Source organism: Tasmannia lanceolata, unplaced genomic scaffold (assembly GCF_043159265.1).
Source record: "Tasmannia lanceolata isolate RefF3 unplaced genomic scaffold, GAP_Taslan_0.1 ptg000015l, whole genome shotgun sequence".
NCBI classification, from domain to species: Eukaryota; Viridiplantae; Streptophyta; class Magnoliopsida; order Canellales; family Winteraceae; genus Tasmannia; species Tasmannia lanceolata.
In genome coordinates this window covers 57,374,096-57,491,913 of record NW_027518692.1, presented here as the reverse complement: position 1 = coordinate 57,491,913, position 117,818 = coordinate 57,374,096, and the positions used below count along the sequence as shown (strand labels likewise).

Genomic DNA, 117,818 nt, shown 5'->3' with positions numbered 1-117,818 from the left:
ACTCGTTTTTTACTTCTCGCCCTTCTTTCCGTTAGCAAGAGAGTAATAGATCCTCCCATATTTCCAGGTTTTAGAAATGTCAGGATGCAGAAGAGATTTTTAAAACCTAAATTTCTCACTTAAAATCTAAGAAACGTTGTCAGAACAGCATACAGCAGCTTGATCATGAACCATTTTTACACTGGTTTCAAATTAAAAACCTGGATTCTAGAATCCGCTTGTCCAAACGGCCCCTAAAAGCTACCTTTGCACGTGTCTCAATCATCTCTCAGTTATGACTATCGGATCAACGGTCTTGATCACTAAAGACATGTGACATAGTTGCGTCCTTGATTGTGAGCTAAAAACCAAGAAATTACAACGAATAATTAACTACTAATCCTTTAATTTAGAAAAACTATTTCTTTTGACAGCCCATCTATTGGATCTCCAATGACTCAAAAATCATGTCACTCGGATGATCTTAATCTGCATTTAAATATTGGGTACTAGAAGTAGATTATGGATTTAATCCGTTCTCTATGAATGATATAAAGACAGAATAATCTGGGTTCCTAGAACTTCCTTCATAAATTTAGGGAAATGATAAATGGGCCCCTTTTCATCACTTGGGACACCCAGCAGTGTATCAATGACAGCAAAGGGGCTGATTTACTTCACGTCAACGGATTTGATTGCAACGTACACTGCAGTTGGGTGTCCCATGTGATGAAAAGGGGCACATTTATAATCTTTTATATATATAATTGGTTGGTCTTATATTGGAGAACTTATATGGTGGTAGACCGTGAAGTCCAGCGTGGGCTGTACGATATGATAAAAGTACCGCCGATGATATTGGATCCAGTAGCAGACTTTTAAAATGTAGTCTGATGTGGTACCGTCCACACTGGACTTCACGGCCGGGCACCACATAAAATTTCCTTGTGATAATTTATACCCCTCTTATTTCTTTTAATTAATATAAAACTCCAGTGATATAAGATAAAATAGAGTACCTTGTTAAAAAACTTATTCCGAGGAAAAACAATCCAGCTCTGACTGTATATATGATTGTTTATCGGAATTTTCTAGGCAATTCCGGAGAAATTCATTTGGCAACTGACTTTTTTTTTTAATGGTAAAGAATTGCATTGAAAAAACTTCAGGGGGGGGGATGATCAAAATAGTACACTCAATTTGCCAACGAGCCAGGGGAAAACCAATCCCAAACATTTACCATAAGGGGAAGAAGTCAAATGTTTCTAAGGACACCCTAGCAACTAGGGCTGCAACAGGGTCGGGTTGGGTCGGTTTTTCAAAACCCTAGCCCAAACCTGGATCCCATTATCTCGGCCCATTACCCGCCCTACATGGTATTGTGCTGGCCCTAATGCAAATACCTGTTAAGAGTGCCAAAAATAAAACAACCACTTATCGTATGGAATAAAATGATCAATAAATAGAGAAAGGGAACAGAATAAGACAATATGAATTCAACAACATGACGGGCAACAGAGACAATTAATAATAATAATCTAAAGAAACATCAATCCAAGAGAATAGAAAACATTAGCAAAAGAAACATGCACAGATGGTTCAATTCTATAATAGAAAACTCAGGGTCGGGCCGGGTCACGGTACCAGAGGCATTAACCCAAAACCCGCCCGACTTGAGTCAGGGTCTAAAAAAATGAACCCTGACCCGCCCTCAGGGTTAGAAAATCCAGCCCTGACCCTGTTCGAGCTCAGGGCTGACAGGGCCAAACTTGCACCCCTACTAGCAACTACCTCCCTAGCTAGCTGATTGGCCTCAATATTAGCAGATTGTTTTACATGGTGAAATGAAATAGATGATCCTGGCACTCGGTCTGCAATTTCCTCAACCCATTGTGCAAACCTTCATGGTTGATAAAGACTTCCGCTCAACCGTTTTATTACATTAAGGGAGTCGACCAAATGACTCCATGAAATTACGTCGATACTTCCACATATTACGGGTAACTTAGGAGACATCTCTATTTTCCCCGGGAGGATCTTTAGAATTACCACTGCTTAGCTTTCATTTCGCCTCTCGTTCAATTATTTCAAAGTAATTGGATTATTTTCCTCGTTCGAGAATCTCCTCCCCAATCAAGGATATTGGGGATCAAGAAGCCTTATTCCTTGATGCACTACTCTAATCTTGGCCTCATTGGAGTCCGTAATTCCAATGGGGCCTAAAAACGCCCAACTTGTTACACTCACGTGATCCTGAAGGAGACCCCTATTCCCACCGGCCCATGATTGGCCAAACTTGAACCATCAACATTCAACTTGAAGACTCCCCCACTAGGAGGGATCTAAGCATGTACCACGAGCAACCTATGCTCCTTGCTAAAGCATATCTCTAACCAACCGGTGCATAAGTCATGCGCTGATACAAACCTGAGCTGGAAAGAGCCCTCACCCATGAAATGGCAAGTGGTAGCACCATAATGAGAAGTGTGGAGATTTCACAAAACCTCTATACACCCTGGCATTTCACTCTTTCCATAGCACCCACAATGTCGTGAGAAGAATTACACTCCACATAATTTTACCTTTTCGTCGCCAAGCAGCATATGTCCAACTTTCCAACAGCTCTGAAAGTTTGGCTGATGACTTCTACATGATAGAACAGCCACTTCAAATGAATTAAATAAATAAGACAAAATCTGCTGAAAAGTGAGCATGTGTGACTGTTCTCGTGGAAAAGTCAGCCGCCAAATGGCCTAGCAAAAATTAAACATTTAAATTGATTAAGTTACTCTAATTGCCATGACTGGAAGAACTAACATGACGTCTGTAAGATGTATGCTCTAGATCAAGTAAAAGTTCTCTAGTTCAAGTAAAAGCAGAACTATCATGTAATAGTGAGTGTGATTTTGTGTAATAGAGTGAGGTGTGGTCGATATGACAAGTGGGTCTCAGCTTTCGTTGATACAATCCTAGAATCTGATAACGTGTATTTTTTTGTTGATCATATAAAAAAAAAACTTACCTGCAAAAATACATATTAGTGGGTGTTAGGATTGGAAGGATGGCACGATCTTTAGGCTATAAGGAAGGGATCCAAAGCAAGACGGTTCGGATTATTCAAAGGTGGGACCCACAGCACACGCCTCCCTTTAATTTGGTCATGTTAAGAACTAACATCAAAAGGGAAGAATTTAGTCATGTTTTGAAAGGAAGGTTAGAAACATATTATGAATCAGGACCATTTTATTACAAAAAAAGGTCACATTTTAAGCTGTATTTGTATAAAAGGTACTACATTTTGCTAATTTATAGCTATCTGATACAAAGCCCATAGGCAGAAGTCTTCAAGCCAGGAAATCCCCCCCTAGAGGTTACTATATTCTCTTCTGTTTATAGAAAGAAACATAGGAACCCCTGGATACCTTTTCTTTCATGCCATACAAGAAAAGTATCTGTCAATGCACAAGAAAGAGAAAGGCAGAGATTTTCGTACACCCCTAAGACATGCTCTAAGATTTGAATAGCAATTGGAGCAGCAGGTTTTTCTCATCACCAACACCACCAGAACAAGTGTTGCAGATCTGTTTTAATTTCTCTGTTCTTAAGGTATGAAAGTTTAGTTGTAATGTTCTTAAGGTATGTATGTTTAGTTTTGATGTTTATTACTAGCTTCAACCATACAGATCTTTCTCCAGCTTTCATCAATTTTTTCATTCCCCACATTGAAAAAAGCACAAAAGCACCCACGACAAAGGTTAAAGAAAACAATCTATGATTCTAAGATTTCTTATTCCCACAACAATCCCCTTTAGCTCGCCTTGTTTGTTGGGAATCCTGTCAAAATTTCATGTTCTCCAAGTACTCCGACAAAGCTTTCAAGTATGGAGTTTCTCAAGTACTAGATTGAACCTCAATAACTATCCAAATCTTGATCAAGTCTAGTCTGCTTAGTCAGTTTTCTGAGTTCATCATTGATACCTAAACTGTTTCAAATTTAACAAGAAAAATATGTGCACGACCGTATATGAGCAGGACAGTAGTATACAGTGACAACCTAAATGCATCAAATGCATACATTGCATATAAGAGCTTAAAGGACAGAAAGAAATCAAAGAATAAAAGGTTTCCATGTCAAATGAATCATATAGTGCACAATAATATTTTAGACCATATAGCTTATTTTCTACAGTTTGTTGTTTTTCCCACTCGTCCATTGTAATTAAGCACTGTTCTAAAACAACACATTCAAATTTATGCATATGCTTTGGCCTGAACCATCGATCTCATAGAAGTGTGTTCCTATATACTTCTGATTATTCATTTATTAATAAAATAAAATAAAATCTGCTGTCCATAATTTTCAAAAGCATGCTTTCATATTCTTTTGACAGGTCAAAAAATGCAAGGAATCATTCGAGCCATTCCTATACTTAGGCATGGAGTTCTACAGCATTCACATGTGAGGGATGCAGTTTACAGATTGAAAATATTTTCACACTTCGAACGCATTTCCTATACTCGTAGTAAGGAACATCAAGGTTTGGAGAATACAACAATCGCCGAAGTTCTAGCAGCAAAAGGAGAGGGTCCAGATGGTGAAGGCTCTTTGCTCTGGTGCTGCACTGATGACACTGTTTATGATGCTGTCAAACATGTACGCATTTTTTCAAGCTTCAAATATACATACATTACTCATTAACCCATTCAAAAAAAAAAAAAACCATTCAAAAAAAAAAAAACTTAACTCATGCATAAACACAAAAGCATACTTGATATGTATGCTTCATGAGATGTTAACAGTTGCAGCTGCTAAACAGTTCAGTTCGTCGCTATTTAAATTCACATAAAAATGTACAAATTGCAGATGACACAGAAAAATGTTGGATCTTTGGTGGTTGTAAAGCCAGGGGAGCCGAAACTGATTGCTGGAATCATTACTGAAAGAGGTAATGCCTATCCCACTTGTTTGTTAAATCAAGTTGTACCTAAATACGATGATCGAGTTTTACACAATTCGATCGGCATTCCAGGGAAATAGTTCAGGGTTAAACTTGAATCCTAACGTACAAAAGAAAAAAAAATCATTCACAAATTGCATAATTAATAGAAAATGGCACCCTCAGGTTTACACATGGTTGTTAATGCTTTCATAGAAAGTTTAATTGTTTTACAAATTGTCATAATCAAATGACTTATGCAATTTATGAAAATTCAAATTTCACTCCCCCAAATAGTACAGTTACACTTTCATGAATATAATAAAGTAATTCAATGTTTTCCTTCAACTCAACCATCCTGCTTGTTTTCTATTCTTGAACTGAACACCAAAACAGACTACCTGAGGAAAATAATAGTGCAAGGAAGATCCTCCAAATCCACAAAAGTCGGCGAAATCATGACTGATGAGGTTGATCTCTCCATCTCTTACTGTACACAATTCAATCTTTTCCATGCACTTGAGATTTTCTCTTGCCGTTTTTCAAACTGCCATCATTTTTTCAATGTCTTCCACAGAACAAGCTCATTACAGTGAACACAGATACAAACATTCTCCATGCGATGCAACTGATGATAGGTAAGCTATAGGCGTGTCCTTGGAAGGGTGACGACCTGATTTTGAATTTTGAGTATCATGACAGTAAGAAAGCAAATTTCAATTGAGAAAATCAATGATGGGATTTGTGTTTGCAGAGAAACATATTCGGCATGTGCCAGTAATAGATAAAAGGATTGTGGGCATGATTTCAATTGTAGATGTTGTTCGAGCAGTGATGGAGAAGCAGAATGACGAGGTGAAGCGTTTGAATGAGTTCATAAAAGGCGATTACTACTAAAATCAAATTAACACAAATCTTCATCAGTTAATGTATCCCTCTCTACTTTATCATCCTTACTTAGTGATGCATAATCACTAACATGATCCAGGTAAAATAGCATGACCTTTTCACTTGAAAGTGGAGAAAAGACATCCATGATTACAAAATAAACCTTCCGTTTTCCAAGAACTCCATATAAGGAAATGATAATGTCACAAGAAAATCTGCATTTCCAAAATATTGTACCCATTCACTTCGGTAATCACGATCTTGGCTGAACCAAACTGCCACAGACGCAGGAAAATGCCAAATTTAAAATAAGTTGAGGAATGGCCATGAAATGTGTGGATAAATATTATTAAGGAAATGTGTGGATAAATAGTATTAAGGAAATCTCTCTCTCTCTCTCTCTCTCTCTCTCTCTCTCTCTCTCTCTCTCTCTCTCTCTCTCGCATCCTTCATTTTTTTGTTTTGGTTTTTTAACACTTTGATGCCTTATGTTTTGCTATTATTAACAAACAAATTCCTCTTATTATTTATTTTTTGAATGGTAGTGAAAAAATCATCCTCTTATTGAAGAATTAGCACATCAATGCCAAACATTTCCTATGCTCTACATTTCACCTAAAGTAATAGCTGTAACACAACCTAGCGAAGTGAATCTCTATAAGGTATTCAGCCAATGGAACCCAAGCAGAAGAGAATTTTGGCATCAGCAGATCTAATCAGTCAGAAGTTGACAACTTACCTTGTTATACCAGCCCATTTTATGTTCTCTTTTCATTTGACACATAGGGTACTCACCAAAAGAGGGCATGCATTATGTTATTGCTGATGCCTTTGCTCCTTTGTTGTCTACAAGAATATGCTTAAAAAATATGTTGGCCAAACTAAAGATTGTCTAAAAAAATTATGTAAGATCTTACAAGCATGTCTACCATTATCTCTGAATGCGCGCTCAATTGTTTGGCAGCATGAAAGCTTTTTCCATGGCATATTAGTTTATCAAGTGATGGGAGAGCGAGAATTGAAAGGCAATGATTGAGGAGAGGGTGAGAACAGGGAAGAAAAACCCTTCTCAAAATAGAGTTTCTGTTTTGCACCATCTCCCCACTCTTGCCCTCTGGATTCTCTCCCACTTCTCTTACCCCTCTCTCAGCACTTGGTAAACTAATATTCCATGAAAAAATGTCCATGATTGCAAAACATGGCCCTCAATAAACATAAATGAACAAAAATCTAAGGGCAGTGATAAATTCACCCCCCCCCCCTTCTATTACTATATTCACCCCTTTTTTTTCAAAATGGACTTCACAGCCCACACCATAGGATGGTCTAAACCGTCCATTTGATGGGCCGCAATGTAAATAGGTTATGCCCCAAAAATCATTTCAATAGGATGATCCTAGCCCTCCAATCTATAGAGGTTTGATTATATGGAATTCTCTATAGAACGGAGGGAAATGATCACACCATGGAAATAATTTTTGGGGCACAACCTATTTACATTGTGGCCCATCAAATGGACGGTCTGGATCATCCTATGGTGTGGGCTGTACTGTCCATTTTGAAAAATAGGAGGTTAATATGGTAATAGAAGGGGGCAAATTAATCACTGCCCAAATCTAAAAGATGTTTTTGAACATTACCACCCTCCATTCGAATGTGTATGCTCCACCGGATTTTGTGGCTACATCTGGGTCACGAAACTAAATAACTTTGAACCAATGGACATGATTCAGATCCAGCTGTTGTGCCCAAATCATGTCCTAGTACCATTCAGATCCTTTGGATCCATCGGGCCATTACACAAGTGTCTAGTTTCATTTTTGTTTTAATTTTGTATTCAAAGAGATACATCCCATCTGAACCTAATAAGCCTCGGAAATAAATTAGATTTACATCATCCGATTGATTACATGTAAATATATATTATCTTCCTCAGCCAATGACCATCGTCCAATTGGCGCAAAAATTGCTTAAACCAATAACACAGCTTGGTTTAGGATTGTCCCAAAACCGGCACATAAAATAAGCAAAGCAATAACATACATATTATGCTGCTGCTAATACCTAACAAACTGTCTTTTATCTTCTCCATTCCGCTGCTTTCCGTAAGGATTGCTTTCACTGAATCCATGACGGCCGCTTCCTTCAACTTTACGCGTCTTCTTCCTGAACTTTGAGGCGCTGCTATCTATACTCAGATTTATCTTTGGAGGAGAAGAAAAGCAGAATGAAGCAGCAATGGCCTGCACCAAAATCCAACACAATCAGAATGCCCAACAATAACAAGAACCAGATATTCCTTACTAAGACCAAGCTTTTAAATTTCGGCCAAATTTTGGATTTCAGTTGGGACCGAAACCGAAATCACAAGAACTCGAAATTTCGGAAATATCCCAAATTTCGACCGAAAAATGAAATTTTTTTTCACATATTTACTATTTTTCCGAAATTTTTGGCATAATAATGTAATGCCCTTTTTTCCAGAATTTCGGTTTTGGCCCGAAACCGAAACCGAAATTTGAAACCTTGACTAAGACATATATTCTTGTTACCTGAAGATCAAGGCGATGAACATTGAATATGTCCTTCATAGAATGCGAATTATATGCTAATATATAAGACCTGTAAGCTTCTTTAGCTGACTTGTTCAGATAATAGTTGTTTGCCACAAGTTTTTCCTGCATAGTTTCTTGTCAATTTTATAAATCTTTTGGTCAAAACAAGCAAAACCAAGACTGCCTCAGAGGGAGCATACCAGGTGGGACTGCACGTTCGCGAGTTTCTTTTCATCAAACTCGTATTCTTTCACTGGTACTTTGGCTGCCTGCTTGAAATAAAAAGTAGAATAATCAAGTGTTTCCTTTCAAATGTGTCCCATCAAACACAAGGGGAAGTGGTATGTTACAAAAATACAAGACCTTGAGATAGCGAAGAAATTGCAACTCCTCCGGTATCAAAAACAGCAGGGCATGCCCTTTTCCACCTTCCCCACGAGCCGTTCGACCAACCCTGTGAATATACTCCTGAAAGTATAATTTGAAACCAGAAAAAGTCATGGGTAATTTCTGGGATGACTTACTTGGTCATCTTTTTTGAAATGAAACTTGCTACCATTAAAAAAAAATAAAAATTTCATGGGTAAGTCCACAAGGACAGCTGCAAACATGGTTTTAAATTTCGTCCGAAACCGAAATATTCCGGCGGAAATTTCAGATTTCCACCAAGACCAAAACGAAATTCGTATGGAATCGTTTTTTTATATAGGACTTTGCCGTAATTCCGCCAAAATGTGGAATTTCCCTTTTATAAGATTTCCACCGAAATTTCCACTGAAATTTTAGAGAAACCAAACTTTTTCCACAGAATTTACAAGATTTCGGCCGAACTTTCCACTGAGACTGAAATATTTCGATTTCCATTGCGGCCGAAACCGAAATTTAAAACCTTGCTTCAAAACAAACATTGAGAATGATCAGAAAATGTAGTAGGCACCTTTGGCTCGTCTGGAGGGTCGTACTGTACAATCCAGTCCTGCAAGAAGAAACAAAACCAGATATTTTACTTGCACACAATGCTATTCTAGAATAGTAACAAACCATAGGTGGGAGCAGGAAAACAAACCACGGCAGGGATATCGAGTCCACGAGCAGCGACATCTGTACATAATAAAATACCCTTCTGTGCCTTGCAGAAGTCAAAGAAGGTAGAAGTTCGTTTCTGCTGCTTTTGCTTTCCATGGATATCAAAGCAATCAACCTGAATGTATTTGAGCAGCTCTGCATGGTATTTGACGGAGTTACACGAGGAGAAGAAAACCATCACCTTTTTAGACAGATTCCTCTTCAAGAAAGAATATAGAAGAACAAATCTCTTGGCACTAGGCACCACACAGTAGCCTTGCTGCAACCCTTCAACAGTGACCTACATTGTTCAACAGCTTGTGAGTGTGATTTGATGTTAAAGATTGAGGAACCACCGGAAGAAAACAAACAAACAAACAAACACCACTGGAAGGCACTTCTAAGTATTATACCTTGGACCTTCCATCATCCACTCCAATGTATACAGGAGTCGTCTGAAATGACAAACGTGCAAGATCTTCAACCTGCAACATATATTGTTTTTGTGAAATTGGTTGGCCTGGCAGACATGCAGGTGTAAATTTGAATAAGAAATACAAACCTTTTTAGTCTGGGTAGCAGAAAAAAGAGCTGTCTGCCTCTCCTGCACAGCTACCATCTCAATTAGCACAAAACATCATTACCAAATATATAATAAAATCATTTAATGGAAATTAAGTGCCTATGGAATTGATCAAATGATATCAAAAAGTCCAACTCTGCACTGCAGGTCAGTACTGCATCTCACTGATATCATGTAAATCCCAGGCTTCTGAGACTTAAACAGCAGGGTAATTCTCCCTGTGATGAATGAGTGCCATAAAGATCTAAATTGCAACTCTGATCTAATATTTATGTAAACACTATGGCCCTGTTTGTAAACACCAAGGCCCGGTTTGGATTGCAGAAAAACATTTCGCTCAACATTAGATTATTTGAAATTGATATGACTAGGCATATACAGATCAATCTGATTAAGGATCACTAAAATTACCAGGTTACATCAATGAAAGGTGCAAGATAAAAATGACAAAAATATAAAGCCTACCTTTGGTAAAAGCTTGATGATTTGCTTCATTTCTTCCTCAAAGTTTGCTTCCAATATCCGGTCAGCTTCATCAATCATGAGGCACTGCACGTCAAAGAGAACTCTTAGAAACACTAAACAAAAAGCTAGAACTTACATATTTAAGAACTTAAATTTGAATAAATAGCATACAAATCCATTCTCTTCTAAATGAGAAAATATAACAATAAAGTTGAGATATAAGATAATATAACCTCCAAAATGTCGCATAATCATTAATAGGAAGAAATAACAGATGATCCAAATAAAATTTTAACAGGTTTTGCAATTTGTTGTCATATTCTTACAAATCAAAATCAAATTACAGTAAGAATATAGACTGATAATCAATATGTTTGGCTCAAAATGTTTGGACTTCACATTATTTGCTAAGTGAGCTGCCAGAGGAGGAATGGAAAATGTCTTTGCCACTGTTACTGAGCAAGGTTTAATCCTGTTTCAGTTCACTTCTGAAGAGGCAGCTCTTGCTAGACAATCTGAATGCCCTTAACTAATTGGAAGAAGATCCTTGTCATATAGAGATGATCTGAAGAAAGCAAGGAAAAGGTATTGCCCCTCAAACACTACCAAGGATCAAGATCTCAGGCTTACCGCTGTGCCATTGGACAGCTCCAATCTTCAATGGAGCATCAATGTTTGGGAGGGTGGCAAAAATAGAGCCCCTTAAGGCCCAATTTCAAAAAAGACAGCAAAAAAAAAAAAAATGGAAAAAATGCAGTGAATAAAAGATTCCAATCCAGAAGTTCATGGCTCATTAAAGGAATTTCCAGTATGAAATCTGGACCAAGAGAGAATAATCAGGGGTTCATCTCCAAAAACCTAAAAAAGAAGGGAAAGAATCGTTCCCAAGTTTTCAGGCTAAGGCCACCTGCCCACTGTTCAAAAACAACCCGGGTCAATCATCAACTTGCCCAAGTCGACTCCCTTTTACCTTGGCCAAGTTCCCGCCCGAGCCCAAATTTAGCCTTACCATGTTAATTAGAACTCATTTGACTCACCGAAGATAATGAATCGATCATTGACTCACCAGAGTCAAATCCCTTATACCTTGGCTGAGTTCTTGTCCAAGTCTGGGTTTTGAAACACTGCACCAACCAATAAATCTATGGCAATGGAGTTGCCTTTACCTTCAGATTTTTATATATGAACCCTTTAGTGGACTGAAGATGATCCAGAAGCCTTCCAGGAGTTGCTACTAACAGATTTACCCCCTTCGCAAGGCGTTCCGCTTCTCCCCTTCGAGACGCACCACCAATAACCAGTGCAAGGGTCTGTGTGTGGTACTTGAGAAGGTCCTTGGCCACAGCATGTGTCTGTAGAATTAAAAAGGGAAGATTAGTCAAGCGGGTGATCAACTTTTCAGAAAGAATAACACCAGAGTTATGCTCGAGTATATCTTGTCAGAGATAATACAACAATAATGACTTGAGACAGGAAAGACAAAGTGACATTCAGACCATAGAAAAATGCAATGGATTGTGAATGCCATTTTCATTTATGAGTTAAAGCTTGCAAAACCTTTTACCAAGTATTGTCTACTTATTATTATCTTGTTTTCAAGTAAGGAATTTGTATTGAGTATGAATATTATGGCATACATCCCATAACACTATATTAATGTAGCAAAATCTGACAAACAACTTATATTGGACCATGTGCCTCCCTTGGACTACAATATTTTGAGAATCCTTTTAACCTTGTCTTCATAGCAAGCTCCACTCTACTTTTGCTCCCAATTTGAACCATGTGCCACCCTTCTTCCTCCATCAACAGACCAAAAGACGTTGTCAATGCTAATTCAAGGACGTTATGTTTCAAGAACTTGAGGTTTTCTAAATTCAACAAAATACATACACAAGCCTAAAGCAATTTGGCTCTAATCCCACTTGTGTTTTTTTTTATTGAATGGTGCCTCATCCCACTAGTATGTATTTAAAATCCAGTTAATTATAATTGGAAGTTCCATAATGAATGCATGGACGTAAGTTGTAACTTGTAAGTGCATGAAGGAAGACATATACAATAATATAAATTTGATGCAAGCTGAAAATTTTATGAAATGAACAAGATTATAAAAAGTATACCTGTATGGCAAGCTCCCTAGTTGGGCAAATGACAACAACACCAGTCCCATTGCGGGGACTAAAGTGGATGTGATGCAACAATTCAACAGCAGGCACCAAAAAAGCAAGGGTCTTTCCGGAACCTGTCCTTGCAGCCCCAAGTACATCTTTACCTTCCAGAAGTGGTGGGATAGCTCTTGCTTGAATCTGCAGGAGTAATTTCAAAAAAAAAAATCACCAAAAATTGAAGTTTCTAAAGAAAGGCCCTCCACAAAGGTGAGAGAAATATAGCGGCACTATAAGACAGCTCATATAATACAACAAGACCATAGCCACGTAAAACCAGAAGTATAATATAACCAGATCGTATCAAGTTACAAATCGGTATATTCTTTTTCAACTAGACTGTCATCTATTATAGCAGTGTGTGGTTTTATGTGGATCCGTTTGGGAGGTAAATGATCTCACAGAGTATCAGTATGTGTTTCAGTTGTTGATTTAATAGAGTTGGAGCCACTGTGATATGTCTAGGTCATGTCAGCCAGCCTGAAACTCCAACATGAGTGCCTTGAGCCATGCAAACAACCACTGGAAATGGCCGGGAGTTCATGATTGAGGCACTAAGCGAATTGGAAAACAAGAAAAGATAATGATAGAAAAATCCCAATACAAATAAGATTGATTTCCATTTTATCTGTCAGAAAGATAAAAATAGTCACCAAGTTATAACCTGGGGAAAAAGCAAAGCCTCTTTTTTTATTATGGGCATCATCAAGGTCCACATATCAACCACCACAATTCTCACTGACCGTTGATGCTTTTTATCATTGGAGACTTGGAATTTCTAATTCTAGGGAGGAACTGATGTCTTTGAAAATTAAATGAGCTTTCTTTGCCAAGATGTCTTTGAAAATCAAAATTCATGTAGTTCACTCCCCTCCGTAATTTATTACTTGGTACTTTAGATTTGTTTGTCCTTGAAAATTAACTTGTTTACTTCTTTTGGTTTTTATTTCATTCATTAATTTAGTTTATTTTTATAAAAAGTACCCTCATGCCTTCATTTGTGGAGGTAGTTGTGAAGATACTTAAACAACTAGTATCAGGTGTTTCAATTGTTGTGTTGATAAAGTTGGAGTCATAGCAATATGTCCAGGGCATGACAGCTATTGTCTAAAACTCGATCATGTACCTTGAGGCATGCAAAGCACCACTGAAAATGGCCGAAAGTTCATAATTGTGGCATAAAGAGAATTGAAAAGGCAAACGATAATGAGAGAAAAAAACAACAACACAAATCTGATTGACTTCCATAGTCTTCATAAAAGGACATGTCAGAAATATCTGAAATACCCATCTCATCACAGTCTGCTTTCCAACTTAATTTGTGAGCGGAAAGTGCTACTGACGTAGTGTACACAAGCTGTGAAATGGGAACAATTCTCTATTCCAGGTATTTAATTAATCAGGTAGAAAGGATTTCCACAATACTTATATAGTTATATTTGAAACTACATCAACGAAGATGACGCAATTTAAGGAATTAAACTCAAGGATCTCTTCAACTAGGAGGAATTGATGCAAATTGATTAAGCCCACATCCTACAAGCCATCATCTGAAGAGAAAATTCAAATAATGGACAGATTTTTGCTCTTATTATTTTTGGATATTCTCAAGGAATTTTTGGAACATTTAGGGGTTTAAGAAAAGTCAAGTTTGGTAAAGATTGGGTTTCTCAATTAGCAAGTTATGTAATTGGGAACTTGGCATTTCAGATTAGAAAGTGTTGGACTAGAAACAGCCTAAAGTTAGTAGGAGATTAAGATTTTTTTTTAATGGTAGTAGGAGATTAAGATTAGAAGTAGTTTATTAGTACTTTCATTTAAAAGCTGATTTTCTCATTGTAAAAGCACATTTTTTATTCAGTTGCATTTCGTGGGCATGTTCTTTTTGCTTCTAGTTTTGTACAAACAGCTCAAGTAAATATTAATTGCTTTTCTTCATGTTTTGTTTAGGTATTTTTCATTGTATTTTCTGAAGGACAAAATTGTACAAGTAAATGTAGGCTTGGGCATTGCTCATTGACCTAATGGAAAAATAGCAATCAATTAGCAGCAGCCAACGCTAGCCAAGTATGATGTGGGCAACAGGGAAAAAGAGGAGACCAACAAGAAACTAGTCACCTCGGCAAAGTTGCCTTTCGGTTTTTTCATTTTAAAAGCACATTTTTTATTTCATTGTTGTTTGTGGGCATGTTCTTTTGGCTTCTAGTTTTGTATTGCTTATTCATGTTTTCCTTTGAATTTCTACATATCATTCTTGAATTAGGGTCTATCATCCATTCCTGATGTATTGTCCTCTAGGACACTAGCTTTCCTCTCATTTATGTTTTTTTTATTATTTATAAAAAATTCACACTGTTTAGAATCTATTAAAAAAATATAACGAGTTCCACCATACATGCCAGAATCTGTCCAATGCAGCAATCCTTCAAGGACATTGAAGCAATCCCATCCAATTTTGAGTCTCTTGCCTATTGACTCCTAATAAATACACAGCGCAGAAGGAGAGCTTGAACGGTTGAACCTCAACTTCATTCAAACCCATTTTGCTTATAGGGCCTAAAAAGGAAAGGATAATCTGACAGTTCACTTGTCTCAAGGTTCCACCAATACTTGAAGGGTCTGGGTTGCCGAGAGAACAACCATAAAAAATCAGCTCGATGCTGCCCTCCGGTGGCAGATTCCATCTTGCAATTACCTTTATGCTTGAAGCCTTGACCCCAAGGTATGTTTTTCAGAACCTCATAATTTCTGTAATTAAAATACAATATGATCCAGGGTTCTTAGGATTAGTTTTTATTTATGATTAATTTACGGTCATCTTGTTTATTATTTATTTATAAAGTATTTTAGTCTTTTTAATTGCATTTATTGATCCTAGATGTGAGGGATGCCGACATCAACCAATGGCCCACCATACTCACTTATTACGGCCATAACCCAACTACCCTAGGTCCAAACCCAACACCCACCACTTAAACTCTAGGAGGAAGCCTTTATATCCTATTGGCTATTTCCCCATGGCCCACCACTTAACCTTTAAAACACCTTATAACCTCATTGGCTGCCCCTATAGACCACCACTTAAGGACCTCACTCTTTTATATAAAACCCACATAACCCCGTTTTACCCTAATTATTAAAATTGAAAAGAAAACTCCTCCGCTTTCCCCACGTTTGAGTGCCCCCCTCCCTCGCTTCCTCTCTCTCTCTCTCCCCCCCAGACTTGCAACCGCACTCCTTACCCCTTTTCTTTCTCTTCCCACTTCTCTCTCTCCCTCTTTCTTTGTTCCTTATTCTTTCTTTCCCCTTCCCTTCCTCCCCCTCACAGCTGAGGTGCAGCCGAGACCTTTCCCCCCACTTTCATTGTTCTTTCTGTCTTCCATTTTCTCCACTCTTCTCCCCTACACCCCACAGCTATGAGCACCATCTTAGCTGCCCCCTATTCCCACATCTCCTACTCTCCTTCTCTTTAGATCACCCTAGCCTACGATTGTGGCTTCCTGGATACCTCATGCATTATGAGGAACAAGGTGCGAATCACAATATGTCACTCCCAGGTACGAATCCTACCATCTCGATTTTTTGCAACCTGTCCAATAATCGTTTCATCTTTAAACATTGACACACTCATCACCCCGCCCTGATCACACCATCTGCCATTATACCCTTACCTCCATTGGATACTATTTGCATCATAGTTAGGCTTAGGTATATTTAGTAGACCTGATTTCTATGATAGATTTGATTGAGATCTTACTTTAATCCCCACTAGTTAGCTGTTTTTTCTTTAGAACTTATTGTGTGGAACATGTCTGGGTTTCTTCAAGTACTATTTGATGGATGAATTTCTATGAAAATTTTAGCTGAATTTAATTATCATGCTTTGTTTAGTCTGATTTGGGAATGAATTGTGCGGCACAGGTTGAAGTAGACACCTTTTTATGCTCCAAAGTTCTCAGAAATTAACCTGTAAACTCTAGTTTTCCCAGAAATTAACCTTTTTTTATCCTCAGAATTCCTTCTACCTCCTCCTTAGTGACTCTCTTCTGATCGCCAAGCTCTCATTCAAATGAAATGAATGATATGTGTTTTTATCTTTCTTTCTTATTTGTAGTGATTATCGTTTTTGAGAATTAGGTTTTCAATATTCACGACAATAGAAAGCTAGAAGCAAGACAAAAAGGAGAATGAACAAAGATTCAAATGGGACATTAACTATATCAATACTAAGACTATTATAATCATTATTTGCAAAGAATTAAATTTAACTCCAAAACCATTTGCATGTAAGATTATAAACAAATAAATTATTTTATACATAACAAAAGAGGCCTTAATTAGCTACCTCTGTCATGTTCTCGAATCCCATATCTCTAATCGCATTCATGGTGAGTTCGGAGATGCTCAACGAAGTGAAAGCTTCAGTACTCATGATTCCAGACGTGGTGCCCTTCTGCACCTTCCGCTTCTTCACGCTCTGACTTTCTTCTTCTTCTTCATTGTTATCTTCCCCCAAAACCTCATCTTTCGAGGCTTCTTTCCTTTTATTCTCCACGGTCTCGACTTCGCCCCCATCCGAATCTGAGGAATTATTTATCTCTGCTGCGTTGTTCTTTTGGTCATCTTCTTCAACTGGAAGAGTTCTCTTCTTCTTTTTTGTCTTCTTCCTCTCATCGTAGATTTCTCTAATGGCAGGCATGGCGGCTTTCTTTCTCTCGCGCTGCAGAAGAGTTAGGGTCTGTTCAGTTGAGCAGCAGAAACGGAAAAGAAACGGAAATGACTTGGTAGTGGGAAAAGAAAAGGAAAAGAAACAGCTAAGAAAGCTGCAGGTGTGTGCATTCAGTTGCCGAGGAAACGGAAAAGAAACAGATAAGAAATTGCATTCAGTTGCCAAACCCCTCTCATCCTTTTCCCAACCCAAATAGAGCCCATCCCAATCAAATCCTATCCAGATGATAAATAGATACATAACCTAACTCTAAAACAGAACACAACCCCCTTCATCTTCTTCCCCAACTCCAAAAACGGAGCGAAAAAATGGAAACAAAAATTAAAGAACAATCAGGCATTGAAACCCACAAAATAAACAAGTCCTCCTCTCAAAAAAAATGAGTCTAAAATGAGTCTAAAATACAACCCACAAGCCAAATAAACCCCAGATTAAAAAATGCCTAAAAAAGAAAAAAGAATCTAGATCATGGGAGAAGATGCCGCAAAATACTGAAAATGCCCAAAAAAGATGAAATCAACATACCCTAACCTAAACCCTACAAACCCTAAACAAACCTTAATCCCTAAATCAACAAACCTTTAATCCAACCCTTGGATCTGAAGAAGAAGAAAACGAACCTAAAAAGAACACTGAAAACCCCTATCCCAACAAGAACCCTCGGATCTGAGAGAGGGAGGGAGATAGAGACGGAGAGAAGGAGAAGAACAAGCTAAAAACGACGAGAGAGAGAGAGGTAGATCTTACCGTACCGAAGCTCCGGCGACGTCGAAATCCTCGTGAGGAAGACGATGGGCTCTCAAGAAGAACGAGATGCGTGGTCGTCTTTTGTATTGAGATGTGAAAAAGAGTCCCGATAGATTACGCCCTAATCTCTCTTTGAACTGAAATATTTCACTGATACTAGAGGACACGGGTGTGTCATGAAGAGTTGAAGACTTGCCTATTTTGAGGAATGATAGAGTGAAGGGCGCCCTTGCAAAATCCAACTACAAGAGCGCCCCCATCAGTCCATATCAACAAAGTGCATTGCCATTTTAATGCACTTTGTTGATATGGACGGATGGGGGCGCCCTTGTGGCCGGTTTTTGCAAGGGCGTTCTTCATTCTATCTTTCCTCATGTTTTATTAAACTATATCAAGTTCTATCGAGCGGTTGAAGAAAATGGACGAGGGCTATGATGAAAAATAACATAAATAAGGAAATTAAGTGCATCCATCTATAATGAAAAAATAACATAAAAATGATGAAAATACTCTTCAACATCAGGAAAATAACCAAAATACCACTCTTTGATAAAAATAAACAAACTTCCCTTCTCTTATGATAGTTTTCACCAGTTAAGGATGGTTTTATCCTTTTTCACTAGACAAGGGTATTTTGATCTGGGATCCGACTTCAAGTTCGTCACTCGTCAAAAGCTTTGATCAAAGAGATGGATTTCGCCAATTCAACCAACGGAGTTGAAAAGTTCAATAATTCAAAATATTTAAATTGAAAATCTTGCATAGAGTCTTATCTCTGCTCTGTTTGGTTGCCTGGTTTTTTTTGTTCCTAGGAGTTTTGTGGGAGAGTAAGTTAAATTTTGGTTCCATCCCATGTTTGGTTGCCTTTTAGCACTAGGTTTATTTTAATCCCACTCTTGTAATGATTACTTGTGGGGTGAATTTTTTAATCCCACTTTTGTAATGATTGCCTTTTCACCCATCCCAAGATAACCCCAGGAACAAAAATATACTCAGGAAACAAAAATAAGCTTGGGAAGAAATGTTTTCTACCCAACAGTTCAAGCAACCAAACAAAGGTTTTTTCTTTTTCCCACCATAATCCGGTGACCCAAACATAGGATTTTTATTTTACCAGGATACTTCCAGGACTCCTTTTTTCCCACCTATCTCCCAGGGTATTTTTTTCTCCCACATAACTCCCAGGAACAAAAAAAACCCGGCAACCATATAGAGCGACGGTAAGATTTGTGAGAGATAGTGAATGGTGCAGTAACAGTGAAATCTTTGTAATAGAGGAGAGAGAAAATGATTCAATTTGTGCGATGCTCTGAACGTGATATACAGAGAAGATGTGTATTGTTTGTTTTGAATAAAACAAAGGAATTATATTCTCTCTTGTGGGTTGTCGACCTGTGTAACTTGTGTTTGGTTTGTGGGTTGTTGCGCTTTGTCTCTTGGTTTTACAAGTCGTATTCGAGCCACTTGTGTTTTGATCTTTGATTTTCTACAAGTTGCTGGTGGAAAGGGAATTGTCTGTGTGAGCGTGTGTATCTAGTTTGGTTCCTTCCATTCTTGCCTACCGAAGGAGATTTTCCCCTCTTGATTAACTGATTCTAGTCTTTAGTTTAAAATTTGAGGAGGTTTTTTCATTTTTAAGAAAACTTTAGGCCCGAATTGTTTTGGGTTTGGAAAACGGATTGTGAGTCCAGAACTGATGAGTGGACTCACAATCGGTTCTCAAAATGCAAAACAAACAGCCCTTTTCAAAAAAAAAAAAAAAATGCAAAACAAACAGGACCTTAGACCTTAGTACACGAGACTGTCAAAATTTCAGTAATAGCTTGCATCTCTAGTACTAGTTTTTAAAAAAAAAATCATAAAAAGGGATTAAACAAGTGTATCAAATTTCAAATTTCCAATTCTTGCATTCCATACTTTTTCATTGCCCAGGGCAATTTTTTTATTTGGCGGTTAGATTGAGGCACGAGCGTCAGATTTTCCTCCCAATGTCGGCAATGATAGTCGTGTGAGGACACATGTTCAAAATAATTTGAACAAATATGGCCCGTTGATCTGATTTGCCACATAATGAGTGGACGATCTTGACTCAATTTGACCCAAGATCAGCAATTTCATTTTCACAAAAGGGCCCACCAAATATCCCAAGTATACAAAATTCAAAAATTCACACAAAAGTCGGCGGTTTTCGTGCTAAACTAGAAGACCATCACCAGCACAGCACATGTTCTCTCCTTTTTCGAATGTTTCTTCTTAAATTATATTATTATATAAAAGAAAAAGAGAAATATCCGTTCCTTTTGTTTTATTCTCATATAATCAAATCAAATCCTCACAAAAGCAAAGATACCATTTGCATCAATCTTTAACTTTTCGAATTAGAGATTAAGAAAGAGATGTCGACTGAGATGGAGGTGATAGAGGAAGAAGAGGAGTATAGATGGAGAGAGGTGAAACTTCCATTGTTGATACCTGTAGTTAAAGAGCCAGAGGTGGAGAGAGAAACTGGGGAGAGGAGAAGAGGAAGAGACGTTCTCATAGCCATAGATCATGGCCCCACAAGCAAACACGCCTTTGATTGGGCAATCGTTCATTTCTGTAGACTGGCTGACACCATCCATCTCATCCATACTGTCACCAGTAATCAAACTTCCTTTGGAGAAGAGAATTAGAATTTGTTTCCCAGAATTAATTCTATGTACTGATTTCTCCTTCTTTCTGTTTCTGTTTTTTTTAGGTCTGGAGAATCAGATCGTTTGTGAGACGACACGGGAACTTATGGAGAAGCTTCAGGTGGAGGCGTATCAGGTCGCAATGGTGAGTGGAGTTTTTCTTTTTCTTTTTTTCTTTTTTTGTGGGTAGATTTTGAGATGGGTTTTGGGGGTCTTTTAGGTAAAAACGGAGGCTCGGATTGTGGAAGGAGATGCTGGAAAGGGTATATGCAAGGAGGCTGAAAGGCTGAAGCCTGTTGCCGTGGTGATGGGAACCAGAGGAAGGAGCTTATTCAAAAGGTCTTTTTTTAGTTACTGATAATGGCACTACGATGTTTTGATACTTGCACTAACTTACATTGTCTTTTCTTTTCTTCTTTAAACGGCTACCAAATGTTATCACTCAGAAGTCAAAAGCACCTCAACCATTGAGCTACATGCCTACACCGGAGTTCCCAAAAAGCTGTCATAAGCGAAATAAAAAAAGAAAAGACAAGCTGAGTTTGTGCAATTATTAAAACATGGTAGTGCCTATCATCAGAAGCCTTTTTTTTAATTATTGTTTCCTATACATTCGAATGATCTGAGGTGTTCATACGATTGGCCTTGCTTTTGATTATCTATGGTCTAAAAATAACGCTGATAAAATGTGAATTGTTTGTCTTTGGGACACATGAGATCCAAAGCAAGGCCTATCGATCAACCGCAGTTAGTGGGGGTGCTACATTGTATTTTAATGAGGTCTTGCCCTACTGATGCATACCTCTGGGTTCATAATATCATTCTTCTGGATCAACTTCATTATATAAGAGCGTGAAATATTCCAAGGGCCTATTGTTGGGCAACTATGAAAAAAAGTTCATTTTTTTTTCTTGGAAAATAATTTCCAAAAGGGGTGGAAATGCCATTTCCCATTAAAAAAACCAATAACACCTTTTGGGTTTCATTCAGCGTGTTGCAGGGAAGTGTTAGTGAGTACTGCTTCCACAACTGTAAATCTGTTCCCGTTATAATCGTACCAGTGAAAGGTATCTCACCATTACTCTCTACATACTAATCTGAAACATGTTTCTTGAATTATCTTCATCACCTTCATGTAATTTCATTTTATTTTTCTATTTCTTTGTTTGGCTGATGCAGGAGAGGAATCAGTGTTTTAAAACACAGCTGTTTGAGTTCCTATGCTTTGATGTCTGATTCTGAAGTTTCGCATTTGGGTGTTTGTTCTGGGTGTATAAAAGCTTCAATAACTTTTTTTTCTTTGTTTGTGTAAGAACAACTTTAACCATTTACTATCGAGAGATTTGTGTGTGCAAGGTTGGAAATGAATACTTTGTGCATTACATACGTCCATTCCTCACATGGGAATGCATTGACAAAACCTTGCTAAGTTGATTGAATGCCACTATGACCGAACCGGTCCTTTTGAGACAGTTAATCTTCATTCTGCACATTGATCTTCCTTCGAATCCAAATCAAGTTTTATCCTATTTTTGGAGAGACTAGAGATCTCTCAATTTACAATAATTTTGAACATTGATCTTCCTTTGAATCCATTTATTTTGAATTTACTCTTTGTCGTGGTGGTGAGTGTAAACTACCATCTTGACCATACACACCTGAATATACCACACATTATTAGACCGTAGATAGCATTGCAATGCAGCAATGAAGGGTGGAGATCATTTCATGTGTTCTTCGGTAGCATATGGATTTATGATAGATTGGACAAAGTGTCACACAAGAAAGGCTGATGGTTAATTATGCTATGGGTAATTATTAATACAATACAAGTATATATGCAAATGCTTTGGAAAGAATCAGCATTCTAATTTTTTTAAATGGTGGAGATTTATTATAATGAAAAAAACTCACATCCAAGGGGATTGGAACACAGGAATGTAGAGACAGCAGATGAAGAGATAACAAACATAGTCAAGGAGATCAACTCAGGCAGGTGCAAGCCTATCCGCCTCCCTATTGCGGATCTCAGGGTATGCTGGAATCGAACTGAATGACCCTCCACAGTGTCCAATATCTCATGTATCATCTCTGAGAACCTCCAAGGGGAGTGTAAGTGCCATCAAGCCATCTGATTACGTTAAGGGAGTCGGCCTCCACAATAATGTTATCTAAGTTTTCTCTAGTAACCACTCTGATGCCTTGGAGAGCAGCCCTCACTTCTGCTTCGGTAGAGTCCTTTACACCAATAGGCCTAGAGAAAGCCCACTTGGTATCACCAAACTCGACTCTGATAAGGCCCCCAATGCCATTGCCAAGGCCAGAACCAGCATTCTTAGCATTATGAGTATTAATCCTCCAAGAAATCTGTGATACTAAGGATCACATATCCATCTTGAGATTGTTAGCTTCCAAGTTGCCTGCAAAATAAATGGGCAAATGGAGATGTATTACCATTCTCATTAGCATGAACAGTAAACAGTATCAGTGAAAGGAGAAAAGATTAAAGCACCTGCAAATGGTTGAGATGGAAAAGTAGATAACCTTGCTTGATAAAATTCGTTGTAAAGGGTTTGTAAATCAAGATCCCAATTAGAAGAAGATCCATGGGCCTGCAATACATGTAATGTGATGATGTAAGAGCCGAGGGAGATGAATAGGAAGTGAAGTGGTGGTTCTTCACTTCTTGTTTAATTTAGTTTCCTATGTAAACAGATTAAGGAAACTTTATATCAGTGTAGAAAGAATACATGAAAGTACGAGTCTGTGAATGTTTCAGGCACTGATACAGGGGCGCTTGTAGTTCTGCGAAGCGCCATGTCGTGAGGATTTATCACCATATCCATTCCACAACATGCAACTACCGGGGCGCTTGTAGTTCTGCGAACCGCCATCTCCTTAGGATTTATGGCCATATCCATTCCACAACATGCAACTACCTGTTGCACTGGATTGAACTGAGGGTTGGCCGGATTAACCAATTCCGACGACATTTCGGTAGCAGGGAAATTGCCATTGCAGGCTGCTGGGAACATCTGTGCAGAAATATTAAACCAAAAGAGTTATTTAAAGTAGATGGATGGCTAAAATGCATCAGTATTAATCATTCATGGCTGAGAAAAGAAGCAGAACAGAAGAGGTAGACAGAGAAGATTTGTTATCTGGTTACAAAAAAAAAATGCTATTTAAGGTAAATTCCTTTTGTAGATATAAGGGGGTTTTCTCTGATTTGTGAGCTCCTTTGGTACATCATGACTAAGCAGAGATGGGTTCATTGATAGGGTGGGCTCTACCATGGATGGACCAATGGATAATCCTAGCCATCTGATGAATGGACTTTTGCTAATTGAATGTTGATCGTGAGTAATCGTTTGGTTTTCTAACCGTCCATTTAGAGGCTGTTGATCGAATGATTAGGATCATCCGAGGCATTTGATTTTCGCAATATGAAGCATTCATGATAGGATCCAAAATGCATTGGGTTCAAATCCAAATACCGGGTTGGTTTCAATGAAAAAAAAAACTCATTTACTTATCTTAGAAAGTATAATATAAAATTGGTTGAAGAATTTCTTACCTCCTTTTCGAAGAAGTTATCAATGTTAAAATCGAGACTCGGATTCACGGTGGAGAGTTTCATGGACAAGGACTGTGTAAAAAACAAACCCACAAGAAAAAATCGAGCTTAGAAAACGCTAAAGAAGAAGAAGAAGCCTGAGAAGGTAGTGACTTGTTACCTCAACTTGTCTCTGAAGAGATTGAACGTAATTGATTATTTGGTCGATCATTCCGGCCTTTCCAGTGATCTCGTTACACCCAGGGACTAAATCCTGCAGATATTTCATCCTCTCGCTGATCTTTTGTCTTCTCACCTACATTTCCTAGCCAAATCACTAAGCAATTCGAGCAAAGCAATAAATAGGGAATAAATGGAACAGAATACTTACTCTTTCTGCCAAGCTATGGCTGTCTGTGGCCTGCCCTCGGCGAGCTCGGACATGGATGAAGGCGGGTTTTTTATCCTCCAAGTTCTTCAAAGTATCCAGAGAAGTCTCTCTGTTGTTGTTGTTGTTTTGTTCTGTCTCTTTGGACTCTGCTTCCTGTGCATCTCCTTTCATCCTCTTGTGTATGCAGCCATCTTCTACTACAGTAGGCTGGAGATCCAAATACGAATTTTTAAAAATTGTTGCCTCTAATTTACCCAATGTTTTCTACATCAATTTATAGGAAACATAAACTCATTATAAATATTTCTAACTTTTGTTCAAGTATAAATGATTAAATAACACCAACCTTGCTTTTAGAGCATCTCGGTTGGTTTTGTTGAACTCTAAAAGCTTAAGCTTTCGTAGTAATTAATTGGTTGTTTCACAATTTTAAATGTATAATTCGTAAAACTTTTGAAAATTCATTTTTAGAACGTGGAGGAAATGCCAATAAACACTAGGAAGAGACCTTTGGTTGCTGTGCCATATCAGCTCTTCTCTTCTTGGAGCTCTCTTTCCTGACTGAGGAAGCAATTTTCTCTACTAAAACGGGATTTGTAGCTTTCTCCTCCATCACAATATTCCCAACAGTACTGGAGATGGAGTGGTCTAAACTACGTGAATTCGTTTCCACACTCGTAAATCCAAGTGGGGCTACGAATGTTGCCCACTCTTCCTCAAATACACTACTTGGTATTTGATACTCGGAAAAATCCGTCCACCCATGTTCCGAAAAGGTATCATTCTTAGATGACGAGATTGAAAATTCCGTCATTTCACCTGAATTTTGCATGGGGAAGGACTGGAGCTGTTGCGTGGGAGAGAGAGAGAGAGAGAGAGAGGGAAGAGATTTAGATGGGTATATATCGTTCGTTTTGGTAGAGTTTTGTTCACGAGTAGGGGTAGAAGTTAGGAAGGGGGAACTTGGGATTGCTGTTTTGGCTTTCTTCTTCTTTCATACAATTTGCAAATGCAAAGTAGCTAATTGTATGAAAAAAGACGATGGGGTTTTATAGATAGGAGAAAAGAAAAGAAGGGTCCCCCGGAAAAGAAGGGTTCCCGGGTTTTCAGTCTTATTTTCACTCTCCCTGCATTACGTGCACGCTCCACTTATAATGTGATTTGACGGAAAGGGTAAACTCCAAAATTGAATGTTTTGAACGTGCACGTTTTTTTAGACGTTCTCTAGACTAAAATGCCCTTTCCCTTTCGTCTTATTCTTCTTTTCTTTTATTTTCTTTTTTCTTTTTTTATTTTTTAAGATATTTATTTTAAAAAGAAGAAGAAGAAAAAAGGAGAATGGGGAAGGGAAATAATAAGAATAAAATACCCTTAGTTTGTTTATAATTTATTCGATACAAATTGGGGAATAGGAAAAAAAAAAAAACAAGTTGGCTGGGGTCGGAGCAGATTACTAACTATGGTATCCATTACTAGAGGCCATGAGTTGTGCGCCCACTGAAATGACCGCCATACATAAGAGAGACAGAGCTTGACGTCCAAGATCACGTGGGGGTTTCACACGTGTCAAGCAAGTATTAGTTAGAGAATCCACGTGGGAACTGCAGTGAGGGATCCGTGTTTGCTCTGACATGCAACAGTATGATGACATGGAAGGTGACAAGGTTCTTGAATTGTTTTTTTGTTCAAAGGGGAGAAAGAATTGTGGCCAAAACAGTGACTAAAAATAGAAACATGCACACATTAAGCATTTAAGATCTTATACGCAAACTAAAATTAGACACAAGTAAACAAACCACCCTTTCAAATTTATGACAATTTAATCAAATTTATGAAAGTCAGAGATAATATTGTTTTACTTTAAATTAAAAGATTCCAACTTTTCATTAAGACTAGAGGCCATACAACATATCCATCATAAGCCTCAATCTTAATCCCTCTACGCAAAACAAAGCGTTGATGACAGTGCCTAATTCTTTTGGCTAATTCATGATCCTAGTTACTAATTAAAATTTATTTTTTCAAACAGAGAACGGTTTCTACACACAATTGTAGATAAATTATCTACACATTAGCTTAAAATACATTGGAGGGCATATTGTTTGGGTGATCTAAACCATTCATTTGAATGGCCCTCACATAGATAGGGTGTCCACAAAAAATCAGCTCCATAGGGTCATCCCAACCCTACGATTTGTGGAGGTAAAATGGACGTGTATAAACTTTTATAAATCTGTCCATTTTTTGCCTCCACGGTTCGAAGGGTTAGGATGATCCTATGAAGCTGATTTTTTGGGCACACCCTATCTATGCGAGGGCCCATCAAATGAATGCTTTGGATCACCCAAACAATGTGGGCCCCCACTGTATTTTAAGTTAGTGTGGAGATAACTTATGTGTAGAAACCGTTTTCTCTTTTTCAAATTGGGTTTTAGACCTTTAATTTCCATCTTGTTTTTTACTGCCTCTTTTTGAACAACTCTCCACCCCTTCAATCAGTCTACGCCCTGTTTATCTGAACCTTTATTTGAGGTTGAGTTAAAATGAAGATGTGAAGTCCCCCCACTACAGCGTAGCGGGGTTCCACATTTGACTGATCTGAACTGTTCAAACGATACGTCTTAGGTGTTGATTATACTCACGCTCATCACCCACTTATAACATCCAAAAATGTGAATTATTTGTCTTTGAATCTGAACCGTTGCTTATATTTTGTTTTGACCGTCCATGATCAACAACAAAAAAAAAAATACATAATATTGGATGGTAGGATTTGATTATTGGTCTATTTTTTGGGCCCTACGAGGTTCCAAGCAAGGCTATAATAACATCAGATACTCCAAGGGTATGTTGTTTGGCAACTATCAAACAATTTCCATGATTTTTTTTTCTTGGAAAAAGAATTTTCCAAGGGAATGGAAATATCATTTCCTGTAGAAAAAAAAAACAGTAACACCGCTTTTTCTTTCAGCGTCTTGCAGGGAAGTATTTCAGTGAATATTGCTTCCACAACTGGAAATCTGTTCCAGTTATAATCGTACCAGGGAAAGGTATTTCACCATTACTCTCTACATACTAATCTGAAACATATTCCTTGAATTCTCATCATCACCTTCATGTAATTTCATTTTATTTTTCTATTTCTTCGTTTAACAGATGCAGGAGAAGAATCAGTGTTCTAAAACACAGCTGTCTGAGTTCCTATGCTTTGACGTTTGGTTGATTGGTTCTGAAGTTTTTTTGTATTTGGTTTTTTGTTGTGGGTGCATAAAATCTGTAATAATTCTTTTTCTTTGTTTGTTTAAGAACAACTTTAACAGTTTACTGATCATTCGGTCTCTGATGATTGTCCTCTTGTTCTTGACCCCAGATTGGAATCATGGGGTCCTCCGCCGTTTAGATTTGAAATTGCTTGGCTTAGAGATCCTTGTATGGAGGAAATTTTGGGAGGTTGGTGGGCTTCTTGTCTCGCGGAGGGCCCGGCTGATGTGGTGATTGGTAAGAAGTTAAGATATGTGAAGAAAAAGTTAAAAGAGTGGGTTAAAGTAAAGAAGTTACAATCTTTTGGGAGAAAATAATGGTTGGAGAAACGTATATTGGAGTTGGTTGCTTTAGAGGAGAGTGGTCTGGATTCAGAGGAGGATGGGGAGGAGTTGGGGAGGGTTAAGCTAGAATATAAAAATGTGCTTCTTCATGAGGAGATTTCTTGGCGGCAAAAATCAAGGTTGAAGTGGTTGGCTGAAGGTGACAAAAACACTGCATATTTTCATGATATGGCGAGTGCTCGAAGGAGGAGGAATAGAATTGAATTCCTCAATGAGAATGGAAAAATATTGTCTGATAAGGAAGATGTTTCAAAGGCTATCCTTGAGTTTTTTTAAGTCTTTGTACTCTGCTGATGACATTACCCGTCCTATTCCGGAAGAGGTGGCTTTTGGTAATCTGAGTTTGGAGGAAAATAATATCTTGGAGAGGCCTTTTGAGGAAGAAGAAATTGAAAGAGGAGTATTCTCTCTAGCTAAAGACAAGGCCCCTGGCCCTGATGGTTTTAGCTTAGTCTTCTTTCAATCTTGTTGGGCTTTTGTTAAAGATGATATTCTAAGATTTTTTTAAAGATTTCTTCGAGGGATTGTCTCTTGATCGAGGAACAGGAGCTACCTTCATAGCGTTGGTACCGAAGGTGGAGGGTGCTTCGAAGGTGTCTGACTTTCGTCCAATTAGCTTGGTGGGGTGCCTCTATAAAGTGCTAGCAAAAGTTTTGGCTGAGCGCCTTAAGATGGTTCTTCCTTCTATTATTTCGGATAGTCAGAGTGCTTTCGTAAGTAAGAGACAAATTTTGGATTGCTCCCTAATTGCTAATGAAGCTATTGATTCTTACTTAAATAGTGGTAAGGGTGGGGTGTTATGTAAGCTTGATATGGAGAAAGTCTATGACAGGGTGGATTGGAATTGCTTGGATTACTTACTTGGGAAAATGGGTTTTGGTTATCGGTGGAGAGGATGGATGAGGAAATGCATCTCTTCAGCTTGGTTCTCTATTCTAATTAATGGCTCTCCTAAGGGTTTCTTCAAGTCATCTAGGGGCTTAAGGCAGGGGGACCCTCTTTTCCCCTTTCTATTTGTTATTGTTGCTGAGACTCTGAGTAGATTGATGTATAAAGGAAGCAGGATGGGTTTGTTTGAAGGATTCTTTATTGGGAAAGATAAAGTGGAAGTGTCTCTCTTACAGTTTGCAGATGATACGCTCCTCTTCTGTGCTCCTGATATTAGTCAAGTTCTAAACCTTAAGGCAACTCTTAGATGTTATGAAATGATTACTGGCCAACGCTCCAACTTTCTAAAGTCTAGGTTGTATGCTCTTAACACCTCCCCATCTGTTGCTTGTGGCTTTGCAAAGATTTTGGGTTGTGCTTTGGATTTCCTGCCCTCTTCTTACTTAGGTCTTCCCTTGGGGGTTGGTAGACCGCATAAATCTTTATGGAATCCTATAGTACAAAGAATTGAGAGAAGACTGGAAACTTGGAAAAGAAATTTAGTATCTAAAGGAGGAAGGTTGACTTTGGTTAAGGCAGTGTTGGCTAATATTCCTGTATATTATCTTTCTTTGTTTAAATGTCCTGCGAGTGTGGTGTTGAGAATTGAGCAAATCCAGCGTAGGTTTCTTTGGAGAGGCTCTGATAAAAAGAAAGGCATCCCTCTGGTGAAGTGGGAATCGGTTTGTCTTCCCATCAAGTGTGGAGGTTTGGGTATTAGAAGAGTAAAAGAATTTAATCATGCTCTCTTAGGTAAATGGCTTTGGCGTTTTGGAGTGGAGCAATCCTCTTTGTGGGTGAAGGTGGTTGGGAGCAAGTATGGTTTTCTGGATGGGAATCGGCAATCTGCCTGTGATTTGAAAAATAAAAAGTTGACAATTTGGAGAGATATTCAAAGGCTGAGTCATGAGTTTGAGAAAGGTATTCGATTTAAAGTTTATTTGGGTGATCGTATCAGATTTTGGTTGGACTCGTGGTGATCGGCTGAGCCGCTTAAGGAGCTCTTTCCACATCTATTTATGGTTGCTTCTCAAAAGAATGCGTTGGTTGCCGATTGTTTTGATCGGTCTGAGCTTGGGGTGGTCTGGAATCCGAGTTTCAGAAGGAATTTCTTTGTTAGAGAGTTGGCTTCTATTGCTCAATTGCGAAAGTTGATTGAAGGGTGTTATATCAAGAGGTCTGGGTCTGATAGAAGAATCTGGATCTGGAATCCATCGGGTTTCTTTTCAGTTAAATCTTTTTACTTTCAACTTATGCCCTGTGGTTTACCTTCTATTTCAGCCAAGGTATGGTCATTTCAGTGCCCTCCTAGGGTTTCCTTTTTTGGTTGGGCAATGAGTCGTGGTCACATTCAAACTATGGATTTTCTTAGAAAAAGAGGGATGTGGTTAGTGGACCATTGCCCCTTATGTTTGGAAGATGCAGAGTCTATAGATCATCTTTTTATCCACTGCAGGATTACTAGAGAGGTTTGGGGCCTTATTTTATTGCGGTTTGGAATATGCTGGGTTTTTTTGAAATCTATCTCCGAGGTGATTAAGAGTTGGGAGTCAAACCCTTGGAAGAAGAAAGGGAAGGTTTTATGGAAGATTTGTCTTTTGGCCTCTTGGTGGGTTATGTGGAAAGAAAGGAATTCTAGGGTGTTTGATGGGGTGGCTAAAACTCTGTATAGACTTTACATCAAAATTATTGCAGTCTCCATATTGTGGGCTAGAAGTATCCCTTTGTTTAGATTTGTATCGGCTTTTGATCTCTGGGAGGGTTGGCGGATAGTGTGCAATGATAGGGAGAGAAGATCCATGATTGTTCAAAAGTGGGAAGCCCCTCCTAATGATTTTATTAAACTAAATTTTGATGGTTCTTGTTTAGGCAATCCGGGTCCTTCAGGTGTTGGGGGTCTATGCAGAGATTCTTCTGGTTTGGTCTTGTGGGCCTATTCTGGTCCTATTGGAATATGTGATTCTAGTGAAGCGGAGGTTAGGGCGGCTTTCCATGGCATCAAGCATCTGAATAAAGAGTCCTATAATAAGGTGGTTGTAGAAGGGGACTCCTTAAATGTGATCAGTTGGCTTTCGGGAAAGGTTGACCCTCCTTGGAGGTTTCTCTCCTTCTTTGATGAGATCTCGGACTTAACCTTCAGATCTTCTATAGCCTTTAATCATGTTAGGAGATCAGCTAATGGTGAAGTAGATGCTCTAGCTAGATCGGGTGTGCCTAGGTTGGGTCTGGAATGGTTCGACTATTTTCCGCCTTGAGTCATTTTATTTTGTTGTTTATCTTTTAATGTAATCTTTGAGAACCATCTCGGTTTCTCTTCCTTCAATATATAATTTACCATTTCAAAAAAAAAAAACTTTAACCGTTTACTAAACAGCGATTTGTTTAATTTGTGCAGTTCCTTACTATTTTAACGTTCAGAATATTTCAAAAATTATATGATTTTTTGAATTAAATGTAAATTTTCTTCTATTGATTCAACCCAATGTGTCCAGCTATAATGACGAACTAAGATCCCGTAGGCCCAATAAGGGGCATATCTGTCCATTAGACTTTTCTTGCTCTTTATGCGGGCTCCCTTGTATCTATCATTCCTCTTTTACTTTTCATGTTTTAGTTTTTTAAGGCTTTTATTTTTCATGGAATTTTATTTCCATTGCCTATATATAGGCCTTATGTATTACTACTTTTTTTATGATTAATTGAAGTGAATACATATTCTCCCCTCTAATTTCTTATTTTCTCTGTTTTGTCTTCTATTCATTTCTCTTCTTCTCTTTTCTTTCTTCTATTCTCTCCTCTTTCTCCTGTATTCTTCCTCTTCTCTTCTTCGGTTCTCTTTCTCCTATTTCTTCTATTACTCTTCCCAGGCCTACATTAGTTTGGTATCAGAGCAAAAGATCCACGTTCATGAGAATCTTCAAGTTCCTAGCATCTTATGCACCACCTTTTTGGTGCGATTGCCACGCACCGTCGGTACCGCACCGCGCTGTTCCCCGTCCCAGGCCTATAATCCGCATCATGATGTAGTGCCAACTTGGCAGTCATGTCACACCTAGGTGGCTTAGGTGGAGTATCTAAGGTTGTTTTTGCAATGAATGTATGGAAAACTTTTTCTACAACTACTTCACATATTAGTCCTAGTAAGTAGTATTGCCATTAAGTAGTCCAGCAGGTTGAGTGTCATTAATAGTATCTAGGAACGTGTATTTCATTAACTAAGTCCAGTGAGTTGTGTCTAGTTGTGTTTCTTTAAGTAAGGGCAGTAGGTTGCGGTGTTGAGAATTCATGTTGTTAATGTCATGTACAGATTCTTATGTATAGTTAATGTTATGTGGAGATTTTTATGTAAGAGTTCTATAAAAAATGTGTCGTATGAGAAGGAGTAGGAGATATTGGACAAATTTAGATTATTGATAATCTATCAATTTGGTTGAGCATTACTCCGGTTTACTTCTTCTCTTGGTTGTATTCTAGATTAACCTTCTTCCCTCTTAAGCACCCGCATCAATTATAGTGGCTGAAGCGGAGGCAAAGATTTTCCATGCCCGGAGCGGAGGCGATGATCATCCACCTGAAATAAATAAATTTCTGGCGAGTGATCCCTATAATTGTAAAGGGAATTGGAGATTATAATGCCTGAAGCGGAGGCCCAATTCCACATCCAAAAGTACAGTGGAAGAAACAAACTCAAACCTAAAACAAAATCCAGATGTGCAATAAGGGTAGATTTTAAACCAGCTGAGAAGACCGGAGTTAGAAACAGATTTTGCCGTAAGGTGTGTAAATCATATCTGGCAAAGGATTTCTGTATATACAGATCTCTAACTTTGAATGGGGAATGCTGGATTGCAAATTTCTCCTCTTGCCTCCCATACTCCTTTTCTCCATCCCACCTAATCTAAATAATGGCCCATAGTATGGGTGCGGACTGGAGGATGCAAAAGGGAGAGGAGATTAGGATAGAGAAAAATGGGAAAAATGAATGATTAGACAACTGAATTCTTGTTCTCCTCTCTTCTCTCCTCTTCATTGTGGGAAAAGTTGACAAATTACACATACATAGAGTTTCAAACTAACCATTTCAAAAAAAAAAATAGAGTTTCAAACTAAGAAAAATTTGTTATCATATTGAGCAAGGTACTGGAACAAAGCATATTTCTATACTTAAAGCATCAAAATTGACCTCTACACATAAGACCCATTATCCAGACAAAACAGAAAGACTGAACATTCTCATTAGGTATACTTCCTACCTGAATGAGTAACAAAAATAACTGGAAATACATTCAAATAATTAGCATGACAACGTATCTCAAATTCACAAGGTACATCAGCTTAACAGGATAACGGCATGCTCTGTCAGATATGGGCATAAGTTACACGGCACCATACCTTTCATTTCTAAATTCTCTTCGGTTTTGAGAAAATACTCATTTTTCTTTTGAAAAACCCAGAACCCTTGGAAGATGTTTGCTTTTCTTTATGTATTCTGCCCGAATCCAGTGATAATTCAGAAGTGGACCTGACCTGAAGATGTAAACTGTCTGGAGGATTAGTATGCTCGAGATCTCTCAAAAGTAGGAGCAACTTTAGGCCACTTTCCTTTGCCCTACTATTCCCATTGACAGACATAATGACGAGAGATGGGATAACGCCCTCTCTCATGACCGATTGGCAACAGTCAAAACTTTGAGAACATAAAGAAAGGAGAATGGCCACTGCATGTTCTTGTTCATCATCACTGCCCGTATCGAGGAGTTCAACAATGGAAGCAATACAGCCATTAGTTTCAGCAATTGCAACCCTAGCACCTTCAACATCACATAGATTTTCCAAAATCATTATGCAAGTTCCAGAGAGCTCACCATCACCCAAAAGTGGAACCAGCTTTGAGATACACCCAGAGCATACAAGGTGAGGCCTAATTCCACTATGAGATGACAAATCATATAGGATTTTGACAGCATGTACCAAGAGTTCACCAACTTGAGAGTCGATAATCTTTATGATGGAATAAAGAGCACCGGACGCCACGATTTTGGGTTTACAACACCGGTGGCTGGACAACATTTGCAGTATTACCATAGCTTCTTTGGAAATTTCGGAATCGAGAAAAGTTCCCAACAGGTGAAATGCATCTTCATGTAGGGCAGGTATTCCATTTCTACAGGGAACAACACAGGATGCAGAAGTGAATGTAAGAGCTGGAGCGGCAACAAAAGGTAGAAATTAGCCAATGTAAAGACCCGAACTATCTGGGCAATACAAGATCCCAAAGCAGCTACAACAACCTAGGGAGAGGATACACTATTTCCAAGCCAAGGCAGGTACTGTCCTAGAAATAGGACACACACACACAGAGTCACAAATACCTGTCAGGAATTCTCGGCAAGGAAATCCTCCCCCCCCCCGACACACACACACAATGTCACAAATACCGTTCCCAGGAATTCTCGGCAAGCAAAAAACTGAAATTTTTTTATTTTATTATTATTATTATTATTATTTTTTTTTTTGGGTTTATGTTGGGGAAAAACGATAAAGTAAAATTATTTAAAAATATATAAATTAAGAAAAAAATATAAATAAAAAATTCTGTAAAAATATCATGATATTATCGCAATAAATGAAAATATCAGAGATATTTGTGACACACACACACAAAGCCACAAGAGAGTGAGAAATTGTAATTTTTGTCAAATTAACAGCACGCTTGAATTAAAAACTGATCAGCAAAATAACACCAATTACCTGCTGTTACTAAAAAATGCCAACAGAATCTGAGCTCCTGTTTTCTGTGCTTTTTTACTGGAAAGGTCAAGTGCATACTTCAAAAATCTCATCAGTGCTTCCATAAAACCATTAGAGAGCATTGCATGACAGGCTTCATCATTGTCTTTCATGAAGAGTTTTACACCCTCCACCGCTTTGTGTGGGGAATCCAATGGAAGCACAACAAGTTTTGATAGGAAGTTCAAATATATTTCATGTTTGAAGTCCACAAAATATTGAGATCCATGTGAATCATATGTTTGTCTTGAAGGTACAACCATGGGATCAAACATCGATTTTGAGGAAATAGGAACCCTAAATTCCTCAGGAGGTACATGTAAACTACACATATCACTTTGAGCCTCGCAACGACTATAATCCATATGTAATTTTGGATCAACGGACTCATCTGGATTTTCACATACACCGCTAGTACATGCAGAATTTGAGATTGAGAGGGGACCATTATAGTGACCATCAACATTTTCCGTGCTTTCACATCTGACAAATTTTCCGTACTTCCCCACAAGATATAGGAGGTACTTAAGTATACTCTCTGTTCTTTGGTCTGTGTCATGGACCTTATCAAGTAGCTTTCTGATAGATCTTTTCTCTATTAGAAGAGCCTTAGGAGATGTAATATTCAACCTAAGAGCTGCAACATGGAAAGCCTCAAATTCTGAATTTTCAGTTGAATCAGTAGCAAATTTATCCAGCTTGAGCAACTCTAATAGTCTTCTTCCAGCCTCCTGTTCTGATGATTCCATTATAAACTTTGCATCTCTAAGGTCATTGGCAATTTCAGAAATCTGCGAATGAAATTTTATTATCAACTGTTTCTACGAAAAAAAATATAACTCCAAAAATAATAAATGCAAGTGACTGATAAATAACAACTGGGTTCTTTGCACTTAAAGATGCATAATCATATCACAAGTGTATTCACATAAACTAAGTCTGTACAAAGATTAACGTGGGGCCGTGGGCATAGCTTGCAAGTCTTCTATATTATATCTTTATAAATCTTAATGTTATGACTGTAAGAGGATTTATATCAGGGATGTGTGTATCAAAATGTACAACTGCAGTGGAGTTATTTTAGGACATTGGATCCTAATCGGTAGGGCAGCAAACTCTTGAGTTGCACCCCAATATGATGCCAACCATCGTTCTCCCATTCTCTTATCCAGCAATCACTTGCAATCTTGTTTTGATCGTATAGAACACCACTGCAGACGATAGAGAGAAAGAGGGGGAGAAGAAGGGAGACATGATCTGTCGGCTATGCTGTAGTGACAATGGCCTATCTCTGTCCTCAGCTACACCCTCACCTTTTTTTTTGTTTTTTCTTCAAAAAATAATCTACCATGAGGTGTCATTTCATGGCCGTTGGATTCAAATCCAATTGTTAAAAGATCCAGTACCCATGGTTGGAAAGATCCAGTAGCATTCATACCGTTGGATCCAAATCCAATTGTTAAAAGATCCAGTAGCCAGTGGTTGGAAAGATCCAGTAACATTCATACGTAATGCTAAGCGTACTTGATACAATTCCTCATTAGACAAATAGGTTCATCACCTTTCTTTCATAGATTACCAGATCCACAATAAGCTGCAATTTCACATGCGTAATTAGACAGATATCAAGTTAGCAACGAAATGAACTTCTAGCAAGGAGTTTCGACATAAAAAAATAACTTACTGAACTGATAATGATGAAAACATAGATGCAAGAGGAAAACACCATCAATCAGTTAATTCAGATTCTAATAACTCCATGAATATTACTTAGTTACATAATATGGTATTCCCAGGCTTTAAATGTAATATTATATTCCCATGACCTATCACATAACAGAAATTATTCATACAAGTTAAAAGCATACTTTAACAGAAATTTTGAATAGTAAATCAATGTTCAAACAGTAGATGGATAAAAACATTTCTCTTACTGTGAAAAACCGATACTGCCTGATGGTAGAAAATGCCTCAAAATTGACAGATTATATGATTTTCGATAGTATGCTACGAAGGAGATATTAATTGACAAACCTGAGAAGCTAGTGGTGGTGGAAGCATATTTTGAATTTGGCTTAAACTTAAATCCAGTGTCTTTTGTGCTCTTTCAAATCTTAACAGAATTGATTCACCTGTGATTGCCTGCGAAATTTATTGAAAGCCAATGCTAAGAAAGATAACAGAAGTACCAAAAGAGGATACTCAGTTGAATAAGCATACATATGCGGATCTTAAATAATAATAATATAGAGTTTTTCATATGCATGGATGACACTAAATATAAACCAATAAAATCATAGAATCTTAGTTCCGGTAAAAGAAATAAAATACTCAGAAAAAAAGAAAAGAAAATCACATTAATGACACACCAATCAATACAGTGCCAGGGTTACTAGTGAACTCCTTTTTGAACATCATAAACAACCAAGCTCTAAAAATAGAGTTATATGAAAGAAATAGTATTGAAAAAAAAAATTAATACCAGGGGAAGTTACCAGTTTTCTTTGTAAAAGGTAAGAGGAAGATGAGAACAGAGGAAAGAGGAGAGAGAGTGGGGCGGGGTGTGTGGGTTTTTTTTTTTTTTGGGGGGGGGGGGGGGGGGGGGCGTGGGGTGCGCAAAGCAATTCATAGAGGTTGGACACAGAAAGGAGAGAGTTTCAAACACTCTCATTCCAAAGAATTTTATAAATGATGAGACTTCCAGAAAATACAAAACATGCCCGCTCATAAGTGATAAATTCTAAAATCTCCTAGATAAATACAAAAACACAATAACTAAAGTAAACGCACAAAACTTCTAACACCCTACCCCTCAAGTTGGGGGAAAGGATATTCTTACTACCCAACTTGCACAGAATCTGTAGAAAAACAGCACGACCCAATGACTTAGTAAACACATCGTCCAATTGCTCGTGTGAGTACAAGTACAAAGTACAAATCATTTGTCACACGCTTCTCGTGAAACACTGGATTGAAACCAATGTGAATCATAGTTTCAAAACTCCCCCCATCATCGTGGACTCCCCCAAGTCGACTCCCTTTTACCTTGGTCTCATTCTTGTCTGAGTCCGCATTTTTCCCTACAACAAAAATAACAGCAAGAAATTTTTGGAAATAGAAATCATCTGCAGGGTTGGCGTCAGGTTCTTTTCACAGCCTGTGTAGGGAAATAACTCCGCCTGTGTTTTTCACAGCCTGTCCCAAGCCAGGATAAAGGAGGAGGGTTGGCGTCAGGTTGGCAGCTGGCCGAAAAACTTTGCCACTCTTCTATGAAATGAATCCTATAGAAAATTCGTTGGGTTCTTCATGAATTTTTTCTAAAGGGTTCATTTAGCCAACCCCAACTAGTTTGGGACAAAGGCTTTGTTGAGTTGAGTTGAGTTGAGAAATCATCTGCAGGGCTGGAATGCTATGAACACCAACTGGTTGAACCCAGGAATATTGCAGGAACCGTAATGCTCCGAAGATAAGCCATAACATGCTCTCCTTCGTGGAAAACTTGTGATCTTCGTTTCTGGCTAGCAGTATATTGATACTTGTTTCTTGCCTCCAATCTTTTGACACACTTTAGTTTGGAATGTGCTCCGCAAAAGCATCAACATCCTCACTATGAGTGGGTTGCGAAATGAGAGGGACCAAATCCAGAACTAGGTTCAGGCTTCTTCCACTTACAATCTCAACTGGTAACTGTGGACCCCGATCCGAAAGAGACGGCGAGGAAACGAGTTCCCCCGTCGGTCTTTTCGGTTCATCCACGTGAAGGAGAGCTCTACCAAGGAACTCTCGAAACAAACAAAACTCAGAGTCGCCATCCATGGTATACGACCATGGATCCTAAAAAAATATGCTCTGTATACCATGGATAACCAGAAATGAATGGGTTCGTGCCTGATTACGAATGGAGAAGGTCCGAAGAGCGCCTCCAATTCGTCCGAGTGCAAGCACTTGGTCTCTTATGTCACTTATTATTAGATTCTAAAGAATTTTGGGTAAAATCATATGAAATGGGAACAATCCTTAGGAGTCATCTACCTAAGCATGCATTTCCTAAGAATAGAAATAATAAGCATACAAAAGATAAATAGAAGAAGTGTGCCACCTAAGCATAGCTAGATTATGAGTGACATTCCTAATGAGTGTCTAAGTTTTGGTGGACAAACACATGCACGCTACAGCTAAAAGTATAGGATCTGTACATGAAAGTAAGAAAACACAACAAAACACACAACATAATTCAATTCTATATATGACTCGATAAAACAAATCCTAAAACTCTAATGCAGGACTTGACTCGGACCAAGATGGCCGTCCATCCCAGCTGCTCTACGTATCCCGGCCTCGGGAAGAATCGGAGTCAACGTAGTTCGATGACCTATTCTAACTACTATGCCTAACCATCTAGAACCGCTATCCTAGACTCGATCCACTAGACTCGACTGATTTTTAAAGTTTTTTTGCACAATTTACTTAAGTTCAAGTGAATTGTAATTTTTAGGACTCTCTATATGCCCTAACTAATGCAAGTTGATTAGCCTTAAACTAATGCAAGTGGGCTTTACATCCTATGTGTAACTAGGCTGTGCAACCTAATAAAAACCATGGGCTGACTATATGCTTCCTAGTCTAGCCATCGGTTCGACTAAATATCTAACCGATCGACTCGAGACCTCCTAACTCTAGGGACACTCACACGACATGACACACCATATCAATACAAATCAGGACAGCCTCCTAACTCTAAACACCCTAAACAGCTAGGACAGACTCCTAACTCTAGGGGAAGATCTTTTCGAAAAGGTTTTGAAGAATTTTAGTATTTTTTTGAAGGTTTAAAATATTTATTTTTAAAGGTTTGGCTGGACTTGGGATAAAGATCCCAAGTTGCACTACGTACCCTGTTGAAAGGGATCAAGCCAACGTAGTTCGGAAAAGAAATTCCTAACTACTCCTAAATGACTCAAGATTTTTGAGATTTTTGGTTTTTAGATGTTTTTGAATTTTTGACACAAGAGGACAGAATCCTATCATCATAAGGGTAAGACAGACTCCTGATATCCCGCAAAGGTTGGACAACATCCTATGCTTTGCGGGGGAAAAAGACAGAAACACTGCTCTGCAAGGGTTGGACAGCATCACATACCTTGCAAGAGTGGATAAAAATCACATGATTTGATAAGAGGTTGGACAGAACCCTAACCCCTATGATGATAGGACAGACTCCTGAAACTGAAGGACAGACTCCTATGCTAAAGGCTGACTATCTAGCTAACTCTAGCTAAGGACAGACTCAAAACCAGAAGCTCTATAAAAGGGGATAAAGATGCTAGTGAGACTAAGCTAGTCTCCTAAAAGAGAGGATAAGTAGGGCCAATGAGACAAAGCCTGTCTCCAAAAGGGGTTTGATTTTTTTGAGACACAGCTTGTCTCCTAAAAGAGGTTTGATTTTTCTGAGACACAGCTTGTCTCCTAAAAGAGGGCTCTAGATGACTCTTTCATCGCCTTTGCAATGAAAAGACAAATTCTAAGGGTTTCTAAAGACTATGCAAGTCTATAGAGAGAAAAGAAGAAAGAAGGGAATACTACCACGACTCGGTAAGTCTCTCTAAAGATGGGCTTGGGCTAACGCCTTCATCGCCCTTTCAATGATGAGAAAGGGGAAAGGTTCAAAGGGTGCCTAAAAATCTAAGATAAACTTCTATCTAAAGAAAGAGGGAATAAAAGGAAAGAGGGTACTACCACGACCGAGTAAGTCCCTCCAAAGATGGGCTTGGGCTAGCGCCTTCATCGCCCTTGCAATGAGAAGAATAAATGTCTAAGGGTGTCTAAAAGACTAGAGAAGCCTTCTAAAGAAAAGAGAAAAGGGACCTATAAGGACTTGGCGAGTCCCCTAAATGATGAGCTCGGGATGACTCCTTCATCGCCCTTGCAATGATAAGGTTATTGATAGCTAAGGGATATTTAAAAGACTTGGAAAGTCTACCAAATAAAAAAAAGAAATTAACACTCGTTTTGTTAACTAGCTTCATGTTATGCTACATGATTTCAAGTTCTACCATCTGATTTCAGATTTTACCTGCTGGTTTCTGGTTTTGTACTAACTGCTTTCAAATGATCAAGGTACTTAAAAAGATGTGTTCAGCTTATACAACTGTGTGATAGAATAGTGGCTTTGTGACAAAGCCAAAGAACAGAAATCTACAAAGTGAACAGCACAAGTTATAGAGATATATCATTAAGAGAACTACACATATTTGTATATATAAAAAAATGCAATGAAGAACCAAAGTATTACCAATATATTTTGAACATTCTACACAAAATCTATCAAAAGAGAGCCATGATTATTAATAACATTTATAATCTAATCACACTAAGGCTAAACAAATTGAAATACACTCATGACGGCATATCCTTGCATTACTACTTTATTATCTTAATAAAATGACATAACTTATATAAGCAAAACAGTACAGAACTTCAATATACCTATTATCATGTGATTTTCTTTAATTCAACAAATATAAAAAAACGTATATGATTCAAGGAAAATTAGTATAAATTTTATCACGACCCTAAAAAGGAACATAAAAAAGAGCACATATTTGGATGCCTGGTATGAACACATCACCATGTTTTTGCATTAACCAAGACTCAATTTGCTAAGAACTACAACAGTCCTTTAGCATCTAATGAATAGATGGTATGGAGATGAGCTGGTCTCATTATCGGGACATGGTGGTAAAAAATATCAATATTTTGAGAAGAAAGAAATCATTTATGGATCTAAGTGAAATAGTGATTAAAAATGAATAGGGAATCAAACTGAGATTATTACAAAAAAATATTAAGTATGACCTTGTTCAGGTAATAACCCATGGATTATCTAACACCAAAAAGATTTGAAATCTGTTGACCCATGCAACCATTACACGAAATATATTATTCAAGTACACAAACCACAGCCATGACGATATTGAATTAACATTTGATCAAGGTTTCAACTGATTCTTTTAATGGACAAAACAAAATGAAGGCTCAATAAATAAGCTACAACAGTTCCACTGAAAATTAATTGATAAAATGGGCTTCATTAACTTAAAGTCATGATAAACAAATATCTTTCCAAGTACGTTATCAAACTTGTAAATACCTAGGGTAAGAACCAGATTTTTTTACAAAGATATACTCATTCCACCTAACAGGTAGTATGCCAAGGATAATTTTCTCTAAAAAAAAAAAAACGAACAGAAACCTTAAAATTCTACACCAAACCAGGAGATGTTTCAAACTAAAGTATTCTTTGTGACTCTTTTATTCTCATATTTCAATCCATATGTCTCTATTTAGAAGTACAAATTTTCAAATAAAAAACACTCCATTGTAAAACAAACAGATTTAAGTATCTACCCTGCTCTAACAAATAAACTAAACTACTTAGTTCCCTTTATAGGTAATCCCATTTTCTAAGTCTTACATCTGGGCATTGACACACCTGAACCTTTGAGTATTTCAGCCCAAAAATATAATTCCACCCAAGACCAAATACTATATGCAAGACATGCTAAGAAATTTCATAGAAAAGCATATTACAACCAACTTTTAGGCAAGAGGGCAGCCATTATCGAAAGAGTATGGGCTTTTCGTATAAAAAAATATATATATGGGGGCTGTCCTTATCAACAAATTATGAAGGCTGTACATATCAAAACTGGTTAGGGGCTACATATTAAAGCCATAAGAGAGGGTGAAAATTGCATTTATCAAATGAGTGAGTGGGCTGTCACTATAAAAAAAAATGTTATGACTTGTAGGACAGCAGCTATATAGTTTTAATCCAACAAAGATCCCAACTGATAGTATATACACCTATAGAACAGCAGCTAGGCATTTTTATCCAGACAAAAATCACAATTGTATAGGGCATACACCTGTAGAACAGCGGCTATGTACTTCATTATATATCAACAACTAAGGAAGGATTGCTATACAGGGCTGCTACACAGGGCTTCACTATATCTCAACAACTAGGGAAGGACTGCTATGATATGGCATAAGGGCTGCTAATATCAATGTGTAAAGAACCGCCATTATCAAAAGAGTGTAGGGTTGCACATGTGGAGATAAATGGCTAGTCCAAATAACCATGAGATCAAAACAAATGAAATCATAAATTGACAATTCAATATGGTGATTGGATCTCATAACCATAGAACAAATGATTTTTAAAAATAACTATCAAAATTAAATCACACCATTCTGTCACTAAAGGAGTGCTATGCCTACTGTTTTACCAAGCTTCCCATTTATCTCAACACATATGTGACACCAAATTATTTGGACAAAATTGTAATCAAAACAGAACTTTGAATATATTCCCTGTCATTGTTCTACTAATATGAGTATTCCTCTACACAAGCACAAATTATAACCAAAAAGCGTAATATTCTACAAGGACAGTGCTATGTACTTCTAAACATATATGAATTATGATTGAGACATATAGAAACCTATAAAAACTATAATTTTATAACCTCAAACATAAATCACGACTAGAAAGCGTTTAAAGTCTACAAAATCAGAAACCATATACCCTCAAACAAAATGAACTATAACTGGAAAGCATAGAAATATACAAAGGTAGTAGTTATATACTTCCAATAAAAACGAACCAAGACTGGAGTGTAGAAACCCACATGATGTCAAATATATGCTTTTAAACACAGAGGGCAGCAACATGGATGAATCTGTGTGCGAAACTGGGCAACAACAGGGCTGAATTTGTGCTGAAACAGGGGGGAATTAGGACAAAATTGAGCCAAAACTGGGGCTGACAAAATGGCTAATACAAACAGGGGCTCATACAAAGGCTAATACAAACAGGGGCTGAACATATTAAAAGGTGAGGGCTGTACAAAATGAGGCCTCGATAAAGCCCATATCAATATATATATATATATATATATATATATATATATATATATATATATATATATATATATTAGGAGACAAAATTATAGATAAGTATAATTTGCATTGTACATGAAAATTCTTTAAATAGATTAAGCTCCCATATACCCTGACAAAGGTGATCCTCCATCACAATTATATTGAGCTGTGAAGGTGCATGATAAATAATTGCTTTCTACATCGGGCTGAGGGTAATTCAAATGTACATAAATTAGATTTCATGAATCTTGATGAGAATGAAATATACATGATCTAGTAATGACTTTCATGAATACCTTAATCATGGTCATAGCAGGTCAGGTAAGGGAAATTAAATTAAAAAAAAATATGTTCAGCTATTGATTCTATGACACAAAACATGGATTTTAACTACAAGTGATGAGCTGATTCGACAACATACAGAACATGAACTGGACTTTCTGTTTTAAACTAGAATGTAATAAATGAGGCAAGAAATGGAACCGAGATGATATACTATTATAAATATGATGCATGCACTATCGTCATCCTGTAGACACCCCATTTTGACAAGGCCCTAAACCCGCATATTCGAATAAAATCCCGAGGTCAGACGGAAAATGAATGAAATTAATCCGAGCAAAAGAGAATGTGGGGCCCGCTTGTGTGGGACCCGTTTGTGTGGGACCCGCCTGTGTGGGACCCGCTTTTGTGGGGCCCGCTTTTGTGGGGCCCGTTTGTGTGGGACCTGCTGATGTGGGGCCCGCTGATGTGGGACCCGCTTGCGTGGGGCCCGCTTGTGTGGGGCCCGCTGTGTTGGGACCCGCTTATGTGGTCAAAGAGAGAATAAGGACGGTCATCATTTTCTTCGTTTTTAAAGTGGGCGTAATGAGTGGTTTTGGTTTTCGCATGGCATCCAATGCCATTTGAAAATTATTTTTTATTTTTTTTTATTTATTATTTTGCAAAAAAATGGGAAATGGGGGGGGACAAGAGGGGGACAAAAAAAACCCATCATCCTCTCTCATGATGAGTCATGAGAGCCTCCCCAGTCTTCTTCTCTCTCGCAGAGAGAAAAGACCAGAGGAGAGAAAAATCCAGGGGAGGGAACCAGAGAGGAAAAAAAGAAAAACCAGAGGGAAGAGAAAAAAAAAAAAAAAAAAAAAAGAGAAAGAGGAGAGAGAGAGAGAGAGAGAGATCTGCAGAGGGGAGAGAGAGAGAGAGAAGAGAGATCTGTAGAGAGAGAGAGAGAGAGAGAGTCTTCTCCTCCGGCAATCCAGCCGGAATCCGGCGAGGCCAAACCCATCTTCGACCGACCATCCACCGATCACCACCACCTTCTCCGGCATCCTCCCAACCAACCACTGGAGCTCCACCGGCATCCACATCTCCTCCACCCCACCTCCAGCGGATCCCACATCAGCGGGTCCTACATCAGAGGGTCCCACATCAGCGGGCCCCACACAAGCACGACTCTGTCAACACCTTCCTGGATCTCTTGTTCCTCCCATAGCTGGCGTAAGTTCATTTTTTTATTTTATTTTATAATTATTCATTCTTCGCACTACACGGGTCCCACATCAGTGGGTCCCACAGCGGCGGGTCTCAGCGGGTCCCACAGCGGGTCCCACATCCGCGGGTCCCACATCCGCGGGTCCCACAGCGGGTCCCACAGCGGGTCCCACATCCGCGGGTCCCACATCCGCGGGTCCCACAGCGGGTCCCACATCAGCGGGTCCCACAGCGGGTCCCACAACAGCGGGTCCCACAACAGCGGGTCCCACATCAACGAGTCCTACTATGAATAGTAGTTTTGAATAGTACTTATAAATAGTAATTATGAATAGTAGTTTTGAATAGTACTTATAAATAGTAATTATGAATAGTAGTTTTGAATAGTACCTATAAATAGTAATTATGAATAGTATTTTTGAATAGTAATCTTGTATAGTAATTATAAATAGTAATTATAACAGTCTTCAGCACAGGAGTCAGTCCTTCAGTCAGTCCAGGAGTTTTTCCTATCATCATAGGGGTTAGGATTCTGTCCATCCTCTCATCAAGTCGTGATCTTTACCCACTCCTGCAAGGTATAGGATGCTGTCCAACCCTTGCCGAGTTATTTTCCTGTTCGTTCCCCCGCAAAGTATAGGATGATGTCCAACCTTTGCGGGATTCCAGAAGTCTCCCTACCCTTATGATGATAGGATTTTATTCTCTGGTGTCAAAAAAACAATAAAAACATTTCAAAAATACTTGAAAACAACAAAAATATTCCAAAAACACTTGAAAATTCAAAAACATCTCAAAAACAATTCAAAATCCAAAAACATTTTAAAAATCAAAAATCTCAAAAAATCTTGAGTCATGTGCAGAGTAGTTAGGAATTCGGTCCGAACTACGGATGACTTGATCCCTAGCTGAGGGGTACGTAGGCAGCTCAGGCGTGCTGCTGGCACCCTGAGTTCAGTCACCATTTTTAGACACCATTTTTACACCCTTTCACCATTTTCAGTCACCATTTTTGTAAATATTTCTCACAACTTTCACAATTTTTCATAACTTCAAAACCTCCCAAAAATACAAAAAACTTCAAAACCTTTTCAAAAAGATCTTCCCCTAGAGTTAGGAGTCTGTCCTAGATATTTAGGGTGTTTTAGAGTTAGGAGTCGGTCTTGATTTGTATTGATGTGGTGTGTCCTGTCGTGTGAGTGTCCCTAGAGTTAGGAGGCCTCGAGTCGATCGGTCAGACACTTAGTCGAACCGATGGCTAGACTAGGAAGCATATAGTCAGCCCATGGTTTTCTTTATGTTGCACAGCCTAGATACACATAGGATGTAGGGCCCACCTGCATTAGCTTAAGGCTAAACAACCTGCATTAGTTAGGACATATAGAGAGTCGTAAAAATCACAATCCACTTGAATTTAAGCAATCGCACAAAAAGCTTTAAAAACTAGTCGAGTCTAGTTGATCGAGTCTAGGATAGCGGTCCTAGAGGTTTAGGCATTGTAGTTTAGCATAGGACACCGAACTACGTTGGCTCTGATTCTTCCCGAGGCCGGGATACGTAGTGCAGCTAGGATGGATGGCCATCCTGGTCCGAGTCAAGTCCTGCATTAGAATTTTAGGATTTGTCTTGTTGAGTCGTGTGTTGCGTATTTTGCTGTGTTTTCTTATTTTCATGTACAGATCCTATACCTTTAGCTGTAGCATGCATGTGCTTGTCCACCAGAACTTAGACACCAATTAGGCATGGCACTCATAACCTAGCTATTCTTAGGCGACATATCTTTCATTTCTTTTGTGTGTGCTTCTTATTCATCTCTGAGACATGCATGATTAGCTAGACGTTATCTCGGGGATATCCGTTCCCATTTCGCATGATTTTCTCCCAAAACTCTTCAAAATTAATAATAAATGGCATGAGAGACCAGGTGCTAGCACTTGGGCGAATTGGGGGCGCCTAATCCCTTCCCCATTCGTCATCAGGCACGAACCCTATTTTATATCTCTGGTTATCCGTTGCAACAGAGCACAGCATGGGATCCAGGGCCCACTTCCTTGGATGGCGACTCTTTCTTTGTTCGAGGTGCGTCTCGAATCCGGGCTAGTCCCCGAATCGAGAGGTATCTCACTTTACATCGCCGCTCATGCTGTGAGGGGCACTCTTTCGAGGGTTCCTTGGTGGGGCTCTCCTTCACGTGGATGATCTAGAGACTCGCGCGGGGGCCCGTCCCCTCACGCCCGTCCCGGATCTGGTTCCACAGGCTGGCGACTCTGCTGGGGAATATTTTGAAATATTGCCTAACTCTGTAAAAATGCCATTTTAATTAATTTTGAAGAAATTTGGGTCAAAATCAAGCTAAATGGGAACTTTATCGTTAGAATCCAGGGGCACCAACTAGGTGCGTAATTAAAACAAGGGATTCACACACTGCACAGTAGGCATTGTCATATTTTTTTATTTTCTTTCATTGATTTTCATTGTTTTTTTTATTATTATTGGCTCCACGGGATAGATTCAATGCGTGCCCGACTGGGATGTTATTACACCCTGATGGTGCTGTTGAATCTATTTCCAAGCTATGCGCCAGCGCTGCAGCCGTAAACACTCGGTGCACTTGTGTTTACAGCAGCCGATGAGCAATGAAGCATACTATGTATAACACTCGGTGCACTTGAGTTATACATATTAAGTATGTTTTATACGCATAGTACCTGATAGATTGAGTTCGGAGCCCTACTTTGTTTTATATATTATGTATATACCTACTGGCTTAGTGAAAACCAACTAGGAAGTACCCGTGTTTATATACATCTATATTGCATTCATATGAGGACGAACATGTGTTACTTACACATGTGAAGCCTAGAGTTAGGAGCCTTGTCCAATTTGTAGACTAGGGTAGCTCACCTTGCGTGGCTACAGCGCGGTCCTAGTACACTCATCAGTCTGTCACGAGTCGAGACCTCCTTGACTCCGCTAGATTAGACTAGGGTTGGTGCCCCTGGTTAGGATGTATATATATATATATGTATATATATGTATATATTTATTATTAGATTAGGGCTTGCTTCTTAGTTAGGTTTCCTTCTAATCTAATCAATTTTTCCCCATCTATCCATTCTGTGGATTATCATAAGATTCTTGGCTCTTTTAGTCATGATCTGTTTTCCGTGAGCCTGATCATTTGATCGATCCTGATCAGATCACTCCGCATGTCGATTATGAGTCTATCTTGCCATCATCATTACCGGAGTGTGTGTTCTTGCTGAGAGCCCTGCTTTATCTTGACCATGACGGCATACTCTTCATGTTTAGTTGCTGAGTCTCTCCTGGTATAGCCGTTATGCTGCCGAATTTTTTCCAAATACCTTGAGTGTGGTCATCATCCTTTTTGGCTTGTTGACAAACCATGTACTAGTCGTACCACCTCTTCATGTACAGTTGTTATGCTGTCGGATTTTTATCCAAGGAGAATGATGTGTTTGTGCTACCTTTTGCTTCAACTTGCACATTACATTGTCATGCGATTAATTCTCATTGAGCCTAGTGTTTATGGTGTCCATGACAGGAGTCTTAGTCACTCGTCTACCATCAACCCCAAAAGAGCTTTCATCTCTAAACGCGCTTGGTCTAGCCCGCTACCTGATAGACAGGGATCCCCTCATTCTTCTTGAACTCAAATGCTTCCAAGAACCCTACACCAAACCGTGTTGCACCTCTTTCACCCACCAGGGGAACCATTTCACCCATTCAACCCTTCATGGATCTCGCCACCTTTACCTGTACCACCTCTGGGCTAAAAATGATTAGGAAGGGAAAAGAAAAATGTCAGAGCTTGAACTCCTTGAAAACATTATACCAGAGAAAGCCTTGCCATTGTCAGGTGCTAAAGGACAATTTGAGCTGGATCAACAGAAACCAAAGAGGCCCTCTCTTCTGAGATTCTAACTCCAGGATTGCTCTCTCCAATCATTATCAATGAAGGCACGTTGTCCTTGAACTTTCAGCGCCAATCCGTTGCCTCCGATGAAGTGTCTCATCTTTGAAATTTGTTTGGAAGAGTGTATACCAACCCTCCTGTCAAAGTTGGTAAGCCTAACCATGTCAATATCAATTCTACGTACGTTGTGTTTATTGGTCTCTCTCATTGTGAACCAATGTTCAATCTTTTGTTGAATTTGATGGAGAGCCTATCGTGGCGCGTCAAAAATCAATGTATGTACTTCAAACATTCAATGCAACGAACATTTGATTCCAGTGTCGTCATTATTCTTGTATATGTTCACTCTTGGATCTAATGTTAATAAACAAATTAAGACACCCTCCTCAGACGAGGATGCCGATGAAATTCTCCTCGAGATTTGAAAGCTGATCAAACGAGGGGAAGAGCGTCGAGCAAAGCCACTCGAAGATGAAATCGATACCGTGGATAGTGGTATCCAAATCTGAAACTCGGGAAATAAGGATTGGCAAAATCTCCCGAAGAGCGCAAAGAATCGATAAACCTATTTAGAGGGTTCAAAGAAGTGTTGCTTGGTCCTATGAGGATAAACCAGAAGCGTGCCTTGGCATCGTTCAATGTGAGTCACCCTCGGCTTCAGACAGGTCAAAAAAAGCAAAAAAATTCAAATGAAGAATACCAAACATCAAATGCAGTGAATGAAAAATTGAGAGAAGACTTTCGGACAACAAAGTCATGAGCATAGAGCATGAACCCCAAAAAGAATACTTGGGCTATACATTGCGATGGAATTTCAAGTTAAAGCATTCCAGGCGTAGGGGCATTCCCCACATCCAAGCAAAAAAATAAAAATCAGAATGAACAAAGAAAAATAAGATAGAATCCAGAGAAGAAAGGAGAAGGGAGCATGCCCCGCGTCAACTCCTCAAGAGCATCAGAATCGCAGGAAGCGGAGTCGATAAGTAGATTGAAAATTTCAAAATCTTCAGCATTCAGAGAAGACCCAGAGTCGTAGAATCCCAAATATCAGTGCAAGATCTCAAAGACAAAGTGGGAATTCAATCAGTCTAGCTTGCACAGTGCAGATGAAGTCTTGCCAGGAAATGCCGCCAGACTCCTAAAAAAAAAAAAAAGTTCAAAGCCATTGAACCTTAGCCATTCAAGAAGCTTGTATGCCAAAACATCAGAAGGCCATCCTTGGACGCCTGAGCCTTAAACGCCAAAAATCCCAAGTTCAAAAAAAATCCTTTTGCGAACACCTTCGAGCCTCAACAAAATCAAACATTCTTTTCAAACACCCGCAAACCAGGGGCATTTCGACCCGAACTACGTCTGACCTGATCCCTTTCTACAGGGTACGTAGGCAACCTGATCCATCCAGGTTCGGTCCACCTTTGGAATAAAAGTCAAATTATTCCCTTTCAACCTTTGAGCTAAAAACCAAATCATTCTGTGCCAAACCCCAGCAAACTACGCGGACCTGATCCTCCATTTTTGGGGTACTTAGGCAACCTGACCAATCCAGGTTCGGTTGAAACTTTGAAATCCAAAGGAAATATCCAACCCTTTTGAACCCAATCCCGCCTAGAAGGTCCTTCTGATGAACAAGCAGAGGTTCAAAGTCAAAAAAAAAAAAAACGATGGAGTCTGAAGACCCGCTAGGCTGAAAACCCGAGAGGGCGGTCTAGGCAAAATTTAGGGTCATTCACCCGCTAAGTTGACAACTGAAAAGTCGGCTTAGGCAAAAGTTAGGGTAGCAGGCCCGCTGGATTGAAAACCCGAAAGGGCGAACCAGGCAAAAGTTAGGGCAAGCGGTCCGTCAGATTGAAAACCTGAAAAGGCAATCTGATCAATGGCAATGACTTCCAACAAAAAAGCGAATCATTGAGATGGAGAAACAGCCTTCAACCAGCGTAAAATCTCGGGGTCCAAGTAGTGCCAGCAAGCTTACTTTAACATTCCTCTAAACTGGGGCATTGAAACCGAGCAATCCAAAAGGGATAATAACCATGACCTAAACACCGAAAAAGGAGAGTAGTGCCTCTTGACACGGTCTTCGAAATACTCTAAGAGTGACTAAGCCATACCCTTAAAAAATGACACATCAGATCCAAGAGCGAAGTCGAAAGCGAGTCGAGTCCTTCGAGCAATAAGAGTCTTCTTTGATTGAGTCCTTGGAAATCTGTTCCTCCTTCATATTTGTGTTCCCTTTCCTTGCAAAGTCCAAACTGTCAGGTGCTGGAAGAATGGGAGTGTGTCCTCCAAAATGCGAAGAAAATTCAGAGTAAATCCTGGTTTAGGTATCAGAAGGGGCGGGAGACATCTTGTTCAAACCTACCCGAGACCTTAAGCCTCCAAAAGTGAGCCATGCGAAAGAAGAGATTTTCAGACTCAGCCATCATGGTTATTGTCCTATTCTCTCCATACAAAAAAAAAAAAAAAAAAAAAAAACTTTGCATCCTCAAGCCTTCATGAAACGAAACATCTTTTCTTCAACCATCATTGTCTTGCCTTCTTAAAACTCCTGTCATGGAAACACAATATACTAGGGGCATCTTTTATGACTTGCGTCATAAAAGATGTCAAGCGCACAAAGGCAATCAGTAACAATGTCTCAAGCAAGTAAGGATAAGAGGGGTACAAGCACATCTCAAGCCTAACCTCTAAACTCCTCAGTTGAGTCCTCTCTTCAGAAGAGTCAATTCTCTAAGAAAATCAGTTTCCCAAGCGGAGTCTAGAATTTGCTCGCGCAGCCTTCAATCTCCAGCAGAATTCAGTTCTCTCAGAAGAAATGGTCAATATCCAAATCCCTGCAAGTTATCTGAGTCCAATTCTCAGCAAGGAACTCATACTCCCAATTTCCTCGGCAAGAGGCAATCAGTCTAAAAAAAAAAAATCATCATTCGAAATCAATCAATTCTCAGCAATATCACTGTCCTTCCAAGGCTCTTCGTGGTTTGTCAGGCAGGCACATCATGGACCCTTGCTCCCTGAATGGCTCTTCGTGATCTGTCCTTTAGGATATATCATGGACCCGCTCTCCATGCTCATTTCATTCATCTCCATTACTTGTTATTCTTGTTGGGCTCTTCGTGGCTTATTGTCATGGACCCCAAATTTCATTCTAGGCTCTTCGTGGCTTATTGCCATGGACCTTAGATTCATTGCGTGGCTCTTCACGGTTTGTTGCCGTGGACCCTCGATTACTTCTTGGCTCTTCATGGTCTACCATTCAGGTATACTACGGACCCATGCTCCCCGATTGGCTCTTCGTGATATGTCCTTCCAGAAATATCATGGACCCACTATTCATAGTCATTCCATTCATATCTTTTACATGTCATTTGTTTCTGCATGTTGGGCTCTTCATGGCTTATTGTCATGGACCCCAAATTCAATGTTTGGCTCTTCACGGAGTATTGCCGTGGACCCTTGATTCCTTTCTGCTGGGCTCTTCATGGTTTCTTGCCATGGACCTTAGATTCATTGCGTGGCTCTTCACGGTTTGTTGCCGTGGACCCTCGATTACTTCTTGGCTCTTCATGGTCTACCATTCAGGTATACTATGGACCCATGCTCCCCGATTGGCTCTTCGTGATATGTCCTTCCAGAAATATCATGGACCCACTATTCATAGTCATTCCATTCATATCTTTTACATGTCATTTGTTTCTGCATGTTGGGCTCTTCATGGCTTATTGTCATGGACCCCAAATTCAATGTTTGGCTCTTCACGGAGTATTGCCGTGGACCCTTGATTCCTTTCTGCTGGGCTCTTCATGGTTTCTTACCATGGACCTTAGATTCATTGCGTGGCTCTTCACGGTTTGTTGCCGTGGACCCTCGATTACTTCTTGGCTCTTCATGGTCTACCATTCAGGTATACTATGGACCCATGCTCCCCGATTGGCTCTTCGTGATATGTCCTTCCAGAAATATCATGGACCCACTATTCATAGTCATTCCATTCATATCTTTTACATATCATTTGTTTCTGCATGTTGGGCTCTTCATGGCTTATTGTCATGGACCCCAAATTCAATGTTTGGCTCTTCACGGAGTATTGCCGTGGACCCTAAATTCCTTTCTGCTGGGCTCTTCATGGTTTCTTGCCATGGACCATAGATTCATTGCGTGGCTCTTCACGGCTGGTCACCGTGGACCCTCGATTACTTCTTGGCTCTTCATAGCTTATGGCTATGAACCCTTGATTCTCAGTTTTTCTAATCCATTAATCACTCAATATCTTTCTTGCAAGGTTCTTCGTGGCTTATTACCACGGACCCCGGATTATGGCTTGGCTCTTCGCGGTTTGTTGCCGTGGACCCTCGATTTCTAGTTTCCTAAAAATAAAAAAATATAAATAAATTTCGTTCCGCGAGGCTCTTCGTGGCTTACTACCATGGACCCTCGATTCCCGTTTGCTTGGCTCTTCACGGTTCACCACCGTGGACCCTCGTTTTCTGCAAGGCTCTTCATGGCTTATTACCATGGACCCCTGATCAAAATTTTCATTCAACTGTTGTTCTTCCTTGTCTAATTTGGTGAAAAGCTGGACAACAACTCTCTCTAGTTATTTTGTTGTCAAGTCATGGTCCGTCGTTCCACAGTGTGCCGTCACCCAAGTGCGGAGTCAGGAATACCTGTGTGACCGATGTGTTACTCGAGTGTGACCGATGTGTTACTCGAGTTATTTCTCTGGTGGGAGGCTATCTCACCAATATGTTTTGAATGCTGAGTTATGTGTCCAGCATTTCACCAAATTAATATTAAGTCATGTTGAATGTGAAATTTTAAAAACGAAAGTCTCTCTGAGAGCATCTTTGAGAGCATCAAGCCAATAATCAAAATCCTTTTCATTCGAAACCCCTGAGGCATCCCTTCCCTCCAATTCGAGTGAGACCCCTGAGACATCTGTTCCCTCCACGAGTTCAATCTTTGTAAAATAAATTTTGGGCCAGTCAAAATGTGTTGTCTGTTCAGCTTTGACATTCGCGCGACAAGCACACTCTGCCAAAGAGGGGCATCTGTAGACACCCCATTTTGACAAGGCCCTAAACCCGCATATTCGAATAAAATCCCGAGGTCAGACGGAAAATGAATGAAATTAATCCGAGCAAAAGAGAATGTGGGGCCCGCTTGTGTGGGACCCGTTTGTGTGGGACCCGCCTGTGTGGGACCCGCTTTTGTGGGGCCCGCTTTTGTGGGGCCCGTTTGTGTGGGACCTGCTGATGTGGGGCCCGCTGATGTGGGACCCGCTTGCGTGGGGCCCGCTTGTGTGGGGCCCGCTGTGTTGGGACCCGCTTATGTGGTCAAAGAGAGAATAAGGACGGTCATCATTTTCTTCGTTTTTAAAGTGGGCGTAATGAGTGGTTTTGGTTTTCGCATGGCATCCAATGCCATTTGAAAATTATTTTTTATTTTTTTTTATTTATTATTTTGCAAAAAAATGGGAAATGGGGGGGGACAAGAGGGGGACAAAAAAAACCCATCATCCTCTCTCATGATGAGTCATGAGAGCCTCCCCAGTCTTCTTCTCTCTCGCAGAGAGAAAAGACCAGAGGAGAGAAAAATCCAGGGGAGGGAACCAGAGAGGAAAAAAAGAAAAACCAGAGGGAAGAGAAAAAAAAAAAAAAAAAAAAAAGAGAAAGAGGAGAGAGAGAGAGAGAGAGAGATCTGCAGAGGGGAGAGAGAGAGAGAGAAGAGAGATCTGTAGAGAGAGAGAGAGAGAGAGAGTCTTCTCCTCCGGCAATCCAGCCGGAATCCGGCGAGGCCAAACCCATCTTCGACCGACCATCCACCGATCACCACCACCTTCTCCGGCATCCTCCCAACCAACCACTGGAGCTCCACCGGCATCCACATCTCGTCCACCCCACCTCCAGCGGATCCCACATCAGCGGGTCCTACATCAGAGGGTCCCACATCAGCGGGCCCCACACAAGCACGACTCTGTCAACACCTTCCTGGATCTCTTGTTCCTCCCATAGCTGGCGTAAGTTCATTTTTTTATTTTATTTTATAATTATTCATTCTTCGCACTACACGGGTCCCACATCAGTGGGTCCCACAGCGGCGGGTCTCAGCGGGTCCCACAGCGGGTCCCACATCCGCGGGTCCCACATCCGCGGGTCCCACAGCGGGTCCCACAGCGGGTCCCACATCCGCGGGTCCCACATCCGCGGGTCCCACAGCGGGTCCCACATCAGCGGGTCCCACAGCGGGTCCCACAACAGCGGGTCCCACAACAGCGGGTCCCACATCAACGAGTCCTACTATGAATAGTAGTTTTGAATAGTACTTATAAATAGTAATTATGAATAGTAGTTTTGAATAGTACTTATAAATAGTAATTATGAATAGTAGTTTTGAATAGTACCTATAAATAGTAATTATGAATAGTATTTTTGAATAGTAATCTTGTATAGTAATTATAAATAGTAATTATAACAGTCTTCAGCACAGGAGTCAGTCCTTCAGTCAGTCCAGGAGTTTTTCCTATCATCATAGGGGTTAGGATTCTGTCCATCCTCTCATCAAGTCGTGATCTTTACCCACTCCTGCAAGGTATAGGATGCTGTCCAACCCTTGCCGAGTTATTTTCCTGTTCGTTCCCCCGCAAAGTATAGGATGATGTCCAACCTTTGCGGGATTCCAGAAGTCTCCCTACCCTTATGATGATAGGATTTTATTCTCTGGTGTCAAAAAAACAATAAAAACATTTCAAAAATACTTGAAAACAACAAAAATATTCCAAAAACACTTGAAAATTCAAAAACATCTCAAAAACAATTCAAAATCCAAAAACATTTTAAAAATCAAAAATCTCAAAAAATCTTGAGTCATGTGCAGAGTAGTTAGGAATTCGGTCCGAACTACGGATGACTTGATCCCTAGCTGAGGGGTACGTAGGCAGCTCAGGCGTGCTGCTGGCACCCTGAGTTCAGTCACCATTTTTAGACACCATTTTTACACCCTTTCACCATTTTCAGTCACCATTTTTGTAAATATTTCTCACAACTTTCACAATTTTTCATAACTTCAAAACCTCCCAAAAATACAAAAAACTTCAAAACCTTTTCAAAAAGATCTTCCCCTAGAGTTAGGAGTCTGTCCTAGATATTTAGGGTGTTTTAGAGTTAGGAGTCGGTCTTGATTTGTATTGATGTGGTGTGTCCTGTCGTGTGAGTGTCCCTAGAGTTAGGAGGCCTCGAGTCGATCGGTCAGACACTTAGTCGAACCGATGGCTAGACTAGGAAGCATATAGTCAGCCCATGGTTTTCTTTATGTTGCACAGCCTAGATACACATAGGATGTAGGGCCCACCTGCATTAGCTTAAGGCTAAACAACCTGCATTAGTTAGGACATATAGAGAGTCGTAAAAATCACAATCCACTTGAATTTAAGCAATCGCACAAAAAGCTTTAAAAACTAGTCGAGTCTAGTTGATCGAGTCTAGGATAGCGGTCCTAGAGGTTTAGGCATTGTAGTTTAGCATAGGACACCGAACTACGTTGGCTCTGATTCTTCCCGAGGCCGGGATACGTAGTGCAGCTAGGATGGATGGCCATCCTGGTCCGAGTCAAGTCCTGCATTAGAATTTTAGGATTTGTCTTGTTGAGTCGTGTGTTGCGTATTTTGCTGTGTTTTCTTATTTTCATGTACAGATCCTATACCTTTAGCTGTAGCATGCATGTGCTTGTCCACCAGAACTTAGACACCAATTAGGCATGGCACTCATAACCTAGCTATTCTTAGGCGACATATCTTTCATTTCTTTTGTGTGTGCTTCTTATTCATCTCTGAGACATGCATGATTAGCTAGACGTTATCTCGGGGATATCCGTTCCCATTTCGCATGATTTTCTCCCAAAACTCTTCAAAATTAATAATAAATGGCATGAGAGACCAGGTGCTAGCACTTGGGCGAATTGGGGGCGCCTAATCCCTTCCCCATTCGTCATCAGGCACGAACCCTATTTTATATCTCTGGTTATCCGTTGCAACAGAGCACAGCATGGGATCCAGGGCCCACTTCCTTGGATGGCGACTCTTTCTTTGTTCGAGGTGCGTCTCGAATCCGGGCTAGTCCCCGAATCGAGAGGTATCTCACTTTACATCGCCGCTCATGCTGTGAGGGGCACTCTTTCGAGGGTTCCTTGGTGGGGCTCTCCTTCACGTGGATGATCTAGAGACTCGCGCGGGGGCCCGTCCCCTCACGCCCGTCCCGGATCTGGTTCCACACATCCACAAGAAAAAAATAATAATAATAATAAACAGGTTATTAAAACATGCAAAAGAAATAAGCTATTCAACCATATGAAATTGAGTAAATCTCTCAATTAGTAAGAAACAATACAAGCTATCCAAGCATTCTAAGCATAATATAGCATTCAAAACAAAGTAATTACTCACCTGAATCAGAGACGAGATGAACTGGGGAATTGAGGAAGCTGAACACCCCTATGAATCAATCAAACTATTTATTCGACCTTCTTCTCTTCAAATTTTTCTCTACTCTACAGATCTTCTTCTTTTTGGACGATAGAAATTACTTCGATCTAACTTCTCATGAGCGACACCGAATTAGCACATCAAAAGTTATGAAAAAGGTTGAAAATAATCAGATCTGAGCAGAAATTAGCAAGTTCTTTGGATCTTATTGAATAAAGAGGTGACAATCAGAAAATCTTGGTCAGATTTGGAATTATTGCCAGAGAATGGCCGAGATCCGATCGGATTGCCGGAGAAGACAGCTGATCGATTTCCTTTTTAGCTTCAATCTCACTTCTTCTGCTCTATTTCCTCACACCTTCAATACAAACAGATCTTTTCCTTTTTCTTATCCACAGATCTGGAAATAAACCGGAATTTCGATCGGAACTCAGGCAAGCTTGCCGAAGAAGATGATCGGAAGAGGAAAAACTAGGGTTTAGTATTATCTCTTTCTTAATCTCTTTTGAAAAGCTCTGCTACGGTTTGAAATGTTATGAAAAACAAGAAAATCAACAGATCCAATAGCTAACAAAGAAATGAGCAGCCATTTAGAACAAATTAAAGACCGTTCAGATCTTTAATTGAAACTCGCCGGAAAATCTACTAGAGGTTAAGCGGATCTTGATTGGAGAAGAAAGATAAGCAAGCTAGGGTTAGGGCTTTGATTTTTTATGGTTCAAGGAGTAAAGAAACACAGAGAATGTGTTAATCAACGATTGATCTAACCAGAGAAAGTAAACGGCAGGAAAACAGAACGGAGAATGACCGGAAAATGACCGGAGATGATGAGATTTGGTCGGAGAAGATGAGAATTTAGGGTTTCAACTTCGAGGATTTGGGGATTTCGCTCTGCTAGGGTTTTCTAAAAAAAACGAGATCTGAAAAATGAGTTCCCCATTCTCTTGCAAGCTAATGTCTATTTATAGATACTCGGGCAAATATTTCGGGCCCCTTAAGTTTAAAAGACACCCCCATTAGATATATTTTAACTTGGTTTAGTTTTGAATGGGGTGGTTCATAAAAAAAATGGTGTAATGGAAAATTAGAAAATAAATTCGTGCCCCTTTAAATGTCCAGGGACACCTTCCTGCTGCTATTTAGACAACAAATTATTCTTACAAGACAGCCCTCAGACTGGATAAACTACCCTCCTTCTGCTACACTATTTTCCACTAAGCTACCTACCTTGCTTGTTCGCTAGGCAAACTGCGACGGATTTTTCTGAAATTTTAGAGGTACCTAAATGAGTCTCTAACCTACCCTAGGGACGAATTTGGGTCACCAGATCATAGATTTACTTGGGTTTTAATCAAATCAAGTGCAAAAAGGGGTTCGGTCAAAATGGGGTATCTACAGTAACTTACACGTAACTTGGCTTGTGGATATCATCTGGGATAGGCTTCCATGAATTAAACTTCGATGGGATGTTGAAAGAAAATCCCAAAGCAATGAGGTCTGGTGGACTGATTCGGGATAGAGTGAGTGGACTTGTGGTGGATTTTGCTTCTTTCATTGGAAATACAACTAGTTCAATGGTTGAGATCGTTTTCATTAAGATAAAGGTTTTAAATTCCGGTTTCGGTCGTCAGGAAATGGAAACGTTTCGGTTTTGGTCGGAAAATTTGGTGGAAATACAGTAAAATCACAAAAACATATGGACACATGCATATGATAGAATTTTAAGATGAAACTTCATAAAATGCAGCTAAAAAAAAAACTTAATGAAATGCTAGAATAAGCAGAAATACACACTTAGAAACCATCACATAAGCAAGACAATTATCCATAATGGTGGAACAACATCCCCCTAGTGACATGTGTTGTCGTACATGTCTGATAATTCAGTCCATACCAAATTTCACATGTAATTCATATAAATATATACGCATAATACATATATTACATTTCACATGTAATTCCTATAAATATAAACATGTAACATACAAGAAAAACATGTAACACATACTGAGACAGTATACCGGTAATACACTTACGATTCTGATTTCAGTATGCTATTCAGTTTAGATATTGGTTTCGGTTGAAAGGGAAACAGAAACATTTTGGTCTTTATGTATCGGTGTTGGTGAAAATTTAAAACCATGATTAAGGCGGGTTAAATCCAGCAAAAGATGTTGATATAGAGCAACTCTGGATTGAAGTGGAACGATACAATGAGATACACATATGAGACGCTTGTGTTGGGCCAACACATATTTTGTTTTGGTTGGTAAGCTGGGATTGAACCTGCAATCTCAAGGTTGAGAAAAAAATCCTAAACCATTGAGCAATAGGCCCAACCACGTGCCAACTAATACAATTTTGGCAAGATTTGAGTTGTTCATTTATAGCAGGCCTCACCTTTGAGATGCCCTACTGTTTGATTAATAGTCAATAAATGGGCATTTAAGAAAAGATGACCGGTTCTTTCATTTATGAGATAACTTGTGATTGAGACATCCGGTTGTTGTCATGTACACAAAACAAATTTGTTAAATCATCAGAATTTAAATTTCCCTAACAAAGAATAAGTTTGCTAGTAATTGGCAAGAGTGCCATATATTTGAAGCATGATAGTTAACTAGACAACAAAAGTAATAATGAAGTATCGGATACGTCGTCATATTATCCAGACACATTATCATGGGCCTATACAAATATCAGGATATCAGAGGCTAGGTTATGTATTTTGACTCAAACCTCAAAGGTCTTGCTCACTCTAGTGCCTTAGATAGTCTTGGTTTTTAGGCTTTGAGTAGCTTTGATGTGTATATATGGTTTACAAAATACAAGTTGGCAAAACACAGTCCTCTATTTACTCCTAGTTTCTTTGTTTTTTTTTTTTTTTTTGATGAGTAGTTTCTTTGTGTTTACTTTCTACTTCTCCCTTTGAGTTAGTACACTTAAATATTTGAGACCAACTTGAATGAATAACAGCAGTCATCCTGAGTTCAGCACAGCATCAAGAATGCATCTTTTAAACACATCAATTTAAATTCTAACCTCCAGTTTTTGCCTGGACATTTAGGCATAATGGAATGTTGGTTAATGCACGCTATTACAAAAAACTTTTGCCTACAATAAATAAATAAAAATTATCTTTATATGAAATTCTCACAGTAGAGCCTTGAAGGTGCATGTACAGTTTGAAATTTCGGCCAAAATTTCAAGAAATTCAAAATTTAAAATAAAATTAATATTTTTCCAAATTTCGGCCAAAATTTCTGAAATGATAAATTAATAATTTTTTACCGGATTTCAGCCGAAATTTCGGTTTCAATTGGGACCGAAACCAAAATGTAAATTTCAACATCTACCATTCGAGGGACCCTGTTTCTGAGAGAGCTCCAAAATACACCCAAACCGAGAACATACCAAGTAGAGCTTGCTAGACTCAACACAATGCCGGAGAAGTAACTTGGCTTTCTCAATAGCAACATTTAAAGAGCATAAAGCCTTTATACCAGACCTGCATCCTGGTCTAGCTGATTCTATGGCTGGGAATACATCTGTGATCCTATTAACAAACTTTGTGAGCTCCCCACACATTAAACTATGTACCTGCCGTCACAGAATCTGATAAGATAAACTGTACAGAGAACAACAGAATAAATCATAAGAATTAAGTTAAAAAAAATAATGATATAAACAAAATTAGCTATCCAAAAGTGATGTGAAACAGTTACCTAATAGGTATTTAGATATGGACCTGGCACAATTAACTTATCAATAAAATGTACAGCTGAAAATAGATAATAAAGCTCTGAAATTCGACTTTACATTTGGGAGGGGTGACAGAATTAGGTTTTGGCTGGATGACTGGTGAGAGAATAGACCTCTGAATTTGGATTTTCCGGTTCTGTACAATATGGCTGGTGTCAAAAGTATTACTTCCTTCAGTAATGATCAGGTGGGAAATTGGGATCTCAATTTCAGAAGGATTTTTTTATTGGGAAGCTGATTTGGTAGCAAGGTTGTTAGATCAGATTAACACGACGTAGATGCGAATGAGGTCAGGTCAGGTGGGCCCATTCTGGTCTTATTGGGGAGAAAGATGCAAATGAGGTAGAGGTGATTGCTCTCATTTGTAATGTCTGGTTGGTAGATCAGTCTCAAATTGATATCTTATTATTGAGGGAGACTCTCTTAACATGGTTCGTTGGATTAGAGATGACGTTTACTATCATTGGAGGTTTGCAGATGCCATGGAGGAAATTCTTGATAAGATTGATGACTATGATATCAAGATTGTCATGTTTGGTCAGTTGCTAATTCTGAAGCCAATCATCTTACTCTGACTGGAGTTTAGAGAGATGTTCTTATAACTTTTGATCATCTCCCTCCCTGAGAAGTTTTGTTTTGTTTTGTTTTCTCCTTTGGCTTTTTTTTAAAAAAAAATTTCTGCATTGCTTTTTTCCTTAGTCTAGACCTCATTGGTATTGTAGCTTTCTTGGTTTGGTTTTATGAAATCTCTATCATTTCAAAAATTAAAAAAAAAACTCACATAAAGTAAACCAACCTCTATAAACTTCCAAACTCCTCTTGCAGTTGGATTCCAACCCCGGAAACTTGTTCAAGCTCCAAACACTTGGATTTCCAGGAATATCCCTCTTCCAGTTTGAGTTTACTTCATAGTTCAGTGTTGGATTATGGATTGTGCAAGTTTTGGGTCTTTAAAAATCCTCCAAATACCAACTTAACTCAACTCAACTAAGCCTTTGTCCCAAACTAGTTGGGGTCAGCTAATGAATCCTTTAGAAAATTTTCATGAAGAAGGTGAAAGGATCTACCTGGCTCAAATTGACTAAATCTAATCTTGACACTAGTTGGGTTCATCTATATGGATCATTTTCTTCCATTCTATCCTATCCAAGGTCATGTTCTCCAAATACCATTGTGCAAATTTTGGGTCTTTAAAAATCCTCCAAATACCATTCCAACAATCAAGGAATTAGGCCTTAAAAACTCAAACCGAGAAAAAACTTGGCCAAGATATAAAGGAGTCTACCCGGGCAAGTCAATAATTGAAACGCCAATTATTCATTAAATTGGGCGAGTCAAGGCATTTTTTGATTGATTTGGTAGGGCAAAACTCTGAGTGGGAGAAGAAATCCGCCAACGTTAAACCGAGTTGACTTGGGGGAGTGGATGATTGATATATGGAGTTTTTAAACAGTGCAGGGAATGATCGCCATTATTATCAAGACATACAATTTGGAAATTCCCAAATTTATGCTATTCGGACAAGGTAGATTCACCTTTCGATGTCAGAAGGTGTCACACTAACATCATTCTGAAGAGAAATTTGGCTCCCCTTTGGTCCCATATTTTAGTCCCCTCTTTCTTCATCATTTGCATAGGCTCTGATAACTCTTGGGGCAGTTGGTGAAGCTACGCATGTATCAAGAAGTATTCAACACTGCACCGTAAAATAAAAACTATCTACAGAAAGAACTCCTTGGCTTATATTTATCCTAATTTGGGTTAAAATGACTAACAACTCCATGGCTGAAAATCCACTAAAATAGTCTGCAAATTACATAGGCAAAAGGCAATTTATTAACTTGGACCAATGTGAAAATACCTTTTTTTTAATGGTAACTTCATTTATTCAAAAAAGGGAGAAACCCAAGAGACCAAGATTGTCATAAACAAAGCAAAAAAGAAAAGGAAGCAAAATCTGTAAAAGGGACACCCTCAAGGATGGAGAAAATCAAAAAGCTCAAGATTGGGTCTATTAATCCCTTCCCTAGCCAAGTGATTGGCCTCTCCATCAGCTGATCTTCTCATGTGATGGAATGTAATGTTATATCCCTCAATCTTGTCCATTATCTCTTTGATAACATCGGCAAATCTCAACGGATAATAAGGATCCTACTCAGCCACCTGATAATATTAATTGAATCTTCTTCTACAATGATGCTTTCGACATCCCTGTGGTCTATCAATTTGATTCCTAAAGAAGGGTGGCCACTTCCACTTCTGTTGCATCTTTGATCTCGACGGGACCAGAGAACGCCCACTTGGTGATGTCTTTGTCATCTTTGAGAAGACTACCCACACGGGCCACACCTGCTTTAGAGCCGTCAAACTTGAGCTTGACATGACTGGGACTAGGGGAGTCCAGAGTCACCATAAAAGCCGCCACTCTATCAGTTTCTCTATCAAAGAAGTTTTTCAAAACTTGAACTTACGGTTCACCCTTCCATTTAGCCTCATGAAAGAGTCTTTCACACTGAGGTCACTTTCGGATGCATTAGCAAAAATGCACCCAGTCTCCTTTGGATACTCTAAAACAGTTTCCCCGCTGGAATATGACTTCTAATTTAAGGAATTCTCTTCAAACACTTACCACTTTGACATTATAAGAGTCTAAGGAACTCCAGCCATGTCTAAGGAACTCAAGCCACCAAAGATCGCCCCTCGTTTCGCTTCTATCAGACTATCACCTTGTGCCCCTGAGAATTTCTTCCTCCCCAAATCGGGAAGCGAGGCGTTTCCTGCTTCCGAACGCTTCCCTGGAAGCGTGATTCCCACCTTCCGGCGGCATTTTTGGCAACTTTGGTCTAGATAAGTCTTTAAGGTCCAAAGGCAATATATAATTGGGTAAAATCATGATATATATATATATATATATATATATATATATATAATGTTCAGGGCCAAGCGACACATCAAAGTTCAAACTTGTTAAAATATAAAAGATAAATAACGCCTTTCTCCAACAGCTTAAGCTATTGGAGAAGTTGGTTAGTTAACATGGTATCAGAGCCAAAGGTCTCGAGTTCAAACCTCCCAGATAGCAAAAATCCACATGTGATGGTCGGCCCAAAGTGGGACCACATGTGCCACGTGTTTGCCGAGTCGGCCACACGTGCGGGGGAGTGTTAAAATATAAAAGATAAATAACGCCTTTCTCCAACAGCTTAAGCTATTGGAGAAGTTGGTTAGTTAACAAAACTCAAAAGAATAAAAGAAACATTGGAGCCAATGTGAAAAGATATAATATGAATTTTTACCTTTACATCATAAGGATATGGCACTTCTTGCTCAACTTCCACAACATCCTTCCCCATCCAATAAGAAAGTAACCCTGATCTGCAAAATAAAATATCTTTTTTTAAAAAAAAAGGGCCTCATCTATCATTCCGCAAATGGATTTCCATCAATGTAGAATACCAGAACCGAAAAGATCAATTGCAGGGTACCATATCAATTAAACATTCATAGCTCGAGCAATAAAAAAAGTTCACCAAAGTTCTCAATAAGGATAGCATTTTCATCAAAGAAAACTTCATTATAATCTGTGAAATTATAGACAGACAGACTGTTGGAACAATGCCAAAATGATGGCATAATCAAGAAGCTATAGTGAAAAGTGAAAGGCAGGAAGCAAGCAACATGGGTGAAATTGTTCTAGTTGTCCACAAGATGATCCATTCTATGAAAAACATGTAAAACATGAGCTGACCTATGTTGCATTAAAGTTGACACGCAGAGGCGCCATAGGTTTGAACTTTCAAATAAGAATTTTTATTGGATGGAATCCAATGAAGCTTCTAATAAGACTGTCAAGCTTCAAAGCATTAATATTAAGTATTTTGGTAAATCACAGCCATGCTCTGCAGGACAGAAAGAACTTACCAAACGTTAAAAATGAGGGTAGACTTATTATCCAAATTTCAACATACATAACAAGTATCAGAAAATCATTTCAATAAATACTAATTTACCTGTCCACATAATTCACCTAATCCTCTATGTTTACCTGTCCACAAAAATGGGTGAATCTAGGAATTTCATTGTGATCCTATAGCAAGCATATGTACTATTATAGAGTTTCTTAGATTTCAATCAATAAGAAGACTTACCTGCAATAAAAGGAAAACACCAAGTAGAAAACAGTCTCCAAACTTGCCACTCTTATGAAAGCAGACCACAAAATCCAAATTGCCCCACAACCTTTCTAACCCAAAATCCTAAAAAATTACAAAACTACTAGATTTTCTCAAAATTAACACTTCTGTCTTAAAATTCCAAAACCCAGAACCAAAAAGAACACCACAATTAAAACCCAGCAGAATACAACTCCAAGCTTTTTTCCATATATTATAAAACAAAGAGAAGAGAACAAGAAGAAAGAACCAAAAAAAGGGAAGCAAAACCCAAATAGGGAAATGTGGAAGTAAAATACATGGACCACATCCCAAAGGCAGATGGAATTTGAAAGGAGACGGTCGTTTCGGACAGTCTCCGGCGACTGGAATCTTAATAGGGGCGTCAACAAGTCAAAAGCCTATTCCCAACAGTGGGCCAGTGGAGCTAAATACCATGTTTTTTTATAACTGCACAAATCCACACTGTCTTTTCTTATTTAATTGCCTTCTTAGAGTTTTTTGTGTAATGTAATAACTTTTGCCAAAAGACAAAGTGAGTTTGTGCAGTTAATATTAGTAGTGCTAATATTAGTAGTGTACCCACGAGAAATTCGCACCACCTGTGGATAATTCGCATCCCTCTAGAGGAGGGTATATCCGTATATGACAGACTTTAACCCTTTTTAACGTCAATTAACCTTACAGGGGTGCGAATTATCCTACAGGGGGTGCTAATTTATCATTGCCTCTCATGTATTATGAAATTCAAAACGAGCATTGGATAACATCATAATCTAGTAAACAGGTGTACTTGATCTTGCCTATTATTTACAGGAATTTGCTAGGGAGCCATCCCAGAAGGCATTTCGCGGGCCGGCAGTTCCATGAGAGAGCAGATGAATAAGACAAACTCTGTTGAAAAAGTAAACATATCTCGGGCCGGCTGTTTCAACAGATTTTGTCTTATTCATCTAATTCATCTGTTCTCTCATGCAACAGCCGGCCCGCAAAATTCCTTAGCCTTGGTCACAAAAATGTATTTTTCCGAATTTTTTGGGAATTATCCACAAACATCTCCATATATGGGATTTGCTAGGGATCATGGCAGAAGGCATTTCTCAGGCCATCTTTTGCATGAGAGAGCAGCCCCGAAGAAGACGCGAAATGCCTTTGTCACTACCATGGTTACAACTTACAAAGTTAGGATTTGGGAATATATCAGCAGGGCAAATGTTTCGATAAAATATATGGGGGATTTGCTAGGGTCCATAGCAGAAGGAATTTCCCAGATGGTCTGTTGCATCTGACAGCAGCCATGACAGCAGCCACATAGGCTCAGTTTTCAGCAGATTTTGTCTTCATTATCCCTTCTACAAAACGGACTAGTTTTTTCACATGAAAATAATAATCATTAATATATGATCATACAGGGCTACAAAAAAGAATGGCTACTAGGAATATATATTAACAACGGTGGCTTCCAAGCAGCTCTCAATTCCAAGTGTAAATTGAAGAAAGGGATGCCATTAATCACGTATGGGAGTTTGGATATCGATTCCCTAAAATATCAGTATAGTAATAAGAGAAATGCTAAAATGAAGGGCACCCTTGCAAAAATCAGCACTAAGGACACCCCGTTGAGGAATGATAGATGCAAGGGCTCTCTTTATGAAGGGCCCTTGAATGGATCCACATCATTTTTATAGTAGGTTGAGAAACTGAATTTAGTTGCACTTAATGATGCGATCCATTAAAAGGCCCTTCTTAAGCCCTTGCATAAAGAGGCCCTTGAATCATATAATCAAAGTGCATTAATTATTCATTTACTTTTAAATGTTTTCGTGCTATTCTAAGGGCGCTGATATTCCTCCCCACACCCCCTCCTTACGGCTGGCTAACGTTAAACCTTAGGCTTTAACGTATATGTCACGTTTACCTTTTCCCACCATTTGCCCACCTTTTGGCCTCTCTCTCTCTCTCTCTCTCTCTCTCTCTCTCTCTCTCTCTCTCCACACACACAACATGAACAGTTGGTAGGCCCAACAGAAACAGTTGGTGGAATGGTGGCCCATCTTTGAACAACGTAGGCCCCGCCCATGCCACACCATAGGATAATCCAAACCATCCATTTGATGGGCCAGAAAACGTGAATAGGTTGCGTCCATTTCCATAGGCTGATGATCCTAGCCCTTCGATCTAAATAGAAACTACATCTTATGCAACCTCTATAGATTGTAGGGTTGTGAACATCCTATGGAAATGATTTTTGAGGCACAACCTATTTACATTGTGGCCCATAAAATGAATGGTTTGGATCATCCTATGGAGTTGGTCGTCCAATAACATTAAGGCCCGTCCACAACATAGGATGATCCAAGCTGTCCATGGTTTGGATATTCCTATGGAGTTGCATACAGTAACATTAAGGCCCAATCGTAGCCCCCACGGATATTTTTCAAATTGAAGCGTACCGTCCACAACATAGGATGATCCAAGCCGTCCATGGTTTGGATCATCCTATGGTGTGATTCGTACAGTAACATTAAGGCCCAATTTAGGCCTCACCCATATTTTTGAAAATGAAGTGTACTGTCCAGACCATAGGATGATCCGAGCCGTCCATTTGATGGACCATAATGTAAATGGGTTGTGCCCCAAAAATCATTTGCATCGGATGATCACAACCCTCCAATCTATAGAGGTTTCCATAATAAGCAACTTTTCTTTATATCTGAGGGCTAGGATCATCATATGGAAATGGTTTTTTGGGACACAACCTATTTACGATGTGGCCTATCAAATGGACCACTTGGATCATCCTATGGTCTGGACGGTACACTGTAATAGTGGGTTGGATTTGCCAAGAAGAAGAATTTTGGGGGCCCATCAACTGTTCGTGTTGCGGAGAGAGAGAGAGAGAGAGAGAGAGAGAGAGAGAGAGAGAGAGAGAGAGAGAGAGAGAGAGATGCACTAACATGATTCAAGGGGGGTGGGGATTCACTACGTCATAAAAAAAAGAAAAAAAAAGGGGAATATAACCTCCGTTTAGAGTTAGCGGTTAAAGCCTAATGTTTAGCGTTAGCGGGCATCGTGGGCGTGGGGGTGGGGGAATAGCCTGCAGGGGGTGGTTGGAAATATCAGCGCCCTTATAATCATAAATGCACTTTGATGGCCATATTGTATTGTGATGTATCGGGTGGTGATGGCGACTTATCGTGGACCTTATCGCCTAGGTCTTCCCATGGTGGGCCGCTCACAAATTTCTCCCCGATCATATGATTTTCAGCTTTCAATTTATGTTCTTTAAATGGATGATTAAGAAGGGAAAGATAGACAAAAGAAGAAAGATATACAGCCAACAGTAAGTACAAACCTTAATGGGCCAAGCGACTATTAAGGGCCAGTTGTTCATGTCATGTCGTAAGTCTAAATGACAGACAAGGGAAGTGAGACCGAAAGAAAACAGAAACTAAAGGTATGTTACTAGACGTCACACCCCTCCTAGGGTTCACATCCTTGCACTTGCCTTAATAAAGCGTGGGCCCACGCTTGACTAATAAAGCTACCTAAGGATAGCTTTAGCCAATGTATATTCTCCTCATGTCCTCACTCTATGAAGTTGATATTGTAACTTTTACGGATTGACGAAGACTAGGGGAGACAGAATGATTATCTACGAAGCTCCCTTGATTAAAAGGGATTCAGTGGGGGAGCCCGGAGCCGCGAGAGGGAGTGATTATCCTTGAAAGTCTCTTATTAATAAAAATATGGATTTGCTAGGCAATTTCATAGTAGAACATTTTACGCCTCCCTTTTTCAGGAGAGCAACAACCTCCTAGCAATAGATTTTGTCTTATTCATTTAATTCATCTAAGATGGCCGGTCTCTCCTAAAAAAGTGAGCTGCTAAATGTCTTACCAAATTGCCTAGCAAATTTCTAATAAATATAGGGCAGTGATAAATCGACTCCTCTGAGAGAGATAGACACATGGGGAGTCGATTTATCACTGCCCTAAATATATTGGGAAAACACTTGTAAAACGGGATCCCTTTAGAAAATAAAAAACGGATTGAGCATGCCTAACCGATTTGGCGATCTTAAGCATTAGTCGGGATACGTGCCCCACTTCTTTTTTTTTATTCGCACGTGTCATGATATAAAACCCCGTGCCCGTTTTGCTAGCAACGTCCAGTGTCTAGGGCATGGATGCATTGATGTGTTTGTTGTCTATCCCGGATTTGCTGAGATAGTCTCTCAGCAATTCAGATGTTCATGATCAGTAGTCTGCTCAGTCTTGTTCATGGTGCATTCAGTGAACTGAAATATATTCCTATTCATACAACTCATGCATACACACTCAGAAATCATCTAACAAATGCCCCTCACCCATCATTTTCTCGTAGCACGTTCTTCTGGTCCCTTCTCCCACCTTCTGCTCTGTTGATGGATGTATAAAAGCTGGAAAATCCAAAAGGGAAAGTGGAGATTCCCGACAGGTTGAAACTTTTGTTGTATCACTACATCGGAATTAGACATGACATGGATTAACTGAGCACCTACCAAGTGAAGATTTGTTTAAACATAGAGGCTGTATCTAGCAAAAACAAGGGGTGTAAAATATCAGGTCTGGAGGTTGACTGAACGGGTAAAGATATGAATGTTTCAACGACTACATATGGTCCTAAACACCCCCATGTTGCATTATCTCCGATAATATTGCTTTCACCCTTCTCAGGCAAGAGAAAAGTACAAAGAGTAAATATGGATCACAACTTGCGTTGAATAGTCAAACCCTTTTTTTTTCCTCAAAATTTTGCCTTCACGACAGGTATTGCATGCAAATCCCACCACCCTCAACGCCATATATATATATACCTCAAACCTCTTATCTTTCTTTAGGCTAGTTTTGCTTCCCATTTGAGCTTAGAAAGAAAACTTCCTATTTGATCCTAGAAAGAAAAGACGAGAAAAATGGCAAAAGGGGCCTCTTTTCTGGTGTGTTGGTTTGCATTGTCCTGGCTGGTGCTCTGTTCTTTGACAAGTAAGGGTGCAAAAGCCACAGATGATGAATCATGGACTTATTGGGCCAAAGACAAGCTCTCAGAGTGAGTATATCTTTTCCTTTCTGCTCTGATGGCTATGTTTTCAGAAGCTGTTTCATTCAACAAACAATATGTTTATCTCTTGGATTGGAGATTATTTTCACTGTCGGGATTTGTTGAGATGTGTTATTTATTTATTTATTTGGTTAGGGGCTTTGGTATTAAACATGAAGATACGGATCAAGCGATGAAGAAGGTCGGAGATGCTGCTGTGAAAACGAAGGAAATAGTTACTGATGCCACATCTGGTAAGAGTTTCAAGGCTTGCATTAGGAAGTCTATCTATTGATTTTCTTGTTTTATCAAGGATGGTCTTCCAACTGAATACAAAGCATTAAAGCCTAATTATTGATGTCCTGGTAGAGATCTATAAATGGTACTGAATTTAAACAAACAAATTGGTAATGCCACCCCTCGCTCTCCTCTCTATCACACACCCATAAATTCAACACCCTGCCTTCTCTCTCACTTGTAACCTTAATCATTCTCTCTTGGTTGGCACCAATTTAATGGACCTAAAGCATTTACCTATTGTGGCCCACATTGGATCTCCAATGTTTATCAACTCCACTCTTGGTCAATATGAGATCCAAAGTAGGGGTATCTACGTAATTAATCTCTAATTACATCAACTTAACACTAGTAAAAATTGTACGCAATATAAGGCCCATTACATACTCAATTTTTAACCGCTACCAAATCCACACTTCAGAAATATGAGATCCATGATGGGATTCTTTAGCTTATCTATATCTAACAACTATCAACTCCACACTTGGGTTTTATCCAATGTCCACAAGATCTTACATTTCTCAAGAGTACATTTTATAGTCATTAAAAACGTACAGATTATCTTTTGGGCCCTACCCTGGGTCTCATACTTCATAAGCGTGGATCGATTTGGAGATGGATCCTCTAATGAGCTCTATCATGGATCTCACGTTATTGTCCAGGAGTGGAGTTGATAGCCATTTAAGATCCAAGGTGGGCACACTTGGTAAATGCTTTAGAGACATGCCATGAGAGGGGGTGTTATTAGAGAGATATTTTTTTCTTGAGGAATGCTAAACTCATGGTTGCCCTTGCATAAATGACATGAAAGGGCACTCCCATTGGTTGAAAGTCACCAAAGTGCAGTCAAAGGCGTTAAAAGCACTTTGGTGACTTCCAACCAATGGGGCACCCTTTCATCTCATTTATGCAAGGGCGCCCTTGAGTAGTTGAGTTTAGCATTCCTCTTTTGTGTCTATGTATAAAAGTAGGGCTGCAACTCGAGCCGGGTTTTACCCGACCCGACCCGAAAATACCCTGGGTTGGGTTCAGGTTTCATGGGTTTCGGGTCGAGCCGGGTTTAGCATTCAAAAGCCCGCATGAATCTTGGGTCGAGCCGGGTTTGAAGGGGCCCGACCCGACCCGACCCGAGTTACATAAGTTTTAGTATGTACATTTTTTTTCTATTGTTAGTTAAAAGTTAAAAGTGAAAACCCACGCACCCACTGTTACTGTATGTGAGTGTAATTTCTGCTTCTATGAGTTGAGTTGATTCAAGTGTTTCATTTAGCATTGTTTGATTGTAATTACAACATTGTTTGATTACAGCATTGTTTGATTCAAGTGTAATGTGAGTGTAATTACATCACTATTTGATTCAAGTGTAATGTGAGTGTAATTTCTGCTTCTATGAGTTGAGTTGCCTTGCCAAACAAGAATTTTCCTTAAAAAATTGCGTCAACGTGAAAAAACCCGACCCGACCCAAGATTTATCATGGGTAGGGCCGGGTTTGGGAATCGTGGGTTTTCCGGAAAAAAACCCGACCCGACCCGACCCGAGATATTTCTTGGGTAGGGTTGGGTTCTCCAAAACCCGACCCGCCCGACCCGAGTTGCAGCCCTATATAAAAGTAGGATAATAGAAAGAAAAAGAAAAAAGGACGGGGGAAGCCCGAGGCGATCGATCGAGATGATAAAAATTAAAACAAGAGCAAAAAAGAATAAAAGAACCACCCAAAGACGAACACTTCAAAGGGGGAGGAAGTTGAAGACTTCAAGGGGTATAATTTTTTGTGAGGGTACGAATGAATGATAATATCTTAAACTAAAGATTAGATGAGATTTGCCATAGAATCAGCTTAATGAGATTCTAATATACTTGGGTTGATCATGGAATTAGTTGATTTTGTTCTTTGTTGTAGGCGCAGCGAAATTAGCTTCTGACTGGAAAGATAAAGTTGTAGATGCTGGTAATGAGAACTACGACGATGGGAAACGAAGGCTTCATGAAACTTATGAGTTTGCAAAAGACGCCCAAGCGAAGGCAACGGATGCAGTGACAGACCAATTCAAGGCTGCTCAAGACAAGGATTGTGAGGTTAAGGGCAATGTTGCAGGTGTCGGACAGAATGTCAAAATAAAGGGACAGGAAAACTATAGGCCAGAAGTCCAAGGCAAGGTCCCAGGGGATGTCAAAGTGAAGAGCGAGGTGAAATACCGGTCGGAGGTCAAGGGAAAGGTCGCCGGTGCCGCCCATGATATGGCGTCGAATGTCAAAGGCAAGGTCGCTGGTGCCGCTGAGAGTGCCAAAGTGATGGGCAAGGAGGGCTACAAGGTGGCCTCGGAGGTCAAAGGGAAGGTCGCCGGTGCCGCCGAGAGTGCCAAAGTAATGGGCAAAGAGGGCTACAAGATGGCCTCGGAAGTCAAAGGGAAGGTTGCCGGTGTCGCTGAGAGTGCCAAAGTGATGGGCAAGGAGGGCTACCAAAACTTCCAAGTGAAGGGAACACAGTTCGGGGGTAAACCAGACGAAAAGATTGGCGAGTTTTGAAACTCTGAAGTCCTACAAAAGAGAAGAGCTTCTTGTGGATTGTCATTATCAGCCACCATCTTCTCTCCCTTGTTTTTCCCTTCGATTTTATTTTTGATTTTGTTATATTATTGTTAGTATGGTTGTTTCTATTAGACATTTATCATGAAATTTTCATCTTGGATAAAGCATGCTGGATTTGAGAGTCAAATTAAGGGCCCTTTTGGATACGCCTTGGATTTGGATTTGGAGTTGAATTTGGATTTCAAAAATCCATGGATTGAAATTCATAATTTTAAAATTCACAAATTTATAAATAGTGCAGTTTAGTTGACCATGTAAAGATTTGGATTCCAAATCTAAATTTAATAAAACTTGGGGCCTGTTTTGGATGCCTCCCATTTTGTATTTGGATTTGGAATTGAGTTTTGAATACAAATTGAATAGATCTGGCAGCTCATGTAGAGGGAGACAAGAGGGAAGGGGGTACTTTCTAGTGGAGGGGAGAGGTTGAGGAGCAAAGAGAGTGAAGGAACCTGCCAAATCTGTGGATTTCCAATTTCTTATTTCCACAGCAAATTTAGAAATCTTATTTTTTTTCATTGTCAGTTGTTGAATTAGAAATCCAAGAATTTGATCCGATCCAAATTACAATGAAAAAAGGGCCACAAATGTGAGAAATCAAAATCTTCTCTGCATCCAAACGGGCCCTTAGTGTTTGAATGCTCTTTCGATTTGGATTTAAAATGTTAGAAAACCAAAATGCCGTATAATACCCCATGACATACAAAATGATCAAAATACTCCGTATCTAGTAAAAATGACTAGAATACTCATGCGTCATGTAATATGACCGAAATACCCGTATAATGAATGAAAATGACCAAAATACCCATGAGATGTGGAAAGTGACTAAAATACCCTTTTGGCAAAAAAATGATCAAAATACCGACTGTAGGGTAAAATGACTAGAATACCCTCGAGCCATGGAAAATAACTGAAATACCCTTATATCGGGCAAAAATGACCACAATATTCCTGAGTCATAAAATGACTAAAATACCCCCATGACTTAAAAATTAATCAAAATACACAGTATCAGATAAAATGGCCAGCTACCCTATATCTGGTGAAAATGACCGAAATACCCCTATATCCAATGAAAATCACCAAAATGCCAATTAGTCTTGAAAAATGACTAAAATACCCTTATTTTCTAGGGACTCTCACATAAAAGCATTTAAGGGCTGCCTGTTGTAAGAGAGCAGCCACACAGGCTCCCTTTCCGGAGATTTTGCCTTGCTCATTTGACTCATCTGAGGTGGCTGCTCTCTCTTGCAACATCAAAATCAACAGCCAGCAGCCAAATACCTGTCTGGGAATGTCCTTAGCAAATCCCAATTTCTAGATATATTATATTGCTATGCTCACCATTTCAAAAGAAGAAGAAAAAATTATATTGCTATGCTTTTTACACGGTGCCTGACCATCAAGTCCCTTGTGGGTGGTACCACTCTTGATGTTTGATCGAACAGTAGCTCACTTTTTAAGATGCTGCTGTTGGCGGATACGAATACTTTCACTTTTAGTTTTCACTACGGAGAGACCCAAGGTTGCCCAATACGCCGATTTCCTTGTTTGTCACCATCTCTTCAAATGTTCGTTCCTTCGCGTCTTAGACAAGGTGGGGGATATCTGAGTCAATAGGGCCATATTCAAAAGGGAGATAAGTGGATTGAGTCCACAAGGGCCTTGACGGTCGGGCACCATATAATTTCTCACTTTTTACATATATCATGGACATGAGGCCTGGAGTGGAGTTCGATTGACAAAAATTACTCGCGTTGCAATTGATTCGTATCCAAATGCTTCGAAACTTGTGTTTATTTAAGCAGATCAAAGGCGGTTGGACCCATAGGTCAATGGTTGACGCTTTGTATCTCAACCATAGGTGCAATACCAGCTTGCTTACCAAAAAAAAAAAAAAATACATCGTTGTTGCCAAACCATCACCGATCGAGAACTCTCACCCGCACGATAAAAAAAAAAACAACTATTGTGTTATTACTCCACCAGGTCCACATTGTGGGCCCTGATCCGGATAGTGAAATTATTAGTGATCCCATCCGTTCTCATCCGTGTATAGGCAGAAATAGAAACAAGTGTTAACAGGTCACAAAATTCCAACGGCTGTTTTTCGTCAGATGAGAAACAACAGTGGGATCTTGCTTTTTGCATGAAACGTGTCACACGCAAAATGACCGTGCCTGATGACGAGGCTCTCCATCAGCCACGTTGCCTCTGTGCACTCCCCTACACTCCCACGTTTACATCAATGCAAGAACCCTCTTCCTATAACTAAAACCTCAGAGAGAGAAAGAGAGAAAGAGAGAGAGAGAGAGCTTAGTCTGGATAGGAAAGATGAGAAAAATGGCAAAGTGGGCTTATATTGTAGTGTTTTTAGTTGTCTTCTCATCGATGGCAATGGTTCTTGGTTTGGAAATCCCTGTAGAAAGAGCGAAGGAACGTGTCGAGGCAGAAGCCGAGAACACTAAGCAAAAAGCAGAGGAGATGAAAAGTAAATCCGCAGAAACCATGGAGAACGTAGAAAAGGAAGACCAATCATGGACTGATTGGGCAGGAAAGAAGATCTCAGAGTAAGTATCAATTAGAGGGTTCCTTTTCCCCTTGCTGTTTTTTTTTTTTGGCTCTGATGACTATTTTTTGGACTAGAAGTATTCTATTCTAGGTCGTAAAATTTGAGATGGTGCGTTTGTTTTATTCTTCATTTTGTTTAGGGGACTTGGAAAGGCCGGGAATGCCGCAGAGAAGGACAAGGTTAAAAACAGTGCAACAGGTATGATATGAAAGTGTCTATTCATAAGATCCCATATATAATAGTGGAGGTAGTTTTAAATTTAATCATGAAACCCTATTTACATCGAAGTTCATATGAATAGTCTTATTTGCATATAATGTTATATACAAGTAAGGATTATTATAGTTTTATTTCAATCTTACTTGCTTCCAAAGTGCCCTTAATCTTATTTTCAAAATTAGAATAAATTTTGGGGGTATTTAGAAAGGTCCCCTCTCTTTTGCCTTGGGGAGTCTTCACTTCGTATTGGTGTTACAGAAGGAAAAGATGGAGCTGTGGATGCAGCTAGTCGGGCTTATGAGCCTGCAAAACAAAAGCTTGGAGAAGAGAGAGAACGAGCATTTCAGGCTTGTGAGGAGGCGACACGTAAGCTTGCGGAGGCGTATGAGAGCGCGAAAGAGAGCATGATTGAGAAGGCCAAGGCTAACTTAGAGAAGGCCAAGGTAAACTACGAAGCTGCCAAAGAGAAATTATCGCAGGCCACGGGCGATCTTGGTTCTACGATGAACTTCAAAGACGGTGAGCTATGAGAATATGGTATGTTGTGTGATCCTTAGATATGAGGGCTCCACTAGGCACTGTATATTGAGTTGTTTTTCTAGCCTTTTTTTTTTTGGGATTTCCGTGAATTTAGCACTCCTTGTTCTTATCGTCTGATCTATATGTTTTCCTTTATTCACTCTGCCTCCAATGCCGTACCAGGGGTTGCCTTATTGTCACGATACAATTCTATAAATGGTTGGATTAGACGGTACGAGTGGTTGTCATATTACATTAAAGTGGTTAATTCCTTGCTTGATTGTCACGACACACCATACAATTCTATTTCTAAATCAATTAGAGCGAGGCACAAAATGATGAGAAATCGTTGGATTAGATAGTATGAGTAGTAGTCATATATATTAGATTGAGGTGGTTGAGTCCTTTATAGTATTTCATTATTCATTTCACTTCGTCTCACTAGAAAGACCGGGATTACATTGATATCTGCGTACTAAGCCTATTGAATAGGCCAAATCTGGCCTAGTGTACAATATCGTATACATCAAGTTGCCTATTGTCTGAGCATACGGAGCACGGTGTCTTTTTTCTGTCATTTACTTTGACATTAACTGGGCAAGTTCCTGTCCACCACCAAGGCATTTTGTGCAGGGTTACAATTCTGCATTTCAAAATATTTTACAACTGAATTCAAGTGCTTTTCTTGGATTAAACATAACAATATATTCTTCTTCTCAAAATCTACCAGAATAATATATTTAGAAATAGGGTTTTGCTAGGGCATTTGTTAAGGTGCAAAACCCTTAGAAATGTCAAAAATGGCTCCATAGGTTCTTGCTTAGTGGTTTCTAATTTCCGATCAGATGAGTGATCACTGACCTTTTCGTCTGCCCCCATGATCTGTTCCGTGATTCCCTTCCAGTTCTTGCTTGGATTTGGTCAAGACATAAAAACCATTTCCGGGCAACACCGGTGAAGGACATTTGAAACGACAATGCCATTTGCTCAGGAGACAATCCTATGAACATCTTGAGTGCCATTTGCTTGGGAGACAAGCCTATGAACATCTTGAGTGCCATTTGCTTGGGAGACAAGCCTCGCGGTCTTGACAACCCTATGAACATCTTGAGATAAATGAGTGCATCTGGTTTTTTAATCTGACTTTTGGACTTCTAGATGGTAGAATCTTTAAAAGTAGTAAACTAGAAAGTTGTAGGTATTTTTGTAATGTTTCCGAGTATAGTTACTCAAAAATCGGATAGGTGGAAACAAAGAGGTGGCAGTTTTAGTGGTGGACTATGTATGTGGGTTCCCAAGCTTAGTCAAATTTTGTGAGTTCCAATGCAATTTATTATATGTAAGTCCCTAAGCTAGGTAGTGAATGAGCTTGAACAGTTTTTCATTTAAAGGGTTAGAAACCATATGTGGAAGGATATTGATAAACCTATGTAATTGATAATCTATCAATTGGGTTGAGCATTTTCTTCTTCTTCTCTTGGTTGAGTTCTTCTCGAGCAACTTTTGAGAGGATCGTAACTAACATTAGATCTTTCAATCAAATGATCAAGGGCTCGAAATTGACCAGATTCCTTATTAGTACCATCCTCGCGCTGACCTACTGTCAATCCAAGTTTGGAAAAATGGGTGTCTACATGTACTTATTATTTGTTGGAAAAATGGGTGTCTACATGTACTTATTATTTGTGCCAGTGTTTAAAAATACTTATTATTTGTGATTTTGTACAAAATGTAGAGCTCATTTATGTTTTGGCTAGATTATCAAAGTCTCAATGGAGATTTCTTATGATGTTGCTTAGGATACCTAAAGGACTCACGAGGACTGCAACAAAATTGCAAATTTGTGCAGTTATTATAAGCTTAAAGGAAATAAGTTATTATAAGCTTAAAGGAAATACTGAGGGGACGCTTCAAAGGGGAAAAGAAGCTTAGAGATTCTAAGGGAAAGGGGAAAAGAACACCAAGATTGTTGAATGCTTTTGATATATAATTTTTTTTATTTTGGTGTCGATTTGTATTGAAGTGAGCTCTACACTGCCTTCGGCCGTGTATCTCCCAAGCTTCCTAACATTGCTCTTATCCATCCAATTGTGGCCAACAAAACTAAGGTCATTCAAAATTCAACTTCAACACTTAGATTTAAATTCAAAGTTTTAAAATGCTCCATCTACCACATTCAAATTAGAACTGTTCAAACTTTTAAATTTTTCTCTTTGTTTTCAGTTATCAACAGGGAAAAATAAAATCTGAGCATGGGTATATGCAAGTATGCAACTAACCAAAACAGCAACCCTACAAGAGCAGAAAAGCAAATGCAAAACATAAAAGCTGGCACACCACAGACTCTCTCTCTCTCTCTCTCTCAGCAATTTCACCTTTTTGATTTTGTATGTTAGTGTTTGTGTGTGGGTGTGGGAATATATTAAGAACTCAAAGCAAATGGGAAGATAATAAAAAAATATAAATTACAGGCTTATATTTTTGTTAAGCAATCTTCCTTACAAAACAATATTAAAATGGTAAACATGAGATCTTAAAGAAGCAAGCAGTTTTTTTCCGAAATCCCATAAGAAATAAAGATGTCTAGAAGCCTGAAAGATGGACAGAGGTGGGTAGGGACAAAGCCAGGGCCATACCAACAACACGGTGAGGCAGGTTTGGTTTAGGGGGGACCTATTAAAAAAAACCAAACCATATGACAGCTTTGAAAAGAAGGATGGAGATGTTGATGGATGCTAGGCCCTAAGGCCAGCAGGGAAGAAAAATGAGGCAGATAAGGCCCTGCAGCTGCAAGGGTCATAGGTGGTGGTAATACCAAGGGAAAGGTGGAGGGGAGAGAGACCCAGGAGCTTGCAATGCTAGCACCATTTAATGCTAGTATCTTTGCTGCAAATGGGAACAAGGTGATGGTGATGGTGAAGAAGAAGAGCCTGTATACAGCTCATAGAGAGAAAACTAGTAACAAGCTGAGAAACGTAGAGAAAAAGAACTAGACGGGCTTAATAGAAATAAGACTAATGTTTTTGTTGCAGCATAGGAAGAAGACACAACAAGACTCAATGAAAACATCAGTAATTCATGTTAACAACAATGTCAAAAGATAAGAATGGAAAAAAAAAAAAAAAATTGGGTGAGAGAAACCTTTAATGTTGCTGTGGATTACTGAAGGCTTCTATTTTCTAAAGCTTGATTCATATTTTCTAAAGCTTGTTAAAACATCAGTAATTCATGTTAATAACAATGTCAAAACATCACTAATTTATGAATTAAGGTTTAGAAAATAGAAACCTTTAATGTTGCTGTGGATTGAGGCTTCTTTCTCTCTAATCATCAGTGTATCTCTCATTTACAACTGTTGCTTCTTCATGGCATGCTTGTTGTTGTGCATCCATACCTTAAGCACCTGTCTCTTTATGCCAAGCTCGGAGCATAACTGTTGGACCACTGCCTCATCTTCCTTCTTTATCTTCCACCCTACCTTCTCTGCAAACTCCATCATCTTCTCTTTCTGTTCCTGTGTAAATTTGGTGCGAAAACGCTTCTTAGTGAGCGCGAAAGACCGGGGATAAGTTGAAGGCGTTGCGTTGAGATCCTCACTAGAAGACTCAGTGGCTCCACCACCACCAAAAGCCATGATCATTGATGGGAACGGCGGCCGGGGGATAACACCTGGGCTTTCAGGCAATCCCAAGCTATTGAATTTGTGATACTGTTGAGGGGGTGGAGGTAATAATTGAGGAGGGATTCGATTTTTGGGTTGACTGTTGTTGTAGGGGTAGAAGCTATTGACGGGAGATTCGCCGGCGACTTCTTTCCGGTGGAAGTTCCGGTGGCAATCGCAGGCCGCGCATTTTAGGGCATCGAGGGATCCTTCCTCGCCAGCCGGCATGAATTCCCCGCAACCATCGACGACGTGCCCGCCGATGCTTGCGGCGTGATTCTTCAGGCATTCCCGATACCTCACGGCGGCGATCGTGGCCGTTGGATTCGACCCGTCTGCGGGGATATGGGAGGAGACTGGATCTGGGTCTGGGTTAGGGTTTGGGACTCTAGTTTGGGGTTCATGGTCTAGGGTTAGGGTTTGGGTAGGGTTGAAGACATCCTTCCCGTTTCTTCCAGTTGGTATTGATGAGGAAGTAGCCTTTGATGTTGATTCTCGAATGGGAGGATTATAACCCAAGGGGATTGGCATGTGTACTTTTTCAGGCTGGCCTCTTAAGTCCATTAACTCTACACTAATTTCACTAGTTCATCTCTTTAGCCAGAAATCAACTAAAAAGGAGACAAACCAACCCAAATAGAACTGTTTTCTGAGCGTGTTGCTGCTAATCTCACCAACCCATCTCTCTAATTTCGACCATTTCCATAATCAAGTAATACAGACAATTACTAGATCCAGATGATGAACAAAATACTAGATCTGATTAGAGAATTGTTAAGAAACCCTTAACGAGATGAAACTCATGGGACCCTCCTTGCCTTCTTTAAAAATAAATATACGAGAGTCCCGCAAGTAGACAAGCTAAAACAGTTTTCTATTAATGGAATGAAAAAGAGAAGGGTTGCTGTGTAGTTGCTTGGTACCATCTGTCGAAAACTATGAAGAAAACGCATGGGTTATCTTCAAGTTGGGAGAGTAAAAGTATGTAGAATGAATGGGAGACGAGGAAATGCAAAAGCACCGACAGGTAATGCTGCTCTTTTTTCCCACGCCCTGCAAAATGGTCCCATCCCTTATTATTGCATTGTATTTTGTATGCATTCACGCATACTCGACTTGATGGGACGCTGCCTCCTCTCCCCCTTCACACTCTCCACCCAAAGTGCACTCCTCCACTGTTGCACTCAAATAATCTCCTCTCGGCAGAGACACCCAAGAGAAATAGAGATTGCAAATCCCAAACCTAAAAGGCCCACACCACTTGTTTTGTTGGTATGTCAGTCTCTTGCACTATTATAGGGCCCCTTGGACTCCGCCCTAACCAAAATGGCCTCTCTCTCTCTCTCTCTCTCTCTCCTTTGGAAGTTTTTATCAGTGGCAGTGCGATGTGTAGCACAGGCCAATTGAAGTGTCTAATCACTGTCCTAATTAACCTAATCTTTGTTTTTTTTAGTTTATACATATCTCTTTGTCAAGAAAAAGTAACCTACGCCACCCACACGCACCAGATTCCTTACCAACACTTATCCATTTAATTCCACGCCTTAATACTAATTAACTTATTAATCTCCTCTTAATCCTCCACTATTGAAACACCACGATACATAGTTACATGCTTGAATCATGATTTCTGTAAATATATATATATATATATATAAAACGAGACCTCTCATGGGTCTTTTAATCGAAGCCACCATTCAGATTTTAAATTTTAAGTAATCTTTTTAACCCTTTTTTTTTTTTTACTTTTCTTACATTTAGGGCTCTAATTATTAATGGGAAATGATATCAGCCCTCCAATGTTTTGATAATTCCGCTCCAATCAGAAAGTAGAGCTGAAATATCAAAACATTGGAGCGTGGATATCATTTCCCTTATTAATGCATCAAAAATTTATAATCGTGCATGTATCTTTGCTCAAACTAGGAATCGACACTTTCTATGCCCGGGTAATTTTTACTCACTTATTTCTAGTACTCCGTATATAAAAATCAAGAGAGTACATTTCTTAGGAAACGTAGAATCATGTCACCATTAATAATGTTCAACCCACGTACTGTATGTAAATACATATTGTATGTCCGTACATAAGAAATTAATGTTATTTACTCTCTTCAGTGGAATTCATTGCAATGGTTAGCATCATGGACTTTGGTGTGCCATTTTGGCAGATGCTGTAACAGAAGGCTGTCGGGGGTTTTTTCTTCTTCTTCCAAATGGTTAGGTATAAAACCAAATACCTTGTTAGAACAAGGACCAAGAGTTGGATGAAGAAAAGTGACTAGGGATTTTACCACAACTGTAGTTAAATGCCCTTATAATTCACTCCCGTACTAGTTGCAGTCCGGTGCGATGCACTGGGCGTATCGGTTGAGATAGAGAGAAAGAGAAGTATCGTTTGAGTTTTGACTCTTGCTTATGAATATAAAACGTGTTTGAGACAGTAACAGAGAAAAATAAGATGGGTTGTCTAACCAAATCAGTCAAACATAAATTATCAACAATATAAATATCGATAAATTTATTGATTAAGGCATTAGGAAACATGCCATATAATTTGGAAAGAGTAACTCTTGAAATTCAAATATACGTTTTTTAAATAAGAGAATGCAAGCGTTCTTAAATTTCGGAGTGCCACGTGGGAGTGCTAAATAAGGGAATGCAAGCGTTTTTAAATTTCGGGGTGCCACGTGGCGACACCCTAGCTTACCACATTCGGCTTTATAGATATAGATAGATAAGACAGATAGATACCATGGATCGATTGAAAAAAATATTTAACAATATGAGGAGTGCCATTATCAAAACTAGTAAGTTCTGATATCATTACCTCATCACATTAACGAAGAAATGAAAAGACACTAACACTAAACATCAAGAGAACATTGATTTTCCTGTGATTTCTGGTCTCTATGATAAATATAACTAAGCAACAAGTTGTTTTTTAATCAAATAAGACTTGTTCTGCGATATAGTTATTGAAGGGCAGTCTTATCTACACTCCCTTGTTCTGATAGTGTCATTCCTACCCTTATTAATTTAGGGAAATGTTATCAGCACTACTGTATTTTGATAATCACACTCCTCATTTTATTCAAAGTACGGTTTGGCCCGCACCATAGAATGATCTAAACCGTCCATTAGATGGGCCACAACCTAAATAGTTTGTGGGCAATGATAAATTCCCACCCCCTGCAGCACGCATACGCACCCCTTATGCCATGATTTGATGTGAACAGTGCTCAACTTTAACGCTTTTCGACGTCAAATCAAATTATAAGAGGTGCGTATGCATGCTGCAGGGGGTGCGAATTTATCATTGCCCATAGTTTGTGCCCCAAAAATCATTTCCATAGGTTGATCCTAACTCACCGATCTATAGAGGGTTACGATCGACCCTCTATGAGGGTTAGGAGCAAATTATGGAAGCCTTAATTTAAATTTTCACTTCTATAAATTTTAATATCAAGATGCATGTAGGTATCGAAACATGGAAGAAAGGATAGTATCACTTATTAAAAATGCCCGATTTATTTGAAAATTTATTTAGGGGATGATCTCCCCCACCCCCCTCCTAACTTTATTAGTTTAAGTTTTAAAGGCAAAGAAAAATGTTAAAGGAGGTGAATTTATCTTCAAGTGAACCATTCTCACAGAAACCGTTAGGAAGGGAGGGGCGGGGAGGCCAACAATTTCCCTTTATTTATAGTCTGCCTTAATAGCCACGCAGATTCTGATGTAACCTTACTATTTTCCGTAGTTGCATCACTTCATTAGATGCCTGTAGATTTATTATAATCTAATTCAGATTTAACTATAATTAAACAAGTCGTAATGTTTGCAAGTAGGGGACTTCTCCATGCAGAAATTAGCGATTGAAAAGTACAAGTATAGAGGCAGGATTAGTAGCAAATAGAAGCTTAGCCATTCAAAAAAAAAAAGGGAGAAGCAAATAGTAGCTTAATTATATGATGGAATTAGATTAGTAGCAAATATAGCTTAATTATATGATGGGATTTCCTAGGCAATTTTGCGGAAAGCCATTTCCCAGCTCACTGTTGTGGGAGAGAAAAGCCACATAGGCTGATAGGCTCACTTTTTAGCAGATTTTGTCCGCGAAATGGCTTTCCGCGAAATTGCCTAGTTGATTCCTCGGGTACCTCATCAGCTGATGAGGGGCATGTACTTGTCATTAGGGCCAAAACTGTTTTCAAGAAATTGTTCATTTTCAATTTTTTTTCGCCCCGCCCTATCCCACTCATTGGGTGAATCTAAGCTTCGGATCGGAGGACTTGAATTATTATTTTTCTCTAACCATTCCTTTTGTGTTTCCCCAGTTTAAATATTATTTTACGAATTTAAAACTCCTTTTGTATATTTAAATTAAAGAGAAAACTCATTTTAAAGATATTTTAATATTTAGTTTTCTTTTCTTATATAATTTATATAGGAAATTAATGGTAAAAGAGCCCCGTGCCCCTTGCCCATTGACAAATTGAGAGCTCCTTCTCCCTTTGGCTTCATTGGTTCACGTCTATCTGTTGGGCTCAGGCCTCTCTTTTTTATTGTTATTTGTGAAAAATATTCAAATTGAGGGAAAAATATTCAAAGTGGCCTACGCAAAATTGTTCCATTGATCGGCCCCACTGCTAAAATGTCAGATCCACCACTGAAGGCAGTTTTTATTTCACACGTTATTTGTAGGCCATTTGATTAGATAGCATTAGTTTTTTTCCTAGCTAAGGGCATGTTTGGCTGGCAGGAATTTTTTTTTTTTACCAACCTCTCATCACCGGAGACACTAGTTTTCGAGATTTTGTTTCGTGGTTTTTAGTGACTTCACCGTCATATCTACTTGGGGATGCCAATTTATCATGGAAAAAAAAATTCCTGGCAGCCCTAAGTCATCAAATATTGTAGGACATACCATACGTACTGTGACAAATTGACGACATGGGTAGGCCCAATTTAGTCATATGCCTCTAGGGTTGTTGGAGTGTCCTAGGTGGGAGTGTGGGGCATAAGCACAGGCCTAATTTTAGGGGTTTCAAAAGATCCACTTCGGATCGTATCCACTTATGTCTTGGTCATAATACATTCAAATTCCTTATCGGTTGGGTTGGATTCAGAGAGTGCCTCAGATCCTGCTTCTCGTGTCTCGGTCACTATCCATTTCAAGTCAGACCGTCCATCAGAATGTCCTAATAGATCCTACTTGCACTGAACATAAATGAAATTCTCAGAAGATAGAGAGAGTAAGGGCGAGACACATTGGCGGCGGCGTAGTGGATTAGAGACTTTGGCTCAATGGATATAAAAGAGAAAAGAGTGACTATAAAAGAGAAAAGAGTGACTTAAGAGAGATGAATGACAAAATACTAAAAATAGGAATCATTTGAAAAAAAAATTTATGCCACATTTTTACAAACATATCCCTGAAATAATACTTAAGGTAGTAAAAAATTAGAGGCAATTTTTGTAAAATTCAAAAATAAATTCAGATTTAGACTTTTGTTTGTTGTGTGGATCCGATTGAGAATGATTTCCAATCCCTTGGTTGGGATCCAAAATGTGTCCATGGATCCTAGTAACTTGCCTAGATTCTGTTCTTCTATGTTCGGATTCAGATGGTCCATAGTCTGGTCCTTCCTAACTTAGTCGACATGACACATAAAGTGACAGAGTATGATTATGTGTCACATGTCCAAACTGATGTTGCCAAAGTACAAAACACCTTCATATTTTTGTAGGAATTGAGAAACATGAGGAGTATTTTGAATATATGATAGATACATAATAACAATTTGGGGAGTGATAAATCGACTCCCCAAATTGATGAATCGACTCCCCATGTGTCTTTCTCTCTCCTCTAGGTTAGAGAGAGAAAGAAGAGAGAGATAGACACATGGGGAGTCAATTTATCCATTAGGGGAGTCGATTTATCATTGCCCTATTTTTTCAGTTTTCGATCTAATCCACTGAAGTCTTCATCTCCCTCTCTTTCAACTCAAGCGTTTTTTGAACATTTAAATCCTAAAACCTGTCTTCTTCATGAATCATCAATGTGAGCGTGTCATTTTTAACGGTTGCTAGCATATGTGGGTAGATCACACTCTAATTACATACAATGTGTAGTCGCTTTAGATGTGATTGTGCATATGATGTTGTGTAACAGCCTACTACATCGTTTTTTAGCATATATGTGCAACAGATATACATAAAATCATTTTAGATTGGTCACAACAAACAATTGTAATTTTTGCATTTATTCCCTTTGCAAGGGACTGATACCAATTGTAAAAACACATAGGGGTGCCTTGGATCCAGACTGTCCGATGGATACTCTGAGTATGAATTTTAATGGACTGGATATGGTCATACTAGATAGATACATGGACGTGTTTTTTATCCTCATCATAGGATCCGAAATTTTTTAGGATCGGATCCGGACTTGCAAAGAAAATCTGATGGATAGTCACAATCCGAATTTTTTTTTTATACAAAAATACCCTTATAAAGTATGTAATAACATATGTACGTTATTTCCAAGGTATTTGTGTAAAAGCAAACAAATTTCACATTTCTACGATTTCTTGATTCACTTTCCTTTTCCTCCATTTTTATTGATCGATACATCTCTTCATCTTCCTCCTTCGTTTTCTTCACGTAACCCTAAACCACCCGGCCAATCCATTTAAGCCATCGCTAGTTGCTCACCCATACTCTAATCCACCAGGCCACTCCATTCTGAAGAATTGAAGATAGTCACAATCTTGGCCTCCTTATACATTAGCAATCTTTCCCTTATTTTTGGCTTTTTTCTCCTCGAAAATGCCATGTTGCATGTGGGGAGCTTTTAGGATACACTCTTTTTATTCGACTATGGGTCTCCATAGCAGCATTCAAGTGAATAAAATTACGGTTTAAATGTTTGTTTTTTCCAAAATTTGTAGAGGAAATGCCAATCCTAAATATTCACAAATTGATAGCTTCTCCCGGCTCCAATTCCCGGGCAATTTCATTTGCGAATTTTTGTAGGGAAATGTTATCAGCACTACTATATTTTGATGAGGGCACTCCTCACTTTATTAGAAGTACGGTATTGCCTGCACCATAGGATCATCCAGACCTTCCATTAGATGGGTCACAGCCTAATAGGTTGTGCCCCAAAAGTTATTTCCATAGGTTGACCCTAACCCTCCTATCTATAGAGGGTTAGGTTCAACCCTCTAACATACAGATCTGAGAGTTAGGATCAACCTATGGAAATGATTTTTGAGGCACATGCTATTTATTCTGTGGCCCATCTAATGGACGGTTTGGATCAGCCTGTGGTGCTGGCCATACCCTACTTTAAATAAAGTGAGGAGTGCCCTCATCAAAATACCGTAGTGCTGATAACAATTTCCCTTTTTATAAGTTTGGTAAGAAAGAGAATTGCTGACAATTTGGGGAGATGATATTTTCACTCCCCCTGGATTACGCATGCGCATGCGTAATGCAGGGGGAGTGAAAATATCATCGCCCACAATTGAGTGGTCAATAATGAAACGTGGCAAAAGAACAACCGCGCGTTGGTCATCTCTCAAAGTCCGCGCCCTAATGAGTCGTACCTATTCCCAATTTCACACAGGTGTGGGCCATATCTTCTGAGTTGTGAGTTGTCAAGGTACCCTATGCTGAGCCCCCTTTTATTTGGCTACTGGTGCTGTCAGTGCCGTGTTTTGATAATTACACTAACTCACCAGCTGTCACAGGTTTTTACAAATTTACAATTCCAAATAGGCGATAATTGCGCTACCATGTTGATAATGAGACAAGCTCACCTTGTATTTTATTATTTAAACTGCTGTTAAAAGCTAATACAATTCCTCAAAAGCTACAGCAGCCGATATAAAAGGAAAAGACCAAGTGGGTCTGTGTAAGTATCAAAATATGGTAGTGAACAATTCAGTACTTCAGTAGCCTTTCAAAAAAGCTCACGAAAGTTAATTAAAAAAGAAAAGATAAGGTGAGTTAGTGCAATGACGAAAACATGGCAGTGCAGATATCAGCATCCATTATTTATTATGATTTTAATTTCCAGAATAGAAGCCGTTGCGTACCTAATACACCACAGGAAGGGCACGCAAGATATACTTTCCGAACCCAGCTATGCTACCCTAGATGTGCCCATGCGTATGCTATGTGGGGCCTTGTACGCTCGAGGGGCGCTGGATAACCACGTGTGCAAATATGAACGTTGAGATGATCGAGAAGAGGACAAGACCAAAAGGTTTGAAGTGCTGATGTATCGGCGCCCCAAGTTAGAGGAAGGCTCCTGATGTAATTAGGGGTGGTTATTCGGTTTAAACCGAACCGAATTAACCGAACTTGTAAAACCAAACATATTTCGGTTACTATATTTGTAGAACCGAAACTGAAACTGATGAGGTGAGCAACCGAACCGAACCGAAAACCAAAAACCGAATTCAATAAAAATAATCAGAATTCCATTTTTCTATTTCGGTTCGGTTTTTAGTGCTAATCAGTTTCGATTTCAGTAGAAAGCATAAAATAGATTCTTTTGTCCCATACATGATTCCATTGAGATAATTTTACAAACAATTTATCTTCATGACCACATAGAAAGTATAAAATTGATTCTTCAAATCTTTATTTTGAAATCCCAACAAACCAATTTAAAGTAGAGAAGACATATATACCTGGTGGAGGCAAGTAAAGAAGGGGAGATGCGAGATGTTTTACGAAGGTGTAGCAATCCCCCTTTCAATTAATGGATTTGGGATTGAAGAACCGTTGTTGAACAGATGAAGATGGATGCACATAGGTTTTTCCCCAAATCGATTTGATGAGGAAGAGCCAAAGCCCTAGCTTTTGGGTTTTGGTCAGAGATGAGTAGATGGAGATGGAGACCGGCAGACTTGCGGACTCGGAGTCTCAGACTCTCGGAGATGGAGACCGGCGGATGCCCGGATCTAGAGAGTAGAGATGAGAGGGAACCCTAGCTTTTTTGGGTTTCGGAGAGAAGACGGGAGAGGAGAAAAAGCCCTAGTTTCAATCGTTTGATTAGACCTTTTTTGGCTTTTTTTGCTGCTGTGTAAAAATAAAAATCGATTAAATGACTTAATAGAAATAGGTTTTGTGTCAAATATTTTACCGGACAACCTCTTCTACAACTAGTAGTGCCACTATGGGCTGTCCCAAGTGGAAAAATGTGGGGTATCAACCCAAGTTAAGAAAATTCTTAATTTCAGTTAATATTGAAATTTCGGTTTTCAGTTTAACAGTAGTCTTTTCCTTTTATAACCGAAACTGAAACCGAAAACCGAAAATCTCATTTTTCTAAACCGAAACCGAACCGAACCACTCCGGAACCAAACCGAATGGTTAATTCGGTTTCCACCGATTAATGCTCACCCTTATTGATGTTGGCACTACCGGTTTTAATAATTGCATAAACACACCTTGCCCTTGTCCTTTGTAAATAGCCGTCTTAGGTTATTACATGCATGGTTTTAAATTTCAGCCAAAATCTGAAATTTTGGTTGAGACCAAAATGTACAAAATTTAGAAATGTAAAAAATTTCAATGGAAATTTCAGAAATTTTGGCCGAAATTTGGATCAAATAATATATTTTTTTATTGTTTTACAGAATTTTGGCCGAAATTACTGCAAAAAAACCGACATTTCATTGATTTCAATACTTTTTACTGAATTTCGTCCGAAAGTTGGGTTTCAGCAAGGTCCGAAAGTTGGGTTTCGGAAATCGAAATTTAACAACTTGATTACATGTACATACCCCGAGTAGTTTCAAAGGCTCCTTTGCCGATTCACTTTTCTTTTGCGTGGGTAATATGGGGTTTGGCAGGACCCCAACCAGAATAGTATTAAAGAAAATAAAATAAGCGGTTACAATCTTACATAGGACCCCTTCAGAGTCCGATGATACAATGGAGTGTAGCTGAATTGGAGAACAAGGAATAGTAGAAAAAAATCCCTTTACATGGACAGTCTATCTTAGAGAAAAAATCAGCTGCTTGGTTTGCTTCTCTCCGGCATGGGAGATAGTGGGATAGTTGAGCGAGAGTTTCCTTCATTTTACAAGGGTTGGAAATTTCCGCTGTGGACTGGGAGACATGTTTTGAATCACACAAACAGCAATGAGAGAATCTGATTCAATCCACATCTCATGAGGCATTTCCCATTTCACACTTGCCACCTCACCCGCTGTTGAGAAAATCCGTCAAGCAAATCCAATCCGATCGTGCACAAATAAACTGAAAAAATAAAAAATAAACACAAGCCACAACCTTTTCAACCGTGGGAAACAAGGCAACTTTCCCAACCTCGGACTCATGGACCAAGACCGTGGTGAACTGTGTACGCTTAATGAATAATGAATTGTCTGCTTTGCTTCTTCCGAGCCAACTATTTTGAAGAGCTAGATGAATCTTGTCAAACCACCTTGCTCTAGGATCTTACCTTATTAACACAGGGGCGTACTAGCGGTTTTAGGGGATTTAAGGGCTGATATTCAAAGTGGCTTTGAATATGGATTTTGGCGGCAACAACAAGCAAGCAGCAGATGGCTTGACTTTCTCGGCAACGGGACAGATCCGAGGCAACAAAATAAAATTTTATTCATCAAAAGCTTGTTAATAATTTACAATGGTGGATATTTATAAGGCTTACATGGACGTTTCCTAATGCCACTAAAACTGTTCCACTTTGGACGTTTAAATCATCCCTTTGGACATTTAAATCAAAAGAACTCCTATAATTTTTCTAAATTAAAACTCTAAAAGATCTCGAAATCCACTTTTCTAGTTGTGCTGAAGCCAAAACTTTACTATGATTGGCTAAAATAAAGAAGACTCCAAATAAAACTCTTCACTCAATCCTAAAATTCCTCTAACTTTATACTTTCTAGAAAAACTCCTAAAAACTCTACATATTGGACGTCCAACTCTAGTAATCACAAGTAAAAAGAACCCTATTAAACCTAAAAGTCTTTATTAGTAGTATTCAACTTGGGCTGTTGATTTGGACGTTGTATGATATCTTCCAATCTGGCCGTTGATCTTCTTAACCTTGTGAGATGCACCTGCATCACTTATCATGTGCACTAACTTCTTGAGCCTGCACACCTAGTTCCTCTTTGTAGCTTAAAAGCCTTCGATTGTTCTATATAGACCTCTTAGACTGAATAATGAAGAACAATGTTCTTCGCATCTATCTACCATAGAGTCCACCCAAGTATGTTTGTGAGAGCCACATTGAATCACATAATGGTACTCAAGACTAGTGGATTGAAAGTCTCATCATAGTCAAGTAGGGGTGCAACTCGGGTCGGGCCGACCCGACCCGACCCAAGGAAGCCTTTTTTCCAACTTGGACCCGACCCAACCCAAGTTTTTAAGCTCACAATAAAAAATGTCGGGTTTCACTTGGGTCGGATTGCCCAAACCCTCAACCCGAACCGACCCTACTTTTTTTCGGGTTGAACCCGACCCGAGTTGCACCCCTGTAGTCAAGTTCATGCCTTTGGTTATATCCTGAGAGTAATGTGTCCTAGTGCCAGTCAATAGTCCCTTTCTTCTTGAGTTTATAGCCCCATTTACAGCCTGTCACTTTTCTGTCTCACTACTATTTCGATGTATTGTTTCTATAAATGTATTGTTCTCATAAAGAGCAACATTTCTTCTTGTATATAGCTTCTATTCATCTCTCATCAATGATCATCTCAATGAAAGTCGAAGGTTCAACAAGGTTACTTCTATTGCTAACACTTTTTTAATCAATTTTGGACTGAATTCAATTTTCCAAATCCAAAACAAACAAGGCGAAAGACCTTGTTCCTTTGGATTTTGAGTCCAAAACGGATAATGGACTGGAACCAATTTGGAGTCCAACAATCAATTTTGGACTCTTCTCATATTCCAAAATCCTAACTACCCGGGTTTATATGAAAGTTACTAACCACAAACCCAAATCTAAACCAATGAACCGGGTAACATAAGGGCTGACTATATGTAAGTGCCTATACTTTTTGGAAAACCCATCTTTCGAAAGGGTTTGTGGCTGGTTTCCCATTGAGAGAATCGTCATGCCTCAACCCAGATAAGAAATAAACGCAAGGTAAAGCGTGATGTTCCATATGTATTGAACGAAGGTAGGGCATGCTTCCTTCGAGAGTCATGGCCCCATCAAAAATTAATATATATTATTTGTGCTAAAGCATTTGAAGCGAGACATGCTTTGTACTTATTTAAAGGATTTGTGTTAGATTTTGAGAATTGATTTTGGGTTCAAAACTGATTATTGCATCCAATAATTTTGAGTTCAAACCTGATTTGTGTTAGATTTAAAAGTTGCATTTAATTTTGCGTCCAATAATCAGGTTCGGACCATAGTTAGCAAAACTCCGTTTTAAACTCGCATTATTTTTTTGTAAAAAAAAAAAAACACGTTTTATTGGTGTGCTTTTTAAAACTATTACAGCGAATAAAACTAATCGTTTTTTAGACAAACATTTTAAACGCATTTAAAATGCATTTAAATTGGTTTAAAAACATTTTTTGGCCAAATTTCCAATTTTACCCTACCATATTTGTAAATGACAAAATTCTTAACTCATTTTCTTGTGTTTCCATTTTACTGACTACGTTCATTGAACCAGTACCGTATTAAACTCGAATTTCTACCGTCCTGTTTTTTGCCAAATTACATTTTGCTAGCTATGATTCGAACCCAAAAATCTATCCTCATCATCATATCCTTTGATCCCACGGATTAGCTAGGGAACTTGCAAGCATGCCCTTAAAATATGCGACATATATATATATATATATATATATCTATATATATATATATATATATATATAGAGAGAGAGAGAGAGAGAGAGAGAGAGAGAGAGAGAGAGAGAGAGAGAGAAAACCCGACATTTGGGCTCTTGCGACATGCCCTTAAAATATGCGACAGATATATAATTCATTTCACACGCCCAATCAAGCCTTATTCACTGAGCTTGTTAGTCAACTAAACTAATTCTCTGTGTCTCCGTACCCAGCTGCAAAATAATTTGATAAAAATGACCATTGAGACAACATCGTGAACATTCGAATTCAAACATAGATTGTACTCATCGTCATCATTGGGCTCAGTTGGGTGAGAGGTTGCATGCAAGGAATTCCTTGAGGTGCTTATTGTAGAGAAGAGGTCGCTCTAACTGAGCTAGGTGACCCGCGTCCTTTAAGGCATGCAATATAGCTCTCTGGCCGAGTTCCCTGCAATCACAAGCACAGATAGCTAGCGAATCAGGGAATGTACTCAAACAAGGCTAACAAGCGTGTTAATCTGCTTTGGCCTCAACCCAGTCCTAAGAGGAACCTTAAATCAATGGTTTGAGGAGGGCATAATGTTCCTCAGAAATCATGTGGGTAAAATCCGATCCGATTGTGCATAAAGAAATAGAAAAGAAATAAATCACAAGATGCACGCATTGAGATTTTAAGTGCTTTGGCTAAGCTGCTTGCCTCTATAGGCTAGAACACCATCTTCCACTATGAGAGAGAGAAAAATGTGAGGATTACAACGGATTAATCGGAAGCCATAAACCGGTAAATATTCCTGTTTAACTTCTCAACCAAGACCATACACAAAACAAAGAGAAAAGACTTCCTCTCAAATTCTCATCAAGTGAGAAATTTCTAAGAATCTCTCACCCTCATCCTCTTAAATGGAGGTCTTAATTTATTCTCTCTTTTTCTACCTTTAGAAAATGTCAACCCCAAGGACACGTATAACTACGTCAAAAAAATAAATAACACCATCTCTAACAGCTTAAGCTTTTTGGAGTAATTGGTTGTTTAACATGGTATCGTATATAGGTATTTGCCTCAGGGCAGGTCAGCAACTCCATTTTAAAGATCCACTTGTATGGCCAACCGAAAAAAATAGGGGCCACACTTGAGATGGGGAGTGTTGAAGTATAAATGATTAAATAGCACCATCTCTAACAGCTAAAGTTTTTGGAGAAATTGGTTGTTTAACAAACTAGGGTACACAAAAACCTAGTCCGACTCCTAGTCAAAGTAAGGTGGCCAACTCTACTTTAGAGGAAAACAAGACACCAAAAACCCAATCAGTACTTGGATCATTGGATGGATAGACGAATGTCGAATCTCTTTGGACTGTTCTGGGTCCTCTATATAAAGCTCTTTTATTTATAAACGATGGTTGAGACAAAAATATTGAACGACCATTGCTTTAGAACACTTGAGAAGCTTAAATCATTTTAAACAAAGGAGGAGAAGCTTAAGGGTTGTTAAACTTACTCCTTCAGCTTCTTGGCAACCTCGAAATTGAAAATCTGGTCGTACTCTCCCCACAACAGAAGTATGTTCTGCAGTATATGTCAAACCATGTGATAAAGAGGCTTCATTTTCTTCTATAGACAGTAAAATCGTTAAGTCAGGTGAAGCAAAAGTAATCAATCTACCTGCTGGAAGTTGAAGTGGACAGCATCCTCGTCATTAATGACCGACTTTTGAAGAAGTTCACCTCTTTCCTGTCTGTAGCTAAACATAAGCTGCAACCATCAACCATCAACCATCATCTACCCCTTCAGAGCTTTAATTGAAAGATAAATACAGACGTACGTGTTGGGTTTATAATATTACCCTATTATGTTCTAATATAAGCCCAATAAGATAATAGACAAGAATAGTGTGCCTGTTTGGGCTAGAGCCCATTAACCTATTAAAACCCTGGTGTATCTCTATATATAGGGGCTGGAGGCAACAAACTTGGTATTCCAAACTAGATACCTTGGGTGTAATGCTTCAAGCAACCTCTTGCTTGACCCAATTACTCTAACAATACGTACAATGTTTCTATGACTGTAAAGGTACTCCTCTTTTCGGACAAGGTATTAAAATGAGAAAATTACAGAATACGTGTGATAGTTTCGAGAAATTTTGGATTTCGGTACTTTTGAAAACAAGCATAACCCAGGTGATTCTTCAAAATTGGGTGGAAAAAAAGACCCTAATACCCTTTTGACATGATCAGAGTCCTCGTATGTTGCCCTTTCTGATGGATAAGAACGTCAATCATTATTTTTAAAAAATTTAAAAGATGAGAACGTCAATGCAGGGGGAGTGACAATATCATAAAAAAGCGTCATAGTTTCCAACTTTTCACGTCAAATCAAGTATGTCTCTTTTGACTTAGAATGGCGACGTTATTGAACATTTTATTATTTCCCACGTCTCTTTTGGCTTAGAACGCCGCCAAATTCTTGAGTACACCGCCGGATTCAAGAAGCACCTATCGTTCAAAGATATCAAGTACGCTACCGGATTCTAGAGTACGCCGCGGGAATATCGAGTATGCTGCCGAATTTTCTGGGTTCAAACATGTGTTCCAAACGTATCGAGTACGCCACCGGAATATCGAATATGCCGTCAACTTCTAGAGTACGCCACTGAAATATCAAGGGGTGTAAGCGGAAATAGAGTGTACGCATGCGGAAATAATGGGTACGCCGATGGAATCTCATACATATAGGCGGTATTATTAGAAGACATCACCGTTATATATTGATGTCCACGTGTCGTGGATCCTACCGTCTATGCATATTGGCGACGACCAAGATTTAAACAAAAGTGACTCGAGTTCAAAGAAAGATTTCAAATCCAAACCAAACCGGCTGTGTATAGAGGCGCCAACGTTTCAAAAAGTTTTTCAACACGTGTCAAGCATCCATCCGTCTCTAGTTATTTCCGACGGCCAAGATAGAAACGAACCCAAGGTTCTGTCGGTTTAAATACACATTCAGGCGAACCAAAAGAAACCTTGTGAAGCGTGCCAATTTAACAGGCAGTAATGAAAAGAAGATTTTTGTTGATGTCAGAAGGGTATCGAGGTCTTTTTCCACCCGATTTTGAAGAATCACCCGTGTTTGATGCTTGTTCTCAAAAGTACGTGAAATCAGTAATTTCTCGAAACTATATCATGCATTCCCTACTTTTCTCTATTAAAATTATCAATAAGCTAGCATGTCTCATCAAAAAGTGCCTAGTGATGTGAGATATGCAATTAAGAATGATCCTATGGTTGGTTCTCACTTATATGAAAGTGGGTTATACAGCTAGTTAAAGTATAAATGATTAAGGGAAATGATATCTACGCCAAGGTGTTTCGATAAACAAGCGCTCCACTTGTTTGTCGTGTAGTATTTAAAGGGATTTCAGAGGATATTTCGGTTCTCAAAAAGCTCTTTAAACCCTTTAAATACTACACGACAAACAAGTGGAGCGCATGTTTATTAAAACACTTGGCGCAGGGCTGCAACAGGGTCGGGTTGGGTCGGGTTTTTCAAAACCCTAGCCCAACCCTGGATCCCATTATCTTGGCGTTGACCCTGAGTCAGGGCCGGAAAACCTCAACCAATTACCCGCCCTACAGGGTATTGTGCTGGCCCTGGCCTGCCCTGATTGGGCAGGGCCGGGCCGGCCCTAATTGACCCTAGTGCAAATACCTGTTAAGAGTGCCAAAAATAAAGCAACCACTTATCATACGGAACAAAATGATCAATAAACAGATAAAGGGAACAAGATAAGACAATATGAATTCAACAACTTGCGGGCAACAGAGACAATTAATAATAATAATCTAAAGAAACATCAATCCAAGATAATAGAAAACATGAACCCAAAACCCGCCCGACCTGAGTCAGGGTAAAAAAAAATGAACCATGACCCGCCCTCAGGGTTAGAAAATCCAACCCTGACCCTGTTCGGGCTCAGGGCGGGTCAGGGCTGACAGGGCCAAACTTGCACCCCTACTTGGCGCATATATCATTTCCCATGATTAAATAACACAACTTTAACAGCTTAAACTTTTAGGCTAATTGGTTGTTTCGCACAACCCATCATACATGTGGATAGTTAAATCATTGATTTGGACCGTCCATATGCTGGGCCCCAATGACTTTTTAGGACCTGTTCGTTTTGGATACTAAGCCCAAAACTGATTATTAGACTCAAAAGAAAGAGAAGTTATATGATGGCGACCGTCAAAATAAAGGGCGGAGAGGGACAAACCCTCTCTCCCTTGATTTTTAATCCAAGGGAAAGCACCGTTTTTTACTTTTCCTTGGTTCAAAAAAACCAAGGCAGCAGGTTTTGTCTCCTTCCGCCCTTTACATATTGACGGTCGGGCATCATATGATTTCTCCAAAAGTAAACACAAGTTTGAGTCCAATAATCAGTTTTGAACTCAATATCGATTCTCAAATATCTAAAACAAGCATGTCTTTATATAAATTAATGATTTTGCTCGTTAAGGAGCATTTCAATGCCATTGGAGACATCATTTTACACATGTTATGAGACTTTTTGTCGGAAAAAAGCGTAAAATGATGTTTCGAAGAACATTAAAAAGCTCCCTAAAGTGTGCCTTAGCAAAACACATTAATTAATACTGATGGTGATGGTTTAAACCTTAAGATAGTCTTGGAGGAATCGGTAGGGGAACCATATATTGATGTGAACGCCCGCACTTAAGAGATCGTTGATTCCCTCAGGGGTAGTAGGGAGCAAGAGGTCCGACACTGATGAGAAGCCCAGCCTTTGAAGCAATGGGTTGATAATGGATTTGGTGTTGTTAGCAAGAGAGCCTGTTATGACCAGACACGAGACAAGCTCTGGGTGGAACTGCGCCATCTTGAACGCCAAGATCGCACCATAACTGAACCCAACCACGCCACATTTTTCCACACCCAGTTTCACCATGGCCTTAGCCAAACACTCGGAGTGGAACTCTACAGACCGGTCTGGGCTCGAAGTGGCTGAACCATAGAAGCCAAAGAAGAGAAGGTCTGGGACATAGACATTGTATTTTCCTACCAAGCCTAACACTTGGAATGCCCATGTAAGTATGCCTTCTCCGGCAAACCCATGAATCAATAGCACGGATGGTTTCTTTGATTTTGTCTTTTTATACTTGTAATGCCCACCGTTGATCATCTGGGATGGGACCCACATATTCACCACTGTTCCCGGTTCAATCTCCACAGATTGGGGCCTCAGGCCTGTTACCAGCTTAATCCCCTGGTGCAATAGCCATATCAAAAGCCTCACCACGTTCACCATCTTTTGATTGTCCCAAACTCTCTTTCTTTCTTTCTTTCTTTCTTTCTTTGTTTCTCAATGCTGTTATTTATGTCGAATGGCTCTGCTTGGGTTGGGTAGGGAGCGCTACAACCATGCAAATAAATGCTGCATAAAACTTTACACCCACCAAACAACTGGCTATGTTTTCTCTTCTTTGGACCACAACCGTTTTAGAAGGAGTCCTTGATGCGTTGCTAAAGCTATGTTGTTAATTCTGCTAAAAGCCTATGTTACGCTTCTGTAGGGAGCTGCAACCATGCAAATAATAACATTATAAAACCTTATAACCACCCACGACTTTATTTTCATATATATATATAAAGACTTTTCTTTCGTGTCCAAAAGTTGAGAGAGACCCCTCATGTTACCCTTCATAAATTCATATAAATGCCTCTGACCGTAATGGGTGAGTTTTTTATGACAATCACATCGGGAAACCGGGACAGATGAGGCCTCCAATTCATATCAAGCCTATACATGGAATTGCAACGTGGTTTTCCCTTTTTTATTTCAGTCACAGTTGGGATATATTGACATATTGTTTCCCAAGGTAGTTTATTCTTACTATTTTCCTTTTCTGTTTCATTCTTTGTTTAGGATATTTCCTAAACATAGTAGATCGTAAGCTTGTACCAAGGTTTAAAATTTCGGTTTTGGTACCGGTTTCGGACTTGAAATTTCGACAGAAATTTCAAAATTTCGGTCGAAATCTGGTACAAAACCCGAAACTAATATTTTATTCAATATTAAATTTCGGCCGAAATTACCGAAATTTCAGTGAAATATTAAATTAATATTAAAAAAAATATTTTTGGGTCAAATTTTGATAGAAATTTCTGTTGAAATAAATGACCGTTTCGGTTTTCATCGATTTCGGTGTCGGTCTCCAACAGATTTCGGTCGAAATTTAAAACCATGGCTTGTACAAGATTCAATATATATATATATATATATATATATATATATATATATATATAGACACACACACTAGTTGGACACCCCGTGCGATGAACGGGGAGTGGGAAAACATTATATTTAGCTTCTCATGATAGATAATAGAGAAACTGCATATTACGGAAACCTTATAGATCGGAGGGTTGCAATCATCCCATCGAAATGATTTTGGGAGCACAACCTATTTGCGTTGCGGCTCATCAAATGGACGGCTTGGATCATCCTATGGCGTTGAGCGCAAACTTAATTTGAAAATTTTGGGTGGGGCCTACAATTTGGCCTTAATGTTAATGCACGACCCACACCATAGGATGATCGAAACCATTCATTTGATGGGCCACAATGTAAATAGGTCGTGCCCCAAAAATCATTTCCATTGGATGATCTCAACTCTCCAATCTATAGAGGTTTCCGTAATATGCAGTTTTTCTTTAGATCAGAGGGCTATGATTATCAAATGGAGGGTTTGGATCATTGGGCGGTGCGTACAATGCAATTTGAAAAATACAGGTGGGGCCTACCTCGTTCAAAGATTTGAAGAAATTATTTTTTGAGCCCACCAACTGTGGGGGATAGACCAATGCAAAGATTTGAAGAGATTAATTTCTGGGCCCATCAAAAAGATTTTGAAAAATATGGAAGGGTTTGACCCGACCTGTAAGGGTCCGGGTGACACGGGCCAGATCAAAATGACCTGGGAAAATTTACGGGTCACGAACCTTGGACCCATACCCGGCCCAAGAACTGTACGGGCCATGTCACAAGTTGATCCAAACCGTCCATGTGATGGAACACAACATCAACAGGTTGTGCCCCAGAAATCATTTCCATACGCTGATCCTAGCCGTCCAATCGATAGAGGTTTCCATAATTGTTGTTCATCTTCAGGTGTTCCATCAAATGGAGGGCTAGGATCAACATATGGAAATGATTTTGCGGGCACAACCAATTGATGTTGTGTTCCATCAAATGGACGGTTTGGATCAACCTATAAAGCCACATAATTTCAATCTTACCCTCCTCCTTTATGCTTTTTTAATAAAAAAATCTATAAGGTGATCTTAACCATCCGATTTAAGAGGAACAACATATTATGGAAACCTCTATAGATTGGAGGGCTAGGATCAGCCTATGGAAATGATTTTTGGGGCACAACCTATTTATGTTGTGTTCCATCACATGGACAGTTTGGATCAACTTATGATGTGGTCCGTATAGTTCTCTGTCGGCTCGTGCATCGCACAGGGTTTTTTACTAGTATATATATATATATATATATATATATATATATAGAGGAAACTGTTGGTGAGCTTAAGCTCACCAAACTTATGGTGAGCTAGCTTGCCCAATCACATGGGGGCCCACTTTGTTAGGATGATCCAAAGCATTCATTTGAAAGTCCCTTACATAGATGGGGGGTGTACCAAAAATCAGCTCCATAGGATCATCCTAATCCCTCCATTTGTGGAGGACAAAAATGGACAGACACAAATCTGCCCCATTTTTGTCCTCCACAAATGGAGGGGTTAGGATGATCCTATGGAGCTGATTTTTGGTACACCCCCTATCTATGATAAGGCCTTGCAAATGAATGGTTTGGATCACTCCCCAAAATGTGGGACCCATGTGATTGGGCAGGCTAGCTCACCATAAGTTTGGTGAGCTTAAGCTCACCAACAGTTTCCTCATATATATACATTTTTGTCCTCCACAAATGGAGGGATTAGGATGATCCTATGGAGCTGATTTTTGGTACACCCCCCATCTATGTAAGGGACTTTCAAATGAATGCTTTGGATCATCCTAACAAAGTGGGCCCCCATGTGATTGGGCAAGCTAGCTCACCATAAGTTTGGTGAGCTTAAGCTCACCAACAGTTTCCTCTATATATATATATATATATATATATATATATATATATATATATATATATATATATATATATATAGAGAGAGAGAGAGAGAGAGAGAGAGAGAGAGAGAAGGTACTCCCTAAAGTAGATAGTTATCTACTCCCTACCTTAAAATAACAGTTGGGGCCACATTATTTGGGTGATCCAAAGCATTCATTTGATGGGCTTAGGTTTGATCCTCCTCCACACACAGCTTTATTCTCTCATCATTTTCATGCTGCTTGTCTGCGGTTGATGTGGATCTGACAGCTACCTCCACCCTATTTGCAGCACAGTATGCATTAATGCCATCACCCTGCACTTCATCTTTTGGGAATGTACTTCGTGCCCTCTCCATCAAGCTTCAAGGATCGAACAACCTCCATCGGCATTCTTAATTCCTTCCGCCCCCACATGCTCATGACGTCTCTGGATTTGTATCGGGTGGCAAGGCTTGCCTACCGATGTAGATTTTGCATACGAACACTATAGGTCCACTTGTGCCATCATATTAGGCATGTCAATATCAAGACCAGTCGATTCTTAGCTGGATCATCTCCTCGCTCTCCACTGTTTGACGTAGGACGCTAGGTTACTAATTATAATATCATAGTTTCCATAGCTATTTTTTATTTTCTCGGAACAAATTCAGTGTGCAATCTTCCCCATTTCATTTGCAGGGTGATGTTGACCATCACATAAGGAAACCGGATGAAATAGGCATCCCACGCGATTCCAAGTATGGCATCGCATCTCATGCCTATATATATGTCATTGCATCAAGGGCGATGATAAATTCACCGCTTTGAAAGATAAATTCATCTAGTTGTACACTAGCTATACCTCTCTCTCTCTCTCTCTCTATACACCCCACGCCCAACTCTACAAGACAGCTAAGTGCAATCAAAGAGTATTATGGACACTAAGCTATAGTAGAATCATAGAATCGTACTTAAGTTACTTTTTTCAACACCGACTACCGGTTACTCCAAAAGCTTATGCTGTTGGAGAAGGCGTTATTTAATCTTTTATGCTTTAACACTCCCCCTCATGTGTGGACCCTCTTTAGGTTGGCCTACACGTGGCACGTGTGGCCCCTCTCTCTTTTGGTTTGGCCATTGCATGTGGATTTTTGACAACAAGGAGGTTTGAACTCAGGCATTTGCTCTGATACCATGTGAAACTACGAGTTTACTCCAAAAGCTTAAGCAGTTGGAGATAGTTGGAGATGGCGTTATTTAATCTCTTATACTTTAAGAAGGCTGACCTACACCGTATAGTATAACATCTCCATTATCGAGATATCCTACTCTTCCTATCATCAATACATATATTCATCTCTATAAAGAACAAAAAAGGCTGCATAGTCTAAAAGAAGAAAGAAAAAGAATGTTAACATCTCTCGCATCTCACTCGGTGAACATAGAGTGAGCAAGAATAACTTCTCTTTTTTCTACTTCTAGGAGGAAAAACTACTGAAAGCAAGTGTACCAGAGAGTCAAATCATTTGATATCATGGTCAAAAGAGAGCTGTTTAGCTTCAAAGTTTTGAATTACGTGAGTTCGTGAAGGATGGTCGACCTCTCTCGGACGTTGAGACTCCACGATAGGAAAGGGGCCCCTGTTTCTGAGGCTTCTCCATTGACGAACTTGAATTCTCTGTTAATGGAGGCAGATGCATTGTGGGTCAGTGCTCCTGTGTAATTACATGGGTGATGATGGCTGATCAAATGCATGCCTGTGCTAGTGTCACTCGCAGTGGTGGCACGCCTCTCTTCCTTCTTGTAACGGATGCCACACGCATTGCAAAGGGACTGCACCCAACCCCACCTTTCAACAGTTAGCCCATATGCTAAAGCAAAAGAAATGAAATGAAAGAAAACAGGTGGTTTTAGGGCCTGTTTGGATGACCATATAATCTATTTGTGTATAATCGTGTATGGTTTTATTTGAATATATGAAAGTTATGACTACAAATACTTTTATATGGATCTTAGGGCATATTATGATTGTTCTAAAAATGGTTTGCATATAATCTACATGCAAACAGTTTTAAAGACATTATTACTTGAAAATAATGATTAAATAATTATTATAATGGGAAGAATGATAGAAGGAAAGGCGCCCTTGCAAAAATCAGCTTCAAGGGCTCTAAATGAGTCATCCAAAGATAAACTTAATTTATCGTTAATTTATTTGTTGGAAATTGTGTTTTATATGCATTTTTCATAGATCTCGCCATGAGTCGCCATGTATCTCTCAGGCTCCCTTACCTTGCTCATATGATCACAACACTGCATAATTGATCCATCCAAATGGGCTCCGATTGGGGCCAACATTATTTGCGTATATGAAAGTTATGGCTACAAATACTTTTATACGGACCTTAGGGCATATCATGATACTTCTAAATATGGTTTACTCATACTCTTTACATGCAAACAGTTTTGAAGACATGATTATTTGGAAATAATTATTATAATGTGAGGAATAAAAGCATGAAGGGGCGCCCTTGCCAAAATCAGCTTCAAGGGAACCCCTATTGGTTGATTGCAGCAAAGTCAAAACGGCACTTTTTTCAGCACCATCCATAAATCCACTTTGCTAAAATCAACCGATAGGGGCACCCTAGAAGCCGATTTTTTGCAAGGGCGCCCTTCATTCTATTATTCCTCTTATAATGCATATGGAAATGATATAGCTAATAGCTTCAAAAGAAGCCTTAATCTCCCATTTTGGCATAAGATTAAATTCGATTACTCTTATAAGTAAATAAGATTCAATTTTGGTGGCATCTAAAGAGGCGCCTAACGATCTGTATATAAGATTAACTTAATATATTGTTATTAATTTGATGGAAATTGTGTTTTATATGTGTTTTTGGTAGAGCTCTACAAGGGTCTCCATGTATCTATCAAGCTCCCTTACCTTGCTCCTATGATCACAACACTGCATAATTGATCCGTCCAATTGGGATCAAAATTGGGCCAACATTATTTACATTAAGAAAACTAATTTAAGTGACAACCAAATGGATCCTTTATTTTTACGGCTAATTGAGATTTGAGACTACCTTGGGGCCTCTTGGCCCATTCCTCCATAGGGGTGTGGACATGGTGTCGCAGTTGGAGCATCTTCGGGCGAGCAGAGCGTCGCCACCCAAGTTGTTATTGAGCATTATAGTGTTACTACTGTTGCCACCTCGCCCGCACTTGTTGGACGTGGAATAAGAGGAAGGACGTCGGTGCATGGCAGACGACAAGTCATCAGTTTGCCGGGTGGAAGGGGTTCCAAGAGAGAGGGTGCAATCCACAGAAGAGGAAAGAGAACTCAAGTGGTTGTTTGACTCTCTTTCGCCGAGAGGAGCTATGCTGTTGTTGCTGTTGCTGTTGCTGTTGTTGGGCAGGGCAAATAGGATTGAGAAGGAGGTGGCCGGGGAGTGGATCACACCACACGAGCATGGTCCTTGGGAGTTGATATTGCACCGATGCATTATTTTGATAGAGTTTTGGAAGACTGACAAGGAGACTGAACTAGCTAAGCAAAAAGAGAACTAGTAGGATATAGTTATGGAGAGAGTACGATGAGGGGAAGAAAACAAAGAGCCATAAAAGTAGATATAGTTACATGTACTAGCACTAGTAATTTATGCAATCTAATAGATTAAAAGGTGGGAGTTTTACGAGCGTGGTGGCCTCGTGGGTTGGGGGGGGGGGGGAATCTGTTCGTCTCTTAGCCTGGTTTTATAAAAGAAATCTAGTATTTTTAATGGATATGGTATGTAGTTTAGTGGAGATTAGAGAGAGATAGAGAGGGGGGGGGGAAAGGCAGTCAGAGGCATTCCGCGGTGTTGAGGATCCCTGGAATGCATGTAGCTGCAGAGTCAGTCAGTCAGTAGCTATTGGCTTGGGGTTGGAGTTTAGGACTACTTGTTCTTTTCTCTACTTTCTTATAGCGGTGGATGATCTTTAATCTTAGCTAAAGGGTATTATGAGAGGGCGCACCTAACAATGAGAGTGGGAGAAGGAGAAGGGTTGGTCATTGGGTGGTCAAAAGAACCCACGTGACTCGAGGAACAGTCTTCGATGGAACTGCCTTTGGCGATCACGAGGCCAAAGGCCAACAAGACATCAATCCTCTGTCCGTATTCGTATCTCTGCAGTCCCGTCAAGGGCCACTCTCCAAGGAAAGTGTCAAAAATGGGGATCTCAATGCCCCCAACAAACCCTCTCTCAAATCTTAGGGATTTTATACAGGCTTATAACGTATAGTCCAGTATTTTTTGAAAACTTCTTTCATAGTCATTCGGGTCGCAGAGACCTATGGTGCATAAGATCATAACATGAATGATTCAGCAGGTTTGGATTCTTATCTATCCACCCATGCGGTACTTCATCATTTGATAGGTTGTAGCCTAGAAATAATTTCATAGGATGATCCCGACCCTACGATCTATAGAGGTTTCCATAATATGCAGTTCCTCTATAAATCAGACGGCTAAGATCAATGGGCATAGCCTATTTACGTTGTGGCCCATCAAATAGACAGTTTGGATCATCACATAGTACTTTTCGAAACATATCAGACTATCGGGCGTAGACTGTGAAACTCCAAATCTTACATATCTCTCCTCTTCTCTCACGTGCCCATCTAAACCCCCCAACTTTCGTATTCTCACTGATGGGCTTTTGTAATCCGCCATTCGTCATGATTAACCCCACCTGGGCAAGAATCCTCATCAATCATCATCAAGAGAGATAGAGGTCTGTTGACCAGTCGAAGATCATTTGCCCTTTGCCTTGCCAAAGGAATTTTTTATTAAAGGCAAAAGTGACCCCATACCACGGCAATCATCAAAGCAACACCCCTCTCTGCATATATTTCATTTCGGGAAAAAAACAAAAAAGAGGGGTGACCCACCAAAATGCCGGGTTCAACCCCAAGAGAGAATCGGATACAGACCCTTAACTCGAGATCCGAGTCCGTTGAACACTAGAGCCAGCTGGGGATTTGGTTTTGACAACACTACCGCTTTCCAAAAGATGCTCTTCTTCTTTGGTTTTGTGAACAAAAAATCAACGACCGACCCACAAACCCAAACAAAACACGCATACATTACGTACACAAAAATGGGATTGAGAACTCCAACTCAGAACTGTGTCAGCAAAAATCAAAAAGAAATTTAGAGTGTACAACTGTGGATGATTGATTCCTAAGCCCCACCTCGCCTTTTTAACAGCATTACATGGTCACATTACTAATTATGATTATCTGTTGGGCTAACTCTATTTGAGGGTCTTTCGTTCCAACAGCATTGGGCCTCAATACTGTGATTCCTCAAAAGCAACAGATCAAAGTAAACGAGAGATTTTGAGGGATCCTTCCTTTCCTTTGGTTCTTTCTAGGGAGTCAAAATTCAAAAGGAAGGGCATCCGAAGTAGGCAGTGATAGGACCCCAGCTCCACATCTACCCTCTCTACACATTCAAATTGTCTCCTCCAAAGTCGCACAGACACGCGCACAGACACACACACAAAGCAGGCACCCATCTACTTTCCATACATAATGCAATTTTTTTCATGCCCCTCAATAGCACCATCTTTATACCCTCACTATAATCTGGGAGATGTTCACGAGACATGCATTTTTTTTCTCATAGAACCAAAAAATTTTAAATGCGCATTAAAAAAAATTGAGTTAAATGAATGAAAGAAGAAATTAAAGTAATAGAAAAATTAATAAATAGGGATTGTTAGAAAAACAAAAGAAAAAAAAATACCATTCGAGTAAAAATAGATATACAAATAAAACAAAATTCATATGGACCTATTAGAACGTCAGTTGACAAACCTCGGAACTAAGGATCTTCATCCGTTCAGACCGAATGCGTTAAAACACTAATTGACAATGAGATTCGATCACACATGTCCGAACAGAGTTCATTGTGTCCAACCAGGAGGATAGTCGCTCGTTTACTATATTTTAGTCACCTCATCTTTGGAAGAATCAAAGGAAAATTTTGGATCGTATATAAAGATCGATCAACAATGAGTAGAATCATCTTTTAGTAGAGACTGGACGCTCAATCGACCTTCCCGTCTCCTAACGAAATCCCTTGCCCAGTAGGGCGGCACAAACAAGAACCAGGACATAGAACCCATAATTTCTAGATGGCGACTCTTGAGAAGGGACATGCAATGTGCCCTTCAAGGAAGCAACGTCTTTGAGAAGGTCGTGCCCTCTTCATTGAGATACCACATACCCTGGAAGACGTGTCAATGGCTCAATCTTACCCCCAACACAACATATGTAACATACTTAAAAATGGTGAAATCATAAAAAATATTCTTAACTGCCCAAAACCACAAGGGCAGCCCTTGATGGCAGAAATGGGGCAAGGCAGCAGACCTGCGGGCCTTCGCGCCAGGGACACCTGGGTTCACCACAACGATGGGTATTGAAAACTCATCTATCATGTGATTAGAGGGTCTAGAATATTTGACACAAGGTATAGACTGATAAGAAACAAGAAAGAAACATTACTTGAATGTGTTGAAGTGGCTATGGATGAGGAACAGCGAGCTGACTGTTGAGTGCTCTAAAAAAGCTTTCAACACTCTTCAAGTGAGATCACAACCAGGTTGTATAGGAGACACGATGTCCCCAAGCTAGTTTGCCAAAAAATTCCTAGAACTTCTCAAATCAAATATGATCTCTAACAATGTGCACTTTCTATTACCAAGTCCTTGACTACCACCATGGCCCCAACCACATCCTCTACCAAAACCTCCACGTCCTGTTCCACCATCGCATCTACCTGCAAAAGATATGAAGGAAAACTCTTCTCCAATGCTAAGGTGGGAGGATCTCGAAATCTCAATTAGTTGGAACTACAATTAAAAGGATTTCAAAGAGGTAAACTCTCTGTTAGATAGAATCTACTCGTGAATAGCATTCTCGATCATATCTAGAAAGGAACTTACCATCTTTAAACTCTTTTCGTGAACTTTTCAAAAGTTCCAAGTCGGTAGAGGGATTGATACACACTCAACTCCACCCACATATCATGAAGTGAGCTAAAGTACTCACTCAAGCTCTTATCTCCTTGTTGAAACAAAAATATATTCTCAAATAGCTCAAGGTATGTGATATATTCTTAAGTAATACATCTTACTGGTAGTCTTCCAAACCTCCTTAGTTGTGCCAAGGAACGCCATGTTTGCACTAGCTTGTGGTTCCATGTTATACAACCATGTCATAGTCCGGTAGTTCTCTCTGCTAATCTCCGTATCTAGAATTAGATTCACTAGGGTCTGCTCTTAGTCAAGAATTTTAACATTTCCATTGCACCAAGCGCTTCATTACAAAACAATGATATAAAAAAAAACAATACGAACTCATTAAGCTAGTGCAAACACAATTTGGGTGAAAATCAAGGGAAGAAATGATATAAAAAAAGCAATATGAACTCATTAAGCTGAAAATCAAGGCAGCAGAATAGCAGACTCCACATGAAAGTAGCACAAACACAATTTGGGTAGTAGTACACTAACCAATCTTCACAAAAGTAGCACAATCATGATTTGAGACAACAAGGTAGTTTTATCCACACAGGGTAGAGCAAACACACAAGGGCAGGGGAACCAAGTGAAGGCAAAACATCATGGTCAAATGTACAACCACTACCCGAAGTAGCAACAATCTTCGCGAAGGCACAACAATCACAAGAAGCCACATAGAACGCAAGAATGCACAACAATCCACGGAAAGACAAATAAATAGCAACCACACAGAAATAATAGCCTTTACACGATGGTACACCATCTTCACAACAACACATGGAAAAACAACAATAGCCAAACAAAGGTATGAAGGCACAACTGCCACACAAATTCAAAACAGTTTTATACGAAGGCAAGGCACAATATCAGCACATGGGCAAAACAATCCACACCTCGATCAAAATTAACTGATACACACTACGGCATGACAAACAATTAAGCACAAAGAACTTCATATATATAAAGCCACTTAATGCTGGTTACAAGAATGCTAATCAGGGCCATCCATGATGGCCCTATCTTAATAATGTAAAAGAAATAAAAAGATATAGACTCTAGATGTGATGTACTACTTAACTATCCTACTTCTTAACAGTTATGTCCATGAAAATTAAGCAATTCTTTACTAACTGCATAATTTTTTTGATGGTTTAACAAATTTTGTTGATTTATAATTTCTCATGACCCTACAGAATTGCATTTATCGTATGGTCGTAACCATAGTATCAATGAACTTTTGTTCATTGAATGTCAACTACTAAGTTATTGGGTGTAATAAGCCATTGAGTATGTATCTGGGTTTGTTAACTAAACAATACATAATCCCTGAAAATGCAATGTTAACAAACAATGAAAAAAATGTTTTAGGGATGGTTATCAAAGGGGAGTACATAATTTCAAGACAAAACCAATCCAGGAAAGATAATCAAAGCTTATTCAACCAGCCCTTAAAGTGCTTCCCTCTTTGGTCTCTGCCTTATTGAGCGTCTTTGGAGTCCGTTCATGAATGCCATCACATTACATAGCCACATGACAGTCATTATCTGTGACACTTTTGTCCAATAAATCTCTTACACTTTTGCTTGCAGCTTCCAATCAACCGCCTTAACTTGTCTAAACTTGAGTTGGATTTTATCAGTTACATCGTCCTTTACTACCTGCACAACTCCTAAACCTTTTTCAATTCAAGTGTAACCCAATAATTTAAATGAGATGGTATTCTTGATGTGTGTTTCTAGCTCCCCTAGGCACAAGCTTGTTAGAAGAGAAAGAGCTCAGACGTTAAAAAAAAGTTCGCTTTCCCACTTTTGTTGGTGAAGCCTCATCTTCATTTGGTAATCTGAGCCAATGACTTTCCTCTAGAGAGAAACCGAATATCAAAATATTGATTTTCAAAGAAATGAGTTATTTTTCAGTTTGTTTTCACCTCATTTTTGGAATGGTAAAATGAATTTATTAAAAAACAGGGGAAGTGGGGAACAAATGACCAAGCTAGTCACAAACATAGCAAAAAGAAGAAGAAAAACTAGCCAAAGGAACATCATGGGGCATTCACAGTCGAAAGAAGTCTCTAACAACTAAAGTAGATCTTGATCAACACCGTGGGCTAAAAGCATCGAAATTGCTTTATTACATGTGCATGATGGAAGGAGATGAATGCCCTGCTTGTTCTATAGTGTTTGAGAACTTGAGCCTACAATGACCATATAACCTAATTGAATTTTGACAGTACTTATACAAATGGGATTCTTTGAGGCAATGGGATTGTAATCATTTGTGGGAGGATTTGGTATGTGTGCTATATGCTGAAGGTTCATACCTGGAGGTTTCTCACAATAAGGAACCTCAGTAAACTGCAACTTGGTGTCATGTTGGGCTTAACAAATGGATGGCGTGGCACAACACTTCTATTATCCTTGAATGTTGTGGGGCCTAACTCTTGCTGACAAGGAAGTAGCATTGTGTTAGTTTCCTTAAAACATAGTTCACCATTACCATAAAAGGATGCAACTAATGGAGGAATTGCAGCCATGAACAACCATTCAAAAAAATGATCAATATTTCCTATGGCTCACTGTTTTCTTTCTCTCATGCAGGTAGCAAAAGTAACAAGAGTAGCAGAAAGCATTCTTCAATGAGATTTCACAAATGGGGATTAGAGCCTACAACTCAAAGAAAACATATTTCTTTTCCAAATTCATACAATCATTTACAAAAACAACTCCAAATACATACCTCATCCACCACTTTATGGATCATCAAGTAACATTTGCTCCTTATGCATTCATCAATGAGCCTTTATTAATGAGGATTAAAGCCTACTACGATTTTCATGAACTCTTTTTATCCAACCAACTGAAAACAACTCACTAGTTATCCAACTATCTGATAAGTGATAACAACTCACTAGTTCATGCAACACCTACAAATCAGGACAATCGATCGATTAGCAAAAGAGGTTGATTGTCCTATTTGGTTACAATTTGAATCGGGCCACTACTTTACTTCTCACTGAAAAAAAGTGGTACAACGGGTATGACAAGCGGCGAATTTGGCATTGAATACTTAATCATCCTTAATGGTGTGTTGGAGCAGGAGGAAATAGTCTTAAGGCAAAAATCAAAAGAGAAATGGCAGGCAGGAGATAGAAACTCTATTGCTTTCACAACTCAAGATTCAAAGAATACACCGAAGCATCAAAAGGATTTGGAACAATGGAAATTGGATAGACAACATAGCCATAGACTATTACAAGAAGTTGCTGATGCAGTCCACACCCTTTGAACAGTTCCAACAACCCTTTTCAACTTCTCCACATCCCTTTTACTTCCCTTTTCCTTTGATTTTCCCTCAACTAATCCCATCACCTTACCCTTTAACTTAGCCCCTATACCTAAGCTTCTGCTACACTACCCTGCGTCAGGTGCTTACAGAAGAAGGATGCATGGATGACAATTAGCTTCTAGAGACCATTCCCAACATGGTTACTGAAAAGGTCAATATGAGGACTTGTTGGCCTATCCTACAGACGTAGAAATTAATCATAAGTCTTGGAGTCTTCATCACCAGAGTGATCCTGGCCCAAATGGTTCCAATGGTATGTTATATACTTTTTGCTGGGACATTATAAGCAAAAATGTGAAAAAAGCGGTGAAAGAGTTTTTTAAAGGGAAGGGTATATTAGTTCACCTGTGATATGGGGTCCAATATGGCTGATATATGGTATATTAGTTCACCTGTGATATGGGGTCCAATATGGCTGATATATCAGGCCCTTCAAACCTTGGTTAAGCCATTACTCTATCAAGGTATTGCTTTATATCTTTGATCCCTAAATCCAAATCACCTAAAGACTTTGCTGATTTCCAGCTGATAAGTTTATGCAATTTCTGTTACGAAATTCTATCTAGTATTATGGTGAAAAGATTAACATCCTGATGTGATCCGGGCTTGATGGCTTGACATATTTAGGGACATTTCCTCCACTCCGATTCCATCAATTACGGAGTTATCTGGGACCATTTTTGCCTTTCAAAAACTACATCAAGGTATTCAGGATCAAAATGCTTCATCAACTAAACTCATCTGAATCATTGGGAAGCAACCTTATCAATTCAAAATTTAACAAAGCTAGACATCTGAATTCTTTGGAGGACAACCAGCTGGGATCAATACGATGGAAAGATATCTTGAATGAGAAGCAAATGGTCTGAAAATAGCAGATGGATAATAAACCAAAATAATGTGAGTTTTTAGTAAGACATCGATAGGAAACAAATTGCTAATAGAAGCTGACGAAAGCAGTGGTAATCTGGGTCTTAAGATTAATGATGTTCTATCGGATCAAGGAGAATGGAACCTCAATTAAGTGCAGTGCCAAATACCCGACAAACATTGTTGCCCAAATCCAGAACACCAAAATCAGTCTAAATGGTAAAAGAGAAAGACTGAATCCAACATGCTTTTCTTCCAGTAGCAGGATTTCCCACAGAAGGACATAGGTGCAATGAGATGTGACCATATGAAGCTTCCTAACATTAGGACCAAAGGTATTTCACAGTTTTCTAATGACGTCAAGGATTAGCAGAATTTGGGGGAATTTTGTTTGTGAGGCTAGGCAGTCCGTCCTCCTCTTGTATTTTCTCATCTTTCCAATGAAATCTCAGGTGCCAACCCGGGTCCCTAGATAAACTCTTGGTTAAAAAAACTAATGGCCAATCATCCTCATTAGTCATTACAAAACTTTCATACAAAGAACACAAAATGGAAAGTGGTCTTGTATTGGTCAGCCTATAATTTTGCAATTCAGGTTGCATTTAACAACAATAAGGTGCCTTTCTAGTGAAAAAAGTCCATAGATGTCACTGTCAACCTTATCTACCATTGTACAAAAAGAAAGTACATAATTCGTGCCTAGACAATGCATGCATGCCATAGTCTGTATTTTCAATATACACAGCAGAGGGGTGAAACTGCAGAAATGGGCATCAGATCTCCTACTACTAATGTCACCACAGCATATCTCATTATAACGAAGAACAAAACCCAATGGGGCAAGGAGAAGGTGAATAACATCTACTCAACTAACTCATATGCATCGAAAATCTGATGGATGAGATTGAGATTTAAATGATAAGGCAATACGATGACGGCCAACTATGTCAATAAAGGAGAAAGATTGGTCCCAGTAAAGTAGACTGGAGTAGCCATAGCGGCACAAATAGATGATAGATCAGATAAGAGGCCAGCAATGAGCAGGCGCATATAGAAGCGAAGCACAAGTTGGGTGTTCAACGTTTCGTCATCATTCAAGACAATACAAGAGACTATGTCCATAACATAATGTGTTTTTTTTTTTTGAAAAGGTAACGACCATTTTATTCCAAAAGATCCAAAAATACAAAGGGGACCAGGAGTCCCCCAAACCGATCGAGCAGGTTAAACCATGCCACAGAGGAACACTATGCCGCAAGATGAGTAGGAACTCTCAAACCTCTAAAAATTCAACAGAAACCACAAAGTCTTTCACGTGAAAAGGCAGATTAAGCAACGCTGACTAAAGCAATAGAGTACTCACATATGATCACTATGTTATCAGCATATGTCAATAGAATAATGAACTAAATTGATGATGAGAAAACAAAGAAAGATCATTCTAAACTATAAATAGCATAATCCAGCATATGCCAGTTTAAGAAGACTTCTCATGGATACTGCTCTGTGTGCTTGTTTAAGACTACATCCTCCTGCATGACTCCTGAAAAAATCCATCTGTTGTCTAGTACAGCATCATGCCTTCACAAGTCAGAGATAGTCATAATGAAATCCACTCCTCACATTTCAAACAAATCAAAAGCACACTATCAAAATGTAACGGTTTAGGCACCTTATCACCACTTGTGCGTCACTGATTTGATAAATCACAGAAGTATCGTTGTAGGTAAATCAGACTTTACAATATTTAAGGTAACGGCCTGGGTTCTTAGATAAATTCCAGGTTAAAAATAATTAAAAAATAACCATTCAAAAAAATTAAAAAATTAAAAAAAATCAGATTTTACAAATAAAGATACCTGGTAGGCTATGACCAGAAGGTTGAAGCAATTGGGATGCATATTGTAAGCGATTTTGAATTTCAGCATTAGATGTCATCTACCAACCTACCCAAAAAAAAAAAGGATCTTCTAAAGGTAAGCCAAGCTGGATGATTCATAATTCTCTTCAATTAATTAAGTAATGATGATCCTTGAGAAAACCATAGGCTACATCAAACAAACAACAGCCCATCGTTGACAAAAGGAAAACATAAACCATCAAATCAGTATTTATTAACTTGTAGATCTCATCACCTATAGAGATCCATGGTATTCAAGTCATCACTAAGTGAGCAAGACATAACCTCAAATGGGAGATTGTAATTGAAAAATGAAAAAAGAAAAAGAAAAAAAAAGAAAGAAACAATAAAATGGCACTGCTAAATAATTATGCCATGATAGAAAATCCAAGGTGCTCTCTAGAGCACATAAGAAGCATACAACTTGAAATTTCAACCAGTGATTGATAGGTTACAAGAATGGAAATCCAATAATTCAGATTACTTGCACACATACAACAGAAAAAAGAGAAACCAAGAAAAAGGGTAAGACAAAATTATGACTTTCATGATAAAAATAACAGGGGAAGGAAACCTCAGTGAATCTTTTGAATTGGCATCCTTAAGATTCAAAAAGAGATCCAAGCATGCTTGATAAATAACTGTATCAATCAAAGTTACTTCTGCTCTTGCTGTGGATGAGGGAAGCCTTTGATTATCTGCACAGGATAAGCATTGATGCAATCTTCCCATGGACCATTTGGAGATGGCTTCACAGTCCGGAGCGCCTGCCACACTGCACTATTACATTTGAATCCACTCCCAAATGCAATTTGCCAAATGCGGTTTCCCTTGCGCATCCTTCCCTTGGACTCGATGTAAGATAGTTCATACCAGATAGAACTAGACGATGTATTACCAAATCTATGTAGGGTCATCCTCGAAGCCTCAACATGAATAGGCAGGAGTTGGAGGTTCTTCTCAAGCTCGTCAATCACAGCTCTCCCGCCAGCATGTATACAGAAATGATCAAATGCAAGCTTGAAATCTGGAATGTATGGCTTAATTTTGGAATTGAACAGTTTCTTAGCCACAAGAGTGGCAAAGAAGAGGAGCTGCTCGCTAATGGGGAGTACAAGGGGTCCTAAGGTAGTGATGTTTGTCTTAAGCGCCCCTCCCGCGATTGCCATGAGATCCTTTGACAGAGAAACACCAACCATTCCAGTATCATCTTGCTCCTGGTAGACACAGCGGAAGGCCTTGTCATCTGACCCGCTATGCGTCCTGACAACATCTACGAGCTTGTACTTGGAGCGGCTGCGATCAGAGGACTTATTAGAGAGTAGGACAGCAGCGCCACCCACACGGAAAAGGCAATTGGGTATGAGCATGGACTTCTTGTTACCAAAGTACCAATTCTGGGTAATGTTCTCAGTGCTAACCACTACAGCATAGGTGCTCCTATGAACCTTGAGGAGATCCTTCGCGAGATCAATGGCAATGACACCAGCACTACATCCCATCCCGCCGAGATTGAAACTACGAATGTTACCCCTAAGCTTGTACTTGTTAACAATCATGGCGGAAAGCGAAGGGGTGGGGTTGAAGAGACTACAATTAACAATAAGAATTCCAATGTGTTTAGGTTTGATGGAAGGATTATTGAGGAAGAGGGAATCTAGGGCACCAAACATGACCTGCTCGGATTCTTCTCTGGCCGCGGCCATGGAAGGGCGAGGAGGGAGACAATGATTAGCTTCTGGAACATAGGTTTCTTCGCCGAGGCCGGAGCGCTCGAGAATCCTGCGCTGGAATTCAAGCGCTGAGTCATCAAAGTTGCCGGAGAGTTTGGAGTGATTCATGAAGTGTTGGAAGCTGACTTTGAGATGGGAAGGAGGGAGATAACAGGCGTAATCGAGGAGGTAGATGGGGCGAGGGCGGGTAATGAAGAAGAGGGTGGAGCCGAAGGCGAGGAATGAAGAACAGAGGAGGACGCTTACGAGGTTGTATTGGAGGTGGAGCCAGAGTTCTCGGACGTCTTCTGGATTGGTTTGGGAAGCCTCCAATAGGATCATCAATATGAGGGGGATTAAGAAGAGAGTTAAAAGATTGGTGATGAGGTAGTGGTAACCTAGCTTCACGTACTTGAGATTTACGCTCTGTAGGAAGTCTGGTAAACGTCGGCTTGGTTGGATTTGGATCCGAACCCCTGCCTCGCCATTGAAATTTTCTTGGCCTCCTCTCATCTTCTCTGCTCTAAAGATTGATTATATGAACAGATGATGGATAGAGAGAGAGCGAGAGGGAGTGGGAGCAGATCCCACAAGGCGTTTGAAGAAATGCCGCAACGAAAGTCCGGCTAAATGACTAGTGACTACCCCTCACTCCTTCAGCCACATCACGCAAGTGCAATAAACCCTAGGAAAATGATATTTGCAAACCCTTCTCTTTCGTTTATTTGGGCCCCACTTCCGCCTCGTGAATTTCGATTAAATCCATGGATCGCCAACCAAAGTCCAGGTAAATGCCATTGAAAACGCCTAAATTCGGATGATTCTAAGCTCTTATTTTTAGTCCTTCGTCTTAGTCAATGGATGTTCTACAAGATAAACGGTCTTGATTTCACATACATCATACATGTCTCCCAGTGGGACCAAAGAATTGGCTTTTATCATTTATTTTCAAAGTGGATGGAACAAAACGTGATGCACGGCAAAAGTTAACGGACATGAAAATTTTAAGTTAAACAAATGGTCAAATAAGTGAAAGCATGGAAAACACGTTTAATATGTTTAAAATTAAACGTGTTTTTAAGTGTCTCACCTCTGCCACTAAGTGTGTCGCCCACAAATC

At 39.3% G+C, this 117,818-nt stretch overlaps 8 protein-coding genes, 1 long non-coding RNA gene and 2 pseudogenes across 24 annotated transcripts; 4 read left to right on the top strand and 7 right to left on the bottom strand.

Moving 5' to 3' along the window:
• Positions 1 to 3,442: 3,442 nt before the first annotated feature.
• LOC143846216 (CBS domain-containing protein CBSX3, mitochondrial-like) lies at positions 3,443 to 6,194 on the top strand. Its single transcript, XM_077354645.1, has 6 exons — positions 3,443 to 3,585; positions 4,371 to 4,633; positions 4,844 to 4,925; positions 5,313 to 5,386; positions 5,494 to 5,554; positions 5,671 to 6,194. Exons 2-6 carry the CDS (start codon positions 4,379 to 4,381, stop codon positions 5,811 to 5,813), a joined length of 615 nt encoding a protein of 204 aa, XP_077210760.1. The 5' UTR covers positions 3,443 to 3,585; positions 4,371 to 4,378; the 3' UTR covers positions 5,814 to 6,194.
• A 1,467-nt stretch (positions 6,195 to 7,661) lies between these two features.
• LOC143892632 (DEAD-box ATP-dependent RNA helicase 27-like) lies at positions 7,662 to 18,270 on the bottom strand. Its single transcript, XM_077397379.1, has 13 exons — positions 18,122 to 18,270; positions 16,986 to 17,360; positions 12,596 to 12,781; positions 11,639 to 11,824; positions 10,473 to 10,556; positions 9,987 to 10,028; positions 9,838 to 9,909; positions 9,426 to 9,725; positions 9,297 to 9,335; positions 8,723 to 8,827; positions 8,560 to 8,628; positions 8,357 to 8,482; positions 7,662 to 8,047 (listed from the first exon to the last, which is right to left on the bottom strand). The coding sequence occupies exons 2-13, from the start codon at positions 17,337 to 17,339 to the stop codon at positions 7,862 to 7,864; spliced, it is 1,749 nt and encodes a 582-aa protein (XP_077253494.1). The 5' UTR covers positions 17,340 to 17,360; positions 18,122 to 18,270; the 3' UTR covers positions 7,662 to 7,861.
• Positions 18,271 to 20,331: 2,061 nt separating this feature from the next.
• Positions 20,332 to 22,156, top strand: LOC143892631 (universal stress protein PHOS32-like). The gene is made up of 6 exons (XM_077397378.1): positions 20,332 to 20,351; positions 20,410 to 20,756; positions 20,854 to 20,933; positions 21,009 to 21,127; positions 21,779 to 21,855; positions 21,968 to 22,156. Exons 2-6 carry the CDS (start codon positions 20,513 to 20,515, stop codon positions 21,985 to 21,987), a joined length of 540 nt encoding a protein of 179 aa, XP_077253493.1. The 5' UTR covers positions 20,332 to 20,351; positions 20,410 to 20,512; the 3' UTR covers positions 21,988 to 22,156.
• A 407-nt stretch (positions 22,157 to 22,563) lies between these two features.
• Positions 22,564 to 25,840, bottom strand: LOC143892630 (uncharacterized). Of its 2 annotated transcripts, none has more exons than XM_077397377.1 (7): positions 25,244 to 25,840; positions 24,736 to 24,942; positions 24,526 to 24,660; positions 24,366 to 24,437; positions 23,539 to 23,823; positions 23,333 to 23,400; positions 22,564 to 23,208 (listed from the first exon to the last, which is right to left on the bottom strand). In XM_077397377.1, the coding sequence occupies exons 1-7, from the start codon at positions 25,565 to 25,567 to the stop codon at positions 23,193 to 23,195; spliced, it is 1,107 nt and encodes a 368-aa protein (XP_077253492.1). In that variant the 5' UTR covers positions 25,568 to 25,840; the 3' UTR covers positions 22,564 to 23,192. The 2 variants fall into 2 exon arrangements, with proteins under 2 accessions (XP_077253492.1, XP_077253491.1); XM_077397376.1 differs by having other exon boundaries at positions 23,301 to 23,400; positions 25,244 to 25,839.
• Positions 25,841 to 33,408: 7,568 nt separating this feature from the next.
• Positions 33,409 to 66,224, bottom strand: LOC143892628 (U-box domain-containing protein 45-like). Of its 12 annotated transcripts, none has more exons than XM_077397365.1 (8): positions 65,818 to 66,223; positions 65,680 to 65,714; positions 65,418 to 65,568; positions 64,966 to 65,044; positions 61,322 to 61,507; positions 37,092 to 37,199; positions 35,019 to 35,848; positions 33,409 to 34,431 (listed from the first exon to the last, which is right to left on the bottom strand). In XM_077397365.1, exons 3-8 carry the CDS (start codon positions 65,426 to 65,428, stop codon positions 33,669 to 33,671), a joined length of 1,977 nt encoding a protein of 658 aa, XP_077253480.1. In that variant the 5' UTR covers positions 65,429 to 65,568; positions 65,680 to 65,714; positions 65,818 to 66,223; the 3' UTR covers positions 33,409 to 33,668. The 12 variants fall into 12 exon arrangements, with proteins under 12 accessions (XP_077253480.1, XP_077253479.1, XP_077253481.1 ...); XM_077397375.1 differs by having other exon boundaries at positions 33,783 to 34,008; positions 34,133 to 34,431; positions 65,418 to 65,714; XM_077397364.1 differs by having other exon boundaries at positions 65,418 to 65,714.
• Positions 66,225 to 70,718: 4,494 nt separating this feature from the next.
• On the top strand, positions 70,719 to 73,953 carry LOC143846209 (uncharacterized). The gene is made up of 3 exons (XM_077354631.1): positions 70,719 to 70,929; positions 71,077 to 71,174; positions 73,119 to 73,953. The coding sequence occupies exons 1-3, from the start codon at positions 70,796 to 70,798 to the stop codon at positions 73,742 to 73,744; spliced, it is 858 nt and encodes a 285-aa protein (XP_077210746.1). The 5' UTR covers positions 70,719 to 70,795; the 3' UTR covers positions 73,745 to 73,953.
• Positions 73,954 to 76,096: 2,143 nt separating this feature from the next.
• LOC143892627 (uncharacterized) lies at positions 76,097 to 77,355 on the top strand. Of its 2 annotated transcripts, none has more exons than XM_077397362.1 (3): positions 76,097 to 76,380; positions 76,513 to 76,580; positions 76,860 to 77,355. In XM_077397362.1, the coding sequence occupies exons 1-3, from the start codon at positions 76,145 to 76,147 to the stop codon at positions 77,129 to 77,131; spliced, it is 576 nt and encodes a 191-aa protein (XP_077253477.1). In that variant the 5' UTR covers positions 76,097 to 76,144; the 3' UTR covers positions 77,132 to 77,355. The 2 variants fall into 2 exon arrangements, with proteins under 2 accessions (XP_077253477.1, XP_077253478.1); XM_077397363.1 differs by having other exon boundaries at positions 76,099 to 76,380; positions 76,522 to 76,580.
• A 134-nt stretch (positions 77,356 to 77,489) lies between these two features.
• LOC143892626 (zinc-finger homeodomain protein 2 pseudogene) lies at positions 77,490 to 82,123 on the bottom strand (annotated as a pseudogene). 2 transcript variants are annotated; one of them, XR_013255560.1, is made up of 2 exons: positions 80,409 to 82,123; positions 77,490 to 77,763 (listed from the first exon to the last, which is right to left on the bottom strand). The product of XR_013255560.1 is annotated as a zinc-finger homeodomain protein 2 pseudogene, transcript variant X1 (transcript). The 2 variants fall into 2 exon arrangements; XR_013255561.1 differs by lacking the exon at positions 77,490 to 77,763 and adding an exon at positions 77,792 to 78,216.
• Positions 82,124 to 88,675: 6,552 nt separating this feature from the next.
• On the bottom strand, positions 88,676 to 89,868 carry LOC143846710 (uncharacterized). Its single transcript, XR_013234822.1, has 2 exons — positions 89,487 to 89,868; positions 88,676 to 89,101 (listed from the first exon to the last, which is right to left on the bottom strand). It is a non-coding gene; the product is annotated as an uncharacterized LOC143846710 (long non-coding RNA).
• Positions 89,869 to 93,713: 3,845 nt separating this feature from the next.
• On the bottom strand, positions 93,714 to 99,002 carry LOC143892625 (uncharacterized). The gene is made up of 4 exons (XM_077397361.1): positions 98,294 to 99,002; positions 95,287 to 95,376; positions 95,123 to 95,190; positions 93,714 to 94,072 (listed from the first exon to the last, which is right to left on the bottom strand). Exons 1-4 carry the CDS (start codon positions 98,942 to 98,944, stop codon positions 93,946 to 93,948), a joined length of 936 nt encoding a protein of 311 aa, XP_077253476.1. The 5' UTR covers positions 98,945 to 99,002; the 3' UTR covers positions 93,714 to 93,945.
• Positions 99,003 to 115,367: 16,365 nt separating this feature from the next.
• On the bottom strand, positions 115,368 to 117,512 carry LOC143892624 (3-ketoacyl-CoA synthase 4 pseudogene; annotated as a pseudogene).
• Between the last annotated feature and the right edge of the window lie 306 nt (positions 117,513 to 117,818).

Coding starts and splice junctions, on each gene's coding strand:
- LOC143892625 (XM_077397361.1), bottom strand. CDS start 98,944: ATGGTGAACGTGGTGAGGCTTTTGATATGGCTATTGCACCAGGGGATT. Junction 95,377..98,293: donor TCCTCCAAGACTATCTTAAG/GTTTAAACCATC, acceptor TGATGGTTGCAG/CTTATGTTTAGCTACAGACA. Junction 94,073..95,122: donor GTTGCCAAGAAGCTGAAGGA/GTAAGTTTAACA, acceptor TTGTGATTGCAG/GGAACTCGGCCAGAGAGCTA.
- LOC143846216 (XM_077354645.1), top strand. CDS start 4,379: ATGCAAGGAATCATTCGAGCCATTCCTATACTTAGGCATGGAGTTCTA. Junction 4,926..5,312: donor TGGAATCATTACTGAAAGAG/GTAATGCCTATC, acceptor ACACCAAAACAG/ACTACCTGAGGAAAATAATA. Junction 5,387..5,493: donor GCGAAATCATGACTGATGAG/GTTGATCTCTCC, acceptor TGTCTTCCACAG/AACAAGCTCATTACAGTGAA.
- LOC143892631 (XM_077397378.1), top strand. CDS start 20,513: ATGTCGACTGAGATGGAGGTGATAGAGGAAGAAGAGGAGTATAGATGG. Junction 20,757..20,853: donor TCTCATCCATACTGTCACCA/GTAATCAAACTT, acceptor TGTTTTTTTTAG/GTCTGGAGAATCAGATCGTT. Junction 20,934..21,008: donor AGGCGTATCAGGTCGCAATG/GTGAGTGGAGTT, acceptor GGGGTCTTTTAG/GTAAAAACGGAGGCTCGGAT.
- LOC143892632 (XM_077397379.1), bottom strand. CDS start 17,339: ATGCCTGCCATTAGAGAAATCTACGATGAGAGGAAGAAGACAAAAAAG. Junction 10,557..11,638: donor TCATATATAAAAATCTGAAG/GTAAAGGCAACT, acceptor TTTGACGTGCAG/TGCCTCATGATTGATGAAGC. Junction 8,483..8,559: donor CGAACGTGCAGTCCCACCTG/GTATGCTCCCTC, acceptor GAAACTATGCAG/GAAAAACTTGTGGCAAACAA.
- LOC143846209 (XM_077354631.1), top strand. CDS start 70,796: ATGGCAAAAGGGGCCTCTTTTCTGGTGTGTTGGTTTGCATTGTCCTGG. Junction 70,930..71,076: donor GCCAAAGACAAGCTCTCAGA/GTGAGTATATCT, acceptor TTATTTGGTTAG/GGGCTTTGGTATTAAACATG. Junction 71,175..73,118: donor AGTTACTGATGCCACATCTG/GTAAGAGTTTCA, acceptor TCTTTGTTGTAG/GCGCAGCGAAATTAGCTTCT.
- LOC143892630 (XM_077397376.1), bottom strand. CDS start 25,567: ATGCAAAATTCAGGTGAAATGACGGAATTTTCAATCTCGTCATCTAAG. Junction 23,824..24,365: donor ATAACTTCTTCGAAAAGGAG/GTAAGAAATTCT, acceptor ATTTCTGCACAG/ATGTTCCCAGCAGCCTGCAA. Junction 23,209..23,300: donor TCCATCTCAACCATTTGCAG/GTGCTTTAATCT, acceptor TTTATTTTGCAG/GCAACTTGGAAGCTAACAAT.
- LOC143892628 (XM_077397366.1), bottom strand. Junction 61,508..64,965: donor CATATCCTTATGATGTAAAG/GTAAAAATTCAT, acceptor CTGTGACGGCAG/GTACATAGTTTAATGTGTGG. Junction 35,849..37,091: donor CACCACCACTAGCTTCTCAG/GTTTGTCAATTA, acceptor TTTCATTCGCAG/ATTTCTGAAATTGCCAATGA.
- LOC143892627 (XM_077397362.1), top strand. CDS start 76,145: ATGAGAAAAATGGCAAAGTGGGCTTATATTGTAGTGTTTTTAGTTGTC. Junction 76,381..76,512: donor GCAGGAAAGAAGATCTCAGA/GTAAGTATCAAT, acceptor TTTATTCTTCAT/TTTGTTTAGGGGACTTGGAA. Junction 76,581..76,859: donor GGTTAAAAACAGTGCAACAG/GTATGATATGAA, acceptor TTGGTGTTACAG/AAGGAAAAGATGGAGCTGTG.